The sequence below is a fragment of the Echeneis naucrates genome, chromosome 3 (assembly GCF_900963305.1).
Source record: "Echeneis naucrates chromosome 3, fEcheNa1.1, whole genome shotgun sequence".
NCBI classification, from domain to species: domain Eukaryota; kingdom Metazoa; phylum Chordata; class Actinopteri; order Carangiformes; family Echeneidae; genus Echeneis; species Echeneis naucrates.
The window spans coordinates 11698962-11843140 of NC_042513.1; the positions used below are offsets into that span (position 1 = coordinate 11698962).

General features: G+C 39.0%; 4 protein-coding genes across 4 annotated transcripts; 2 read left to right on the forward strand and 2 right to left on the reverse strand.

Moving 5' to 3' along the window:
* Positions 1-2046: 2046 nt before the first annotated feature.
* ddb1 (damage-specific DNA binding protein 1) lies at positions 2047-42851 on the reverse strand. The gene is made up of 27 exons (XM_029498194.1): positions 42696-42851; positions 41217-41365; positions 40021-40137; positions 39453-39674; positions 39250-39364; positions 38757-38854; positions 34917-35075; positions 32578-32661; positions 32089-32205; positions 29596-29698; positions 28856-28931; positions 28664-28772; positions 25844-26022; positions 24967-25130; positions 22789-22896; positions 21119-21326; positions 20842-20937; positions 19918-20029; positions 18865-18988; positions 16374-16538; positions 15755-15849; positions 11962-12132; positions 10671-10780; positions 9773-9942; positions 5390-5492; positions 4330-4453; positions 2047-2695 (listed from the first exon to the last, which is right to left on the reverse strand). Exons 1-27 carry the CDS (start codon positions 42754-42756, stop codon positions 2612-2614), a joined length of 3423 nt encoding a protein of 1140 aa, XP_029354054.1. The 5' UTR covers positions 42757-42851; the 3' UTR covers positions 2047-2611.
* Positions 42852-42876: 25 nt separating this feature from the next.
* cfap70 (cilia and flagella associated protein 70) lies at positions 42877-55746 on the forward strand. Its single transcript, XM_029498503.1, has 24 exons — positions 42877-42981; positions 44650-44836; positions 45523-45618; positions 45794-45855; positions 46392-46583; positions 46742-46924; positions 47152-47246; positions 47738-47828; positions 48036-48173; positions 48384-48545; positions 49054-49145; positions 49393-49453; positions 49575-49754; positions 49910-50041; positions 50122-50250; positions 50404-50537; positions 50931-51046; positions 51525-51607; positions 53046-53198; positions 53833-53994; positions 54388-54477; positions 54758-54859; positions 55153-55200; positions 55602-55746. The coding sequence occupies exons 1-24, from the start codon at positions 42877-42879 to the stop codon at positions 55710-55712; spliced, it is 2904 nt and encodes a 967-aa protein (XP_029354363.1). The 3' UTR covers positions 55713-55746.
* On the reverse strand, positions 55344-58849 carry LOC115041249 (transmembrane protein 138-like). Its single transcript, XM_029498587.1, has 4 exons — positions 58521-58849; positions 58153-58324; positions 57816-57891; positions 55344-56288 (listed from the first exon to the last, which is right to left on the reverse strand). Exons 2-4 carry the CDS (start codon positions 58276-58278, stop codon positions 56176-56178), a joined length of 315 nt encoding a protein of 104 aa, XP_029354447.1. The 5' UTR covers positions 58279-58324; positions 58521-58849; the 3' UTR covers positions 55344-56175.
* A 3575-nt stretch (positions 58850-62424) lies between these two features.
* LOC115041492 (CD151 antigen-like) lies at positions 62425-89043 on the forward strand. The gene is made up of 8 exons (XM_029498964.1): positions 62425-62602; positions 66561-66645; positions 69604-69795; positions 83294-83368; positions 85866-85970; positions 87223-87381; positions 87553-87639; positions 87763-89043. Exons 2-8 carry the CDS (start codon positions 66562-66564, stop codon positions 87820-87822), a joined length of 762 nt encoding a protein of 253 aa, XP_029354824.1. The 5' UTR covers positions 62425-62602; position 66561; the 3' UTR covers positions 87823-89043.
* Positions 89044-144179: the final 55136 nt, after the last annotated feature.

The following is a 144179-nucleotide window of genomic DNA, read 5'->3' on the forward strand; positions in this document are numbered from 1 at the left end:
CCATTCAAAGTGCAACAAAGAGCTCAGTTTTTTTTTTTTTTTTTTGGAGGAGCCAAGTGTGTCCAATGAAACACTCAAACATATCAAACATGGACTAGGTGCTGCCGCTCTGCAGTGGGAATCAGCAGCAGACGGTCAGTGGAAGCAATAAAATGAAAACTTAAAAGAAATGGTGGTTTTAGAGTCTTGACCTTGTTTTAGTTTAGTGCAGCGGTTCCCCCTCTGATGTTTGGGATCTCAGTGGGGGTCTCAAGATACAGGTGAAGGACTGTAAAATGATTAACAAGATCAGAAACACAGAAACTTTTGCCTTTAATCTTATGGTATTATGACGTTTGATCATTTCAGATCAAATGTCATAATATCATTTCTGTTCCAGACTACAAGACCAATTTACCCATCGTGCTTCTTCAGAAGGGATTTGGTTTAATGGTCCGGGGCAGCGATGTCAAAGACTCCGTCACTGTGTAGTGAGCATCCAGGAGGACCCCCTGGCTCCCACTCAGAGAGATGAAAAGATGTGAGATGTAGCCAAGAGACGGATCAGCCAAAGGTACAAAAGGCTTCTTCGTTTTTTTTTTTAAGTCAATCAGCCAAAACAGAGCTCCACCGACTCAGTAGATAACCAGACAGAAAACAAACTGATATCATGTTATTTGCGCCACAAGAATTAATTAACACAAGACTGAAGTATTTCCAGAGGTTGCTCAACGTGGTTGACTTTCCTTTCCACCTTCAAAGTGAAATCTGCACGGAGACGATTTCAGCCACTTTTCATGGTCAGTGAGTTGAAGGAACGTATTAGTTTATAGAATGGAGTGAGAGTCCAGAGAAAAAAACTGGTAATTTAACATTGAATTAAATGTTGTTTCTATGTTTTCTTGAAGCAGAGTTCTCTTTATGTCAACATAAATAAAACATGCTGTTGTGAATGTTTGTATACAGATCCGTCTTTGTGTCCTCGGTGGTACAACATTGCGGTCTGCAGCATAATTATATGTTTCCACATAAATCCTGAAAACCCAAGTAACATGAATTCCAAGTTCAGAATATCTTAAATTTAATGTTAGGTCAATATAAAAAGAAGAAGAAGGTTTTATTATATTTTATAATATTTGAGGAAAATCTGTTTCATATTAATTTATTGTCAGTAACATCACATTTGCTGTCGACATCATTTCCATGGAACTTCCTTTTGGTCTTTATTTGGGCATTGACTCACATACTACTGCTTCAGTGTACAAAGACCACTTTTTCAATCCATGAAAGGGATTTAAATATGAAGAGGGACAAGGATACAAACAATCTGCAGTGAATGGGAAATCGAGTGAAGACACCACCAGAGCAAAACAAAGGCCTGTTTGCCTGAGGATAGTGACAAGAGGATGAAAATAGCTCCGGAGAACTGGCAGACTTCTTCCGCCAGTCACTGACCAGTCTGCACCAAACTCCAGGAGCAGAGAATTATTACTGAAGCTAGTTTGCACTGTCACCCTGCCAGCACTTCAGCCTGTGAGACCTTTGATATCGCCTGCTGAAAAAGCTTGTGTGTTCCAATTTGTCACTGCCTACAGAAGAAGAAATGAGAAGAAAAGAAATATGCACACAACAGAAATTAATAAGGCTGTCCGAAAAACAATTCACAGCAATATTCAGCATTTTCAGCAGGTCTGACAAAGACAAAAGGAAGCCTCGCACATTTGCTATGCACAAAAACTGATTTACTGACACAGAGATTAAGATGTTTTTCTCCTCCCCATTTCTCGTCTTGATGACCAAGATTCATTATAGTGGGCCACAGATAGCAAGATATTTGGTTCGTCTAAGAAAGCCCATAAATAAAAGCATTAATGAACAGGTATTATGTTAACCACCTTGGTTTAACATGCTAATGTTTCTTAGTTAGCACTAAATACAGTCTTGATCAGCAGTAAAATTCTACCTGCTGGTGACACTACACGGAAAGTCAGATCCCTAAACTACAGAAACCTTCACTGGAGTTCAGAATGGTCAGAATAAAGACAAACTGAGACGATGGAGTTAACAGTACTAAAGCAAAGTTTATTAGAATAAACAAAGAAAACTTCACAAGACAAAATAGCTATAAATCTATCACTTTCCTCATTTTGTTTCTCATACAGCAGGTTCTTCAACAATAAAGTTGAAAAGTGTAAATTCATTAGATTCAATCTGTGGTGCATCAAGGATCTTGTTCTTCATCCTCTGCCATTAACTGTCGGATAGAAGGATATCTGGGTTTTTCCTATTTATAGTCACATTATTCCACAGAGACGCAATCACACGTGCGCACACAAGCTCAAACACACTCAGACCATCATCTTAACGTTGGTCTTTTGCTTTCCAAACAGGATGCTACGCACTTTGCCAAGAGACTCGTGTGTAAATGAGTGCTGCACTCATTGTCCAGCACCTTCAAGGTCTCCATAGTTGACAAATGATTGAAGTCTGAAGGATGAACATGCACAGACTGTTTATTTATAATTATTTACAAATCTGAAAAACCCAAACTGCTCCCTTCCTCGTCACTCTTGCCCATCCTTCCTGTTGGGGACACTGCTGTTACTCAGTAGGGGTCCAGCTGGCAGTTTGACTAGTGGATCCTCGTCAGCTCCTCCACAATCTTAATGACCTCGTCTACTGTGGCTTCACGCTTCATACCGCTGCCGTCATCGATCTGAAACACAGCAGATGACACGACTGACACAAACTCTGTACCACTTCAGCCCCATTAGATGAACAAATAATGTACGGAGGGAAAGCCACTCTGTTATTTTCACACTTCTTATGTTTTGGTTCAAGCTATCATAAATTCATAAGCTAATGGGAATACTTTATACTGAGGTACACACATTCCCCATGAACAGGTTGTTTATTAGTATGTATTATAACATTACATTAAATTCATTTCAGTCTTATTCTGCATGACCGTATTCTTCTACTAAAACAACAGCTTTCCCTTCATGATCTCTAGTCTGTTCTCTCTCTCATTTTCTACCACTTAACCGTCAGGTTCGTGGGGGGTGCTAAAGCCAATGAGTGGGGTCACCCTGGACAGGCCTATGGCAGGGCCGTCACACAGAGACCAACAACCACTCACACTCATGCCTACGGTTTATTTAGAGTCAGCAATCAACCTAGATGTGCATATCTTTGGACTGTGGGAGGAAACTGGGAATTGAACCCATAAACTGTTTGCTGCGAGGCAACAGCACTAATACAAACAATAATTGTATCCACCTCATTGTAAATTAGGTTTTTCTCCCAACTAATTCAACAGTAGTTTGACACTTAGTAACCCACACAGGTTCTTCATTAGGAAGCTGCCTCCTCTTCTTCACACTCAGTGAATCCATTACTGCACTCAACACCCTATTCTTTACTGTTGGGCTACAACTTGAAAAATATCTATCCATCTAAAAGTCTATTGAGATTCAAAGGTGCTTTTGCCCTTCAGTGGGAATAAGCAGAAATACCTCCTTTATTGATGCAGCACTTCAGAGAATATTTAACTCACCTATTTAGAGATTTTTTTCAAGTTTCTTCAAGGCTAGGAATGTCAGAGGAAGGTGTGGTTACTGGAGTAGTTGAGCGCTAATATGAATTTTATAAGTTTGAAGAACGAATGCAGACTTGAGCTGGCCTGCCTGTTTTAAATGGCAACATTTTTGTTTATCTTCTGTATCTTAATTTGATATTAATGAATGAAGCAATGGCCTCATTATTTACACCCCTGACATTTTCCAATAAGGTTTAAGTCGCTGCTTTTAAGTGACGCTGCAAAGATGCATTAATTAATCAAATAACTGATTATTTGACTGGTTTGATCAATCTAGAAGTTTATTGATAAATTATTAGGAACTCTTTAAGCCACTTACATGCAGGGATTTCAAACATTGGGTGGTTCAGTGATCTCAAATGTGAAATTTTAATGCTTCATTCCCATCACTTATGTAATTTTCAAATCACAACCTCACTACAGTCTTGGATGTTGTTTGCCATCAGTCTCTGAAAGCAAAAACTAGATGAACTCAAAGTGTTTATAGTGCTAAGAGAGACGCAAAGAAGAATGTCTATTTGTTTATCTTCCAAAAGTGGATTTGCCACCTGTTCTGCAGTGGAAGTTATCCCTGGTTCCCACTCAGAGCAGTCATGAAAAATTGTCTGAAGGGTCTTTGAAAGTTCAATGTTGTATGTAAACAGAAACAGAATGATAATGCAGTTGTTTCTTCACCAGATGTTTCCATTGGACTCCTACTCTAACAACAGGCTTGTGTGTCCCTGTTAATGTGGATGAACATAAGCTCCTACCTGTAAGGTGCTGACAACCTCCTGCATCTTGGCCCGGCCCAGATCCAGGAAGCTCTCGATCAGATCCCCGTCTATGAATCCTGTGGCCTGCTCTGTCTTGCGCTCAGTGTGGAAGGACCTCCAGGTGCAGTTGAGTCAAGGATAATTAATACAAGGCCCCTGCTGTACCCTGCAGTCACTTTTCCCGTACAATATCACATATATTTTTGCCTCAGGCACAGCTGAACAAATATTCAACGCATAAAGTCTGTAATGAAAACAGGAAGAGCCAAAGGAAAAGAATAGGTAAATTCTAAGACAGCATTGGTACTGCTAAGGCCATGGAGACCTACTGCTTCCCTACATACACAACTCAAATATTATACTTTCAATAGATCTTTCCACAGTGCATACAATCCATGACGCCAATCCGAGTTGCATGTAGGATCGCATCTTCTAAAAAATTCTCAAAATCCTTATCAAACTTCAATGCGTGCTCCTTCCATAACATTACAGTGGCACTGAACTGCTGCCATAAAAGCCTTAGAAATTCCTTCACAATGGTATCATCGTCTCTACATCATCTAAATTTCAGAGCTCATCAAAAAAATGTTTTTGTTTTTTTTTTACCGTTGGCCTGCGTTACACAATAGACTGACTGATTATTCTGATACATATTTTATAAAGTGATCAACATTTTCACCTCAAAAGTAGAGAAAATGTTGTAAATCCTCAGGCTATGTCTTCAAGGTTACAGTTTTCTCTGGTCAGGGGTCTGAAAAGAGAGAGAAGCTGGAATCATGAGTATTTCTTCTTTAAAATTCAATGGATGGATTGAATGGATTACTGAAATATCCACAAATTCTCAACAAACTACACAATCAATTTGCTAATATTTTCAGTTCCCTTTCTAAGTAGGCCATCTCATAAATAACCTCTAATGCCAATTATACTGACTATCAACTGCCCCTATCCTGCCTGGAGTAGCTGCTGACTCGAGAACACCACCGTTGTTGCTGTGAGGCATCTCTGTCACCAAGCCGAAAGACGGGAAGAGGAAGTGTGAATATGAGAAGGATATAAGCTGTGCTCGATCTTTCCCACGCTCTTGATGACCTTGTTGAGGCGGTTCTGCAGGTCCAGGAGGAGGCTGTACCAGCCCTCTGACAGGGAGGTCACCAGACCTAACACACGCACACGCACACACACACACACACACATTAATCAAACCCTTTTTGAAGGTGTAATATTCAAACAGATTGGCACCTCACTGCAGCAGATGGTAAACTCTTGTGGTTCCTCATTAGCAAGAATGAAAGGAAGACATCTCAGAACTGGATTGATAATAAAACTCAAAAGCTGAACAATAAATCAAAGCTCATTAGTGTTGTAGCATTGTCTCTCTTTTTCTATCCACTCCGGAGCCTCAGTCTGTTAGCTTTATCAATAAACCAATACCATTGTCAATAAACACAGATGGCGACAGGAGCAGTATGCCAGACTCCTTCTACGCAGAGTAAAACTGTTTCAGCACAAGACACCAGGAACATTCATACTACCTGCCCCAGCTGCTCAGGACAGGTTAAAAAAAAAAAATCTCATTAGCATGACTGTGATCCTCCCGATGCATCTTCTGTGCTTATGTTTGTAGCGTGGTGTAAGTGAAGGAGGGATTTCAGTACTTCCATAATCTGAAACAGTTTTATTTTATTGAGGGACTTCCTGGTGGACCTTGGCGTCACAGAGCTTTAAGGGAGCAGCATGCTTTCCTTACCACTAAAAATTCTAGTTATGCAGTGAGTGCATTATGTTGATGCTCTGGGGAAGTAATCTGCACTGGAGTTGACAGCACAAAGAGTTTGACTGATTTGTAATGCAGAGCTTGTTTTTTTTCTCCTCATGAAGCCAGTGAAGGATCAGGAGTTTGGGAACAAACTGGCACAAACAGTTCGGAGGACAGTAGGGCTACTGTCAGATTGTGAAACTGGCAATCGTCAAATAAAGAGCCACAAACTAGCTTCCAGGGAGGGCTGGTAACGTTCATTTACATTATTTAATTAGTTCATTATTTAGCTACAAGACTATCCACCCATCCATCCATGTGACTGTGCTGCGCTGCGGTGTTAAACTATGAGGACAAGTGTAGAGAAAAAACTCTCTCTCTTTTGCTACATGAGGGATTGTGGCAGGACAGATTAAATAATACAACTCAAGACACATATGAATTAGTGAGATCATCGTCCAATTTACACAAACCCACAAGTAATGATTACCATATTAAATACAAAAAAAAGTTAGAGATTTGACTGATCAGTCCTTTTGTTCATTCGTATGTGAAGTGACAACCCACTTTAAATTCTGATATTCTATTAAGGACTAAAATCGATATCAGTTTTTTGCTGATTTTTTTTTCTTTTGTATTTGTTATGCTCTTTTAGTAGTCAAGGCAATTGAGTCATTTTGCAACAAGTGTCTTTCCTTCAAGTTTTGCAGTGGAAACAATCAGTACAAAATACAGTATTTTCTGTATGTTTGTTGCTTTTTTGGTTTAATTTTGATTGAGTTTATGTAGGGAAGATTAAGTGAAGGTAACCGGGAATGTAGTTGGTCAACAGAGTAAATGTTCAGTGAAATAGTTGATGGGGTCTTAATGTTTTGGTTGATGTAGGTTCATTGAAAATAAAATGTATCAAGGCACACTTTGACATTTTGCAGTGGTCGTCATTTACCTCATACTCCCATCATTTATTATTTTTGTACATCTCAGTGTGTCTTTTTCGTCTACAATGTTTTAACAGCATCTGAATGGAGGCAGTGTTTACCTGGATGCACATACATCTAATGTTCACAGCCGTGGACAGAAACACATGAACCTGCGTTATCTTTGGCTGATTTTTGGAAAATTCTGTGTGTGGAAAAGTTTGACAAAGGACTCCATGATTTGCATAGCGGTATATTCTCCCTAGCTGGCCTGTCAAAACTCCAGAGATGATGAATTCAAATGTATTCACAAAGTGATGCATAACTGAGAAAAAATAAAAAAAAGCTGCAAAGCATCAGATTTCAGAAACTGGAATCATAATATGTTCATTGATTTTGCCTTAAAACTAATTTTACTACTCATGAAAATTGTAAATTTCAGATACATTAAAATTCTAACAAGAGTTTAGGTTTTCACACGCAAAAAAAAAAAAAACAAAAACAAAAAACCAAAAGCCATTTTTGTCTCATGTTCAACTCCATTCCTCTTTGTTTCGCTCTCCTGCGTCAGAAGTAGCTACTGTACTTTGGGGTTGACCTCTGATCAACTATCGTCAGATTGATCCATAGTTTCTGCCTTTGCCAATGACAAGACGATATTTGTCTTGCTAAATTTTTAATACAATAACTTTTTCTTATTTGTTTTAGGTTTGTATTAAGTTCAGTGTCAGTGTAGCACTGGCACTGAGCAGATGTCACTGAAGAGCCATTGATGGAGTGTAGGTGCCATGCTGAGTTTAAAGGCAGGCTAAGCTTAAATTCTTTGCTGCTGCTTTTCAAGGCAATAAATCCAACTTTTTGACACAATTTTAATGCCTTTAATTCATAGGGATAGAGGACAGAGACAAAAAAAATGGGGGACTGGCGCGCAAATGGTCCATCCAGTTGGGAATCAACCCGGTGACCTCCTGTTCAAGGCTCAGTTTACCCAAATGGTGTGTGCTCTGACCACTCATCACTACATAAATAAAACTTATCATCAGTGAGACGGAGAGAGGGTGGGATAGAAAGATCTGCTAACCACCAGAAGGCAATTACAGGGCAATCAGCCGATGAACCATGAACAACTCGACGGCACTGTACGTTGCAAAGAAACAGCTGAATCACTTGCCTGTATAAAGATGAATAAAATAGTTTGAATTTTCTCTCAAAATTTTTACCAGGACTGGCATGAGCAAGATCTACCACCATATGAGATATTTTAAAAGGCTTAGAGTTTGGACAGAATCATTTGACGGTAGACATTGTGTGCTCATCTACTTCACCTCCAGTATGGGTGTGATTTTCTTTTCATCACGCAATATCAAGGTGAAATTACTTCAATTACAATTACAAGTTCATTCAAGCTTTGTCCACTTCCTTTTGAGTAGAAAAACTGAACAGAAACATCTAATAGATCATAGCACACAAAGTGATGAGACTAACAGGGGTATTTTTTTTCATTACACTCTGCAGCCCATTTTGGTTTATGGGCGAAGTTTTTACTGGACTGTACAATAGTGATTCTCATTTTCTGTTAAACTTTCCTCAGAGACTTTTTAAAGAATCACAGTGGGCATTGTGGTGATGTAATGCACTGTGTGTTGGTGCTGAGGGAGCACATGTTGCAAATTACTCCTGTGTCCGAATGATGTGCACTTCCTGTTTTTCATCTCAGCCATCATTAAAGCCAGGCTGAAAGTTACTGGTTTAGATCTGAGTAATGAGGTGTAAAACTGATTTCTCGCCCTTTCTTTCCCCTTTCTGAAATGGAAAGAGTTTCAAATAAATGGTTTTGACAGGAGTTTGTGGGCCCATTACTGCAGTCTGATGATTATTGGAAATGCTTGAAATGAGAAGGGTGTGTAGTCTTAAGCTGACAGATGATACTGAAATTTCATTCATTCATCTTCAACCAATTATCCCTTTCCGAGTAGTGGGGGCTGCTGGAGCCGAGCCCAGCTCACACTGGGTGAGGGCGGGGTCACCCTGGACAGGTCACCCGCCCATCACTGGGCCAACACACAGAGACAGACAGAGACCAACAATTACTCACACTCAGACCTGCAGACAGTTTAGAGTCACCAATTAACCCAAATATGCAGGTCTGTGGACAATGGGAGGATGGTTGTGAACTATTAATTACAATTAGTTCATCTCCATGGTTTATGTTTATTTTCCTGCAATTACTTTATGAGATTAACTTTTCATGAGATCTGTCACAGAGTCTGCTATCAGATATAAAAAAGATACAATGTGCTCACTGTTTGTGGATTATCCTGACTAAGAGACAGTGCTGCAGTTGCGCACTAATTACATTTAAGTATCTCCAGTTTATCAAGTTGCAGCCACACTTGTACTGTAGACATTTCAAAAACTGTATGGCTAGACAGGAATAGGTTATTATTTGGGTGAACAAGGTTTAAAGAAAGATCATGCTGGGAATGCATGCTTGGTCACTTTTTTTTTTTTATGATTGGATGGGGGGAAGAAAAAATAAATAAATAAATAAATAAATAAATTCCAAAAGACTGAACAGTCCACTTACTGATGCTAACTTGGACAAGTGGCGTCAAATTAAACCCTTTAAAAATTAAATTGAACCTGATACAATACAATAAGAGTTTGTTACAGCAATAGTTTTGTGCTGGGTGTGTGTATGTGTGCCTGTGAAAGAAGCACATGTTATAAGCCTTTTAAAGTGGGAAATTATCCGTGCACCTACCAATCATGCCATTAACTGTCCCGAAGAGCACGGAGCCCTGGGTGGGCGTAGAGCTCTCACCCAGGTTTTGCAGCACCAGCGAGCCGTGGCAGAAGACATTGACAAACTCCCCGAGGTGGAAGACCCCCACCTCCTGCAGGTGCTGCCGCTCCTCATCTGTGGTGGCCGCACTGGCCGCAAGAAGGACAGCAGGAAAGAGACACAAAGGGAGGAATTACAGAGGGGCAGTTGGCAGAGGGGCAACAGAAGACAGGAGGGAGCAAATGAAAGAGTAAAAACAAAAAGAAACAAATGACCAAGGCAAAGTAAAAAAATGGTTGGGGGCAAGAGTGATCAGTTAAGGGAAAAAAGCAAGAGGGCCAGATATCAAAGAGGGTGGAAAAGGTCAGAGAATGATGGAAAGGTAATGGATGAAAGGTGAGGAACAGAAGAGAGCAACGGGAAAGAGATGTGATACAAAAATAAAGGTCAAAAGCATTGAGAGGTCCACACTGATGTATTAAGTGTAAAATAAATGGTGGCATAATTGAAACACACTCAATTTCAGACCACATCTTTCAGCCTTTTCCCTGATCTCAGCACCTGTCTAATAATAAAGTGAATAAAGTGAAAATGCAGCTGAGCAGCTGAAAGCTCAGTGGTGAAATGACTCATAATTCCCAAAACAAATTCAAGGACAATAGTGTGCACCACAATCATATAAATGATGCAGCTTTAAAAAGCATCATGGGACTCAGTTCAACCTCCTAATGGCATGTTGATTGTAGAGGATAAATACTGAAAACAATTTGGAAACTTGCTGGTTTCTCAGGACTACCACGATCAAAGAAAAGACAGAAATTCATGTGGGGAAAAAAACAAAACAAAAACAAAACTCACTGCACATTGCATTCCCTACCTGTCCTTCTGGCAGACAAACAAGTTGAAGGCATTCTCTGCCCCCAGGAAGTTGTCATCATCCAAGATTTCCACTGCGCTCATCCAGTTAGGATTGAAGTCACGAGCGATCTGACCAAAGGATCACAAGATGTGTCAGATAAAACAGTGAAACGGGGATAAAACGGGGTGTTGTGCCAAAACCAGGGTGGTTCTTGTATCCAACTAAACGCTGCATTATCTATGAGCAAACACACACTGAAATCTGAGCACAGTCGATATGCTCCTGTACAAGTACGAGGACGATGGACGATTAGAATGTCTTTGAAGACATGTTGTATGTCCATGCAGGTTAACTGCTGTGTGGGCACTAGAGCTTTTTATAACAACAAATTTTCTTGTTGATTAAATGGAAATTGGCTTGCCGAGTGTTCTTGCAGGTTAAAATCCACATGTGGTGCATGTGCTCCAGTCAAATGGTTACATTTGAGAGCCTGCACTCAACCTTATTTACATTTTCATCAAAATTATTGCCAAACCATGCTGGTTTTACAAGATACCATTTCTGCCACTTTCCAACTTGCATTCTTTCATCCATCCAAACAATTATTCACATCTCAGAAAAGCTTAAAGTGTAAGTTAGGGAACATCCATTACCTTCAAGCCAAACGAGTTTATCCAGGTAAATCTCTGAATTTCTCAGGGAGAATGTAAGTAAAATATTCACTCACCTTAAATGGTTTTTGTCTTTAACTGACTTCAGAGGGAGATATCTTTAGCTACTAAATGCTTCATTATATTCACCAGTCGGTCTCTTACTATGTTTCTGCCATTTGGTGCTGGTCAGTTAGCAAAACACTGAGTGTGAACCTGGAGGCTGTGAAACCAAAACACTGGGCCGAGAGACTCTCCAAACCTCCTCAGAGCAGACGAACATTGGACATTGTTAATATAAAAATATTGATTGGCCCTGCTTCAAGTAACAATGATGTGCAATCTATGACCTTGGGATTATGAGTGCTTAAAAATGTATTCTTTCAATCTAATATTTCAAGGCACTTGAATATGAAATGTTCTGACTATGAATAGTCTTCTCCCAGAAGGCATTATTACAGCATTCACCAGTGTGTGGTGCTGTATATGTCAGAAAGACAAAGAGAAACCAACCATGGAATATAGGAAATAAAAGCTTATCAAATACTAGTTTTGGCTGAAAGTGAAAAAAAACAAAAACAAAAACAAAAACTTTGTGCTCTGTTAAATCCTCCTTGCAACCACGTACAATCCTTGTTTTTTTTTTTTCCACATCCCACCTCTTCAAAGTTGCCCTCCATAGGTTTGTAGGCCAGCAGCAGAACGGACCTCATCAAGTCTCCAACCAGAATGAAATCTCCTTTGGTCTTCAGGTAAAGGGCCATGATATTGTTGTAGTGGTTACACTCTGTTCTCAGCTCCTTCTCTGCAGTCCACTCGTATAAACGGACCTGAAACATTCAGGGTGAGTAGGGATGCTTAATGTAATTGGTACGTTATCGGCCTAGATTTGCTTAAAAGTGAACTATTGGACACCGGCCATCTCTCCAAAATTCACAGATTTTAAAACTCTAAAAAATAAAAGAACACAGCTTCCACCCCATGTTGAAAATTGGAAATAGCCAATTTTTCCCTCTTTGGGGGTATTGCTAAGGTTAGGTTGTTAGGTTAAGAAGAACTCAATCCAAGTTTGCTTTAAGCAGGATAGGACATACATATCTTCTTTAATTTTGCATATATTAATGCTTATTATGTAATTTTAAGATTTGTGTTTTACGCCACTTGGCCAACACCAGGAAAAATATCAGTATCGCTATTGGCCAAATTGGCCAAACTACAAACATTTCACATTGCTATTGCTCAGGAAATGAAGTGTTAATAAGTGTGATACTCAATAATATGAGTTACACTGAATCAACAACTAGTGATAAAGTGATAAGGTTACAGTTGATAGTAAGTATAAGGAGAATTAAAACGTATCTATGAATGGAGAGTTTGGTATCTTATTTTGGAAGAAATCCAAAGTAAAAGCATCTTTATGTGAAAGTTGATTCAATGTCATGCAACTATATTTTGTTCAACTGTTTTACTGTTTTCTTGGATTAGCTTACCAAAATCATCACCCACTGTTTGACACTTGCTTTTTTCTTTGTTCTCATATTCTGTTTAACTTTGTTTCTTCGTTTAATCCTTTTATGTGAAGCACTTTAATGTGAATCTTTGCATGAAAACTGCAGCACAAAACATAAATTTGGAGTTTATTTAAATTTAAAAGGGAAAAAAAAAAAGCCATTATTCCTTATTAAGTCACTGACATCTTCACTTATTTCTTCTTATTATTTCACTCCATTGGTTGGTTAATGGCAAACTTATTCCTACTTGCAAAATGTAGTAAAGTCAAAGAAAGGCAGCACATTCTGATCATTTATCGTATAAATGCGTTTGGTCATGACAATTAAATAGGTGTATTCATTTTTTAGTTTATATAAGAGGAAGATAAAGAAGTAGCATGCATTTTCTTGGGAAGTGTGTGTGCATGTTTTGTAGTATGTAGTCTTTTGTCACTATACAGTCACATTGTAATTTTACCAAATAATAAATAATAATTGATATAAATTATGCTGTTTCCCAGTGTAACACAGTTTCTTTAGTACAGTAATGACTAAAGATATAGTTTTTTGGTAGTCAAAATTAGATTATCAATGAAATATTAAATTCCATTAGACTAAAATGAATACAGAACTCAAAACATTGGGAATCAGGTCAAGATAAATCCTGGTACGTTGTGCTCTGGTTGCTGCTGCAGCTTGAAAAAGTCAGAAAATTAACAGACTCGAAAAGGGGAAATGAATTCCTGCTGCACTACTGGAAATTAAATTTCTTTGTGGCTTTCTCAACATTTCCAAACAAAATCATTTCACTATCATCAGATTAATAGGTTCTGATATAAACAATGAATTTGAAGACGTGACAGTGATGAAGTTAACCATTTACAGCCCATGTAAAAAGAAAGAGAATACTGTATCCGTGTGCTGTGTTCAGTCTATGAAAAGAAGGCATTTCACGGGCAGCTAATGTCAGAGCTTGTCAGTATGTTATATTATGGTGTGCTGAGGCAGCTGTCAAAGGGGAAAAATGTTATCAAGCCCATGATGGATTAGTCCTTAATGACTGTTTTACTTTGCTGTGTAATTCTGACTTTAGGGGGAAATGTTGGCTTCTTGGTTCCAAAAAAACTACCTCAAAAGAAAAAGTTTGTGACTGATGTTTTGTCTGACATTGTGCGGCTATTTTAATACGTCTGAGTTAAATTATTTATACCAATTCAAGAAAATAAATGTTAGCAGAAGGAGGTGGTAGGAAGGAAATCACTGTTCTGTATGATGGGTTTCTGATATCAGCAATTCACGACTATTTAATTTTAAATATTTTAAGACAAAGCTGCCTTTTCAAACGTTTAATCCATTAAATCTATCTATAGCTCAGTGGGGATGAGCAGAGTATTACGGGACAGTAGGGGGGAGGCAATTTCTTTCAAACTGTATGTCAACTGATTTCACAGAGCAATCTGTACAGGATAAATCTCCTTAGATATTGGACTTCAAAATGACTGAGGGGGCAATTTTTTTCCTGAACAGATCACATGCCTCTTAAGCAATCAAAGAGAAGAAAATTAGAGCACCCAAGTCATTCAGAGGTTGAATTGCTGGTGAGAAAAAGATGTTTCACACTCACAAAAGCAAAGTCCTAAACTCAGTGAAGGTCGTCTGGACCAGACTATTTTCACATCTTAAAAAAAAAAAAAAACCAAAACACACAAAAAGAGAGCAAATTGTCTGGATTCTGGGGAAAATTGAAAATCTAATAAAAGCAGTTATTGTTGTTATTATGTTTTATTATTTTGCAGCTATTTTAACACCTCTGAGTTCATTTATTTATACCAATTATCACTGTTGGAGATCACTGTTCTGTGAGATGAGTTTCTGATATCAGCAACTCACAACTATTTCATTTTAAATATCTTTAAATATCTTAAAACAAACTTCAGGTTGATTATTATATTCTTGTGTAAACAAGATGTTTACAGCCCATGATGGATAAAAGCGCTTCAGCTATGATAAGAATATGAGAAGCACTCCAAGTTGTCACAGAAAACAGAAAAAAAAAAAGAGTGAAAAACAATAAAAACGTAGGGTGGTAATGTTTTAGGGACAGGCTGGCTTACACTACTGTGGTGCTTCATCTTCAGGCCATCAGATTATTTTGTGGAGGTGAACTACTTCATATGGTGGATAGATTTCATGTGTTCTCTCTGCTGGTCAGCACCACTCTGCCATATTCAGTGGTACACTGACACTTAAAAGTTTATCTGATCTCCGATAACTCAGTCATCCCTGCAACACTGGATTAGTCTCTAATCTCCTATAAACTATTTTGTCTGCTTTGTTATGATTTGTGGAAGCTAATACAGTCACACTTGTGTGGCTGTCAGAGGTGCACATTTAGCAGCAAAAACATTATGCTTTCCAAGCCTAACTTACTACAGCCTATGGTGTATGTCATGAAATGCCAACATAAAATGGTATGTCTAGACCCTATTCAACTGCACTAAGCAGAATTCAGAGGTTTTTATTTCAATAAATAGCAGCACTACTATATAGTTTTAGAAAGAAAGAAAAGTTTCAAGGTCTGGCAGTACCCATGGTGACATCTTCAAAGGGTTCAATACGAAAAATATCTAGTTTGCTATAAAACAAAATGAAAGACCTTTGAGGGCAGGGAACAAGCTATTCAGTTTAAACCTTTTTTTTTTTTTTTTTTAAATCAAATAATAACAAGGGGGTAAAGTAGAAGTTATACTAGCCAGTTCTAGGATGTTCTGACAGTGAGGACTTAGCTAAAACTATCATCTCAAACATGAACATCTTTGTAAAAGGACACTACCAGTCAAATGTTCAGACACACTTTGTCATTCAAATAAATAGGAAAGTGTGTCCAACTTGAAGCAAGTTTAAGTTAAAACTGAAGTGCTCTGTATGTGTTCCTCAAAACACCAACAATATCACCACTTACTGTGCTATTGATGCTTGCAAGCAGTTTTCCATTGAACTCCACCATAGAATAGACAGCTCCTTTTACCTCCTTCTCTGCCACAGTTTGCAGCTTACCTGCAGGAAAGAGCACAACCTTACTCAGCATATAGTTAACATTTGAGGCAACTCTGAATGCTAAACTAAACTAGCAGCCATGAGATCTGAATGGTATAGTGTGTCACTACACAAATATGAAAGAGCTGTGGAGAAATTTGAGGCATCCAAACAAAGGATGAGGGAAGAAATAAAATGTGCAGGCAGATAAATGAAAGGCAAAAAAATGCACCTTGACAGGGACAGTACATGAAAGAAAATGAGCAGACTTGGTAGGGGTGAGGAGAAAATCTGATACATTTTGATAAGAAAATGATTAAGTGAGGAGAGAAACAAGAGCACCATAGGACAGAGTGTCCGTGAATGAAGAAACAGGATGGAGGGTGGGGAGTAGAATGAAACAGGGTGAAGGATGAAAAATGCAAAGCAAAGTGAGCTGGATGAAAGAAGAAAAAACTGGATGAGGTGGAGAAACCAGTACATTGCAGTTTGCATTTGTGTTTGCCAAGAACCGAGCCGGCTAAAGAAAAAGCCAAGCGACTGACCATCGGTGTAGTGGAAGACAATGATGCGTCCCTGCTTGGGCTCAGCCTCCTCTGGGTACACCATGGCAGTGCCAACAATGAAATACACCGACGGGTCCTTTCCAAGACGACATGACACCATGCTGAGGGCATACTCACTGGGGAGGAACTGATGGGCATGAAGAACTGATAGAGATACAAAACACAAATTCCTTAGTAAATTGGATGTAAAAGCAGCAAAATGCACCATTGTGTTAGGAAGGTTTGTTTTTTGATATCTGCCATCAATTTTAAGAGCAGTTTATTACAACTGTAATTTGGGAACACTGCACCAAAACTGTACAGGGCAAACACAGCAGAAAACAAGGAACACAAGTGGCCAGGGTTCACAGAGGAAAATTTGTCTTACTGTCGAAACCACTTTATTTGGAGTTGAAACCACAGTCAGCATACCTGAAGATACCATAACAATTCGTCATTTCTCAAGAACACTGTGTGCGAAAACAGCTCTGGGGAGAACGGTATGACAACATGAATTTTTGTCTGTTTTATCTTACAGATATTATACGGTCATGAAGGTTTGTTTACAGTGTGTATGAGTGTTGGCCAAGTCTTTTGAGACTATGTAGCAACAAACTGGAGTTATCCATGTTCCACATCCTTTCTGTATAGACACAGGTGTTTCAGCGTATTCACTGTATCTGGCATAAATAGATTTGCAGTCATTATTTACTATCTTCTTCCCTCTCCTGTTAGTTTTACTGTACCTGTCCAGAAAGGATGCCTTCCATTTGAATCACTAGTTTGGCACTTTTTATCTTCATATATATATATATATATATATATATATATATATATATATATAAAGATTGATGAGATTTTTGAGATAAAAAGTGCCAAACTAGTGGCATATATATATATATATTATTGTACCTCTGACTGGGTGCCTTTGCAACTTAATTCAGTGTTAAATCAGTTGTGTTTTATGCCCTGGTTAAGCCCTAACTGCTTGGGATACATATACATATATATCTATCTATCTATCTATATATATATATATATATATATCCATCCCACAGCATTAACTGCTTTAATACTGAATTAAGTTGCAAAGGCACCCAGTCAGAGGTACAATAATAGATGACATGTTCCATAACATTTTTTTTGCATACATCAAAACATTTTTTGACACGGTTGATATTGATTATACAGCAGCTGAGGAGAGCAAAGCATTTAAATTGTGTGTGGCTTAACAACACATCATATTTTTGATAAACCCTCTCAGGGATAACTGCTGTCATGGAGCAATCACTGAATAATACACTATGAATAAGACTGGTTTCAAATGTTAAGATGTCAATAATGCACAAAATAAATAAATACAAGAAACAAGAAAAAACAACCACTGACTATGGACTAGGGGTGCGCCCCAAAAAAATAAATAAATAAATAAATAAATAAATAAAATCGAAAATTCATATAACAAGCGAAAATTACGATTCAGAATTAATTTTAAATGTCCTAAAATCAATTAAAAAAAAATAAAACTAATCTGCAGGCTGTCCACTTTTTGTGTGTGGGACATCTTGATGTCACCATGAAGCTGGTTCTGGAACATATGCATGCGCAGTAAAAACAAAAACAACAAAAAACCCTGAAGGGGGGGGGGTCCACTCTAGTCTCTACTCTCTGCAGGGATCTGGTGTCTCGTCTAGTCTGGTCCCCATTCCTTGCTGTAGCCCAGTCCATTGTGGGGCGACATTACTAACCGCTACTCCACCGTGCCACTCACTTTTTTTTTTTAATTTATTGAATCGTTGCCCCAAAAATCTGAATCGAATTGAATCGTGACATAGTAAAAGATTCCCACCCCTACTATGGACACAAATTAAGACTCTGACTGAACACATCAGAATATCTACACATCTGACAACAAATAAATAAAGAGTTATCTAATTGCACATTGATGAACTCAGCGCTGCACACGAAGTGCTGAACCAAGCCCTTACTTACATATTATCAACATATAATGGCATACTATAATTTACTTAGGTTTGGTAAGTCCAGTATTTTGTGAAGGAAGGCTTGGTGCAGCAAAATCTTCAGAAGGGGGCAAATGCCTGAACACTGAGTGGGGTTCACTTAGGAAATGGTCTTCACAATGCCTGAGGTATCAAATCATTCACTTATTTCAATGATAGGCCATGTACATTTTAGACACTATCTGAGGGTAACCAAAATATTTTAGGGAGCACCTCTGTAAACATCAAGGACTAAAAAATTAAAGACCCATATTCAAATGAGGTGTGAGATTAGACAGCAGATTTAAACAGATAATACAGGTAAAACAACTGTGCACCTTTTTTAAGATCAGATGAATGAGGATGAGGACCAGCCTGAGGAAACTGTTTTCAGCACTGACCTAGTTACACTCAAGGCTAAGCGCATTGTTTTACTATCATAAGCATTGTGTGTTTGAGATGAAATGGAAATGAACATGTGGCTCTCTTACCTTCGAATGTGTGCTGATCCACCACTAGCAGACTGTGAACCTCCACTTCTTCACCAAAGGAGGTCTCATGGGGAGAGGTGCTGCTGGGGAAGAGCTTGCTGGAGCTCACGCTGCTGGAAAGTGCCTGGAAAAATGTGGATTTATGAGAGGCGTCAGGAGGAGGAGGAGCACAGGCATAATTAATCCTAATAAAAAGGCATGCAGCTTAACTGAAATCTTTATTTTTATGTGAGCCTCATGGCACAGCTGAAACCTTCTGGAGCAGCAAATGCACAGCATTTAAAAATCAGGTAAACATTTTTCTGGTCATCACATGTAAGAGGCTTTCATCTTAACAAAGCAGAACCCTGAAGCAGCAGATACAAACAGAAATAGGGTGCATAGCTGTCCCACTGAGGGAAGCTATAGGGCCAAGTTGACAACACATGCTGTCAGTGTAAATCTGGCTGAAATTACTTTTTGATCAGCTCTTTAAGTGAGATTCCCTTTTAAACATTGGTCCTACTTTTCTTTCCTGTCAGAGGAATCCCTGCTGTCTCTATCCCTAGACAGCTAATCAAACAAAAAGTGAGTTTTTTTCTCATTTGAATTTGATTTAAACATGATAAACAACTGGATTTTGCCACAGTTGGTACAAAAATAAAAATGCCCTTTTGTCTTCATTTATTGTACTCTCTCACCATCTACCTGTGTCTGGAGACAATAAAAGAAAAAAATCAATTTAGTACTGTACTGAATTTTTCTAACAAAAGCACTTTGAGTAAAAAAATATCTTTAGGACAATTAATAAGCTGAAATTCAAAAACCTAATGGCAGCACATTCATGTATACTAACATTCAATTTCTCTAAAACAAGAGGACTAGCATGACCGTTAAAATCCGTGTCTAGAACTCTAGCTCCAGTGGACATCGTAGGTGTCTAACAGGACAAGACATTTGTATTCCTGACAAGCAGCCAGCCTCATGTTATAAGTAATGCTCTGAGCCAGCATGTCTGATTCGATAAGAGTGCAAAACAAATAAGCCCTTGAGTACAACATGGAGCTACAGTACCTGTGTGCTGGCACTGGGACGCACAGCAGATGTGGTGCCACTCACATCCTGAATCTCCACCCTGCTGGACAGAACCCCAAAACACTGGGAAACCTCCTGGTAACAGATCCGCCTGGTGGGGTGTCAAAGTGAGAACAAGTAAAGCAAAGATGCTGCAATATGTGAATAGAGCAAACAAGGCGAAGTTGAGAGCCTGGATGACATCATTCCCTATTCTTTTACATTAAATTTGAGGACTTCATTAAGGTTGTCTTGGGCTAAATTCCCTTACACATTATCCTGTGGGAGCCTCAAAGGGATGTGAATGTTGTTTCAATAAACTGCTCCTGAGACCTTTTCTGTAAACTGACTTACCCCTCCTTCCTGTATTTAATGATAGAAGATAATAATTGTGGTGGTAACATATGTTTTCTTGTCCACAGAGCCCATATATTTCAAGGATTAGTGGTGTGGTCAGTCTATATAAAGAATCAATGTACTTAACTCATATTACTTCCGTTTCAAAGCATGCTGGGAGTTTTTGTTTTAACATATTTTGAACTGAAATGAAATGCCCTGAGAAAACAGAGGCATTTTGATTAAGCCTTGGCTTTTGTGCAAGTATGCCTAAAGTAAGCCTGGTTGCATTTTTTCCACTCACCTTTTTAATATCAAGAACACCTTGCATTTGTCTGAAGATCGACAATGGCATAACTGCAAGCACTTGATATCTCTTTTTGTATTTTCTCAGAAACATATTCTCTTCAAAATCCAAGGACTCAATAGGATGAGACATGGATCAAGGTTAGTTACTGGTATAACACAGTTTTATAATGTGGATCAGCTGCCTGGTTTACAGAAGCTCACTGACAGTTACAACAGGAGACCTGAACATGTGAGCTACGGCTGTGACTCGGTAACTCACTGTTAGAGAAGGGGACTGACCTGGGAGACTCGTAGAGGGGAACGGTACGGATGTGGAGCTTCTGGATCTCGTCTATGGTACCAATAGTCAAAGTACTGTTGTTGGCGAGAGCCAGACTGTTCAACAAAAACAACAAAAAAAACAAACAAACAAAATTCATTACTGAGCGGGAAAAAAGAAAGAAAACATTGTCTGCCCCTTGTGATCAACAGTGTACACTTCTGAGCAACTGTGCTTGTGTGCTGTGGAGGTTGTAGACTGATTAAATGCACAAACAGGAAAAGGTTGGCTGCTGACCTGTCAGGGTAACCTTCAGAGTTCAGGGGACACATATAGTTGACCTCCTTGAGGTTGACATTGGAGAAGACCAGCTTGTGGTTGGATGAATAAATGACAGTGGGTCGGTCGGAGCAGGCAAAGACATTGGAAGTGGATAGAGATCTGAAGGTCCTCAGTACAGTGGGCTGGGTGCCAAGGGTGACCTTTTTGCGCTCGCTGAGGGCACCTGAGAAGAAAATGAGACAGCAGCAAAAGTTTAACCCCAATTTTAAAGGCCAGAGTACCAATCAGTGTTCAGAGCCTATGAACAACTTTCCAAGCGCTCTTAAAAAATATTAGTCATCGTGTGGAGGATATCCACTCCTTTTTAATGTTAATCAAACCATTCAGCGAGCCTTTGAACCCTGACTGGAAACATCTGCCTGTTTTCTTTTTTACTTGTGCTGAGGTTTCTTTAAACTACACATTAAAGGTGAGATGATTTGATGATTTACCACCATTGAGAGAAAATTCATCCACAACCATATGTATAGTCACGAAAGTATGTGGTCCAATAAGTTTGGCTAAACAAGAAGGTATATGTCCATTTAAAAAAAAAATAATTAAAAATACAGCTTTCGTTAGAGCAGGCAGCCATCTGGAGTTTTCTGGCAATTTTAAATTGAAGTAAATTTAAAATTGGTGAGTAAGATTAATCAAGGCAGCACTACACAGCTGGAGAAAACAGCTTTATGATGTTTTTGGTCTTCATTCACCATGAGTGTATGTTGATTGGATGATGAATGAGTCTACACATTTTATATAGAGAAGCTTTTATCAACAATTCGAAACACTCAAACATTCAGCAAATGCAAAGCAGAATGTTTCTCGAGGTTGATCTATACAATACTACCAAGGGCAAAAAATATTTTAAAAAATGAAAAAAATCTGGATTTATTCGCATCTATTGCTTCCATTTCTGCTTTGTATAATGGCCAAATGGATTTCTGGTGACAACGTGATGCAGCCTCTTCAAATAATGGGATATCAGCAGTTCCCTTATATACTTTTTGCATCAGCATGGCTTTTGATTTCAAACTGTAGGCATGTGGAGGCAGAGAAAGATGATAAAAAGTGATTAACAGTGATTCAGATACAGTTTCCTTGCAGATATTCTCTGTGAATGCTGGAGGACTACTCCCTACATAGACAGACTGGGCAATGAGAATACCTGGAACAATCCCAGTGGGACATTGTGGCCATTTGAAGAAAATCCATTAAGGTTTAATTGACCTAGACAGTGTCTTTACTGGCCTATGCGTCTTTCTTTAATAACAGTACTGCGGGCCTGTTGAAGCTTAACCCCACCCTTGTGGTGGCACACAGCGGGTTAAACACCACCAAAACCAAAATCCAGCAATAAGGCTGGTGTTTACCACTGCTTGCTTGCTTGAGGTAAATAGTATTCAATTCTGTAACATGATGATAAGATGAGGTGTTTGGAGCAACCTCTCTTCATGCTATAAAGTTTCTCCATCACTATATCCTGGTATAGTGCTCACAGGTAAGCAATTCTCTGTGAAATAATATTGTAAAAAGGAAATGTTTTCATACAGCTGTCCATCGCCCTGCCTGGGGCCCCTTATCTACTTATCCATCTGAGAAGCTTTGATCTAGTCAGCGTTGTGGTGAAGGTATTAAAGACGTACCAGTCTGTAGGTCCAAACCAAAGTAGAAGAGAGCTCCATCCCCCAGGGCACATAACAGGTAGTAGCTGCCTTCAAAGGTGGTCATTAGGATTGAGCGAGGGATGATCTCTGAGGACACAAACAATCAAGTGATTTATATATCAGTCACAGGTTCATGGATGAACACCAAAGTGATAAATGTCTGCAAAAATGTTTCTGTCAGATTAATCAATAAGGGCATTGGGACAAATTGGTGGGTAATAGTTTGAAGAAAAAAGGAAGAAAAAGAAAGAAAATGTACATGCTGCAGGGTAAAAATGAAGTATTCTGTCTTTCCCGTTTCCCAAACAGTTTCTCTGACTGCAGGCCACTTACATCAAAACACAGTCTGGCTTTGATTAAGTATTTGTTGGCTGACTGTTAATGTGAAAGTTGCACATTTCCACTCAAATGTAGATCAGTTATTTGAAGTAAGTGGGTCAAACTGTGGAAACACAAAAGGGCTGAGTTGTGTCCAAAATGTACATCAAGAATAAAAAATATCATGTTAACACAACAAACAAAACTTAACTGCAATGGTGCATTGTCAAAATTCTCTACTTCTACTGTGAGATAAAAATATCAACAGAGAAAAGCACACTGGCTTTTAATTTGAAGATTTTCTGATTATAACTTAGAAAAATTTAAGTTTGTAGTCAGACTTGTCTTGTTATGAAAGCTAGCAAAGGGGCACCGTTTGAAGAGTTTGAGCACTGAGCAGCTGTCAATCAAACACTTAAAGTAAAGTATGACACTGTGGAAAAAGGTGTGGAGATATTCTGAGTGGATCAACTCTGATTATTTTGAGAATAAGAGTTCCGTCTCTGCCACTTCACCATCTTATTAAACTTTGTCCCCAATGACAGCTGACCTTTTCATAAGTTGAACCAGAAAGGTGATCTCTTACATATTTAGCATAATTGATGCTCATGAAGTGCACAGTAAAAAAATGAAGAATTTCACAGGCAATGTAATTGACATTTATTAACTGAATTCTGTGAAACTGGCAACATAATCTATTTCAGTTACTACTACATAATCCCTGAACTAATTTATTGTATAATTTAAAGGAACTGCATTCAGTCCAAATGCCTTGTTCAGACCAGGTATGATTGTTGTGTCTCATTGGCTAAAAACAACAATGCATACCTATCTAATTACATATTAAGTGAAGAAGTGAGATCCAATCACAAGTGGTCACTGAGGCACATTCTAAAACAGGTGTGAATAGTTTTACTCAGGTTGATGCCTGCGATCCAATCGCTGAAGATGCAAGTTGTTGCCTGGCCTGAACAGGGACTTGAATTGGGGGGGAAAAAATTACCAAAACCCTGGAGCTCTCTAGACACACTGCATCTCATTCATTTGGACTATTATCTGGACTATTTCCCGACTTTGAGCAGTTGGAAATAAACAGCATTGAATCCAAGAACCTGCTATGCCCAAGAAGAAAACAAGACACAGGAGATTATAATTGAGATTAACACGTGCCAGTAGGTATTTTCTTTAACTTTTGAGAAGAAGCCAGGTGAGCTGTTCCCTCTGTGGTATAGTAAGCCGACTGCCTGCTTGCTCAAACCTCATGTTTTCTGAATGTGGTATCGATCTTCTCGTTTAACTTCCCACATCTGAGCGAAATGTTTAAAAATTCTAATAATACATTGACTACATTTGTAATAGACCAGTCCCACTGCTGTGTGGTCTTATTACGCCATTATTCTATTTGGTATATCTACTGTGACAGATCTATTTATTTTTAGTAATTACCTTACTGCCCAATTTAGCCCTGAGTGGAGAGAAGAAGGCATCTCCTCCTCCTGCTTCTTCTACCACTATTTAGTTCATTGGTTTCTTCATAGAAAGTTAAACTGAGCTTATCTTTTCAGCATATACAACACTGATTTTTACTTTTTACTTATTGCTTCACAAAAAAGGACTCATTGAGGTGCACTGAATGAGAATTTCTCTTGTCTTCTGATGGAGGTTGGGGGTCCTTTTTTCCATGGTTCTGCAAAGCCCATTGTGGTAAATTATGCGCGATTGGGCTATAGAAATAAAATACACAACATCTGAGTTGGCAGCATCTCCGCCCACCGATCTCTCTCCACAAGTCAGCTTTGCTTTCTCGTGTCAATGCCTTCCACCCTTCTTTCCTCTCACCTCCACCCAGCATTTCCTTGTGCAGGGCTGTGAAGCAGGGCAGTTTGAGCACACGGGCTGAGATGTCAGTCCAGAGTCCCACAGCACAGAGTGGTGACTCAGCACCAGCCTCCCCCAGAGGTGTGATGTCCAGACAAGCCACCTCGTGCTCCATCTCTGTGGTACTGAAAAGAGAGGAAGGTGTGAGAAAAACACACATGTTGTGTGAATGGGGAGTGTGTATGACAGCGTTCAACACACAGCGTGAGAAAATGTGTAGTGATTCAAATGCAAACACTCTTTCTGATTTTTTCCCCCTGATATTGAGATGTGAGTTCATACTGCTTGAAATTACCAGACAACACTTCCTATTAAACTGGAAAACTTGAAAATTTTCATCTTAAAGATAAATGACCATTGCTGGATTTTTGGGTGTTTACACATTTCCTCTCGCTTATTTAAGTTCTTTTAACTCAATTATTATCAACACCTCCACTTGATAAATTCTACAACAATAAGCAGCCTATTTGTTTTTTCTACACTGCATTAATATGTTTCTAGGTAAAACTTTGAGGATAAAAAGCTTAATCCATCAATTCTGTTTGGGTGTTCTGTGAAAATTTGATCAGAACATATTTTGAATATTCAGTCTAATAATAGTCTTAGCTCACAGTGACAAGAACAGGCAGTAGAGTTAAGTCCACTAGATGCCAAGTCAAATCCATCTCAGGGATGTTATTTCACTAATGTTAACTTTCAGCAGATGTACTGGTGAAAAAAAAAATGTTGTTTGAACAGTAACTCGTGATTATGTCCCTTGCTACAACAAACAAAGAGAATAAATGAAATATACAATGTAGGTGTGGCAAGACTGTGTGAATGTATGTGTGTGTCTAACCTTATCTGTTTGAGCTCTCCAGCCAATATCTGCAGGTAGTAGAGAGCCCGTCCCACAGCAAGGACCACTTGGGTGTGGTTACAAGCAGCTACGCTGATGTTCCTGCCCTGTGGCTCTTTCCATTCACTCACTAATACCTTGCTGTCCTGAAGCACCAGGCGCACAGAGCCTGATGTAATCTGGAGGGACACACAGTTTTTTCTTTAAAGACTATTTTTGTATTAAATGTTTGGGAAAAGCAAAAATATGAGGCAGTTTCAAGGCTAATCTGATGTATTTTTTTTTTTTTTTTTTTTTTTACCGGGGCTCTCTTCAGAATCATTCACTGATTTCAAAGCCAAAATATTTCTTTTTTTTAATTACACAAAATGTATATTCTGTTTCTAAGGTTGACAGAAGACACTGTAATTTACTTTCTATTCATCATCGAAGATCAGAAGACAAAGATCAACATTATAATAGCATTTTTCTGACTAGAAGTTATCAATAAATGTATTGATGACACAAATGTTTAACATTAACACAAATGTCAAGATGGCAAACAAATATAAACTGAATATTAGAAAATTAAATAATATGATGGGGAAAGCCACAGAGGACTGAAAGCGAAGGTCTCATTAACAGGTCTGGTTGGGATAGTTGAGATAATGTGTAAACCAAGGTTTCTATTATGGTGGAGTAATAAGACACTACAGAAAAAATTAAAGACAGGGTTGTTAGCATCCTTGAAAAAACAAAACAAAAACAAGAGTCCTTGAAAGTACAATCTGTATAATCTATTCTGCTGTAAGTTCCTGATATGGTTTCATTTGTTTGACTCTATGTAGTTGTGTAAGTTGTGCATGTGAGGTTGCTCCTCTTCACTGGAGCTTGTTGGGCTGCAGTTTTCCAGCACAAAACTGGTAGTTGAGTTTTAGATCCCACTGTATATGTAGGATTATGGTGTAACCCCTTCATGAGCTTTGAGTTTTGCATGGGAAACAATTTTTTTATGAAAGAATATATGGCAAAAAAACTGGGGGATATTATTTTGTCCAATCAGTCCCGTAAAGATGCCACAATTATCACAATGAATATGTTAAGGTATTGTTTAACATATATGATTACCACATGGTTTAGTAGCATTCATTGTTACTGCATAGCTAGGTAAATCCAACCTGCATACACACATTTGATAATAGCCACTAAATATAAAATGCTCTTACTCACAAAATTTGAGTTATTATTAACAAATGTATCGTTTGTCCAATAGTTGCCAAGACATTAAATTAAAAACCAAAACTTTTATAGTTGTGTTAAAGAGAAACTAAGAGGATTACCAAAGTAACTACGGTGAATCTCCCAAAGACCATAAATTGACCAACACACCCTTGTGTCCACTTGGTAGTGCAAATATAGCCATGAGTGTGGAGTTCAATATTTAGCACTTGTGTACACTCTCTTGGGAAGAATATCAGGCTCTTTGTGGACGCTCATCATCATTTACCACGTTTTTAACCAGCTGCTTCAGAAGATTTCTTCTGATACATAAAAGGGTCGGTGAGAACACAGAGCTTGCCTGCTGCTTTTATTTGCAGTTATTTATTGTGAGGTTCTCTGTGAAAGCTAAATCTAGGACAACTGGACTTTGTTTTAGATTTAGCCAGAACTTAAGAAGCCACCTGGATGAGAGGTGAAACGTCTACAAAATCTACTACCAGGTCTAGGTGTCCTAGATTCTACTTCTGCAGACAACTCAGACCTGGATCAGCACCACAACTGATGTGTGGGATGGCGAAATAAAAACAATTACTGAAATTAAATCTAGGTCCTTTAATTCTCATGTCTCTTACTCTGACTGCCACGATGTCTTTTGCAATGCGACCACTCAAAGCCAGTTTAAATACAACTATGACCTTGTATTAATTTACAGTGGCTTTACCTTGGGTCATTAAGAGGTGGGCTGTCATATCACATGAGCAACAATGTAGTCAGTGTACATATGCCAACTCTGACAGGAGTAATATTGTGTTTAAAGGCTGATTGCCATAATAAGTGAAGTTTTCAGGTTGAGTGTCTGATAGTTTGCACAATCCCAGCAGGTTTCATCCTTATGTTTAAAAAGGCAGGGTGAAACTTGAATTTAAAATTAAGTGCAATATTCATCTTAACCAAGTGTAAAATACAAGACGTCCCTTTTCAGGCTTGATAGTCTCAACTGCCCCTTTTAATAATGTATGATTCTGCTCTAGCAAAGTGCATCTTATTAAATAGAGAAAGGTCACAGTTGAATAATTAATTTTAAAATTGTTGAAATTCTGTTTTGAACTATTACATACAAATACTGCAAGTCAGCTAATTTTAAGAGAGAAGGTTCAGATTTCTAATAAGTGAATGTTAAAGTGCCCATCCAGATATATTTTAAAATATTTAAAAATACTCTGGCATGATTAAAACTTATTTTAAATGAAATGGTTTTCAGACCTAAAGAGAGCTGAGAGCACATCTTCGCTTCCTTCACTTCTTTATTGAAAAATTATGCACTTGTGGCCCTATACCCTTTTCATTACTACTGCCTTTGCACCATTGCCAAGTGAGAGAGCAATGCACATCAAAATGGTAAGCTGAGGAGAAATCAGACAGACTCATGACTCAGACTCAGGACTGAGGATTTGCTGCTTAGGTCTGATATGTACAAAACCCTGCTGCTCTTTATCCAGTTTTTTGAGACTGTCAATGGCGTAGTGCAGTGTTTCTGCTTGTTTCATATATTTTTCATTGCATAGTATACAAGTGTGTTGGACCACAACGCAGCTGAAGAGTGTGTGTATGTATACAAACTTGAACAAGTTGCTGGTGTGCGACGTTGCCACAGTAAAATGTCTGCTGGTTGTCCACAAAACCTGGAAGTTCAGTCTCTTCTACCTCCTCACCACTCAGCATCAACACTCTGGGGGAAAAAAATACTCCTAAGATAACACTCAGAATTGACTCCACGCTTATCTGCCATGCTGCATTGCAAACAACACCCACCGTGTCTGACCCACAAAGGACAGCACCAACATGTCATCAGTCTCCCTGCCTGCCTCCGAGCGAAGTGGCCACAGACCTTGAAGAGAAATCGGGGAGGGGTGGGGGTATTAGAAAGGCAACATTAAATAAATACAATTCTTTACCAGTGTTCAAGTTTTAACTATTCGATGTGTCAGATGTTACCATTGTTTGAAGATGTACAGGTTAATGATCTCTCCGAAAGAGCCATTGATTTTAGTTGACCAACTAAGTGAGTAATTGCTTTTCATCAAGAGACCAGGAGAGGGGGCAGCAGCTGAGACATTTAGAGCCAAGCCGGTCAATAAACAACTGAAGCCTTACAAGCACAAGACGAACTCAAATGGCTTGTGTTTGGCATTGTGTGGCAAAACGGTCCAGGGAGAGGAGACCAATATTATAGGATTAAGCGCTATCAGCCATTAAAAAATGATGGAATTTCCAATACTCTTTAGGTTTACTAAATGAAAACAAATCTTTCCAAACTTTACTTTGGCAATTGAACCTATTCCTCTAAAAGTCACAAGTTGAGACCTACAATACCTGGGCCATCTGCCTATGATCACATGCTCATGCTGGATTTGGACGAGCAACAGCTGGATTGTTGGCCAGGCAAACAAAATAGATATTCAGGCTGAAATAGTTCTGCTCTCAAGTCTCTCAAGATGTAGTCGAGACTTGAGAAAGAGGCGGCAGAAAAGGCGCACAGTGAATACACAAACCTTTGATTCCTGGTAGGTCAATGCTGGCATGTTCATGAATCCCAATGCCGTTGCGGATAATCCGAAGAGAGCCCTCCTTGAACGCACCTGAGCATGTCACCAGCTTGAAGTAAAAAAGACAAAGACAGATATGGAGGTGCATTTTTTTCCTTCTTTTTTTCAGGGTGTCATGGGCTGTATCCTTTTTCTCAAACATTTTATTCTTAGGGGTTACACCTTCTTAGCATTGCTTGTTGCTGCTGTTTTCAAAGGGTATCTCTAGGTTTATATAAATTTATTTTGTATTTTAACTAACCATTTAACACCATAATAACACATTGCACATTCTACACACACTATGGACTGTGATATGAACTCTGCAACACAGCTAAACAGTAAGGCATTAAAGGGACTATTTGTAAGTTGCCACTGTGTGTATTTTCTTCTCAGCAGATGGTGGTGGCAATAGTATGCAATCTGAGGAGCAGAAGTCTTCAGGGAAGACTTAAAATCCAACACCCTGAGGGTAAATTACTCTCTGTGTCTGTAGAGCCTGGTTGAAGAGCAGCAGAATGCGTTTCAGTCAACCAGTCATGGTACACTAACAGGATTTATACCAGAGCCCATAATAGTCTAAGCTCCTACAACCTGCCAACCAGCACCTTCACTCGCTCATCTTCTGCCGCATATATCCGTTTCCAGATTGTGGGTGTGCTGGAGCCAATACCAGCTCACATGGTATTGGCTCACATGGTATTGGCTCACATGGTGACGGTGGGGGACACCCGGGACAGGTCACCAGTCCATCACAAAGCATACAGAGACCAACAACCACACACACTCACACTTACCTACGGACAATTTAGAGTCACCAATTAACCTAAACATATGTGTCTTTGGACGGTGGAAGGAAATCGGAGTACCCAGAAAAAACCCACACATGCACAGGGAGAACATGTAAAAACACAGAAAGTTCCAGGCGCTGGAACTGAACCCATGACCTTCTTGCTTTGGGGCAATAGCGCTAACCACTATGCTGCCCACCAGCACCTTAACCCCAATGGAAATATCCACTGAATATCCACTGTACTCCACCTGGCAAACCACTTAATTTCCCCAATGTTCTCAAATGCCCTCACACTCTCTATGGTTAGGAGAGTTAGGACTGACTGAGTCCTGATAATCTGCACATATTATGTATTTGTTAATGATGGGAGTGATAACCTCCAGCATGACTGCAGTCTCGCAATTGTGAAGAGAATTATTTTCCCATCAATTTTGCTGCAAAGCATTTTCTGTGATTTATATTTTCTCCTGTAGCCTGTGCATCAGTCATTTACTGTATTAACTGTCTTGGAACTTATCTGCATCAGTTAACCAGGTCAAATGCTCATGTGAATTTCTCAGCAAATGGCAAATAAAAAAAAATTGTGACTGGATTTACAAAATATAGTCAGTGGGTGACTGTGATCTGGTCTTCACACAGTCTGGCTCAGTGCTCCAGCTGACTGCTGACTCTGGAACCAAATCAAGTACCCTGAGGCCTGGTCTCAAACCATTCCAACAAAACCTTCTGTACTGCATCCCTCCATACTTCACTGTTTCGTCTCCCCCTGCTTCAGTGATTCCTCACAAACGAGGACAAATATTTTCATCAAACAATTATTTCAGTCAAACTAAGCTGTTTCTGCAACATTGTGCACAAAAATTAGCTGGAAACAGCCTGACTTGGTGAGCAGTTGGTTGCGGGTTTTTTTTTTTTATACAATATTTTAATATTATAAGGAAAAGCTCCTGTGTACTGGATAACATGAAGTCATGTTCCCCTATTGCATTTTAATATTCAATAGGGGTTGGATAACATAATCATCAGAAGAAAAAAAAAATAGTATGATTAATTTAATACGATTATATATAATATAATATAAACAAGCTAATGATGGATTGGTAGGATACAACCAGACAACAATGAAGAGGAGGTCTTCACTGTCACTTTAAATGGGTGTAAATTTTATTAAAGGCAATGGCTGCCTCTTTGCAATGTAACACAAAAGACTGTGTTTGGGGGAAAAAAAAAAAAGGCACAGGATGCTGTGTAATTTATGTCAACAAGAATCTCCTGAAAATGTTGTCCCCAGCTATTGAAGCCAGCAGCAGGTTTGTGTCGAACCATGTTGTATGCTTAATTTTGCTGACAAAAACTGAGTTACCACGACTGAAGAATCTAGTTGCAATGCTGGTATAAGCCAGGGTACCCTGAAGGCCTTGAAAAAGAAAATAATAAAGAGGAAAACAGATGGAGACTCACCATCAGCTACTATGGGAATCCAGCAACTGTTAAGACCTTTTTCGGTAATCACTGTGCTATGTCTACATCTGCTTCTGAATGCCCCAAGAAAGCTTGAATCATATCTGAATGATTCAATGATTCACTCTGAGAATGCAACGATGATATTGAAGTGTAGTTTCACAGACAAAGGATTCTATAGCTTGTTTTTTTTTTTTTTTTTTTACCTGACCCTGGCCTTGTCTTTCCAGGTCTACTACACACATATCCACAATAGGCCCCAGATTAGTGAACGTCTCCATCACTGCCACATATGATCCTTGGTCGTTGCTGTCCACGTTGAGCTACCGAGGAAACAAGGAGACAGCACAATCACACACATCATATTTTTTTCGGAAGTTAAAGATTATAAAGCATAGGATGTCAAAAATCTAATGTTAGTGTTACCACCTATAAATGAAGGAATAATCTAGCCCAAAGCCCAAATGCTAATTTACTTCTTCACATTTAATTTCTGAACATGTTAAAGGGAAACAAAAAAGTTTCAAATAAATGTAAAAAAGAATATTAGATAAGCTGTGAAAGTCTTCATCAATCAACACCTCATTAGTTTTCTTTATCTGCCAAAGTCTGAGAAATTTTGCCGACATAAATTCAAAGCTGGCCCGACTTCTTGGACTTCAATAACTGTAAAAATATGTTCTCTTACTGCTTACCTTCACTAACTGAGAGTCACCCAGTCTGGAGCCAACAAAAACCACTCCATTGTCCAAGTATGTCAAACACTCAGCGATGGATGTCTGTCAGTGGAGACAGATAAAAGAAATTTAGTGTCACGCCATGTCCAACAGTACAGCTGCAACTGCAAATAAGGCATCAAAACTCACAGAGCCCAAGGAAACGCCTTCAAATAGCTATTTTTGTCCAATTGACAGTTGATATAAGCAGCAAATAACCACATTGAAGAAGCAGGACCAGCAAAAAAATATGAAATATAATGTTTGAATATTAATAATTTGCCCAAAAAAATATTAATGCAAAGATGCATCTTTTTGGTCCACTCTAACATCCCATTCCTATTAAATCAGAATTTACAACGCAAACTTTTGAATCCATCCAAACTCTCTGCAAATGCTAGCAGTTTTTAATATACATTTTACGTTTTTAATATACATTAAAAACCAGAATTTCATGTTAGTTTTGTTTTAAATTTTTTTACCTAACTAATTTAGCAATTATGTGCCATCACTTCTAGCTCTGGCCATTTCATAGGGGAACTGTTTTATTTTTTACCTTTAACACAAAAAATATTAACTAAAAAAAAAAAAAAAAGGTTAATTACTTGATAATATACATAATTTTTATTTGAAGCCCAACTTGGGCAAGTGACAGCAACAACAGAAAGGTCAATCAGAACAACTCTGTGCTGCTATGCTGAAGCATAAATGAAGTCATCATAATAATGATATTAATGTTGGGGACTAATATGGGAGCAGACTGACAAAAAAGCATTTACTTTGCTATAGATTAGGTGATGTGAAAACGGACATGACTCTATTTGACACAAAGGAATGCCCATCATCACTGTCTCAATATGATCTCAATCTAAAGTATAATTTACACAACATTTTGCTGTGAAACACTTTAATGTAGAGTTTTTGTTGACTGAGCACAGACATCCCAAATATAAAATCTGAAGTGACTTGAAAAGCAATCCGCCTCTGGGTTTACAGAGCGAGTCTACTTGATTGTCTCTTGCCTCAGCATCACTCTGCTAAGTAAGAAAGCATTTTACCTTTCTAAACTCAATGGCAAATCATTAGAGAAAAGTGCCACAAGCCCAAAGCTATCTGCCTTTAATGTGAGAATTTGCTTCAAGCACAGAATTGATGCACTGTCATTATCTAAATCAACTTGAAGGCGATAAGTGACGCCCTGGCAAGCACGCAACAGAAAGATTTTTCTTATTCTCTGCACAAGTACAAACTTATCAATTAGTTTCTGTCAGTTCTATGAACCATTAAAAAGTCAATGGGAACAAAATGGGTGTTCAGGGTAAAAGGCAACAGGAGGCAGGAGGAAAATCAACGTGCAACATAAAAGGTGGTTGAGCCTGGTAGAGAGTAACTGAAGAAATGGAGGAAGACAGGCGAGTGGATAAACAGAGTGAAGACAGACAGAGATAAAGTGAAGTAGGCTCTCCCCAAAGATATGAACCAGCTTTACAATATTGCAGGGACCACAGTCTAGACCCGTCTCTATTTAAAAGTCTGAGTCTGAGATAACTTCTACTGTGTGTGTGCTGCTATATGACATTTTATTGCCACTATTCCATCACATACACTGATCTTAACCATTCTATGTTTTTTGCCTAATTATTAAGATGGATGAAATTATTGCAATTAGAAGGATTAGTTCTTATTGGGCGCGGTATAACGAGACAGCCATCAAACCAGCAATCAAACTCAGCCCCTACGAGCAATTTTAGTCACCAATTAACACAGGCACAGGCAGAACACACAAACGCGACACAGGAAGGGAATTGAACCTTGTCACTTCTTGCTGTGAAATGATAACGCAAACTAATGCTTTAGGATGCCTCAAAAAGTAAAATTGCGCTATGAATTTGAGGAAAAGATACATCAATTTCCTCATTTCACATAGTCCTTATACTTGGACATCAATGCCTGATTTTAGTATGTGCTTGGAGATGGGTCTTTTGTAAAAAGTGCAAAGTAAATAAAGTGAATTCCTCCATTTGTTTCATTAAAACCATTAATGTTTTAGCACTCCTTAAAGTAGCCTACCTACCGAGGACAACCTGTCGACTGAATCAGTGCAGTGCTTTGTGTATTTACCTATCTAATCCGCTCTCATCATATTTGCATTGCAGCAGTAGTTGTAAAACATATATACCCAGTGAATTGCCATTTATAGTGAGAACTGTTCGAGTATATAGCTGAACTTCAGTGAGTAATGGGCTTTTTTTGGCCAGTAGCCAAAGTTTATAGAAAGCTCTGTGCAAAAAAAAATACAAATAGATAAATAAAAGGACCTCTCCAAGCAGCTCAACGTGTAGGTCTTTGAGTGCCACTGTGCCATCCATGAGCTCCTCCTTCTCCAAGAGCAGCATGAACAGGCGTCCCTCCATGTCCCCCAGCAGGTAGCGTGAGCCATTGGGGTCCACCCGGTTGTGACATACGATGGTACTTTGCTGCAATTGAGAGAGGAACATATACAAATAAATAAAAAGCTAGCGAATTATACTTGTACCAAGAAAGTCTAAGTACAGACTGAAAAAGAGCTGTCTCCAGTATGTCAGCTTTATTATCTTTCATTATGGAAATAAATCCTGAGAAGTTCTTCCCACGGCACAACTTCAAACTACACTCTTCAAATTTTGCCTGACAACAGACACTTGAATTAATGAAGTCAGTATGCCAACCTGTCAGAAAGAGATTTACTCTACAAAAAATGAATATGAAGCTGAACACACAAAGAGAAGGGTGCCATAAACATGTTGAATGTAATGGTTAAAGCCTGTAGATTTCGGAAGCTGATAATTATGTTTTCTATTTAAAAAAAAAAAGATACACTGGCAGACACTGCCTTTTTTTTTTTATAACTCCATAAAAAGGCATCCATTAAATCTGCTAATTAAATATTTTGGACCAATATATATGTAGAATTAAATACAATTAAATGCAACAGCAACATGGTTTTTAGATTACATACCTAACATATCTATTTTGTGAATTATTCAATTTTATAGCTGAGAAATGCAGTGATGCTGATATACCAACGCCAACACCAAATAACACTGACTTGGCCACTTTACATCAGCTGTACCTGCAAATTCTATGATGTCAGTCTGTTGTGGTGTTTTCATTCACCACTGCTGTAATTTCACAAAACTCAGACTGAAGCTAGGAAATGCCAGGAATTCAAACTACTGTATCTCATGGCAAGGTGCTTTAAAGCACACGTTTTTAATACTTTTCCCTTTACTAAAATTCCCATTGCATGTTGAGGCTCACTCAGCTGGTTGGCACTTGGGCTTTAGGCAATGAAGACTGCACCAAAACATGTGGGAAGCCAAAGTCTCCCCTCTTCTCTGTCAGCAAAAGATAACCCCCCCCCAACTTGTTAGAAAGGTAGTCATGATTGGAATTGGCATAAATAAATAAATAAATAAAATCACATAGTGTGACTGAGCCGGTTCTATTTTTCTTCAAAGTAAGACATTGTTATTGTCATTGTCTACTGTACAAGCTGAGTCAATTTCTCACTTGATTGAACCTATATAAAACTAATTTTCACAATCCTCCTGCCTGTCGTGTTGCTTACATTTTTTTGTTGAACTGTGGATCCGCTTTTTACTTTCACAGCGTCACAAAATTCTTGTAATCCTTTCAACTGGATGTTAAGTAATTAGCTTCCTCTCGTCTACAAGTGAAATCAGTCTGCTGGCCCGCCACAGACTGGTTTACAAAAATGTATTACCCGACCTCAGATACATTCCACACTGGCAGAACCTTTAGTATCTCATATGTCTGTTTCATTTCTGTGCTTGAGAGTGACAATTAATTAATTAGCTGACAAAAATGTTGTTATACATCAAAGCACATGCATCTGTGTTTTCTTGACATTGCTGAAAAGAGTGTGTGTTTCAGTTGAATACTAATGTAACATTTGGTGCGACAGAAAATCCAAAGTAAACTTTTCAGCTTCATTTATAGAGGATGGTTTCATTAGTCACGTAACAGAGGCCCCAACTACCTTTTCCTTCAGACATCTGTTGAGCAGTGTTGGCAAGCACTCTTATGGAAACGCAGTTGTAACAGAGACATAACAGCTTGGAAGACAATTGCGAGTTTTGCAAGCATGCAGACTGTTTGGAGTTTTTAAAGACAAAGGACATTGATATGAGCAGAAGCCCATGAGGAGATAACAGAAGGCTTAGCAGTATTTGAGGCTTCACATTTGTTACATTTATATTAATCAGAACCACAATATCAGGCAGCCGTCAGAGCGGGCCAAACCCCACAACTTCCATGACCTTGTTTTTCAAATGCTTTTCTGAGCTTGTCATTCAGGGTGCATAACTCTCCTATCTGCAGGTCCCAGAAATGGGCTCACTGACTAATATGGTTGGTAAGATTTGGTATCAATATTCATCAAGCATAATCAATATTTTAAACCAAAGCACATTTCCCCCATACACTGTTTGATTGGTGTTGGGCAGCTAATACATAAACATACCTTGATATATTTATCTTCTAATGCACCATTTATTGATGCGCTATGACTGTCCTGAAGGCAGCGTGGCATAGTGTACAAATACACACCGGGATAACTTAAGATAACTGGAATAAATAATAACTTTAGGCCAATAACCACTTCATTAAAATCACCCACTCAATACGCTCTTAGAGAAGACATTTTTTATATTTTGCCCACTGTCTACACAACAACCTTGTGCTGATTCTGCAGACATGGAATTGTTAGTAAAGGTTCAAATTTGAGCACAAAGTGATTTTGTGTTTGTTTGTTTGTTTAAGTGGAGGAAAAAAAAAATTTTGTAACGATAAAGAACATGCAAGTGTGAGCTGGATCCCTAAGGTACAAGGAGTCCTTGTGTTGGTCTTTTATAGTCTAAATGACAGCTCCAAGTGTCTTGAATGTCAGCTACATTCATACAACTGATGTTTACCATTCACAAGCACATATACACTGACTGAGAAGCAATCACAGGGCATTTTGAGTTCACTATCTTGCCCCAGGAGGCCCATGATCAAATTTACAGTTTGATCAGTCATAAGCATGTGAAAGTTTATTTCATTGAAAATGATAGCATTATTATTTGTCTGTAGCTGTTATATACTCTGTCTTAGAATTTACATTGAATTTACATTGAATGTGTTCGAGAAGAGGTTTCTAAATACATTGTTGCTGAGATTTATTAACTTTGCAATTAAATAATTGCAATTGTCTCTCATACTGACAATGTCTTTTTTTTTTGTTTGTTTATTGAGTACCTGTTTGTTTGGGTTTGTTTGTTTTTTTTTTTGTTTTTGTTCAGACAAAACGAAGCAGTGTAGATTTAAATAACATTTAAACAATTTGATTTGTTCCTTCCAAAGTGTATGAGGCCATGGTACAAAAGAGCAAAGAGACAATGAGAGAATATCTGCTAATTATAGCAGCAGAATGTAGTTGAAGAACTCCTTTGGGCCTTGAGCTTTGTTAAATCTGCACAGCAGTAAAGACTTCAACTTACTCTTGATAACACTAAAAGCAGAGGAGAGCGTGATTATCTTGGCAGTTATAAATGTGCCTTTAAAACCTATTCCAACATCAGCCAGATAATAAATGTAACAAAATATAAATATATAAATTAATTTATAATAAATTAAAAAATGAGTACATAAACAAACACCTACACCCCAGAGTCCCTTGAATCATTATCATGTTCACATAATACAGATTCTAATGTTAGCTTCACTGCCATCACTGTGATTTAGTTCATTATATATCAAAGACTTATCTGTAAAGCTCAGACTATTGTGATGAATCCCTGAAAACTGACATCATAGAAATAAATAGAATAAAACAATTTTGCTGGTGAATTTACATCATAACCTCACATTATTTTCAGTGGCCTGTGTACTGTAGTGTTCATATCTGCTAAGGTGCGATGGCACTAAGAACAAGCTTTCTGATACACACCCTTTGGAAAAGATCTGCTCTCATGTTAAACTCTATTATGTCTGTAAGGACACAGTTAAATAGCCTCCCTTCCAACTGCTGACTAACATTTAAAGGGATTTATAAAGAATATACTTTGTATTTAGACTCTAAGAGAGCACCAATGTCCATTATTTGATGTCTTTACCTTTATTGTGGGAGGAGCAATGGCCAAGTATTTGTCTCCGTTGTGATAGGTTATGGACTCTTGTCCTATGATTATAGCTCCACCAAATGGCTCTGGCACTAAAATACAAGCACATAAAGATGAGGGATCAACGTCACATCTACATAATTTCTGACCCAAACTATTTCTACATTCCAAACAGGTACACACCAGATTTAACTACAGCTATAACGATTAATATTTCATTATATTAGTCAGTTTAACAATCACTTCAATGCTTTCCATTTTATCATTAATTGTCTCCACTCAGGGACCCTTTTGTCTGTTAAATACTTCAATAATAGAGAGAATTCAGAGATGAAAATGACAATCTCAATTAAAAAAAATAATAATAATAATAACTTGCTACTAAAATCCAGGTAACACAAAAAAAAATAAAAACAACACCAACCAATCATTGTTTGTGTTTTATTCTCTCTATTGATTCTTTTTATTCGGTACAAACCCTTATTACCTGGGATAACCATTGAAGCCTCAGCCTCCACATTCTCCTGTTTCCAGGGGCCCTTGTTGAACTCCTTCTCCCTGAGAGAAACCTCATAGGTCTTCACATGACGTCCTTGGGGATCCTAGAATACAAAGAAATTGAATCACTCTCATCATCATTACACACCCTTAAACTGCTGTCAGGTAAAACTAATACTACTCCCAGAGTACCTGGTAGATGAAGCACACGGTTGGGGCCTGGCAGCCATAAAGGAAGTGAACGTCAATGACTTGCAGCTCCTCCAGTCTGATGTTGAAGGCCTTGAGCTCACGGTTATCCCGGTCCAATGGGATCACTTTGAACAACCCATCATACAGCCGCAGGCCAATCATGCGGCATTCTGGGTCTACTATTCCGATTATACCCGTCTCTGATGGACGTCCAATACGATCCTGGGAAGGAAAAAAAAAAAAAAAAAAAAAAACCCAACCATTTGGTAAGGAAATTTTAAAGGCCAACCTGTGGTAAACTCAACATCAGACAAAAATCATATTTGGTGGGTTCACAGACTACTGTTCATGCAGTACAGCTTATATACCTTTTTAGCTTTTACACTTTGAAAAGAGACCTAATAATTCCACTGATATAATCTATCTTAAAAGAGCATGCAAGTTATTTTCAATTAAAAGGACAGATGTATCGTAAGTTTATAATAGGAAGTCCAATAGTGAACTGTTAATTAAGGTTAATGAAAGACATTCCAGGAAATTACAATTTTCATTTTGTTGTGTCACCCACCTGGACATTGCCGTGAGCACGGGTGATGATATCAATGCTCTCCCCATTCTGTTTGTATTCTAAGATGCAGGCATTGTACTTAGACGTGAGAATGAACAGCAAGTCTTTGCTCTCACCCTGAGCAAATGAGAAGAGACCAAAGTCATCAAACGCAACGCATGTAGAGACCTAATTTTAATTTCATTAACATGGTTCAGTACAACAGGTTGTAGCAACAGGGCTGATTAGACACCTGATGAACTGCCAGCTTCCTAAGAAGTAGAGACAGGTTTTAACATTGTGTGAATCCACTAGGCAGCCTAAAGCCAACTACAATATAGGATTGCTATCACATAACACATAACATCTGGGATGTCATAATTTTTTTTTCTTTTATGTGCAAAATGAAGGTAACCACACACTATGTACCAAATGTACCTTTGAGGGTAAACAGAATTTGTGTGTCCTGGGATGCAGCTACCATTTCTATTATTGATTATTCATTTTAAATCAATGAATCATTCATTCATTCATCTTCTATCGCTAATCCGTTTCCAGGTTGCGGGGGCTGCTGGAGTAAATCCCAGCTCACATTGGGCAAGGGGGGCGTTGTACACCCTGGACAGGTCACCAGTCCATCACAGGGCCAACACACAGAGACAGACAGAGACAAACAACCACTCACACTCACACTCCTACCTACGGAAAAATTTTGAGTCATCAATCAACCCAAACATAATGTCTTTGGATGGTGGGAGGAAACTGGAGTACCCAGAGGAAACCCGGCCCCAGGCTGGGGAACCAAACCCTCTCAAAATATCACAGAGGTACTTTTGATTGGCCAACAGTCAGTATGACATAGAATAGATGCAATCAATTTCAAACATGGTACCAAATCATTTTCTGTCAAACAGTAAACAAATAGAATCAATTGTTTCAGCTCAATGCCACACCATCTTTGAAATAACCAACTTATTTTCAAATATATAAAATTTCCCTTATGTGAATGACACTTCAATATGACAAAGAAAAAAAACTGCTCAGCTGCTAGCTAAGATCATTGCCAAATACCCCTTCCTAAAATATATATTTGCAGATGAAAAGAACAAAATAAATAAAATAAAAACTACCTTCAGTCTGGTGTTCCAGCAGCTAACCGACTAGCCCGTTTTAAAAACATTAATTTGTTATCAGCTGTACTCTCAAACAGTGCCTACCTTGGGCCGAAAGAGTTCCATGACCGCTATCTTCCCATACATGCCAACTTCTTTAACGGGCCTCAGCCCCTCCGCTGTGACCACATAGATCTCCAAGCGTGTGTTTTTGGCTATAAGTAGATTGAGGTCTTCCGCGGAGGTGAAGTGACCTGTTCACACATGGATATTTCCATTATAATTTATGTTCAGCTGGGAGCAGGGTGAAAATATGACAGAAATATTCACAAATATTCACCCTCATTGGTACTATTAAACGATACTGTGATGATTGCAACAACATTTACCATTGTACAGGTTTTAACACCTCAATTTGCTACAGTCAAATACAAACCGAGTCCAAACAGTGACGTATGTTATATTCAATGTAATTATAAAAATATGAAACGAAAACATACACATATAATTTTGGGATAAATAAGTGAAATATTTCAACATATACAACATATACATAACATATACACATATTTCAACAAAACAGGTTCAATTCCAATACAACTAAATAAGTTCAGAAAAATCACACTAAAAACAGCAAGTAGATTAATCAAGACATCAATTTCAAGGCTTCCATCTACTTGAAACATTTAAATAAGAAAGCAAATAGTAGGTTAATAAACAGTGCGATTCAGCTCATATCTGAATGTGCATTTTCTCTGATTAAATTCTACATCTCCAAAGCTTTCCAATAAATTTCCTGTTAACGGATTAATCAATACACTAATAACTGCAGCATCTACTATAGCACTTAAAAATTAAGAATCCATTTTATAAGCCTTTCTTTCCTCTTCTTTTAAAGGCTTCCTTTTGTAAAAGGACTTATGATAGATCTTGATTTATAACGTAATAGTAACCTAAACTGTATGAAAACGTTGTCAAGTAAACGGTACACGCGTTATCCAGTAAGTATAAAGTGTCATAAAACTTCCTTAATGTTGTATATGACCACAGTAATAGGTTATAAATGTTTTGATTAATTTGACAAGCTGATTGGCCAAATTAAGTTAACTGTGCTGTGTTTAGCGGGGCATTGTACTATGGATAAAACGGCGACACGAATTTTCTCATCAATGCATTTTGTCAGAAAAGCAAAAACTGCCTGATCCGTCCTGTCTGGATGGATCACACAGTCTGGATTGAGTGAGTGACTGGTGTCCGATCATTGTGGTCAACAAGAAGAAATGCATTATTATGTGTAATGGCCAGATTAAAGACGACAACAGCCAACGTTATATCCAAGAGATGTGATAGCCAAAGGTCCAACACATAAACAGGCGGGATTCTTGTATGTGCGATCACTTAAGTGCAGAAAACACAGTAGCTAACGTAGCAAACAAACATTTGACTGGATAAAACAAAAGCTAGCATCAGCTACAGGCCCGTGTGGGGAACTTTGGCCGTAGCGCGGGAGCTCAGCTAGCACGCAGGTGTGCAAATGTTTCATACGTGCACAGCAGCAAAACAACAAAAAACAAACACATTTACCGGTGATACAGGCGTTCACTGCCGTCGGCTTCTGGGCTGTTACCACGTAGTTGTACGACATCTTCCACAACAACAAAAGACAAACACCAGAGCAGTGTTTTAATCGTACACAAGTCGCAAAATCATTGATAATATAAACTCCCGGAAGTGGTTAGCAGCGCCGTTTAGCTGGCTAACGTTAATGGAGGCGCCTGTGAACGGGAGCGGGCGCGCCCCCTGCGTCCGGGAGGACACATCACACCTCAGCGCTTTACTCAGCGGTCTGTGCTGTCGGAGTTACAGCACCGTAGGACCTGCAACTAATCTTTGCAACTTTGCAACTAATCTGATACGACTTCTATTTGAGAGGAAAACATGTGCTTTACTCTCCACTACATTCATCTGAAAACTTTTTTTGCATGAAAATATACTAAATATTCATAGTACGTGATATTTTGTAATGATTTAGAATATTCAGCGATTAAGTTTAACTCCAACTATTATTGATCAAAGATTTGCTTTTGTGTGATATTTCAGACAAAATTCAAAACAACTAAAATAAGGATTTGTTGAGTTGACGTCGCTGTTGTTTTATTACTTTATTTTGTATTTATTTACCAAACGTCTTACGTACGTTGTCTTGTCCAAAGTGCTGATATTTCAGATTGCACATGAACACGGCGCCGTGTTTGGCACCGTTGCTATGGTAATTTCAAATAGCTAACAGCTAACATTTCACCTTTATCGTTTGTCGGCACAATGGAGACGCCAGAAAAAACAACAAGCACGACAGAAAGAGACTTCAATGTTATAATTGCTGTAATCCGAGGAAATAAACTGGTAGGTCCGGTCAACGTCAGCTAACGTGATAAACTAAATGAAGTAAATTAACCCCCCCTGAAATAATCCAGTGGCTAAAGCAGCAAACGATGTAAGATATGTTGTCACTGAGAGTTTAGAAATGTGCGTTGAACCTGTTGTGCTGCGTACTCTCTACTTCCTAACCAAGCCATGGTTAGAAGTAATAAATGTATATAAAGACTTAGTTAGCAGTACCACTTGTTTGATGAATACTTTTAACCGGCAGTGTCATGGTGGTTCAGTTTTTAGCCGATAATTCAGAGACAAGACAGCGTGGCACCGTCTTAAACTGTTGTTATGTAGGAGCCAGGTTGGGTTTTTAAATGAATTCCCTCCTCATGGTGGACTGATGTGAATAATGTTACTCAGGCACTGCACTTCCACTGACTGCTCATTTAATTTATCACTGCTTCTTCAGGTCTGCGTCATTTTGTGGTTGTTGTGGTTGTATTTGGTTTGGTACTATTTGTTTTAAGCATTTTAACAGTTTGAATTTAGTTTTGATGAATTTGACTGGCTGTTGGCTGAACAAGACATCAACCAATTTAATTAGGAATCATTAATATGTACTGAATCCTGCTTTTACTTTAATGCATAAGTGATAATCTGATGCTATGATGTGAGGGTAAATTGTCATCTAATATTCTGGGCATATCATCTCTGATCTTTTATTTGCATCTCTGCCAAATGAGAAAACTCAAAAAGAGCTGATGTGTATTTGCCTGGTTCAGATTGCTTGATGCATTTTTTAAAAACCTATATTTTCTAAATGAGCCTTGAGGAGTATTTGCATAAATTTTTGCTTCTCATTGCCGTTTTGCTTTTCCGAGGCATCAAGCCTGATGAAAGATCAATCATCATAAGGGTTTGGCAGAACACCAATGGGCTGAGGCTGATGGGATATGGGTTTTGACACTCTGTCAAGTACATACTATTTGAACTGAATTAGTTTAGCAAAAATTTTATGCAATTAACGGCTTACGTATCACACTGGATAAGTACTGCTAATTAACTTTCTCGTTTCAGGCCCAGGGCCGAATCAACAACACTGAAGACAAGTTTGTGGATCACACTATCCACCTAATGTCTCATATTTTGCTTCTGCTCTTTTTAGCAAGGGAAAAAAGCAGACAACTTCTTGAGTTTTCTAAAGGTAGAAGTGGATGGAATGGTGCTGGGAGAGTCAGACAAGAAGCAGTTCAACCCCGTGGAGCAGTGTGTTGATTTCAACTTTACTTGCAGCTTCCGCTGCCGCAATGACATCCAGGCTCTCAGTGACATGGCCAATAAACCAGTAATATGTGCGTTAAGTCCAAAAATATTTCTCTCTTGATAGGTCACACAACTTACTATTGAACTAAGCAGTTTCTTGTACAGAGTTTTCCAAACATTTCATCTCACCTGTCTCTTCTCTAAATCTAGATCAACCAGCGTCTCCTTATTAGCTTAATTTTATAGATGAGATATTAACAGGAAATAGCACGGATCCTAATAGAGTGGGAAAATACTGTCCTCAAAGAGTTTTGTCGTAATTTCACACTAGTTTAACCACACATACTGGAATTTCCAGAGAGTTTAGTGTAGCATTAACATTCATACCAAGTACATGTAACACAGAGCTAACCAATTGGCCAAGCAAGTATCAAGAAAATCACAATAAGTTACCATAATTTCAGTTAATGTTACACTAGCTTATTACTTCTTCAACTGTTTCTGCTGCATCTCCAATTTTGAAAAACAAACTGTTGAAAAGTAGAAATGATTACAGCAATATTGATTTTAGCAAAGAACTGAGGAGCCTATCAGCCATCTGCAGATACCCTGAAAAATTTAGGATATTTGGAAGTCTACTGCAACTTTCACTAAAATAATTATCCTTATTCATTTTAATAACAATGTCTTTATTATTCTGTCTGCTGAACAAAAACAGAAGAAAGCCTTCTAAGCACTATTTGTTTTTTGGTTTGAATGGTTTGGTTTTTGTCAGTGACAATCACAGAGATTCTGCCCGAGGAGAAGAAAATTGAGGCTAGAACATCAATGCTGGGCCAAGCTGTGGTCGACCTGTTGCCACTGCTGCAAGGTACAACTTCATGTTACAAATCATATGATTTTATATTGTAATGTGACAAAGTGGTTTATGTCCCCAAATGTCAGCTTGTTCCTGTGGAGGTGAGAACAGCACAATTTTACTCTAAAGAGCTTTTCATACAGGACAGGGGTCACTATGTTGGAATGATTTTCTCATCTGTCTTCAGGTCAGTGCAGCTTCTCCTCCACTGTCCCTGTGGCCAGCCCCCCACCCAAACAATCCTCTCAGGTTGGTTTATACCGCTACATTGATCTCACATTGACCAGTTATTGTCAGGAGCAGGGGCATGGCTCCAATAAATAACAGTGAGACCACATCACACTATTACATTTTTATTGTTTCAACAAAGTGCAATCATACTTTGCAATTTATAGGAAAAAGTTCCTTGTAGTCTACCACTTGCCACTTTCATCTATGACAAGAGATCATTGATGTGTTTAAATTGCTCACTAATCAGGATTCAGGACTGGATAGTTGTTGAATGGTCTTTTTATATAACCATTTTATGAAAGGATATAATCACATTTTGAAACACATCAATCAAAGTTAAATCTCATCACATTTTTTTTTATGTTGTGCTGCTGTCATAAGTAAGGCAGCAGTAGATCAGTCATGCCAGACACTGGAATTTGTGAAATATGCCACGTTGAAAACAACGTGGGATTAGGGTTACATCTTTTACCTCATAATGGCATTTTTAGACAACATAATGAAATAGTTTATTAAAAAATGTGTACACGTTTCATCTTTTTTTTTTCCTTCAGCGGGCAACCCTGGATGTGAGTGTCAGTGTGTTGGCTCCAGTTCTATCTGAGGCTGAACTCTCAGCCTCCAACTTGCTTAAGGTAACCATAGAGGCAGCATACTCCATCCCTGAGACATGGATGCTGGTGTCTGGCCAAGCCCCCACTCCCTCCACATGCACTGCTGCCCTTGAAGTCCCACTTACTGCAGAGGTGAGTGTTACACTAATCATTTCACTTTTAAGCCATTATTCTGAACACAAAATGTGACAGAAAAACTACAATGTTCCCCTTAGACTGACTTGAATTACAAATCTTTTAAGGATGAAGGCTTGGAAGACGATTGCTGTATTAGTCCTTCTGTCTCTCAGAAAGATAAGGTGCTGGTGTTCTGTGACGGGCAGCTGAAGGCTGGAGGGGAGAGGGAGGCAAACAGCAGGCTGAGGAAGAGGCCTCATCAGGCGCTGCTACTACCAGGAAACCACTTCATCCCAGAAGCCATCATCCAGACTGAGTCCATTGAACAGGAGCATGGGGAGCTGACTGGCTTTGAGGTAACTGCATATGTTGTCTATAACTGTCACTGTGTGAAAGCACAGAGTATTGTTCAACTTCAGTTGACAGACATGACCAGGCAGAGGCTTAGTTAATGACTTGTGAAAGGTAGGTTGACCTTCAGTGGCATTTCACTTACTGTAGAAGATTAGAACATTGGCAGAGCATGAGGGCTGGCTCGGTTTCACAGTCTGTTACAGGACTGAAAGTCTTATTGTTCCCACAGGACCGGGAGTTTCGTAAAGAGGCAGAGACCAGTAAGAATAGGGTGTGCTGGGACACAGAGATGCGTTGCTTCCTGGATGGAGGAGGAACTGCCAGGTCAGTTCCACTGACAATTCACCATCTGTTCATCGTCCTACCTTTACCTGTCTAACTTTGTTCCCTTGTTTGATGTATTTCTGTCAAAATAGAAAGAAATTCAGCCTTTTTAATGATTTTAGTTAGAATAAGAGAAAACTGGGCAAATAATGGCCTAGTAAATATTCATCGGTTTCATCTGTCACCAGTCCATCACAGGGCCAACACGCAGAGACAGACAGAGACAAACAAACATTCACACTCAGACCTACAGACAATTTAGAGTCACCAGTTAACCCAAACATGTCATCTTTGGACGGTGGGAGGAAACCAGAGTACCCAGAGTAAACCCACACAGGCACAGGGAGAACATGCACACAGAAATGCCCCAGGCTGAGGAACCAAACCCTTAACCTTCTCGTTGTGGGGCAACAGCACTAGTGGTTAACAGAAAATAGAGACAGAGAAAAAGACCTGAATATATCATGTAACAGTGTTGACTGTACTTGCAGGCTACGGCGGAGGATCACTGAAAGCAGACTGTGGCCAGTGGAGATAACAAAGTTGTCAGCTCCATTTGGAAAGGAAATAGAATCTAAGCAGGTGAAAGTACTTTGTTGGAAAAGGAAAGGTTTGGAAATATTTGCAGGTGTCTTATACATAATGCAATGATTCTCCAGTATTAACTCTCTAGCCTGAAGCAAATTAGAGGAATGAGAGACTGCATTTCAGTTTCAGACTGTCAGTGGTAGAAAGTGCTGATGTACACTGAAAGACCGTGTGTGTGTTGTGTGGTGTGTGTGTGTGCAGCCAGGAGAGGAGAACCCAGAGATCCCTTTTCATGGTGTGGCATTTGTGGATATGGCACAATTGCTGTATCCCGGAATCAGCCGCATCCGAGGAGCATACAGAATCCATCCTTTCTCTGAGACCGAGCTTCTGAACAAGGTCACACGAATTCACAAATGGAAATATACTCTATAGTATATACTCTATACTATAGGGTATATACTATCCTATAGAGTCTAAACAGCCCTGCCATCTCATTTGCGTTACATTAAAAAATCTTGAACCAAAATAGCCTACTGAATAAATCCATAGTCTGTGTAGTGTCAAATCTCTTCTAAAATGCAGTTGTCATTTATCTTCTGCTTAAAGTCCAAGCGAAGTGTCAGTGTGTTAAAGGAGTATGCCAAGGCTGCAGCTAACCAGATCAAAGCTCGTGCCAGCTCGGCTGCAAGCTCTTACAAGGGCAAGGGTGGGAAGAATGTTGATGGAGGTAACAAAGGAGCCAAGGACTCAAAGGAGCCAGCCAAAAAGGTAAGGCAGGTCCTGATGTTTAACAATTATAATTTCAAGGTGCTTAGAACACATTAACTGTGCTAAAAATTGTGAAAGTTAGATTATGTTTTTCAGGGTCACCTACAGTAAGTTTTACATTTAGATTGTTAAGGTTTGGACCTTAACGTAATATGTTCACATCATGTCAGCAACCTGCCAATTATAGTATGACAGCGGCAGCCGAAAGCAGTCCTGACGGCCTGACTGAAAATGAGCCACACATCAATACAGAGGGAAATGTGAGTTTCCACTGAACACAATTGCAACTCTCTGCAGTATTAGAGCAGATATTATTGATTGGGAGATTTGGTTGTTGCTTAATATACGGGCAATAAAAACCAGGAGCAATACCAATATAAGCTTGAACTTCTGACTTACATCTTCAATGTTTTAAAGGTTTCATGATACAAACAAGTTATGTGCTTTCTATTGTGCAATATTTTTGAAAGCTTTTATAATATTAACATCTCATTCCTGCTCATGGCAGATGTATGTGGAAGCCAGAACTTACATTATCATTGAGATAGTGTTGGCAAAACCACTGGTACCCAAAACATCTTCAGAGGAACTGGCGAGAAGGTACGTCTGACATGGTTATATTGGTTTCACTGTTTCTCGATTTTTGCCCTGAGTTATCTATTGCTCTGAGCTTTCATACTCTGTGCACATCTGAAACTAATCAGTCATTTTTAAATCACTTTGAAAGTGATCTATTCCAATGGTGGAGTCACAACCAATTTCTCTCCGGTCTATTGTATGTGGTCATTGCCCTTCACATTTCTGACTGACCGTAGTGTAAGAGCATGCTGTCTCTCTTCTCCTGAAGGGTGAAAGCATTGATTCCTCCAAGACCCTCACCTCCAGCGGGTCCTAGCAGAGCAGAACGAGTAAAACACAGTCACATTCATATAATCATGCAGACACACGGACACACACCAACAGATAAACACACATCAGAGGAGAGTTGTTTATTTGCTGAATTCAGTTTACTGGTGTTTTCTCTTGCAGGCAGTGCTAGACTTCCATACGCAAGTAGGCAATGTGGTGTCCCAAGTGTCAAGCCAGTATATGGAATTATTTGGAGCAAGACACAAACCATTGGAAGACTGCCAGGAGCAAACGAAAGTTCAGCTGATGGGAGCACTAAATGTTTCCGGAAGATACTTTGCCTTCAAGGAACAGATGAAGGTCAGAACAATTGCACACATCTTAGGTGGAATGTAGGAACCTGAAGGAAATCAAACTAATCTTTTGGAATATACATGTTTCTCTGGCAGTACCTTTGACATTATTTAACTACATAAACGTGTATGTGCACGTCTGTGTGCATTTTGTGTGTGTAGCACGCAGTGGTGAGGCTTGTACGTGACAAGATGCAGAGGACAGAACCAATTACTGACCCTCAATTCCTAAAGGCTTTTGTCAGCAAGCTCTATGTCTACCTGGTGGATGAAATGCATATAGCTCTAAACAAGGTAATACAGAGGACCACACACCCACACACACACACAAACACATACGCACGGAGCAAATTTTGTATTCTCTTCCTTACCAGATTTGTTCAAATGGCGTAGATGATGACTCCTCAGATGTGATCCTTTTGAGTTCTTCTCAGCTCAGATATTTTGCCAGAGAGGCTAAGCTTACAGGGGATTACCAGCAGGCTGCTCAGTACTATCAAGAGGTGCGATAACATGATTCACCCTATCTAATACATGTGCCTTTCAGTCAAAATTAATTAGGAAAGGACTCGTTTATCATGTACAGTCATATATAGTTACAAACATAATAATATAACTGAGTGACTGCTTGGGATTTTGTATTACCTTTCCTGCAGCTGGTGGTGAGGCACCCCAGGGAGCCTTCCCATAAATTTGAGTGGGGGGGCCTATATATGCTGACTGGAGACTACATGAAAGCTAGAGAGTGTTTCCATGATGCCGTGTCTTTCCAGCAGGCACACCAACCCAGGTTTGACTTGCTCAAAAATATCTACAAGCTCAAAGCTGCAATCCAAAGCATCCTCTCTGCCTTCTGTAAGAGGACACATTAAACATACTTCCAGTTGCCTGATTTTTTGCACTTAATAGATATAGCTAAGTAACAGCATTAATGCTAAAATGCATATTAACTTCTTGTCATAATGGTCTTCACCCGCACCATCGTATATTATCTATGGTGTGGGTGTGGCATTTTGTGTATTTGAGACAATGTGACACTATCACTTGGTATTCAAACCATAATGAAAAGAAAAGATAGGAAAGCCACTTTTCACTTGCTTAATTATTACATTTATATTGGCAACCAAATAAAAATGGGAGTTTTAAATCAAGACTTTTTGGCTGTGTTCTGTAATTTCTCCAGTTTAATGATGTGTGGGGTCTTGGCAACAACTTTTGAGCGTTATGAGGAGGCCAAAACCTTCCTGGAACAGGCTACCAACATTGACCCACCCAGTGTGGTGGCCTGGACACTGCTAGGTGAGGTGGAAGTCTGCGCTCTGACTCTTTACCCTGTGAAGCTGCAGCTAACAGAGAAAAAATATAGATCAGTACTTTGTCATTACTGTTTATTCCAAAGTATGAGGGTAGCTATTGCGAAGGTAGTGAAACAGAAGACACTTAGTTGATATGGTCAATGGTCAATTTTCATTGAATTCGACTTCAGGAGGCATTCCTGAGTTTTATTGCCTGAGGTTGGTGGAAAAAAATCTGTCTTTATAAACTTTCATTATTCAGGTAGTAAAATACTGATTCTGAGTCATTTTTAATGTTCAAAATAACTTTAAAGGTTACAGGTAATAAATACATGCCTTCTTCTAGCAATTATGACAAAAGCAAAATATAACTCCGACAGACTCCCATCTAAGCCTTGATAAACCTGAGTATTAAAGCAGAAAAGATGAAAGCAGACAATTTCTTTTTTTTAATAATCTAATCTTATTTGTCTGTTGTTCAGGTTTACTCCATGAGAGCAGGAATGAATCCATCCTGGCTGAGAGGGCTTTTTTGGAGGCCAAAAGGCAGCTGAAAGCAGACAGAGCAAAGAAACAAATGCAGAGGGTGGAGGAGAGGGAAGACAGACACACAAAAAAAGACAAGAAAGCCAAACCACTGGAGGAAGTGCGGACAGCCAGTCCTGCATTTCAGTCTTCTACTATTTATCTAGGTGAGTTGCAGCAGGAGGGAGGGAGCCCAGAGAAGAAGAGTACATTGGCTCTTCTTCCAAATGTAATGGGTGACTACCTAAAGAATGGCTTTGTAAGTGTTTGGCTTTGTTGTAATGGCTCCATAATGCTTAAACATTTTTAGCACTACAAGTAAGCAATGACATACACTGACATCCATTTACATATATAGCATTCACATGGAAAAAACATTGTCTGCATTATTGAAATTTACTATAAATTCACAAATAATGGAAAATTATATATTTTCAGCATTTTGGTTTGAGATACACAGAGATATTTAATCTGAAAGGACGTAAAAACTAAAACATTGATGTATGATATATGTATTACATTCATTCTTAAAGTATATTCTGTTGCCAAGAACATAACAAAATAGGGCTTGTCTGGTATACACTTATTGAGAGTCTCTGCCCTTCATTCTGGATATATATATATATATATATATATATTTTTTTTTTTTTTTATCAGAACAAAAGTTTGTTGACAGAAAATCAGGGAAGCACAAAGAGTCTTCAGAACACAGTGTCAGCTCCGGATCTGCACCGAATTTTCCATCCACTATTTACACAGAAGCTATCCAGTTCCTGCTGGAGAACTGTGCCCTGCAGGTAACAACACACTTAGCAGCCAGATGGTTTGCCACACCAAGTGGACTCACACTGGTCAAATATGAATAAAAACATCCTACAATCTCCATTCATCCTGTAAGTGGCAAAAGTGACATACATTTTGTAAATCCATCCATTCATCTTCTACCACTTTTCCAATTTGCGGGGCTGCTGGAGCCAATCCAAACTCACATCAGGCAAGAGGCGGGGTACATCCTGCACAGGTCGCCAGTCCATCACAACCACAACCACTCACACCTACAGTCACCAGTTGACCTTTGGACAGTGGGAGGAAACCCACTCAGGCACAGGGAGAACATGCAAACTCCACACAGTAAGGCTCCAGGCCAGAGTCCAAACCCATGACCTTCTTATTGTGGGGCGACAGCACTAACCACTACGCCGCCATGCTGCCCTATTATGTAAATCAATTTTCAAAATTTCAAACACATTAAGTATGAACAAACATAAATGTAGCAAAGACACATAATGCAAATTGGATTTCCTGCTCTTCCTGTGGTCAAAGCTGACCCGATTGCAGTACATTTTCTCAAGACACTGGAGTGAAGTCACACCAGTGATTTGTGATGTGTGACTAGCCTTCTCAGCTCTGGTTGAAGTTCAAACAAAAGTAGCGTATGAAAATTTAGCTACCAGCTTACAGTGTTTTTTTGTTGTTAGATGGCAGAGCTCGCTCTCTCCCAGGAGCTTTTGTGTTCAGAGGGCGGTCGCAGCGTGGCCTACCTGCTTCATCTGGCCCAGGTGCAGCTGCTCAAAGCTGACTACTGCAGTGCAGCTACAAGCCTCAAGGAGGCACTGTCTCTGAGCGATCAGGTACTCAAAACATTGTCGCCAATTCATTGAGAAAAATACTTTTATTCATATTTGCTGTATTGCTCATCAAGTCTGATCTCTTAAAGTCCAGAAGCTCACAGATGCACACATAGGTTTTACAAACTTATTTAAACTCTTTATTATTGATCTGCATTATAGTTGACAGATTACTTGATTTTGAATATTTTACATATTTTCTTAAATATGATTTTAACCAGTATGGACACCATCAGAAGTTGGTGGAAACTGCCTGACTCCATATTACACAATCCATATGAATCCAATTTTGTGGTTATGCAAATGAGGGTCAGTTTGAAGCTGGTAAAAAATTAAAATCCAGGAGCAGGCACATGAAGTATAACAACAACAATTTGGTCAGGATAATAAAGAAAGGAAAGGAAATAAAATAAGACAGATATGAGGTTTGCTGACAAAGAACAGCGGGGCCAAGCTACATTGGAACAGGTGTCAGGGGACAGGAGACACATATGGACATGAAATGGCATAAGAGGTGGGTATTTTAAAGTAACACAGGAAAAAAGAAAATAATGGATTTGCTGGGATGTTATGCAGTGGAAAAGTAAGGCACAATAAATTTGACCAAACCCCTGGACACTGTCCACTCTATGAGCAGGATGCGGACGTGTGGGCTCTCAATGGTCACTGTCACTATCTGCAAGGGGAATTCAGTGAGGCCCAATGGAGCTATGAGCGAAGCCTGGACTTATCGCAACAGCCATCAGACTCTCACCTTGTCCTCCTCCGCCTGGGATCCATCTACCTCCAGCAAAGGAAGGTCAAACACTGAGAAACTTTTCTGATTAGTCATTTTATGCATGTGCATCTGCCGATCAGGGAAAACAATTAGTGTATTTCTTGAAAGGCGACAGATTTCATCTGTCATTCTTAGAATTTAGTAACCAAAGTAAGTTTATCTAAGACAGCAAAGTAGCCAGAAAGGTATGACAGTACAACAGGGTTGTCCTGGAGTGTTTTGTTTTTGTTTGTCTGTTGTTTTTATTAATTTAATAAAAAAAAGGTTTATTGTATTTTAACATAACTATATGAATAAGGTTTAGAAACACTGTAGAAACCAGGGGAAAAGTTCATTTCAATTCATTTATTATCCTTAAAAACCTAATTTATGCAGTGTCACCAAATCTGTTCTTTTTATGTTCCTAACTTTCAGTTTGAGCAAGCCAAAGAGACGTACCTGCAGGCTTGTGAACAGTCACCTTCCTGCCTGACCTGGCTGGGCCTGGGCTCTGCCTATTACCGGGTAACATTGCCCTTGCAGAACAATGACGAATTAAACCTTGATTAAGCTGCAAAGTCGTTTAGCAATAATTTCCAGCCACAGCGATGACAACATCAGAAAAGCCTAGTTCTTAGACAGGTGTTACAATTCTTAGGTGCAATCCTAATTCCACTGAGGACAAAGTCCTGTTCAGCAAAACAGACAGGTTTTGGTAGCAGCCATATTTTTTCCTTTACATTCAACCTCAGTTGCGCCTGTGTTTTTTTTTTTTTTTTTTCTGTGTGTGTGTCTGCCTGTGTAGCTGGAGGAGCTTAACATAGCCGAGGAAGCGTTGACTGAGGCAAATCATTTGAACAACCAGAATGCAGAGGTGTGGGCTTACCTGTCTCTAATTTGTCTGAGGGTGAGTGATGACAACCTTTTGAAGACACTAGTTGTGCCTCAGTTCAACAATTTTATATTTCATGACGTATGACACAACGCTTTCCCCGCATGAAGAAAAATGTAACCAAGAAATGTAGCGTTTCTTTAATCAAACAGAGTTTGTTTGGACCCTCAAGTCCAGTTTATCCTTGGTCTAACCTCTGATAACCTCTGACCACACTGAGACACACTTAAATGCTGATTCTTTTCCATTTTGTACATCTAGATGTTTCTAGTTTTATTCTAATCATGTGTTGAACCTTTTAATTACAGACTGGCAGACTGGAGGAGGCTGAGCAGTTTCATAAATATGCAATAAGGGTGAGCTAGTCTGGTGTCTGATGATTTTATTACTCAATGATGGTGATTTCAAAGTGCTTGACGGCTGATTTTATTGTCAATACTTGGTAATGATTTAAAATTCATATAAAAATTGTCTTCTAGTGAATAAATAAATATACAAGAGTTTCATTTATTTTTGTAATAAACATCATGTTTGCTATCATCTTGAGTAAGCGTAACAACAACCATAGCCACCATTTGATAACCCTTCATATGAATAGTAAATAGTTTTGTGGTGATTTTTTTGTTTGTTTTGTGCTCAAACAAAACATTTGGAGCTGTGTATTTATCGTAAATTAATATTTATTGAAAATGTATTCAGTTTGTCGCAGCTCTCTGCTTTGTGGGGATTACAGGAAACCTTTTTCCTTGCTTTTCAGTTCAACTTTCAGGAGAAGCTGCTCCTCAAAGAGTTCCACGAGCTGAAGAATCAGCTCCGCTTCACTCATTTGGTTTCATGCTTCGCAACCAGCACAGAAGCAGGTCTTTAAATCAGGTTACCAACATTAGCTGTTCAATATTAACTGAACAAACACACCCAAAGCAACGCAAATAGTCAGATGTATATAAAAAAAATCCATATTACATTTCAAAAAATGTACAGCATTACCAAAACAAAAGAAAAAGGGCATGTGGTGACTGATATTAACTAAATACTCAAATACTGATCTTCACTACCAAAACAACAAGTCTTGAGTCGCCTTGCTGTTTTAATAAATCTTACCAGATTTTGGCACAGTCCTCCCTGCATCAGAATGAAATGTTGTGTGAAATATATTGTTTGGCTTTATGAAAATACCATGAACATTAACAAACATGGCAAATTTTACCGCTGAACACATTTTATCATGCAGACTTTGTGTTACTTTAAACACTTGCTCTCCATATCACCATTTATTTTTATGTACACTGCTTTTTGGTCTCTTCAGCTTCATGTTCTCTGCTGCACCAAGATCACTGTCGGACTTGAGCAAAGACTTCTCGCAGCCATGGTGAATCCTCATAGAGACGAGGGTCACCCAGATACTCCGAGGTCCTCTTGTAGAAGTAGTAGTAAAACACAGAAGCTGTGAACAGGAAAATATGTGAGGCGGTTTTGCGTAAATAATAGATTTCAAATGGCTCTGGCTGTGATTGTCATTTTCCTTTAGTAAAAAAATGGGTGACAAAAAGTTCTAACACATAGAGATGTGTTGTGATAGGTTGCCTGCAAAACCCAGAGTGTGGGGGGTGCTGGAGCCAATCTCAGCTCACACTGGGTCACCAGTCCATCACACAGAGACCAACAACCACTCACAGACAAGTTAGAGTCAGCAGTTAACCCAAACATGATGTCTTTGGACGGTGGGAGGAAACCCACACAGGCACAAGGAGAACATGCAGACTCCACACAGAAAGGCCCCATGCCGGGAACCGAACCAGTGACCTTCTTACGGTGCAGCAACCGCGCTAACCACTATGCTGCCGTGCTGATCACATCCAAAGCAACAAATTAAAAAACAAACGATGTACATTCTTTCTGTTGACACTTAAATTTGATTGTTTAATTAATGTTTTGAGCCTCATTACTGCTGAAATAAAGGCAAAGTCTGGTGTGTTTTGTTTTTGTTTTTCTTTTCTTGTAATAATTTACTCTTTTGAGTGACACTAAGGCAAAGTCATACTTAATTTTTATAATTACTAACATTAAACTATCTTCATTTTGACCCCTTTCTCTTCCCTTGTCTCCTGTCCAAAGTGCCAAAAATGAATTACTGCAGCTAATAAAATCACTTTCAATTATGCCATGAATGTAAACTTCCAAGAACTAGAATTACTTGTTCGGCAATTTCTCACAATGAATCACACCAGTTATTATTGAGTGGTAATGTGCTGCACCCTTTTTTATCACCAATGTCCATTACCAGAGAAATTATCATTTAACATTTAAATGATAAATGCATAACGACATGATAAATCTTGCCAGTGTGATTAATTGTATTCTTGCTCCTTTTTCATTAGCTGTGCCAAATAGAGTGCACAACGGGCAGCATTACTTGAGGAATAGCAATACTGATGCTAACATTTCATCAACAGAAAAATCCCAACCAGCATTAATGACTATCTGCATGAAAGTACAGCCTAGGCCAGAGTTTAGTCGGTTCATAATCAAAGAGATTTTGTGAGCTGATGATGCAGCACTGAATCACACACTGAGTAAGCATCTAAGTGGGTCTTAAGATAAGTTGCACACAAAACAAAGAGAGAAATAAATTATGGCGACAGCAGAGAACAAGACAATAAATCCCTCTATCCAATTATCAGCTTACACACATATGAAAATCAGATCCACATGGCCATGTGACAGACCTGCCTGAATCCTCTTGGTAGAGACAGCAGGCAACACAGAAAAAAACAACTAGAGAAAAACTACAGCGGTCAGGCGTGTTAGTTTGCCTCATCATACCACTCTATTTCATTTTGTGTAAAGCAAGTGAATGTTTCCAATCCAAGATATAATGTACATAACCTGCATGGGCATCACTGCCAGTATCCGTATAAAATCTAAAGCAAAACATTCAAAATGAATCAATTTTTTCATCATTTCATCTTACCAGTTCTTTGGAAGACAAACAGCACCTGAAGGCCATCTGTCCAAATAAATCTATTGGTACTCAGCCAACGCAGATTCTGGGGAGATTACAGAGAAAACGGGAGGGGTCACTTTACTTCTAATTAAAGATAAAAAAAGGTGAAAACCCTATGCTTGACAAAGTACACAAATTAAAGTCAGGCTGACGAAAAGTTTGTCCAAGGTCTTAGACCCTTAAGATAGTAATTTGACATTTGGAAGCTTGTAAATTTTCCAGGTCTTGTATTGCTTTATTTGTCACATTCAATCCTAGTTTGATTCCACAACGATACTCGGTCAGCAACTGTGCTTCTACGTACCATGAGCCAGGAATGGAGAATGATACTGAAGATCAGGTAGAGAGCAGAGAGCATTAGCAGAGCTCTAAATCTCTCTAGCAATATGGCGACCAGGCCAACCTGGAACACGAATGTGTTAAACAGCATCAGCAGAATGATGATCAGGTTAAACAGGATGGCAATGTCCTGGATGCTGTCAAAAAAAGACGAGGAAAGAAAAAAAAAGTGAGATTAGCGTGAACAAAGACAATAAAGCTATTTCATGTCATTCCAGCATCCCTGTGGACTCAGTACAAACAACTAGACCTGGTTATTTTTAGCTGAGAATTCTTTTCCCCACAGTCACAGACAATGTTTGGCTGTTTCAACAGTGAGTAGCTCCTGCTTACATAAAAAGAACCAGCTGAACAGTCGGCTCAGCCCTCAGCAGCTCGCTGAAGGAGTTGACAAACAGGTCGAAGGAGAGCAGGCTGAGCTGAATCAGCAGCACCAGAGAGTAGTTGCTTGTTTGGAGCGTCTCCGGCCCGAGGGCTGGGCGCCCGGGCGGACTGTGGTTCCACGATGGATCCAAGGCTGCAACACACACTTGCACACACGCTACATAGAAACATCAATCCCCATGCAGCAGTCTTGAGGGTTTGGTTGTCTTTGTGAGGCGCTCAAATGGCTCCACTCCGATTTCCAAAATGCAGGTGAAGTGAATGAGAAAACATTAGGGCTCCATTTTCTCTTGTCAAAACCGGTCCTGTACACTTGGGAAGAAGAGGAATCCTTTCACGTTGTGAAATGTAACCTGACTTTGGAGTGACCTGCCCAGAAAACACAGATGTCAACATGTTCCAACTGTTGATTTTCGCAGGTATGGTAGCTCAGTACAGTCTACACTGCAGTGAAAACTGGTCAGACTTTGTTATCCATAATAAGTCCAGCAGAGAATCTGTGGAAGGAAGCAGGAGACATATCAGCATCCTGCTATAGAACAGTGTTTGCTGTGGTGTATTTCTCGAGTGTTACTGCTTCACATGCACTTATCAGTCTTGAGCGAAACTTGTTGACACATTAAACAAGTTGCCACATGGGCTGAATCTAATTAAATGCTGAATGTTGACACTACTTAAAGAGGCATTGGTCTTATTTCCTAAGAGTAAACATGCAATCTTTTTCACAGTTGGCATCAAACATGGGGTGACCTGACAAAAGACTGTGAGGTAGACTGCAAACTGAAACACCACCTCCTAACTTTTAAGCCCTGGAGGGAGGGACTTTTGGTTGGAACTCGTTCAGCGGTGACTAAGGTATGAGTAACCTGCAGCTACCCTAAACCAGTCACAGTTGTCTGGTGTTGGATGACGATTGGCAATGACCGCATGCATAAAGAGAAAGGGAGAGGCTGAAAGATCAAGAATGGCCGAGGATGAATTCATCCGAACAAAAAATAATACATACCCTCCCTTTTATAGTTTTATCTGTCCTTTTAGATATTTTATATTTTACATGTAGCTGCCTCTTTGTCTCTCAGTCATTAGTTTTCATGAGTCCTTTTCTGTGCCTGAACCTGATTCCATTTCATCCACATCCCTGATTTTACTAACGGGGATCTTAAGCCTCTCAAAACCTGGATAAACACAAGCAAAGCGATTTATGGCAAGTGAGGAAAAGTCAATAAACCAAATAAATAATAAATAAATAAACCAAACCTTCAATTATGCCAAAAACTATTAACTTTGATTTTAAAATGTTTCTAGGATAGTCCAAATATCACATTTAAAGCTAGCAAAACAAGTCCCAGGGGAGATAAAGTAATAACAGGATGCTAAAGCAGGAAAACACAAGTTACCATTGAAAAGAAAGCTTAAGCCTCTCACCCAAAAGAGCTTCCTTTTGCAACAATATTTCACAATATTCCTGAAATGCGGAAAAATACAAAGTCATCCACAGGTGTTCCTTCTCAGCCACACATCAACACAGACAATTTCTTCACTTGTTTGTTGTAGAGAAAAGAGGAGAAAACAGATTCCTTTCACTAACATTGCCCCTACTGAGAGTACTCGTTAAGTAGCTACTGCAAATCTTTGCCTTGGCTCCTCTGGCATCTTGTGAGCCAGGGTCACTGTCCAACTGGCTCCTTCACACTGACACCAGGTGGATCCTCTTATGACCCTGTATTTATAGCTTGGCACCGCTGTGGCAGGTGTGAGGAAGATTAGAGTAACTTCTAAACACTGGGGCATCGACCAGGAGAAAATCTGTCCCACTGAGATTCCGGGTTAGCAGTTCTGCTGGCTCCTTTGCAAAACTCAGGCAACCAGTGTGTCTAAGCAAGAAGAAAATCATACCAGACAACAGTGTTGAAGGTCAGACATCTTTTGGAAGGTTTTTTAGTGCTACAGATACACGTAATAGATAAAGAGTCATACATTTCCACTTTCAACCCTGTAACATTTTATCCTAAGTATATCACATATTTAGTTTTCCTATTCCTAAGCGTAGTGGTGTAATTAAAAGAAAGAAAAAAAACAAAAACCTTTGTTGTTGTTGATGTGGCCTCAGTTTGTAGTTCTCAGTACTGTTCCACTTAATCTTCTTAGGAAGCTCCCTGGCAGCTTGTTGCTTTACACAGAAATCATTTACAGTATCTCCCTCCGACTATTTCAGAATCTGAAGCCCCACCATCGGACTGTTGCCAAAACAAAATGTGTGTGTACCTGTAAGTGAATGTTGATTCCAGGTGACTGTATTGTGTGCATCCCTCCTAATGATGTATGTGGCCTCAGACAGTGCAGTGTGTCGCAGACTGACAGCTTGACAGCTTGTGTCTGTCCTAGTTACAAGTTTGAATGCCACGTCACGTCTCTAATAGACAGGCACAAGATATTTTGTGGTGGCATACTCTCAGTTTAGGTTGTGTGTTGGTTTCCGTTTAAAACTCAAAGCTGCGGCTATGACTGAATAAAGATTTCTTAAAAAATAACGTTGATAGCTTCAAACTAGAAAGAATGGTTGGATGATGAGGCTTTCTCCCAGGACAGTTGTTGGTCTATTTGGATTTTAAGTACTACCAACATTTCTGCACATGCTACTGCTCTTCCATATCCTCTGTTGTATATTGGTGTCTCCTCCCTGACATACATGTGCCATACGCTTCTGACAAACCAGTGAATAAAAAGATAGATAATAATGATGGAAAATCCTAAGTGCTCTGCCACTGAGGATTCATTACAAAGCACAACAGGTTGAGGTCGTACGAATAAATGATGGCTGGTTCTGAGTGAGTGCTGTCAGAGCTCTTGCAGTCTCATTTCCACTCATTACGGTAATACTCCTCAGTGGGATATCTGGAGTCATGCCAGATGAAACACACTGTCATCTAGTGATCATCGTGAATTACTACATGCACACACACAAACCATACTGCACTACAGGGACCAGCGGTGTCTCTTGGTCCTCTGGTGACCACATTATAACTAATTTTATTTAGGAACCCGTATTATATATGGCACTACCTGCTGAAATTGCAAGGATGATTCAACCATGCTTTAAATATCACTTATAAGCCATCAATGATTGTGGAAACTCATCTTCTAGTCTAATAGTACATTAAGCTGATGATCATCATCTTATTTAAAACCACAGATCAGAGGGAGATATTTCAAAGCCTGGCAGAGAAAAAGGAGTTCGTAACAACCGATCAATAAGGCATCAGTGAATGATTTGTCTAGAATATATTGATGGAGCCATTGACTAAAGCCTGTAAACCCACATGCATCATCATGACAAATTTAAAGTGTGATTGCAGTATGGAGTACCTCAGTGGCCCTTCATCTTACTACTTGACAGTCTGTCAAGGGTACCCACAATATGGATGAAGTGGTTAACCACAAATCTTTAATTATTAAACTTTACATACGTAATTATATCACACAGTATTTCCCACCTTATTCACTTAATTAGTCAAAGGAAATATTCTTTTTGGACAAATTGACTCAATATAAAGCACTTTTTTCCAGACTGTACTTACAACCATTGTTTCAACCTTTAGAGTTTAAGCACAAGTTCACCTGCCTTTAAATAATAATAATAATCATTATTATTTTTATTTTTTTTTTACCTTTAGTATTTTTCATAGCAGAGATGTCAGTGTTTTCACGTTGGTAATTTAGCTCGCCTCTTTTCTGAGCCAGGCCTGAATAAATGAAACACCTGAAGCATGTTAATGATCCGTACACAGACAGAAACCATCACCCCGGGACAGGCAGACGAACACGCCCAGGGAGGTTTAAGGTGGCCCGGGGAGGAGTCAGCAGCAGGCAGTCACCCCTGCGCTTTCATTCTCCTTCCCCCTCACTCCGCTCGGCTGTCCCACAGGCCTTTTTCCGAGGAAAGTGGAATGAAAAGAGGCCACATTTAGGATCTTTTCCGGCCACATTTCACCTCCCAGTGAGCAGCCACAGAGGAGCGGCCCGGGCGGCAGGTAAGAGCCGGAAGTGCTGGCTGTTAGCTCGGCTGGCGCTGCGCCGCCGCGTCGGCCCGGCCGGGGCAGCTCTATTGTATGTGACACACAGAGCAAACACTTTGCAGCTTTTTACGGGCACCTACTGAACGGAAAATGTTTTAAATCGGACTGCTGTGGTTTTAAAAAGTCGTTTATTTTATCTAAAAGTGTCCGTTTTCCGGACAGTTGAAGCGGCGGAGCGGCAACTTTAGCGTTAGCTTAACAGCCAAGATGCGCTGGACGTTAGTTAAAAAAAAAAAAAAAAAAAAATCACAGAGAAAACACACACAGTTTTTTTTTTTTTTTTTTAATGGGTAGATTAGCCCAGAAACCAAAACTTAAAGAAGCTTAAATACCTCAAAACACTTAAAAAGACAAGTCTAGTTGTGTTTTTCATGAGTCTAATTCCACTCAGGCGCTTCTGTCCAGCGGTTTGTTTCATCGAGGAGTCCGATTTAATCTGTAACGGTGAGCTAACTTTACCATGCAGCCAGTTAATATACTGATCGATAATCGGTCATCTTTTCACTATCTCCAACAACACAAGGCGGCTGATGGAGAGAATCCATTTAGAGTTCACTCCGTTTAAAGCAGTGCACTGGCTGTTTCTGATTGTTGCTCAGGCCAAGTGAGCACTGGGTGTCATGTTGGACACCTGCGGGATCATTTAAGTGTTCATTCATTCACCTTTTTTCATTTCCGGGTCATTAAAGTGTTATCAGGACTAACTATTGCCACAGGAAACAATGGAGAGATAGAAAACCTCCTTAAAACCACATCAGTCAGCCAGCTGTTTCCATGCCCTGGTTGCAGGTGTGTCAGGAATACTTTAAATTGTGACTTTACATGAATCAGACAGGATGTGTTCACACTAGCAGCACAAAGTTGCCACAACCACATCCAGTCCAGCTCAGTGTTGGTTCAGGGGCTGGCACACAACAGAAGTCAGGTCGTTTTCAGTTGAATCCACAGCAGATTAATGTGTAGTTTTTTTTTTTTTTTTTTTCAATGAGTCAGTGATGCACTTGAATGGCCAAGAAGAAATATAATTGCATTCTTACAGCTTTTAAAATGAGAATATTTGATAATAAATCACTGTAAACTGAAGGTAAATAAAATATATTAAGGATGTCAATCAAGGTGCTGTCATGACTTTTCTTTTTCTTAGTGTTATTCATTGGGAATGGACTAGACAATTTTAAAAAGCATCAAACTTGATGATCAAAAAAGATAAGTTGCAACCTATTTAATTTTAAATCAAACTTAATAAAGAAGTGAGTCTGATTTTGATCAAAAGACTATGTGAAATCTTTAAGTTACATTATGACCCAGTGCTGGAGCACACGTTTCTAATCTAACAGGTATGTTTTGAATTTAATTTCAGATCAGGAACATTAAGTGTAATCTCATTTATTCCATAGGAGGTGACATTGTGCTAATAATTGAAAGATGGGTTTTAGCCACCATGGATATTATTTTACATAATTCAGCTCCTCTTTTACTTAATGTTGGCATCCCATTTGTACAATCAGCTCAGCAAACTTTCCTTAAGCAGAAAATAAATTGTGTTGATAAACTATTCACTATCTGAGTTTATTCAGCATTGCAAACTGATGCAAAAGATTACCTTTGGATGGATGGATGGAAGCGATGTGGCTGGAAGGCAAGGTTAGCCCCACATATTAGTCAAAATCCCATTATTTTGACTAAAACACAACTTCTATCAGGAAAATACAAAATGTGAAAGTGCTATAGGAATTCATCATAGCTGGCTAATTTAAAAAAAAAAAAAAAAAAAAAGTTAGAAACATGTCATGGGGCTCCAATAAATGTGTGGATTGCAAATTCAGTTTAATATTAAAATCACTGTCTTTGCTTTTGTTGTAATTTTTAGTCAGTAGCCTGGCTGACAGCAAAAACCTAAATAATGATAAAGTTTTTTTTTGTCTCCACCAGGCCTGACATTATCTCATCGCTCTCCACTAACCAACAGCGTCTGTAATGCATAGAAATTTAACTGTGGTCCTATGCAGATGATAAAATCTCTTCTGAATCCGGTCCAAGTATTCCACCAATACTTTAATCCACTAAATGTGATTTATTCTGGGTGTGTCAGATGGGTGATATGAGCGTTATTTATCAGTCGGTAGCTTTATTTAATGTGCCCATGAGTAAAGAAATCACATCCTGAAATAAGCCAAAACTAATAAGATGTATAATTATGTAAATAAATTGTTAATCACAGAAGGGATTAGCTGTAAGATTTATTTATTTATTTTTTTCTTTCTTTCTTTCCTTTTTAACACTCAGAACAGGAAGCTTCCTTTCTTGGCTCAGCTGCCTCTGAAAAGTAAAAGAAAGTGTTGTCAATTAAATCAAGTCAGAATTGAATTAACAGGAGCATGTTAAGAGGAACCACCACAGCAGATGGTCAGCAGACAGAGCCCAGACATGCTCACTCACTCATGCAATGTATTCCTCTTCATTAACAGGAGTGCAAATTGGGGTGGGAGAGCTAGCGGGAGATTTGGGAGGGGAATATAAGAGGCAGTCATAGGAGGGCGAGTCTGGGCTTGATTGGGAAGTCAGCCAAGAAAACTGTGGGGTAAAAAGACAAGAAGGATGTGAGACTCAGGGAAGGAAGATTACATGAAGGAAGCCAGAAATGAGTTTTGTATAACTGGATCTATAAATCTTTAAGACGCAAGATTCATGTCTGACATTGTTGTGGTGTCAAACTTTATTACTGTGCCAAACACTGGTTTAAATACAGAGAATGTTAGGATATTTTGTAACCATTCAAGTGTCATTTGTTTGCTCTATGACACACACTGTTGAAAATATGATTTGCTCTGTTTCCTGAATTGTTGGAAGGACCAGTGTGTATGAACTGTTGGAAGTTGGTACCAGGCTGTAATTTCCAGCCCTTGGCCTACTCGGTGCTTAGTCTTGGATCTCTCTGCACACACATGGAATAGCTCAGCTCCCTGATTCCCCTGACACTGCTGATCTGATGCATACTCCCCCACAGGCTGCATTAGCCCAGGAACATCTCATTTGTTAAAAGCAGCAGGAAGGCTACAATTTTATTACGTAATTCTGCGTACACCAAGTAAACTACCAGCATTTACTGCACCTACACTTAGCTTATTTGTCTTACTGCTGTTTCTTATGACTAGGGACCCTACCCCTACAAGGGTATCATTCAGTCTGGAGCTACAACAAATAGCTGATGAACAGAAAATCGGCAGACATTTCTTTAGATTAATTGTTTCCATTATTTCTTTTAAATGACAAATCTTAAAATCTTGTTCCAGCTTCTAAAATATGACAATTTGCTGCTTTTCTTTGTCTTCTAGGACACTTAGTTAATAATTTGTGCAATTGTGGACCGAAATTGATGATAAAATGTTAAGCACATTACTTCTATTTGAGACAAAAGATTAGTGGATAAAATAATCTGCAGATTTGCTTATAAAAATGGCTTTTGCAGCTCCATTTAATTTCAGAATCTCTGATTTAATAATAATAAAAAAAAAAAAAATCAACAGACATGTAGCTTTTTTTTTTTTTTTTTTTTTTTTTTTAAATCATGTGTTATTTCTAAAATTTGACCTGTATTTGTAGTGGAACACTGATAGGAATTTTTATTTTTATTATTGGAATTTTGTTGAGGCTGATTTACCAAATTTTTGTATTCAGTTCAGTTTTGTACAAATACTTGTAGTAGTTAGATAGTTTCATATTTCTTCAGTTTCAGCTTCAGAAATCTTTTACAAATACATTGCAATATATATTCAATGCTGGCAGAAGGAGACCTTAATTTATACCACTCAGAGTCCATGTTCATCTTCCCCGTCAGACTTGATGACTCCTGCTGAATGATATAGCCACAACTGACCAAAAACTTGTTTTTTTTGTTGTTGTTGTTTTCCAGCATGGGGGTCTATGAAGAGAAAAAGGAAACATGTGGAACCATCTGCCTGAAATACCTCCTGTTTACCTTCAACTTTCTCTTCTGGGTAAGTTTCCTCTGAGAAAGAGTGGAGCCTTCACTTTGTTGCAAACGTTGATCCAAAGTGCCCCTTCAGCACCTGCATGAGTTAATCCAAAATGGGAACAATTGAACAAATGATCTGTCACTTTCTTTTTTTTTAACTCAACTGAATTGCTGAGAAACTAAAAGTATTTCAGAGAATACACCAAATCTTATTAAAATGGAAAGCTTGAAGATATCTCAAGTTTTGATAAACCAAAGCTATAAAAACTTTTTCTCTTTTCTTTTTCTTTCTCAACAAAGGAATAGTAATACACATGCACTGTGTTATAACAAAAGAAGGGGATTCAAAGCTTAGCTGCATTCTTGTACAGAGGATACAGAAGATGGATTCACAGATGAATTCCTCAAATTTTCCAGTGCGTAGGAGCAAAGTACCACAAATAACTGAGTCCATAATTTGGATGTTCCATGTAGAGTGAAGAGTCAGACATTAGTGTGGCAGTTTTACTGTCAGGAAAAGGATCGGTCTCTGTTTCTCACTCTCTGAGAGTGAAAGCGCACACACAGCTTTAACTGTATGTGGTAATCATTTGCCTGCCAAAGAATCAGTTCCTACTCAGATTGGTAGTCGTAAACATAACTGGGCCTTGTCAGTGCCAAATGCCAGAGTTACAGCCATATTTATTTTCAGGAACAAATGAAATATTTTGACCTTTGCCTTGCAGTTATGTTTATTGTCTCTTGTGATTATTAGATAATGATTTTTCTCAAGTTCCATCATCATGCATCAGAGCGACCCAAACAAAGTACAGTGTTTCTGCCTCTGAGATGAGGGTCAGCTAACAAAATGAATACACTGCAACAGTATAAACTAATTTGCTGAATGGCAGTTGTTTATTTGCCTCAATAGTAACGTATGATCACAAAATCCTGTTTACTTTTGATGTACTTTTCATTTTTAAGGAATGGGGACTTAAAACTCCGAATTGAATGAGAAAGTAATTTTTTTTCCTAAACTGTAGTGCCCCTGATAAGTAAGATTAATAGCTCTTGTGATGGATTTTAACAAATTTGTTTAATTTGTTAAATAATTAGTTTTATGCAGCTTCTCATCACGATCATGTTCCATCATTTCAGATTTTAGCTTGAACTTATTTACAGTTTTGACATGAATGACACATTTCTAGATAAGATTAGCTCATAGTGGAAATTACACTTAATTGACATCAGATGTCAACCACACAACCTGAACATAAACAAAACCATTTAATCCTCAAGGTCAAGGGCATTACTTTGAGTGATACAAAGCACTTATAATGTCAGTTGTCAGTTTTTTGCAGTGAAAATCATTGTGGCTCCAATAATAACCTCCATTTAAGATGAGAATTCAATTCAAAAACTGGAAATACTTGCGCATACATTTGTGGATAAAGATAGACACCAATTTTCATCCTGTGTTTATTTCACATTTATTTTTGTGATATTATTTTAAAATTACCCAGATCCACTGTCCTGCAGATTTCAGTACGAGTTGACTAGAAAGGAACATACCAGGTGCCAGTTCCTTTTGCTGCCACCAGGGGTCATTAAAGTTTGAATTTAGCCTTTGCAGCCTTTGATTACTTTTGGACAGGATTCACTGATTGCTCTGGCTCATTCCGTTTAAACTGCAGGTACAAATACAGTAGGCCTCAGTTCACCACATGGAAGAGCTATTACAAAGACGGAACCCTGATCTGCACCATAATCCTAATGCATGCTGCAGGAAAATTCATGAGAAGCCTCATGTATTTTAAAAATACATGAAAAATATATAACATGGGGGTCCCTGCTGGCTCACCAGACATCATACCATTAAGGTTGGTTCCAAACTGCAGCAGCCTGGCCTGTCATCCCTCCCTGTCTCCCTGACTTTACTATTTCTTCTTCACTGCATCTATCATCTATAAGACAAAAAATAGCATAAAAAATGTTTAACATGGAACTGAAAGTTTAACAAAGCATATCGGGTACTGGATTTGGAGGTGAGATGTCTGATTGGGGCTCCTGTTAAGTGACCAGTAAAACTCTGCGGTGGCTCATTTAAACATTAAAAGTTAATCAGGAGCTCAGTTTGAAATGTCTTTCTCAACACTGTTGTTTTCTGGGTGTGGTTCACTCTGAGCCTGTCCTCTGTCGCTGTCTCCATCTTCCCTTAATAAATTAAATCTAAATTAGACAGCTGGTCAAATTGATGACTTTGGCATGTTAACAAATTCCTGTTGCAGCTCTGCACCATCTGCTGACTCCACATGGTTAGATCATATTGATTTAATGTACCTTACATTCTCTTCAACTGCTGGCTTAGATAATGTTGAAGACTATAACAGCAGTTATATGATGCACTCTTTGATTTTCATCTTTGGGTTGTCCTGTGGACTTGGAATTCCTCTTTTTTTTTTTTTTTTTTTTTTAAAGGGGCAGCAACTAATTAATCTGCCATTTATTTTCCACATCAGTTGTTTAGTTAAAGAATAAATGCCATCTCTCACAGTCCATTCCATTTTTATGTCTGCAGTACACTTATTTTGTCCAAAACCAAATATTTTCAGTTTAATTATCATATCACTGAAAGACCAGATAAAATTGAAAAGATTACAAGTTAGTTTTATTTTCTGTTAACCAACTAATTTAATGACAGACATCTTAACTCCATGACATTAATCTTGCAACATAAACTCATTCAAGATTAGATTGTCTTAGGTGGCAGTGGTTGGTTTGGTTTTATCAGTTCACATCAAACCAGTTATTAATTTCAGGCCCCTATTCCATCACTTTGAAGCCCACTTTGATGCTAAATAATTTAAAGCCTTTTCAACATTCTCATTTTTGTCTGCTCCGTGTTATACGGCTGCTGACTGTGATGCACCATCCTTTTTTTTATGGATCAGTCGCAGTTTTCTGTTCCAAACCAGACTCTAATCACCTGCCTCTCTCCCAGTTGGCAGGAGGCGTGGTGATGGCAGTGGGCGTTTGGACATTGGTTGAGAAAAGCGACTACATTAGCCTTCTCTCCTCCAAGACCTACGCTGCCTCTGCCTACATACTGGTCCTGGCTGGAGCCATCGTCATGGTAACAGGCGTGCTGGGCTGCTGCGCCACCTTCAAGGAGCAGAGGAGGCTACTGCGAGTGGTAAGAGATCACGGGTGGATAGAGAGATAATAGAAGCTGCACATTTGTGTGTGGAACTGAAAACTACACACAGAGCCAAATGCAGTGGGATAGGAAAAACACTGCTATCGGGAAAATTAATGAGGAGCGAGGAAAAAGCTTTGGAAGATATTGGATCTTTATAAATCAGATTGTTTTGCTGACTGATGAGCAGATTAACCCCCTGTCATTAGAAAACAGCATTATTATATTATGTTAATTTTAGTTGCTCTGGTGATTGTAGATATGACCAAATGAAGCTGTGTTGCCCAGAAATGTATAACTCCAAAACAGTTGATAATTTGGAATTTAACAATACTTTGAGAAAAATTGTCATAAGATTGAAAGAAAAGTTTTTAGCCTTTAAATTTTACCATACTTAATTGAATAAATTAATGAACTGTTGTTAAAAGATAAACTGTTGGGAAAATGAGTGCAAAGTGCAGGACAGAATGTACAGTATTTAAGATGGCATACTAAATAAGCAGTATAACAATGCAGAGTAGCCTGCAGCAAACAAGGTTTATAATTTTGGACCAATGTGGACATTGACACAAATCTCAGAAATTGTGGTGGTGCTGAGAAACAATCAACTTTATTTTGCTCAGACCAAACAAAAACATCATATGAAAGAGTTTGTCCTTTAGTTTGTTATGGCACACAGACATAGCTCAGGGGTTTTCCACCAGAAGGCACCTTCAGAAACACTGCTGGGCACAATCACATACAAATACACACCACTCAGGCGTTGCCACATGTCTCAACATAGTAAATTTATACAGGCTAATCACTGTGGGCACAGCTCAAATGTCTGGGCCAAATAAACTTCATGTGTTGTCTTTGGAATTATTGAGTTTTAAACAGAGATAAAGTCCACAGAAATTGACCAAAGTCTGATACTCTCAGTTTGAGACACATCAAGGGCCAAAATCCAGCCAATCCCACAATTTCATTTCTATTTATTCTATGTAGCAGAAAGAGAAAAAAGGAACAGGAGGAGAGAAGATACCATGGAAAATACAAACAAAACATACAGAAAACATGGTGATTGCAACCTGGCAGTTCTAAATGTGCACTTGTAAATATTAGGGGAAGAAGTAGGGAGAGGAGGTTACAATAGGAAGTGAGTTGTAGTGTGTAATGATGACTAAAGGTGACTCAGCAGGTACTGAGCGGGAACATGGACCAGAGATGATTCAGCATCTGTAGGACGGTAGACATACATACTCCAGAAACAAAATTGGAGACATGAAATGTTGTAATGCACATGTATGGGGAGAGGGAGAGGGAGAGGGAGAGGGAGAGGGGGGGGAGAGGGAGAGGGGGGGAGAGGGAGAGGGAGAGGGGGGGAGAGGGAGAGGGGGGAGAGGGAGAGAGAGGGGAGAGGGAGAGGGGGGGGAGAGAGAGGGGAGAGGGAGAGGGGGGGAGAGGGAGGGGGGGGGGAGAGGGAGAGGGAAGAGGGGGGGAGAGGGGAGAGAGAGGGAGAGGGAGAGGGGGGGGAGGGAGAGGGAGGGGGGGGGGGGGAGGGAGAGGGAGAGGGGGGGGGAGAGGGAGAGGGAGAGAGAGGGAGAGGGGGAGGGGGGAGAGGGGGGGAGAGGGAGAGGGGGAGGGGGGGAGGGGGGAGAGGGGGGGAGAGGGAGAGGGAGGGGGGGGGAGAGGGGAGAGGAGAGGGAGAGGGAGAGGGAGGGGGGAGAGGGGGGGAGAGGGGGGGGAGAGGGAGAGAGAGAGAGAGACACTCAGTGCAACCCCCAGTAGTCAAGGCCTATAGCAGTGCAACTAAAAGATAAAGAGTAATCAACCTTACATTTTGATTAAAAAAAAAAAAAAACGAAAGAAAACTGTTGGCTTTGTCATTAAGGAAGGTTTTAAGCCTGATCTTGAAAGCTGTGACAGAGTCAGCCCATGGACCCATACTAGGAGTTGGTTCCATAGAAGAGGAGCCTGATTGCTCAATGATAGCTGAAAGAGCTGCCCTTTGATTTACTCTTTGAGACTTTATGGACCATGAGGAAACCTACATCTGGAGAGCAAAGTGACCTACGGGAACAATAAGGAACTATGAGCTTTTTGAGATATTATGCAGCTTGGTTATTAAGAGCTTTTTATGTTAGGAGAAGGATTTTTAATTCTATTCTGAATTTTACTGGGAGCCAATGAAGAGAAGCTAGCACATGAGAAATGTGATCTCTCTTTCTAGTTCCTGTTAATTTTCGTGCAGCAGCATTCTGAATCAGTTGATTTGTTGGGACGTTCTGATAGTAGTCTAATCGAAAGGTAACAAATGCATGAACTAGTTTTTCTTCATCCTCCTGAGACAAGATGTTTCTGATCTTTGCAATGTTGCCTAGGTGAAAGAAGACTGTCTTAGAGACTTGTTTTATATGAGGGACAAAGGACAAAAATGACTCCCAAGATTCCCAACAGTCGAAAATGCCAAAAAAAAAGCCAAACTGATGCCTTCCAAAGTGGTTTCATGATCAGATAATGCTTCTCTAAGGTGCTTAAGGCCAATTACAATGATTTCAGTTTTGTCTGGGTTCAGAAGTAAAAGTTGCAGGTCATCCAGGCCTTTATGTCTCTAAGACATGCCTGAAGTCTGATGAGCTGATTACTTTCATTCAGCTTCATTGAGTCGTATAACTGGGTATCATCTGTATAACAGTGAAAATTGATGCCATGCCTCCAGATAATATTGCCTCAGGGAAACATATATAGGGTGAAAAGGATTGGTCCAAGGAAAGAACCCTGTGGAACTCCATGATTAACTAAAGTGTGTGATGAAGACTCATTGTTAACATTAACAAATTAAAATCTGTATAAGTATGATTTGAACCAGCTTAGTGTCCCATTTGATCCTAATTTCAATCCTAATTTATAGCAGAATATTATGGCCAATAAGATCTAACAGAACAGGTGTGGAGGCCAGTCTGCTGTCTGAAACCATTAGGATGTCATTGGTAACCTTTACCAGTGTTGTTTCAGTGCTATGATTACTAACAGATCAAAAGAAGAGTTTGCAGTTATCTCTTTACTTCTAATGACTGGAATGTAAAAAAAAAAAAAAAAAAAAAAATCACAGTCACAAATATCTGCCACACCAGATGACAGAAATCACCCCCCCAACCCAAAACTCAACCATAAGCACAATCGGCTTCAGCTGCACTTCATGATTCACTCTATAGAATGTAGAAATCAAATTTTGGTTGTTGTATTTAAAGTTGGGTGGGGCTGTAAATGTGTGTGTTGGTCAAGTGATGATGAGGTGATGATGCAAGAGATAAAACTTAGGTATGTAACATTAGCTCAAGATGGATAATAGCCAATTATTTACATCAGTGTCAGAGGAGTTTTAGATTGTATGTTTAACTATGTAATAGTGCAATTTTTCTACACTGTCTAGTCTACACTGACTATTTAGGGAAAAACTTATGTAGGTGATTACTTCAGACTCTCAGGGCAGCCATTGTTGTTTTTTGCTGTGGGTTTTTGTTTTTTTTTTTTTTCAGTTGTAAAACATTATTGAAAAGTTCATAAATCTGTCCTCCATAAATGAAATATGTCTTACACAGACCTTGTGTGTAAGTCAAGATGTGTGCACTATCTCTTCTCCTGTGTGTTGTGTACTTTTGAAATGCTTGGTGCATCCTGAGGAGCTGAGATTAGGGCAATGAATCACAGTGAAGGAATGAATTTGTTGGCAAGGAGAGATGCCTGCCCAGGTTGTTAGAGAAGGCAAACATAAGGCCAGAAGTGTATTTACAATTGGAGAGTAAATTAATTGCTTTCTAGTATGTGGTGAGTGCCTGGTACCTGCTGAGAATACACAACAGTTGATTGGAGATACTGACCTGCAACCTAAAGGTCAACAAATTGTCATGAAACCGCTGATACAGCCACAGCACTTTATTAAAGGGAGGCCACCGACACAGACTTGGTGTCCATGCTGATCATACTGTACGGTATGAAAGAGGCCAATAAGGCACAGAGAGGAGGAGGCATAGTGTCCCAATGGAAAAGGGGTGTGCTGTGTCTGAAAACACACTGCTTCATTGTTTTGCAGGAGAATACAGACAGAACAGTGTAACAGCTCAAGGATAAGGGGGAGAGACTTTTTCCTTTCACAGGACCAAGCAGAAAATGGTCTCACTCTTTCAGACGAAACAGGGATCCTGTTGCTATGCCCAGCTATAAAAGGCAAGCATTTATTGAATTGGAGCCTATTCCTTTGCCTACTCTCAAAAAGATAGTCATTGCAGCACGAGGTAAATCCCTAACCCATCACTGATAGTAATAAAGCTCTGGCCTATACAAACACTGTATGTCTTATATATTCTGAACTCATCATTATCCACTGCAGCGCTCCAAGATTGTTTAACAACTGCCGTGGTTAAACCCCTGTTAAAGAAGCCTGGCTTGGACACCGATTCCCTATCCCCAACTTTTCTGTGAGAGGTTTGTGAGAAAGTGGTCTCAAATCAAATCCTGAAGTACCTGACATCAGATGAGCTGCTTCAATGATTTCAGTCTGCGTTTAGGGCAAGCCACTCCACAGAAACAGGTGGTGAATGTTGCTGGCTGTTGACTCAGGGTCAGCATCTCTCTGATTGTTTCTACTTTTGATATAGTCGATCACAGTATATTATAGGGCAGAACACAGTATTATTGTAACATGTCAGTTCAGGTGTTCCAGTGGCTGATATCTTAACTGACAGGAAGATGTCAATGTGTCTTATTTAATAATATGTTCTCTGAATCTCATGTTGAATGTCAATCAGTGTTGCAGTCATGGTCTTCCACAGGGGTCTGATCCGCGTCCACTACTGTTTGTGTTGTATATGGCACTTTTGGTTAAGATTTTGTGCTCATTTGGGATTCTTCCATTCTTACACAGATGATTTACAATTGTACAAGCCTGAAGTTTTTCATAGTAGCTCTGCTATAAAATAACTTTAGTGTATGACTACTGTGCAGAGTTGCCTATCGAAAGTCTTCCTGCTCCTGAACTCAGCTAAGACACAAATGATAGGAAATGATATTGGACCTGGAAAATTTAACCATCAGAACAACTGGTTTAATCTCTCTTTGGATGTCTGTGTAATTCACTGCCTAAATAGTTAAGAATCTTGGCTTGTTCTTTGATCAGATCCTTTTCTTTGAGTGTCACATTTAGGAAACGACTAGATTAGCCTTTTTCACATCAGAAATACCAGAAAGACAAGACCAATCCTGTCATTTAAGGATGCTAAGACTAGACGATATTATGTCTTAATAAGAAAAGCACATGAATAAGTCCCTTGTTTGAGGTTTTCAAATGTTACAAAATGCAGCAGTTCAAGTTCTGACTGGAACAAAGGTATACGAGCATGTTACTCCGATGCTGCTCTGTTCCTCATCGGCCAGTAACTGTATGCTACTGACATACAAAATAATAAATGGCATTGAACTGGAAGTCTTACACACCCGCACATGGTTTGCATTTCCAGGTCATTCTTCTGAGTGTCCCCAGGTTCTGCAAAAAGGTGTCTAGCTAGCTTTCTGTTTCTTTTGCCCACCCTAAAGAATAGTGTACCGGTGGACATTAGGCACACATTAAAATTGATGTACTGAAAGCAAAGCTAAAGACCCACCTGCTTTCTGTTGTATATAAGTGCTGAGATGTCTATATCTGTCAGTTTTAGAATTTTATTGTGTTTTAATTGTCACTATATTTTATCTCTGTTGTTGTGTTGTTCCCCCCCTCCCCCCCCCCCATCTATGTACAGCACTTTGAGAGTACCTTCAGTGACTTGTTGGGACATCCTGTTAGTAATATATTACAGTAGTTTAGTCTAGAGGTAACAAAAGCATGGAATTTTTTTCTGCATCATCTTGAGATGGGATTTAAAATGTTTTTGCAATATTGCACAGGTAAAGGAACTCTTCCCTCAAGTCTTGTTTTCTGTGAAGGACAAAGAACATGTCCCATGCAGGGGACATGCAGGGGTCAGCAACCTCAGGGCTCTTTCACCCCTCTGCAGTGGCTCCCTGTGGCTTTGAGAAAATAATGTGAATAAATAATGGCTATTTAATTTCAATAAATTTTATTCTATTCAGCCTTTTATCAGTGTAATAGTCATGGTTCTGGAGATTTAGGTCATCTTGTAGTATTGAAAAGGGTTGTTTTTTTGGTTTGTTTTTGTCCATCAGAATATGCATTACTTGACCTGAGTTCATTAATTTCATAAATGCAACAAACTAGAGTTCTTATATACATAACTATAATGCAGGGCAGCACAGCAGTGTAGTGGTTTGCACTGTTCCCCCCAGAACAAGAAGGTCCGGGTTTGGTTTGGCCTGGGGCCTTTTCTGTGTGGAATTTTCATGTTCTCTCTGTGCCTGTGTGGGTTTCCTCCCACCGTCCAAAGACATCATGTTTGGGTTAACTGCTGACTCTAAATTGTCCGTAGGTCTGAGTGTGAGTGGTTGTTGGCCCTGTGATGGACTGGTGACCTGTCCAGGGGATACCCCACCTTCTGCTTTAAAACATCCCAAAGTTGGAATCAAGTCACTTTATTCTTTGCAGTGTGTTTGGGAACAGTGATCAATTAATTGTTTTGAGTCTCTTTGTTCATGCCAATTGTTAAATGTTAATCAGATAAAACGGAAATTAATCACTCAGGCTTTGGGGCATTTGTGAATTTGGGACATTTTTCATAATATGAAAGTTATATTTAAAAGATGAATTAATAATAAAGATAATTGTTAGTTGAAACCTCCATAATAAGAAAACAACTAAAGATATTACTGTACTGGATAAAAATGTTCAAGTCATTATGAAGTTATTAATATGTTCAGTCAGGCACATACTGTATAAAGTTAAATGCTCTAGTGAAGCTCTCATTCCACATCGCAACATCTGTCTTATCTCTTCCTCATTTTGTATTAGTTGTTTTTTATTTTTTTATTTTTTTCTCTAACTCTCTACTGTTTCACTTTCCCTCCATTGCATTTTATTTATCTGAGGCAACAGGCTGGCAGAGCTACAAGCAGAAGCAAAGATTAAAGAGATCACTGCTTCATACTTCTTCTACTTCTGTGAGGCGGCTCAGCTCACAGTTAATCTCCCCTGCAACCTGAGGAGTCTTACATGACGTAGTCATGATCTTGGCTTATGAACATCAAGCATTTACCCATCTGTGCAGTGCATTTTTTTTTTTTTTTTTTTTTTTTTTTTAAACAGAATCATGTTTTAATCTTCAACAAGGGCAGGAGAGTGAAACAAAAGCTCTGGGTACAGTGTAGTTTAAAGAAGGACAGTCATGTCATACATCCTATTGTTCAATTACATCAGTGTGACCAGAGTGGGCATGTTTGTCTGTTTGGTTAACGTATGGTTAAGTGCAGAGCTGATTCTTCGTTGAAATGTTTGCACACTTTTTTTGTGTGCATGTGTTTGTGAATGCATGGTGCATCTTGATGATTTGAGATTAAAGCCATAAATAACAGAGAAGGAATGAATTTGTCATGAGGTAGGAGGGAGCACCGAAGAGATTGCCATGGATGGAGAAAATGATAGTTCGCGTTTTGTGTATGTGTGTTTTTGCTATGCTGACTTTGTCATGCATCAATAGCAAATTTGTGGAATGACGTCTTTTCGCTCCTTCATTAGCATTTTTCAATCATTAATGTCAAGACATTTTTATTTATGACTTTCAAATTGTCTATGAAACCACAGCTGGCATTTATCATTTTATTCTTTCAAAAAAACTAATCGTGCTTATCTCTTAGTTCTTTTTCAAATAAGTATCCATCACCCCATATTTGCTGTCTGATGAGGTTGGCACTGTTTTTCAGTTGTTTTTTTTTTTTTTTTTTTATCCTTAAATTTTTGAGGGTGGTCTCACTAAGTGGCAGCTCCCTTTTCCCAGCTGTATCTACTGACAGTTTGTTTTTAGTTTGATGTGGACATTGTTATTCAGTATACTTCAGGATCATTTATTCTGACAATGAAAGGTTGGTATATCAAAATAGCACCTTTTGATGTAGATGGGGAAAAATATTTTATTGGTTACAACTTCTTCAGTGTGATGATTTATCCATTTTCCCTGCTTCGAATGTTATTGGGTTTGGGGCTTTTTATTTGACAAAACAAGGAATGTAAAGGTGACACTTTTTGAGATGTATCTATTTGAAAAAACAATCATCAGAGTAATTATCAATAGGAATGAATATCTCTGCTATCTCTGAAACCATTGCCCTGTTATGAAACAGCAATAAGCATCTGTCACAAAGACAACATATTTTATGACAGAGAAAACTGTTTAAAAACTGTCATTGAGAAACCGCTTTGCCAAAACACAAGATATGTCTGATTCAGCTCAGCAGGGCATCAGTCATATCACACTCTTTACATGTAAGGAAGAGGAGAGACAGGCAGGTGGGGAAATGAGATTAAACACCCCAACTGGATTGTCAGCAGCTCCTCAACTTCCAATAGTTTTGTCTTCCTGTTCCCCAGCTGCAAGTGGCGAGTGAAGCCTCCATATAGCTCAAAGGTCACAGTTACAGCTTGATAGACCAAAATGTTTCCAATCACCAGGGTTGGACAGTGACTAAGTACATTTACTAGAGTACTGTACTTTACTTGAGTATTATTTTTGGGGGGTACTTTTACACACACTTCTGTGCGTGTTCCAGGTAAGAATGTGAGTAAAATCCTGGTCCTTATGTTTGTTTATTTATATTTATGTTATGTAGCCCAGACCATTACTCGTAACCAATTTTTTTAAGTTGTTATTATTATAAATATGATTTATATCTACCTTATTTATCCTGAGGGAAATTCACTTACATGCATCACTCACACAACAGGCAGACATGACAAACAGCTCATTTTTGTTTTAGATGATTAGATGATAAAAGGTTTACAAACTGAAAATAAGCTCAGAAATGGGGAACAATATAGTAATTAAAAAGTAATTTTTTAAGCAAATACTTTTGTACTTGTATATTTGACAAGTAGTATCTGTACTTTTACTCAAGTAGTAAAGTTGTGTAGTCGGTCCACCTCTGCCAATTACCTGCACAGCAGCTGTCGAGGCAAACACAGACTTGAATTGAAATCTAAAGTAGAGACACAATCAATCTAACATGTGCCTGCATACAAATGTGTGTATCCTCAGTGCAGTAACGTATAGTAGGGAAAAGCAACTGGGAGGGAGACAAAGGCCAAAGAAGCCCAAGATATTTTCTAGCAACCCAGGTCTGAATGCTGTCAAGCCAGGATGCCCAAATGAGGCCCACTGTGGCATGTAAAGCCAATACAGATTCCTTCAAAAGAAAGTTCCTCTCCAGGTTTATGTACGAAATGTGTATGTAGTAGGGGTGGGAATCTTTCACTATCTCACAATTCAAATTGATTCTGATTTTTGGGCCGACGATTCGATTCAAACCGATTTGGTTCATACTGATTTCTGCTTCAATCTATAGGCGTGCAAAGGATCCTCATGACTCTACTCCAGTCTGCTTTGCAAGACAGAATGACAAATTGAGACATTAAAGTGTCTTTTTCACATTTATTAAGTTTTAATCATTTATCCATGCTGAGATGGAATTATTGCAACTGTTGCATAAAAGCAATATCACATATTATTTAAGTAACAAAAATAAAAGATAGCGCAGTTAAACATGGGTTCCTCATTTTGCAAACCTGGCACACTGTGAAGCTCATGTCAAGCCAGATCTTCCTGGGCCTTCGGTAAATAGGGCCCTATAAAATCTGTGATCACAAAAAAACAGAATTCATTACAAACATGTAATAACACGGAACAGGCCAACATTTTACATACGTGTTTTTTGTTTTTGAGACTAAACCGGACCAGACTAGACCAGAGACAGATTTTATAGGACTCTAGGTAAAAACCAAAATGAGTCCAAATCCTTCTCATTTCTCGATTATTGTAGTTCCCTCCTTGTTTTGGTGCTTACCGCACATGTGTATGTTCCAGAACCGGCTCCGTGGTGACATCAGGATGTCCCACATACAAAATGGAGGCAGACAGCCTGTGGATTTGTTTTACTTATTTATATATTTTATCTTATATGAATAGATTTTTTTTTTTTGGCGCACTCCTAGTATGTATGTATGTATGTATGTATGTATATTTATATGCATTTGTCGCATTAATTACAGGTTGCCTTTAGGTCACTCAGGAGTAGAATGGCAAGTCAGATGTAAGATGAGTCTGTAAGTGAGATAAAAGATCATGAGGAATCCTGTGGAGTCACTGCAGTCAGTAATTCAGCCGCCTCAGTCCTTGTGGAAGAGAAAAGTCACAGAGCAGGTATTGTGGAGTCTGAGACAAGGTGCTCTTTCACTCACTCACTGGACCTTGTCAATGCTCTAAGCATCTTTGTTTTGGTGTTGTACTACATGTGGTTTGTTTTGCTAGTCAGCAACAAGGAGCTAACCATGATCCAAATTTAAAGATGTAGGCATGAGGCACACAATCCTGCAGTTTCTGAGGTTGGCAGGTGCCTGTGTGAATTTATAGGGACTGACGTGAAATTTGCCACAGGCTAAAAAGCTGGGCTAGACTGCCACAACAAGGTCAACAACTAGGTAGAGGGAAGGGGGCTGTTTTGTATCAGTCTTGGGTAGAAACTATTTGCGTATTTGGTGAACCTTTAACCACAGTGGGATATCCTCTGTAGGTGTGGTCTGTTGCATTTGTGACCCCACCCAGCTCTGACGTAGCCTACAGTACAGTGTTCAAATCTGGCGCAGTTAAACAACCATTTCACTGCATCCAGAATGAATAGTTTCAAACATTTCCCTGCGTGTCTCTATCTGCATTTGTTGCCATGCTTGTCTCCAAACCCTCAACGCACAATAATACTGGGAGTCTGCTCAGTATTCAGAGTTGGAGCCCCTCTTAGATCTAATCAGCCTAATCCATCAAATCAAAGACAAAGTCAACTTTACTGGGCAGATTTCCTCTTTTTGATAGTAACAGGGCAGAGGAATTTGGGTCAAGGTTTTGGTCAGATATTATCTCTTCTTGTCTTTAATTTGGAGAAAAAAATGACCTTCCCAAGGGCATGGCATGAAATCAGATATCAACAGTCTCTGTAGACCAAACATCACTTTAAGTGCGAGAAGAACCACAGTGCACTGATGCAGGTTTCAACAAGCCTACTTCGAGCAAAAGAATGACTATAAATTATTCAAAAAATAAATATGTATATTCATTCATCTTCAACTGCTTTATTCATTTCTCACTAACCACTATGCCTCTGTGCTGCCCATGTATATGTATGGATTAGGATTAGATTAATTTTAAACAATTTCAATACTCCCTATTGCCTTTTTTCCCCCTGATTTTAAAAATGTTACCAAATGCTGCCCTTTGATGGTTGCTGTTTACAATTACCATATTTCATGCTGATTGTATATATTTCATAAAGTGTTTGCTAATATAATATAGTGTTTGTCACCGTAACAAAGATAAAGAAAGTGAATTTTGTTTTCTTAGATTCAGCTCATATCAGAATGGTCTGATTGTGACATTACTGTTACTGTACAACTGGCAACCCACTGTGACATAACCAACAGTTTGGACAATTTAGTCCTTGAGTTTGTAATTTGGCAGCTTTGTGTGGATGTGACATGCTCTGTGCTCCATCCTGTCAGGCTGGGCATTTGTTATGTTTCGTACAGTCTGTCAATCATACAGTAGACATGTCCTCATGGATAGCCCATCTTATCTAATTTCCTCTAAATGTGACCATAATTTTAAAAATCTCATGTTGGTTTGAAGAAGTCTTGAAACCAGCAACTGCCCTCATACCTGCAAATAACTCTCAAAAGGAAAGTACAGGGTTTGCAATAAAGGTAAACTTGGCAACCATAACCTCATTAGTAAAATATTTACTGAGCTAGTAAGTCAAATGAAAAGTAGGAACATTTTCACACAGACTTCATTACAATTTGACTTCTCTTTACACTCAGTAAAAATGCCCCCCTGATGATCATTAGATTGCACGCAGGTTTAACCAATGGCCTCACTTTTCAGGAACATAATCTCCATCTATTTTCATATACAGTCTCTGGTCCAGCCTCTTGCTCTCACTGTGTTGTGTTCAGCACCAGCAGGCGGCTGTTCTTGATTAGTCTTTAACAAGTCTTTAAGTCCAACAGCAACAGCCAGCAGCACATACTGGGTGAAGCAGACAGACACAGATAAAGTCCAGGCAGTAAATGTGGTGGAGACTAACAGCAGACGACTAAGATCCAGGAGCTACGCTAATGGAGGGCACCAAATGAATAATAATCTTTCTTTATGAAAAATGGCTCTTCAGAAAATACTGTTTAATTTGCACATCTTATCAGTTTTTGTTGTTGTTTTTTTGCTGCCCCCAAGTAGCCAGAAAGTCATCCAGTTGAGGTTTAATTAATTCACATTAGCTAAGGGAGTGGGCGATCCATGCTTTTTATAACAGCTGGACTTGAATACTCCAACTCTTCTGTATGTGGGCTTAGACCAGCCACCAATCCAACACTTCCAGTCTACAATGCTGCTGATCACCTCTGGACGGAAAAAAAAAGATGATCACTTTACACCTCTGCTGCTCTACCTGTTAGGATGGTTTTTAAAAGTCTGTTGCTAACTTTGAAATCTTTTAATGGACTGGCTCTGCCCTTCCTTTCTGAGCTCCATCTCCACTCTCCATTTAAGAGCTCAGGTCGACCAATCAGCTTCCCCTGGACGTGCTAAAAGCGACTGGGCCTTCATATTGGCTGCTAAACTCTAAAACGGCTTGCCACTCCGTATTAAATCTAACCTGACACTCAAATGGTTTTAATTGTTATTGAAAACCTAAGTACCTAGCATCAGGTAGCTGCACCTCAGGACTCTAGTTCCAGTTATCGAGTTAGATTTGTGTTGGTGTCGGTTTTTGTTTTTTGCTTTTGTTTGTTTTAAAAAAACAAACAAAAGCCAAACCAAAGTTAAAACAGTGCTGCTGCTTTTTTTTCCCCAAGTACTGTATTCATCTTTAATTGCTTCTGTAATGGGCATTCTAAATTAGATTTGCAATAGTTTTTGGTATATTTTACAGAAGGTGTGGTATGACAACACTTTGTATTCATCAGAATGTATGGACCTGTCAAATTTCAGTAAAAAGAGAATTTCACAAAATGAAAGCCCACCTCTTCACTCTCGCCTTCCCTCTGAGTTAAGAATACCAGTACAACGACATTTTGTTATTCTATTAATTTATTTTGTTTTACTTATTTTTATCATTTTTACTTACTTTTTTTGTGCTTTACTCTAAGGGAAAGAGGTTAATAGTCTCAGACCAGACCTTAACCGCCTTATTTTGTTTAAACTACCTTCCTACCTGCACTGAAGGTGTGACTTGGTTGCCCTTAATATGTCACTTTATCACATGAGGTTTCACTAACTGTGCTTCCCTCCTCCCTGTTGCTCTGTGTCCGCAGTACTTTGTCCTGCTGTTGTGTATCTTCCTGCTGGAGATCCTGGCTGGTGTCCTGGCGTATATCTACTACCAGCAGGTAATCCCCTATTGGGCCAAATTTAAACATATTTATATATAATATTGGGCTGACCATAGTAGCTGGGGACATTTAGTTCAAATGGAATGGAAAAATCCCCAGTAGCACACACGATAAGGCCTAATTCCCAGTGCCGGAAGAATGTTAAAACCAAAGTACAATTGTAGAACTCTCTGAACACTGAACACTTAAGGGAGTTAAGTCATTGTTTAACACATTAAAATGTATATTAAATGCAGATGTGGTTATTTTCCTTGTAATGCAAAAGCTAAACTAAAACTGACCCTCAGCACATCTCTGCGCCAACAATGCAGAGTTATAATGACCGCACTGTGAGCAGATACAAGCCCTCTTTGCCTGGTGCAAAACTATCATGACACAGCTCTCCACCAGCACCAATCCTACACTGACTCGTCTTAAAGCCTGGTGGCTTTAAGCTCAGCGACGGGACTTTTGTCAGCCTGGAGGTGAACTGCTATCATTATAACTGCCTCGGTCATAATACACAACTCCTCTGAGCACTAACAGTCGCAGAGCTCCTGAGTTCTCTTGCCTCCTAAAGCTGTCTCTCCATTCACTTCAGAAGATTATTGCTTGAATCTCTAAGCCACTCGTCTTCTCTCTCCCCCTTTTCCAGTCTCATTATTAGTCTTTCTTTTCCCTCCTGTAATTGGTTATAAGAGCTGTTGATTTGTTTTTGATTTCAAACAACTCATGAAACTGCTTGTAACCAACTTACAAACACACTTATTCATGCTTGGTGAGTTGTAGATTCTGGAGCCTGGAGACTGGAACCGACCTCCTCCATCAACTATGAACAGAAATAACAGCAGTAAATGTTTGTGTAAACATATCAGGGTGCCTCCTTCAGGCAACAAAGCTCATAATTACAACATATTTCTTCCATCACTTGCACAGAATTAGTGCTACCACAGCATTTCTTTTCCTTTTTGCTAACCATCTAAGGTTTTGCATTTAATGCATGTCACAACATGCAGGTCCCATCCACCTCACGGCACACCAAGCGCACCAACGTGTTAAAATGTAACTGATCTGAAATCCGTTTCACCCTCTGCTCTCTTGGTGAAACCCGATTAATACTTGTCTAAAACCAAAAAAATCAACCAGGTTTACTGATTTTCCTGCTGCAATCAGGACTGGACCTCTTAATTTTCTGTCCTTGTGCATTTCATGGTATAAACCCAACACATTATATAGGATTACTGGGAGTTATGGGCTTGACTACTAATAACTTAAAACTTCATCTGCTTGCTGTTATTTTCTAATTTGGTTTTTGTTTCTTAGCTCTGTCAGTAATAAAGTCAAATGAGGAGAGTGTGCACTGTAATCTTAGCATTATTTCACAGAAAAGCTGCTCATGGCATCCAGCTGTGAGGTTGCGGACTGGAATAAATGCTTTGTCCCTTCTGGACTACTTTCCAAAGTAGTAGTACATGTCATCTAAATGAATCATTGTAAGCTTACAATAGTGGAAGGAGAATATAATTATGATATTATATTTCACTCCTACCAATAGACCCTCCCCCTCCCCCCATTGAATCTTAAACACTGGTGTGATCATAAAACTCAGCAGCTTTATAACGGAGAAACTTCAAACATCAGATCTGTAAGCACAACCCTGCAGCTGTCAGCTGTCCTTGTCTTCAGGTGACACCAGAGTCACAACAGCAGATGCTGTTACCTTGTTTGTCTCTAGATGGTGCACATGAACTTGCCATAATCACCTGCTGCAGCTCTTCATAACCAATAGTCCACGTTAGACTGGAACAGCAGGGCTCGTGTGGCCCTGCGGCTGACCCACAATGGTCCCTCCTGATTTCACAGCCATATGGAGCCGTCACCTGAACGATGCCTTAAAGCCAGATTTGTATTTATTATTTGAATATTGTTCATGCTCGCTTTAATGCAGCTCACCCCCCCACCTGCTGTCTCTTGTCACTGAATTGCTGTTTTCCCTTCAGTGCCGCAGTGTGCCTCAAACTGTCAACAGGTAAATGAAACGCTTAATTCCCCCATCCCTCCTGTCCCCTTCTGTTCTCTCTTTGTTCGACGTCACCTCGCCTTTCATCGCTCTTTCCCTCTTCCTCTCCTCTCTTCATCATTTATTCCCTTGATATCTCCTTCACGCTTTGATTTACAGTGGTTTCCCAGCTGGCTTGTTGCCATAGAAACTGAGCCCCCCAGACCTCCCGCTCTTACAGTGAGCGTTGTCTGCCTCTGGTCTAGAGAACAAAAAAAACCAAAACAGACTTCTTCTGTCTTGGCCCCGGCTGTATCCTGGTCTGATCCTCTGTTGTTACAGCTGTTGTCCATGACGTGTATCGTCAGGAGAGCAGTTAAATCATGTGCACTCCTAATATCATCAGTAACAAAATCAACAGTTGCAAATGTGTGACTAATGGTCATTCTCTGTGCCAGCCTTGATTTGCTGTGTAGTGGCTGTGAGGCATTTGTCTGTGTCTGTGTGTCTGGACAGTTGAATGAGGAGCTGAAGCAGAACCTGAGGGAGACCATGATCCAGAAGTATGAACAGAAGACCTATGAACACATCACTCGGGCTGTGGACAAGCTGCAGCAGGAGGTGAGGGACTCCATAACAGGATGGCTGGATTTGGGATATGACAGAGTAGAGGTTAATTTAGGCATATTTTTGGCACAAACTGTAACATTTCAACAAAGGTTTTTTTTTTTTTTTTTTGAAGGGTATTGTGGCCCTGATAGTTTTTCTTGATCCAAATTTGAAGAAAAAAAAAACCACTATATTAAGATAGTTGTTTGCATTCACACCTTGGTATTAGAAATGAACCTGGTTATCTAATCAAAAGTCACATGGATCGACATGTGGCTTGTTGACTGGACAGAGTTTTGGTAACTTATCATCCCATCAGATTAGAGATTTTAGTGATGGGGGTGGGTCAAAACAAATCTGATTCTAATCCCTCAAGTTGACTTAGTTGACTTCAACTAAGCATTAAGCGACTTCTCTGCACTCGCTGCTGTAATTTATCCTCTGTTTGCTTATAGCAGTTGACAGCACATAAAAGAATGGATACATCTGAGCTGCATTTCTGACTTCAGTTGGTTTATAGTTTTATGTTCCAATTTTCAAGTAGGAGAAGCCCTTGGCTCTTAGACATCAACATTTACGCTTTATTATTTCTTAAAAAACGTTATTTTCCACTTTTCTTTCAAGTAACCAATTTAAACTTGGCACACTTAAACTTTAGTATAAGTGTGCACTTAAATTTAAACACTTAAACTTAAGTGTGCCAAGTTTACCTTTTATTGCAAACCCTTTACTTTCCTTTTGAGAGTTAATGCAGGTATGAGGGCAGATATCATCCCCCAGGAGTTTCTGTTAAATATTAAGATACAGACATCATAAAGACTGAATCCAACCTATCTGGCTTTGACCAAAAGTGACAAATACCCCCCTCCAGCACATCCGACATGCACGAATTAATGGGCTCAGTCTCATAAAAACAAGTGTTAAGAAGTTTCAAAAGTATTGTTTGATAGGTGACTAAATGTTGCAGTATTCCTTCAATAAAATGACTTTATAGATGAGAGTCAGGACTCTTTACTGCTCCTGGCCAAGGGCCTCTCAGAGTTCTCACTAAGAAAGCAAATATGCCTAATTTCCCAAATGTCAAACCATTCCTTGTACGAATCACTCTGGGTTCTATTTCTTTGTCTTGGTGAAGTGTAATATTGATCTTGCTCCTTTGGTCTAACACAGTCCCTATTGTATGTGTTTGCTTTTTCTTTTTGCCACTATTGTGTGTGTGTGTGTGTGTGTATGTGTTAAAGATCAAGTTTTTCTCCAATCTCAGTTCAAGTGCTGTGGGAGCAACAATTCATCCGACTGGTCTGCGAGCATCTGGATTCGCTCCAGAGAATCAAATCGCAGGGAGGTGCCTGACAGCTGCTGCAAGAGTCCCACTGAGCTCTGCGGCCGCAGGGACCACCCGTCCAACATCTACAAGGTGGAGGTGAGAGGATGAAGGGTGCTGAGGGTATCAATGCGGCAGCTTGATCAGCAGTGTGCCAGTAAAGAGACTTTGAGTAGCAGAGAAAGACATATCCACTTGTTTGCACTGAGACTCCAGCAGTGTCCCACATCAGCTGATGCTACATGAAGACACACTTTGTTTTTCATTTAGGGTGGCTGCATCTCTAAACTGGAGAAATTCATCCTGGAACATCTGAAGATCATTGGAGCAGTTGGTGTGGGGATTGCCTGTGTTCAGGTGAGCAAAAAGAACTGCTTTTTTATTAACTTGCTCGCACAAAAACAGACATTAAATCAATATATATCCACGGAGATTGCAGTTTGGTTAAATTGTTTTCTTTCTCATCTATCCAACTCCCAGATCATAGGGATGGTGTTTACATGCTGCCTATATCGAAGTCTGAAGGCAGAGCCGTACTAAGAAGCAAAAGAAAAGTGATTGGCCGAAGGGGGTAATTTCATCACCACGTGCCAAACTTAAATAGCTCATAGGTTCTTTTCTCTGCCGTGCGAACAGGGGGAGTAAAATTCAGCAAGGGATCAGATTGCACATTAGACCCTTTAATTTAGGTAAACAAAGGGTGGAAGAACTCTACAAGTTTTCTTGGAAGTAATAAGGCACTTAAAATGCAGGTCTTGGCTACATCTTCAAGATCACAGCACTGAGAGAAAAGGCCTCAGAGAAATTGATGTGAATCTCAGCAAAGATTGTCCAAATTAGTGCAAGACGACCTCCGTGTGATGAGAACATTGTAGTTTTCTTCCACTCTGATTCCCTCAGTGCACATTACTACTTGTGGAGCAGGTGCTACACTGCAGAACGGTGTAAAGATCAGTGGAGTTAAACTGGCATTTTGCAGAAAGTGTTAATCCTTGTTGCAGCAGCGTGGCCTAACAAGCCCACATCTGGACCCTGCTCTACTGCTACTCCGTTCAGTTCGGGCATGTTCAATCTTTATTCAGTTGCAGCCTTTTAAACTTTTGACTTGTTAGTTTTTATCTTCTATAAATGATGATTTGACCTGAGGTGCTTCCTTATGAACTACTTTTTTTTGGCTCTTAATGCCTAATAAATAAAAAATGACATGTCAGCGGTGAATCGTGATTTTAATCAAACTCAAAAACACATTATGTGGCAGTAAAAAGTACACAGGTCAGCGCGTCACTCAGCATTCACACCCAATGTAACTGCTGTTAGTTGTAAAGGCTCATAATGAAGTGATTGTTGTGATTTGTTTGATTTTTGATGTTTGATGTTAAATTTAAGTAGAGCCACTAATATTGCTCATAAGACAGTGCCTCATTTTTTCTTCCTCCGTTTCTATACAATGGATTCACTGATGCCAAAGTTGCAGACTGTAACACTTTTAAGGACCTACTGTAGCTCCTCCAGCCTTATTCACGTCTTCTACTCTACTGATGTTTCTTTTTAGATTGTTTTCTTAAATGTTTACTTTTCAAGAGACCATAAATATATTATTCTTTTTAACAGATATGTATGTATGTATGTAGTCTTTTCACTGTTATTAATGATCTTTTCCCGTGTGCCTCGGAGACAACACTGAACTCATCTCCTGTACTTCTGTTTTTGTGATGATCCAGGAATTATATTTACCTTGAATAAACATCATTCTACACAGCCTCTCACTCGCTTTTTCTTTTTTCGCAGCAAACAGCAGCGCAAACGCTTTAACAAGGAGCGTCAAATTTTTAATTTCATGAATAAATTTTGCTGAGCAACAACGTCCTTCACCTCGCAGTTACTGGGTTGTGTCATCACAGAAACTGCCAACATAAACCATTATTGTGGAAAGACAAAACCATGTGCCTGTAACCAGTGGCCCTTAAATTATTGGCACCAGCTTACAGGTGCATTAGTTTATTAACACAAAGTCAATTCGCTAATGTTACTGAACTACATTGATGTCAATTTGGGACATGAGCCATACTGACAACAGCAGCTGCAGGACTACATCATCTATAGCTACAACTACAGGTCCTGTACGGGGCGTTACTCTGCTGTGGGGTGTACTGCCAACTGCTTTGACCCCTTCTGTTGTTGAGAGTGACTGTGCGTTAGCGTTAGCATTAATGCTTGTGGCAGCAGTTACTGTGTGCAAACACAGGGAGGCAGCACCTGCCAGTCTTTGACCAACAGACACCACACTGATGGAAACAGCTGGTGAGTGTGAGCAAAACACCCAGAGGCTGTTGAGGATTACCCTCCCCACTACACACACATGCTTTCCTAATTCACAATGGCAGCCAAGCTTTCATTTGGTTTCGTGTTGAGGGGGGAGGCGCAGCATATATGTGTGCAATGGTTGCTTGGTCATCGCACTTGAACTGCTTGTATTTTTGCGTAACATACTATTGATTTACCCTAGATTATGCTTCTCAGGGACATAACGAGCCAAAAGGAAATCAAATGGCAACCGGTCAGCCCGCAGCCACAGACTGCTAATGAGTTTTCACTGAGAATGCTAACAATGCATATGAAGCCATTTGTCAGTTAGTGAGTCTTTCAGTGTGGGAACGGTTCCCCGCCTCCATGCAGCAGGCGCACATGGTGAAATGAAACAAAAAGTCAGTGTATTGTCATTAAGCCTCTTGAATGTTCTCTCACCGAACACATCAAGAAAGCTGAGTCATCTCTGGCAAAATAAGCGGTGGACTTTTATTTATTTATTTATTTATATTTTATTTTCTCCCTCTTTCCTTGAGGTTTGGGGGGGGCGTTAGTATTTAATGTTTCCATTGGAGTGAAAGTATTTCCACACGTGGCAATTTTAACAGGGCACTTTTCCAAGGAGCAGACGTCTGTGGAATGCAAGTCGTCTGCCCTGCTCTTGACACAGCCGTCGCCTTTGCTTTGCTTTTGCTGGAATTGGACTTTAAATAGATGGCAGAAGATATGACGAGCCTCTGAACAACTAGTGCATCTGAAGCAAAAGAACCCTGCTGATGAAAACTCTAATAAATCTCCATCCTCTTTGCCACGCCTGCCTGCTCCACTCGCTGACTGTGACGGCCTACACACAGGCTAATACAGGCGCTATGGCGATCATGCCAGTGCATGACATTTCCAAAATATCTCCTTCAACGCTCTCTGAGCAGCTGTCCCTTCAACGCACACGTCACCTGCTGCATCTCAGCCGAGGTGTGCTATTTTCAGTCCAGGGGGGCCTTGTGCACCTTCTTTCCTGGGAGGTGATGTAATTTCTGTGCATGCAGGACAAACAGAAGCCAGGGAGCTGTGCTACAGCTTGATGACAAGGGGAGGAATATGCAGGTGTTCATTTCCAGGGTCACCCAAGGGCAATGGGAACCCACGGGTCCCAAGACAGGGATCTTGATTTCTGGTGTATTTTGCATCATGGTCAACTCTAACTTAAACTTTTGAGGCTCAGAATTTGTTGATCCGGATTTGGTTTCAAATAGCTAAAATGCTTCCTGTCTGCATCAGGATCTGGGGGTCAGGACGGCCCGAACGTTAATCCCCAGGTTCATGTTGATGTTTAAAGTCACAAGAAAGGATCGACATCTGCTATTCAGTTTCTTTTTTTTTTACCAAATTGCTCTAAAGTTTGAAGGGTCTTTTTTGTTTTGGTTTGTTTGGGTTGTTTTTTTTTTTTTTTTTACCTCCCCAGAGCCCTGAAATTTCAACCAATAGTCCACAAAGGTTAAAGATACACAACCTTTGACAAAACAGGACCAACAAATGTAATGTTGAGTCTGTAGATGGCAGTGACACTCTTGGCTAGTCTGTTTCAATAAATTTGAAAAAACAAAACAAACAAACAAAAAGTCTTTTTTGTCTTGGTTGCCAAGGGCTGCCACCTGAAAAGGAAATGAATTGGAAAATCTGGGGTAAGGAAAAAAAAAAAAAACAGTTTTAATCGTGAGATAAAATCTCATTCCCAAAAAGAGATGTTTCACTGGCTGTACTTATCACGTGTAGTCATGTTCTTAGTATATAAATAGAAAAAAAAAATGTTAATATACAGATAATTTTTTTTTATTCTCAACAGGAAGAAATAAATGAAAACAGTGTGACTCATGCGGAGTAACAGCTTGTACATGCGATGATTGTGACTCTGGATCAGGGATGAGCTTCATTATGCAGGAGAAGACGCTGCTTTAGATGTCAGTTCTGTTCGCTTACTTGTTCAAAGTGTAAATTGACTCTCTGCACATGTCTGATTTCTATTTCGCTATTTTTACTGTTATCAACAGTTTTCTGAAGTGCTGATGTCACATTTTTTAGAGGGGGATGGGTGTAAGGAGGGTGCTGATTAGGTAAGTAAATTACATTTCCTCCAATTTGAGAGTGATCTACTCAGCGAAGTGCGAGACTTGGCAGCTTTCAAGCTCCGCCTCAGAATAATACTGAAGAGCTGTGTGAAATGAAACCTCTCAGTGAGCTGCCTCTCAGCTCTGAGGAGATGTCACTTGTGCATCTGTTGAAGGAGCCACTAGAAGGATGCAGATCAGAGTAAAGCTCTGTTGTGTTGACAGGAGGCTCACATGTGGCTCATATCCTGCTGCATACAGATACTGTACCATACACCAAATACAGCACTCCCTCCGTCAGTCACTTGCTCACTCAGGCTCACTTAAGTCCTTGCTTGTTCCCTGAAGCGGAGCGCCTCAACATCTGGCTCTCCATCCTCTTCCCCTTCTGGGTCACAGCCCACTCAGGCACAGGAGCTTCTGTGTCCTAAGGTTTTTAGACCCTCTCCAAGGTGGTTTGACCAGCTGGCTCTTGATCTTCCTTTAGGGGCCTGGGAGGTATAAATGAAGGATGGGGGCTGACTTTGGGTGTGTCCCCGGGGATGACAGCAGGGTTGGCTAGAATCAGCCAGTGAGACCATGGCTGCTGTTATCCTGCTGTGTAAAGTTTGCAGTAAATTTCTCCTGTACCTCCTGTGTACCTCCTGTGTGTCTCCTGTGTGTCTCTTGTGTATCTCTTGTGTAACTCTTGTATATCTCTTGTGTATCTCCTGTGTGTCTCTTGTGTATCTCTTGTGTATCTCTTGTGTATCTCTTGTGTATCTCCTGTGTCTCTTGTGTGTCTCTTGTGTATCTCCTGTGTATCTCCTGTGTATCTCCTGTGTATCTCTTGTGTATCTCCTGTGTCTCTTGTGTGTCTCTTGTGTATCTCCTGTGTCTCTTGTGTATCTCCTGTGTGTCTCCTGTGTATCTCTTGTGTATCTCCTGTGTATCTCTTGTGTATCTCCTGTGTATCTCCTGTGTATCTCCTGTGTCTCTTGTGTATCTCCTGTGTCTCTTGTGTATCTCCTGTGTGTCTCCTGTGTATCTCCTGTGTCTCTTGTGTATCTCTGGGCACCTTGCTGTATATATTGTCTTGTTAACAAGGCAAGGTATCTCTTTTAAACACTTAATATTGTACTTTATATTTGTCTACATTTCTCTGACAGTTAAAGTTCAGATTTCAGAAATAAAACACAAGTTTCTGAAACAGAATAACTTTAAGCTTTAACCTCCAATAAAAACTGCCCAGTTTGAGCCTCTTGTCATTTTCAAGATGTATGTCATATTGATTCATGATTTCTGATCAGCAATAATGATTTAGTTGGAGTTGGAAGACACTTTATTATATTATAATTTTAATGCAGGACTTTTACTTGTAATGCTTGTTTGTTTTGGTTTATACTTATACTCATATAAAACAATGATGTGTTAGTGAAAGACAATCAGGTCATTTCTACAATCTGTGTCCATGAATGTGATGATGTGTGTTGAGGTTTAAAATGTTTTTACATGCTTTAGGTGCACTTTATTTATCAAATTGATAGCCCCCCTGTGGTGTTATGGGTCAGTGACTCTAAGCCACATCTACAGGACAGTAAATGTGATTTTCTAATGTGAATAATAAAATGCTTATCGACACGTCTGGGTTAGTCCACAGAGCTGAGATGAGGATGTAGATATACTTTTTAATATCTCCAATTTTCAATCAGAAAAGGTGAACCACAGGCCCAGAGAAATGCAGGGCCTGAAACACAGGCTATTGTAATATCAAAAGAGCTTTGAGAGCCCGGTGCACCTGCACTTGGTCGGTGCGCAAAGGAGCGGAAATGTGGCAAAGAGAAAGGGATCCATAGTGTATTTATAGATCTGCTGCTGCCATCAAAAGGATCATACATCACAACACAAAGCACTAACCACTAGATACTAACTAGGTGGGGTAAATGTGTGGAGATGTGCAAATAGGGCACATATGCATAGCAGTCTTGAATTGAGACATTTTCTGTCTAATTTGACTTTTCTGATTAAGCAGCAGTGATACAAAGATCCCTCAGGGTGCCTGGATATGCCTCAGTGTTGGCTCGACAATAAAGTCAGTGTTTTAGGACATTCTCCCAACTCAGAGTGGGTTTTTTTAAGAGCTAATTACATTGTGACTATGAAATATCCGTCTTTCTCTTACCAGCAGTGCCTCTGTGGTGTTAGCCTCTCTGCACACACATACACTGGGAATATTTCTCTAATCCCCATTCATTCATAGATTAAGACTTAATGAGCTCATACACTGCCTGTGATTATATGCTCAGTATATTGTGTGTCGGTGCTACTGGCTAAAGGAATGACCAGATTAAGGTAATCCAATGTGCTCTTCAGTTATTTTATAAATAATTGTATTCATCCATTCGTGTGAGCCTATAGATAGGATTTGTTTTTCAGGTATGGTTGATGATGTTTGGCGACGGGGCGATTTAAGGATTGGAGCTTCAGAGGTGCTGGGCATCCAATAAGCATGTTAGCATAAATTTGGACTGTTATTCCAATGTTTATTAAAGAAGAGCACCAGACTTTCGGGGAAAAGGAAACTCTGTGACTGAAACAATACCAACAAATCTGAGGTGCGTTCCTCAGCCATTTTACAGATAAGGTGGGTGTTATACTGTTAAACTAACAAACACATTTTTTAAATATCTTTTTACATTTTATCCAAACATTGTATTATTTATATATTTTATGTAATATTATTTTAAATATTATTATTAATATTTAAAAGTAAACTTAAGACCCACCTTTTTAGTCTGGCTTTTAACTAAATTTTTAATCTAATCAATTTTAGATATTTTATTCATTTTATAGATTTTTATTCAATTTTATATATATATACATTCATTTTGTTCAATTTTATTTGTCTTCTTACTGTTTTATTCAGAATTTATCTCCTGTGTTTCCTCATTTAATTTCTTTTATTTATTTTTAACTCAAGATGGCGTTTCCTCAGTACTTAGTTCATCCTGATGTAACATGAGTGTTGAGTTTGTGAGTTTGTGTGATCTCGTGTATGTGTGTGTGGATGGGGTAGAGGTGGGGGGAAGCGGGGTCTTTATTTTTTCTTTTCTTTTTTTTTTTTCTTTTTCTTTGTGCTAAATTTCCTTTTGTATGAAAAGTGCTATACAAATAAAGTTATTATTATTATTATTATTTCAACATTCAGTGAAAATGCATTGGAAAAAATCACTCAGGAACATTTTTAGAGCCTTATGAATAACATTTTTTACAGTCTCTGTTGTGACGGATGGGGTGAAATGGATTAAGTCAGTTATCGCTGCTTACCTCGGAGGTGTCCATCCGAGACTTAGCATCCACATTGACATTACTTACTCAGTCCGTGTTTCTAACTTCGCCCAACAACAAGCACACGGAGGAACTTCACATGCTGTATAGGTTATCTTCAAGGCTTCCATTTGTGATTTCGGACATTTATTTATTTATGATTCTGCTTCAATAGCATTAAAACTACAAAACACCAGTATTTTTAAAATACCTGAAAAGTATTTAAATATTATTCATTCCATGAAATTAGTTTCTCTGCACTACCATTGGCTTACCAGGTGAGCCGTCTCTTCATTGGCTGCTGCGCTGCTAGTTGCAGCAAAATGGCGCCCAATTAGCGCGATTGTTAAAATATTATAAACATTTACGCGCCTACATTTCTGTCGCTTGTCACACGGGAGTGACGTCACCGAAATGCGTCACAGTCTGCGTGAATCGGCCGTCGGGGGAAGACGTAGCCGGTCACATCCTGAGGACAGCGACTTTGTCAAACTCTGGGACACTTTGAAGCTTTTTACCTGTGCAGGTTGGCTGCCTCCGCTGCAACCCACCGACGCGAGCCTCAAACGGTTTCGCTCGCCAGTTGGATTTCCGGCAGGTGTGTGTATTTCATCTCTGCTGAGGTGAGTTCCTCACTCTGCTCCACCTGTCTTAGCCGACCTGTCCAGGTCAGCCATTTCTCTGTTGCCGGTGTTTACGTGGTGCAGCTGCAGTTCTTCAAGGCGCTGAAGAACAGCCATTTCAGTCCACTGTACAGAGGGAGGCCTCCAAAGAATGGAAAAGTCAGAAGTATTGTTCACAAAGGTCTTGCCGTCTTCCCTCTCGCCTGTCTCAGATAGTTTTATTTGTGTAAATAGTGGCGAGGAAGCTCACTGACTCGCCCTCTGTGAAGTCTTCCTCTGGTTTGGAAATGGCCCGTTGTCCTGCTCTGTACTTTGTCTGGCAGGTTGTGTGGTTCAGCCTGTCAGTCACACTGCAGGGTTACTAATTCAAGTTTGAACCATTCAAAACACACTTCCACTGTCAACCTCATGCTGCCCAAACAAATCTCACGCCAAAGCTCTTCAAACCCTTATATGTTGGGCCGCCATTAGTGCAACAAAAAGACATTCTTAAATCCTTGTATGTGTTAGCAGCTGCATTCTTTTTAAACCATGAAGGGCAATTTGTCCAAATAATACACTGTACATAGGCATCAGAATCTCCTGCCAGGTACCCGAAGTTAGCAGCCTTCATCGCTCCATCACCGTTCCGCAATGCATGCCCTGCTTTATGCTGGGTTTTCCTCTAAATTGAACCACAATGAAGGAAAATGCTGGAAACTAGCAATTAAGATGACAAATTCTTTAGGAATTTCATTTACTGAGCTAATAAATCAAATGTGAAGTAGGGCCATGTCTCCATAGACTCCTTTGCAAACTGAGTCCTTTGGCTAATGGTAGCCCTCTGATGGAAAGAATGGGTAGAATGGGTAGAATGCAGCTTTCAGTCTCTTCAGCATGGGTGCCCTCTCCTGGAACATTGGCTGGGATTGACTCCAGCACCCCTTGCAACCTGCAAACAGAAAAGCGATAGAAGATGGATGGATGTTTTGGGGTAATATTCATGGGTATAATTTTAGGCCTCCTTCTGGTCCTTTTGCATGTCCTTTTGGTTAGCTTGCGTCCTTTTGCTCATTTTGGAGAAGCTGACCGTTTGGGTTCCTAGATTTGTGTGCTTCTGATTGCCTGCTCAAATTCTATACATGGATTCAAGTCAACAAATAAATTAATATATCCCTAGGAGTAAGATGTTCTACATAAATATATAACTTAATGTACAAAAAAAAAAGTTACTAAATGAATAATTGCAGACTTCATTCCTTCCCATGACTTTACTGCTATGACTGAGAAAAACTTCAATTTGTATTTATTATGGTGGACACTACAGATAGCCTTCTGTTTTCTTTAGATTTAGATGGAATTTTTCATTGTAGCTGATTTTAAATTTCCCTTGATTGCTATTCGGGACAGTAACAATGCCCATATGCTTTTGTGATAAACGAACGGTAATAAATACCAAGACATTTCTGGTTGTTACTAGTTCTGCTACAGCTGTCTTATTCCCTGTTGGTAGTTACTGCCATTTGTGTTGTTTCTTATTGGAAAAATGTGTTTTCTAGCACTTGAGTTTTCTGCATATTGGCTTTAGGGATGTAAACATGAGTAGTGTTCTTCACACAACTCAACATAATTATAACAATAACATCTGCATTCAAAATTATTCATTTGGCAGATGTTTGGTCCAAAGTGACCCTAAAGCTTCATTTTTCACTAATTCAATTAAAAATTAAAATTTTTCATGTCCATCTCAATGATGGATTCCTACTCTGTCATTTAAATCACAGCCTTGCGCAGCACCTGAAGATTATGTCCATTTGTAGATAGTTGTCAGCTGGTTCATGCTATTTTGTGTAAGAAAAGCCTACCTATGTATATCAGGTGGTTTTTGGATTGGTACTGGCCTCATAGTTTGTGTTTTGATTGTAGCATGTTGTCCCCAGCAGCCTATTTAGAATTTACTGATGGTCACATCAAAGACCTGGTACTTGGCCCGCACAGAGTAGATTCCCCTTAGTGTATGGCATCTTGAGAGGAACTTAAGAGGTACCAATAACTGCATGTTTTTATACTGCATATAGACAAGGTTGCTTTTAAACACCAATTTGCTTCAGATGCAACAATAAAATCAAAAAATTTACACAAACCAGATTAAGTTTTATTCCAAGTCGTAGCTTGTAATGACTTGCACCAACATTATTGAAGATTACAGTTTTATTGATTTTAATGTAATTTGGTTAATGTGTTTACATGGGTATTTCATTAATTTGACATTTTCTGTAATTTGATGGAAGTGCAAAAATATAACTCTACAGCAAATTTCCTTGTTGGACCTTGTCATACCCTCTTGGGACATTCTACTTTCTGTGTAGTCACCTTATTATTTTAAAAAAGTAAATATTTTTTATTTGTTAGTCTTGTTTTGTATATTTCTTTCTATTTCTCCTTCTTGGCATGAAATGCTAGAAGCTATTGATGGAGTGTGCCTCCAATCCCAGTGTGTGTCATTGATGGGGAGTGTGTGTGTGTATTTTTTGAAGGTATTGCTGGGGGTTTTGAAAGTTGCTGGGGCGTTAAAAAGTCCACTACAATTTGTCACTGTTGACTGTGTGCCTGGCTGTCAGTGGTGCCTCTGGGAGCCCCGTGTCTCACAGCTTGCATCCTCCTGGCAAGAACCTGAGCTCCTGTTGCTCCCTCAGCACGAGAATGTGTTTGTGACACAAAGGGTACAAAAGAGGAAGCTTTGCTATTACGCTTTACCTTCGTGAACCTGGGAGGCTTTTGATAGACTGTTACAATCTGCAAGGCATAGCTCAGATGATCCACAGTAGCCAAGCGAATACTATTACCATGGACCTGATCTGTGATCCTGTTGGCTGAGCACCATGAGCACTACAAACTATCAGGGCTATGGTAATTTTTATTTATATCACAGTTACTTTACACATCCAGCAGGGACATTATTGTTCACGTGGGATTGTGTTTAGGCCCACCTTATGAATGTAAATCCAATGTTGATTGCTGTCCCTTTGGTGTCTAGCCACTCCTGAGGGATTTATCCAGAGCTCGTAATGCTCCATGATGTTAATCAGCCCGTCACTTAGTGTATCTGTCCACTGAGTGCTGTTGAGGAGGTAGTGTCCAGTGGGGTGTAGCAGTTGTCTCAGTGCTGCAACCAAAAGCAATGTTGAGAGCGTAAGGTAGACTGAGAAATTTTAAATTTGATAGGTGAAATTGTTAAATGATGAGCTGAAATGGACCTTAAAGCTCCCTCTGGCTGAGAGGAGCTGCAGGTTTGGGTGATAATTCTCTTTAGGATCATCATCATGAGCAATCCCCATCTTATTATTATTATTATTATTATTATTGATTCTACATGTTTTTAAAATTAAGTAGATGTCTTTATATTTATTATTGTTATTGTGTTTAATTTTGCCATTGGATTCACTGTATTCTGTAAGTCTGTAATGTGTTTCTCTTGTGATCACTGTTTTCACATTGAAATGTTTTTGGGTTATTTTGTGTTTTGAGTATTTACTTAATGTAAAGCAGCAGGGGGGAATGGAGATTGGCAGCAACATCTTCTGACCACAGATATACACGCATTACACACACACACACACACACACACACACACACACACAGGTTCTCCCCTATGTCAGTGCTTCCTTTCCACATGATTCATCTCTCTTGACACACAGGTCATCAGCTCAACATGGTAATAAATGAATGAATTCCCCAGCATGCTGAAGTAAACAGCCATCACAAGATGGGCCCAGGATGTCTTAGTCAAGCTGTCTTTTGCATTAAGGTTATATAACTGAGGGAGTGGAAAACGACATGTATGTGTGTGTATTTTCGCTGTGTGTGAGTGTGGGTGTGAGCTAAGTTCCTTTTATTCACAATTGCATTGTGACTTTGCTCTTTTGAAGATTATGGAGGGGGCAGATAGCTTCAAAGAGTATCGTTTCCAAAGGTCATTATGAGTTAGCCTCACTGTCAGTTTTTAGATCTTGCAGAAAGTATGACGTTATCAAATCTACAGATTTTAATCAGTGTTCTGTTATTACTTGTCAGACACCCAAACACGTACAAGGTGATAAATGCAAAGCAAAGCAAAGATGTATTAAACATGGTCGCTTGTAGGGGTCGGTTGATCCTTTACTAAATCTATTCTGCTGCAAATCTGCAGCACCTGATGCTATAGTTAATTTTAGTGCTGCAACAAATTATGATTTTGTTATCTGGAAATCTGCTGATTATTGTTTGATTAGTTATCTATATATTATATAAATAGAGAATTATATCCATTCCAGTTTCTGAGTCCAGGTTGACGGCTTTAAAAGTTGCATGGGCCACTTGCATGAACAAATGAACAAATATTCACCTGAATGCAAGGACAGCAGCGATCTTTGTGTATATACTCTTGCCTCTCATTACTGTCCATGATATGTCAAATTCAAACCCAGCCACAAAAAGAACTGGACAATCAGAATAAATAAAAATATAGCAGCAGTTTTTCCAAAAACCCAGCTGTGTTACACATATGGAAATGTCATAGAATCATTTTTGATTGACAAATGGTTGTGACAAATGACTTGAATGATGAACTTCTAACTGTTGTGGTTGTATATACATTTTTGTTTTATGTTTTTTGTTGCTGTTTGTGACTGGACCTACTTCTAAGTATAATTCAAACACTGGCTGTATTACAGCAATGTTAAATTTAAGAGAATTATGGGATCAGTCGGTTCAGTTTTCATCATGATCCAGCAAAATCTGCCATTTTAATAGTTTGATTTCAGGCTCTGTGGCATTCCTTTGTCCTTTACTAATGCGAACAACCAATAAATTTGACTTGAAATGTAATAGAAAGGGCTTCCATCTTTCTGTGTTACAGCAAACTGGAGACTTGTTCGGCGCTTGCTGCTTTGTGAGCTGGGGTTCCCCAGTGTGTTGGACAGTGTTTACATCCCAATAACTCTGTGTTTAATTGCCTCGAACTTGCAACAACAGTCACTGTATCATGTTTATCTTGACTGAAATGGAGTAATAGTCAATCTTAGTTGTTATCTGATAGGAAGTGCTTATGCCATGTGACTGTATGAAGCCAGTCAGCGTGTACAGGGAGGGAGGATCCTCACTTGCACTGCACATGTGTGGTTTGTTTGCTCCCTTTGTAGCTTAACTAGCTGAGGGAAAGAGACTGCCCGCTCTGACTACATGCAGCACATTGGAGAGTGAGTTGTGTGTGTGAAAGGGAATGAGCAAACGCTTATATTTGGATTTCGTTGTAGACATAGGGTTTGGAAGGTCTGTGGAAACATCATTGTTTCTTCACATTCAGTTCCATTTCATTACGGGACTAAGGCTTTCATCTCAACCCAACGGAGAGTTTGAATTGACCCTCAGACTTTTGTAATTATGTGGTACATCTTTAAATCCCTAGGGCACCTTGACATCCAGTGTAACAGCTCTCCAAAATGTTCTCCAACCCTGTTCCTAAATGGCATTTTCCACCTTCATGCTGTATATTTTTGGGCTTGGACTTTGAGTCCAGTTAATCTCCTCTCCCATGTTGAGCGCAAAAATTTACTTTCGAGGAGTACACGTTGCACTGAATCATTCGGTCATCAGTAAAGAGGACTCTCATGCAGACATGCAAAAATATGTGTGGTCACATCACCTCAGGGGGCTTTGCAGCAGCATATTTGTCATACATGGACATCGACATTATGGACAGCTCATTATGATAACTCATTGGTCCTGAAATGAGAATGTGCTTCTTAGATCTTGAGGCTAACACTTAGCGTGATGTTGTCAGACCTTTGGTGCAACCTTCCCTGATTACCCATAAATTCTTACCAAGTGAAGACCAGTGGGGGAAGTGCCAAGATATTTTTGTATCACGTTAATGCAATGGAAGTTGTTTGGCAATTTGCACTCTCACTGATCTGCTTGCGAATCTGTTTAAAATCAAATTTATAAATATTGTTCTTGCTTTCAACATGGAAAGAATACTTGATTTGATTATAAGATAAGGCCAACAACATATCAAACTAATGAAACAGTGCGTCACATTTGTTTATGTGATTTTGCACAGGAGGTGAGATAGGAAAAAAAAAAAAGAGTGGAACCTTTTTAAAAGCAAGCTGTCAAATGACTGCACTTTGACATTTAGGGGTGAATTAAACTTTTTCTTTAAACTTTTTACTTTTTCTACTGAAGCCTTAGAAGTCTTTGAGCAGATACATTTAAAAAACATATTTGCATGTACACATTAAGAAAGGACAAATCTAAGCCAGCAGCCAAAGCTCACAGACAATCAAGTGTCCTTAACTCAATGGTTAAGTAGGAGCCTCCCTAATAGAGCAGCTGGCCATTTAAGTGACTGTAATTTGGAACAAGTGGATGGGAGCAGACAACTAATGATGGGTGATAGCTATTTAATTTTTTCAAAGCCTGGGTGCTTGGATGTAGGTCATAGGGTGATTCATCTCAGAGGCATCCTTGCAAAAACAAAAACAAACAAACAAAAAAAAGCCAACGCAGAGATGTTAAGTGTGTGGGAGCTATATAAGCCAGCACGTTGCCTCCTTCCATCTCTGTCTTGTTCTCAGTATCTCCTACTGTCTCTCTTGGTCATTGTCATTCTGTTTGCAGCTCAACGCCCTCACCATTTGTCCACATGACTCTGCGCAGTCATCATAGCAGCTTTGAAAAGCAGGGTCTTGCCAGAAGCTCATTTAGAAATGAGTTAGGGCTGCATCAGTGACTCAATTGAGATGCATTTGAGGATGTTAGTCTTGCTCTGGGTTGTCAGTGATGTGGCCACAGCTTCGATCAGGATGAAGACTGTTTTCTATTCGTTCAGACATGCTCATTAATGTCAATTCAACGTGACAGCGAAGACAATTCGCAGTACTACTCTCTACACACTTTGTTCCCCATTGTGCTGCACTCTCAAAGTATTCAAATTCAGAGTAGTTGTGACAGTTAAAATTTTCCTTACAGTAACCTTTGTTGAGTGTTTTACACACATAAGTGACTTGGACAAATGTTGATGTCTGTAAAACTTCAGGTAAATGTTCCAAAATTAGGTAATGTGATATGTTTTTCAGCCCACTATGAACGGTAAAAACTCAAATCTTATATATAAGTATGTATGCAGCCGCAGTCCTAGGCAAATGGACCGATTTACTCGCAGGGCAATTTTATCAGGTTGATTGCCAAGCACTGATGTAACTAGGAGCTGACCTCACTAACTTTCAGTGGCAGGGAGGGAAGCCCACACATACAGCCATTGAGCTGGATGGGAGCTGACATAATTGTATGAACCTGTCAAAGCCCTACTCTGTCCAATTTCAAGATATAGTCAGTTCTCACCATAAAAGAAGTGATCTTGAGTTTTGACTTTTGAAACATCTGTTTGTGACTTTTAGGACCATATGAAGAACCTTCACCAAGCAAATTCTATAAGTTGATTAATCATATTAATGTTGATTTTAATCAATATACGCTCAATTGAATTAATTGACTATCTGTTTAACATATCTTCTCTCAAAAAGGAAGATTCCCACTGATGCTCTAACTTACTTTGCTCTTCTGTGATTGAATCGTCGATCAAGCTGGTTGGTAGAATAGAATTCCTCCCTGTTGATGATAATTCATTATTGATAAACAATTCCATTTCGCAGTGAAGCTCCATGAAGTACGTTTTCAGAGACATTGTCCATTGTTCATCGAAAGAAATTTGGTAACTTATAGTAATGCACAGTTTTTGTTTCAAATGTCCTTGTCATAAATTAAACGTTCTTCATGTTTCTGTTCTTTCATGAAAGCTTTTTTTTTTTTTGGGCCACATTGTAAAATGTCCTGCCTTCTTAAAATGAATCTACAATAAAATGAGTGGTGACAGGTGTTAAATGGGATGGAGCATGATGATATATGAATTAAATGCAGTGTGAAAGGGTTAGGGAACAAGTTTAAACAGAACAGAGATTACTGAAGTTATGTATGAGAATGGATTTGTAGAACCAAATGCTGTGGCTTTGCAAATTTTAATCAGGTTTCATTGTGATTGTAATCTAGTTTAATTTTATTTAAGGTACAATGCTGTTTGTCAGATGACTTATCCCACTCAGGTATTGCATTTCACCTACTTTACTTTTCAAAATAAAAAGATTCTGGGATTTCACTTTATGGATGAGAAGTGGATCAAGACGATAATTATAATGAAGAATTTCAAGATTCACTTTATTGATCTCTTGGCATCCATTGATATGTGGATTTTCGGACTAAGACCCTTTACTCCATTGTTAAGAAATATAGCCAATTGAGTTATATGCATTTTTTTTTTTTTCTGAAAAAATAGATTCTTTCCCTTGTATCGCATTTCAGCAGTGCCTATTTAAGTCAAATCTCCATTGTTGATAATATGCAAGTCAGTTGTAAACCTGTCAGGCTTTTGAGAAGCTGTCAAAGAACATTGCTTGCTGATTGATGAAACTTTTCATTGCTGGACATCTGCCTCCTGTCACTGCAGCTTCCCACCTCCCCGTCTCTTTTTTGCGGGGTTGGAACATCATGTCATGCACAGTTATATTACAGCTTGATTGACCAATTTTGATCCTGCTGTGATCAAATTACTGTTGATGGCTCAGTGAATGGTGATATTGCAATCTGGGTGCTGGCCACTTGTTGCTCCAAAAATCAATTGATGTTTGGCCAGTACAAATGCATGCACAGAGAAGCCAGCGCGGTCTGATGAGACACTTCTGAGTTAACAAGCTATGGAGGCAGGTCAGCAATGGAAATAATTTTAACAATTTTATTTTAATTATAGTTCAGCTCACAAGGTAGATTAAATGTGTTGTGATGGGAAATTTTGTTTAGTTCAAGGTAAGATTATATAATTTTGGTAGTTGGCATTTTTTATAATCAAACTTATAGTCTATCTGCACTGAAACTGTCTGTTCTCAGAATCCACTTTTAGCAAAATACTTTCCCTCTCTGACTTCTTTTTTCTTTATTACTACTGCTACTACTACTACTACTACTACTACAGCAACTTTTTCTTCCTGCTGTAAAGGCTGGACTATTAGGTGCATCTTAATTACATGGCACATTTTAGCCATTCCTAGCACAGACTTCAGTTGTGGCAGTTAATGGTGTGTTGTTCATGAATGATCCGGTTCTGAGAGTGACGATTTGAAGTGAACTAACGGAGTCGGCTCTGATTGGGAGCCGTTTTTTAAACCTTTTTTTTTTTTTCTGTTAAAGCCTTGCATGATTGTTCAAAATGCGTGGTGGCGTTTGTGTGTCCAGCTGAGCAGGATGGGGGGATGGGAGGGGTTACAGACATACACACAGCACAGTGTGTGCGTAACACATACTGTAATTGACAGTTTATATTCTGTTGTATGATTCAACAACCCAGACAAGTATAAAATACTTAGCGTTATGCTTCAAGTTCAGTTTGTTGAATATATAAATAAAGCCATAAATAAAGCCATATATATATATATATATATATATATATATATATATATATATATATATATATATATATATATATATATAATAAACATTAAATGTAATGTATGTTATTTACATTAGTAATTCATTTTACAAATAAATCTACTTTTTTTTTTTTTCCCTTCAATTTAAGCAACAAAAAAAAAATCTAAGGAGCCAATTGGGAGCCGGCTCTTTTTAAAGAGCCGAGCTGGTAAGAGCTGGAATTCCCATCAGCAATGGTAGTGAGCTTGTACTGTATCTAGTACACTGGCTGACTGGAGAGAGATTATTTTATGGAGGGGTTGAACAATTTGTGCAGCACTTTACTAAAGCATTTTGGGCATTCAGATTATCCTGACTGTTCAAATTTATTTACAGGTCACAGACAATAAAACGTACGAATGAATATGTTATTTAAGCATGAGCACAGTTTTTATGGTTGCTTTTCACAGGGCGCATTAATTAAAGTGATCGCTATTTCAGCTCTCTCTCTTTTTTTTTTTTTTTTTTTTTTTACTTTCTTATGCATTGCTGTTTTGTTCTTGGTCTAAGATAGAAGTAAGGTTATTGTTGGGTACAGACAATTAAGATCTTAATTATCATCAGACATACATAAGTGTGTGTGTGTGCATGATTTTTAAAATACAGGTACAATTATTAAGCCTTGCGTTTGTATCAGTGTTAAGTTTAGTTTAGATTAGATTAGTTTTAAGTTAATATTAGAGAAGACCTTCACAGATTCTATACATCAAAGTCTGCTTACATCTGTTGGGGATTAGTGGGAGGGTGTGTACAATAATCCCAAAGGTTACTGATTTAGTGGCAGTGGTGAGTCAGTTCAGTTCACTGAAATGAAGACTTTTTGGTATGTGCACTGAACACCTTTTAACCTTACTCAGATACTTTTAAATAGTAAGTATAGTAAGTATGTGGACTTTGAAACCCTGTCTGATGTGCTGTGCCCGTGTGGTGTAGGAGTACACAATATCCAAAACATAAGGCAAAAGCTGAGAAAGGCAAAATGTGGAAGCTGCCAAAAAATCTTGATATGTTAAAGAAGTTTTACTCAGTGTCAGTCAGTGGGTTTACATCATCCTGTGCTGAAGTGCATGAGTCAGAAGCCCCAAACAGTGAATGCTGAATTTGTGCCACCAAGACCAACTCAGCAAGACAGCTGGAGGTGGCTTTATGACCATGCTGTGTGGAATTGTCCATCCTTGCTGCATGACACTTGGGCGGACTCTGACAGATAAATGAGCAGACGTGATTAACAGCTTGTCATGTTGATTCTGGGGCACGCGGAGCACTCACAGGATGACTCGAGTAGCTGTAGATCTCTGGGACATGTATACTACTCGGATATGACAGTTTGGCTCAAAAGTGTAATTTGACATGATCAGTTTAAATATGCCTACCATACAGAAAGAAATTGTTGTCCTATTGAGCCAACGATCAAATGCAATCATCTATGCAACTTTTGTCCCATTTGGCAACTGCAAATCCAGATCCAAACTCATCTGTATTTCCCTGTAATATCAATACCTGTTCTTGAGGATTTAATTAATTCAGATTTCAGTAACCAATTACTTATACTTGAGGGTTTAACCTCGACATCATGTGTCAAAAACTATTGACTGTTTTTAAGAGTAGAACAGGATTAAATTCAACCCCCATGTAGATGGTTAGGGTGAGCATTGTCATGTTTGCAGAAGCTATTTAGAGGCATTTGGAGTTGTTTCTGTGCATCTGGGGAAAAATGCATTCAGAGATAAATCCAAGTTGTAAATGGTGAATCATCATAGTAGATTTTTAAATCCCCCACTGAGTTGGTGAAGGCTGACTTGCTTGAAGAACATTGTCAGCTGTTTGATCATATGTTACGTGTGTTGTTTGAACCTAGACAGAGTTTTGATCAGTGTTCTTGGTTGGCTGCATGAAGTATATGAGCAAAGCCATACTGCATCATACAATAATGGAGTTTTTCCCCAGTCATCTTTGGTGCTTTCCTCCAGCGGGGTCTGTAGTTGTTATTTTAAAAGCTCTGGTTTTCTACGTGGGTGGGTGCTACACATGGAGGCAACTACCCGCAGGTGATCCACAGATCATCCCACTGTCACTACTCTACTTTTGCCCTCTCTGGTTTTTCTCTTTGTTCAAAAAAGCAAACGAATGCTTTTATTGTTGTAGTTGGGGGAAGAAATAACAGGGACTTAGTCACGCTGCAGAAAAAGTACCTAAGGGGAATCCACTTCAATCCAAAAGGCTGCTGCGGTTCAGCGTATTAAAAGATGAGGAGGATGAGCAGGTTTGATGGGCTTTCACAGTAGATTCCCTTATTTCCCTTCCTTCAAAAATATCCTCTAACCTGTTTTGGTGAAAACATTCTTACATTTTGACATGAAAATTTAAGATCTAACAGTTCGGTAAAGCCTGTCAACTTTATGGTGGAAATCTGGCACTTCATGTTTTATAGGATCTACATGTACAGCTCAAGCCTTTAGCATCCTCAAGACATTTCTAACCTTATGCCGAAATATGTAAATGTGCATTTCTTACAATTTGATGGGATTGCTGCTACTCTCTTTTACTGGGCTTCAGAAGTCTTTTAGAAAATATTAGTCAGTTTGTAACTGGAACAAACGGCAGTCAGAAATTTGACAAATACAAATACAAGAGATCACATCTCCCTACTTCTTACATCACCTCTGATGTCTGCCTTTTTTCAATTGATTTTAAAGTACTTATACTTGTCTATTTAGCCTATGTATCCTAGCACCTTTTTACATCTGCCTTTTATTTTTTTCAGTGGTACAAAAATTGTAGCCATACTCACAACAGAGACTCAGTAACAGTTCCATTAAAGTCTTTATTTTTACAAACAGAGGCAAAGATGAGGAGCAGGCAGTTCATAAGGTCAAATGTTCAAAACCAGGCAATCCAAAAAACCAGGACGAAGGCACAGTCGGGGGAAAGGCTATCTCAAGGTAAAGACACAGTCCAAATTCTCTATTGGATTCCTCAAACTCCCAGGCAGACAGAGAATAGGCAACTCTTAAGGGCTCCAATAAAAAAAGTAGGGTCAAACATGTATAACACTTGGAAAACACAAATTGGAAATGCTGTTAAGTCACACAGCAAACTGGCAGCAAACAACTGAACACTCAGGACTTACATACACATGGGCAGGAGGATCCGAGACACACAGGTGTAACACATTAGGGGTGGGGACAGGTGACCAAATGAGTGGGGAAACAATAAACTGACCAGACATGAATCAAGAGACCTACCAAAATGAAGCAGTAAATGACAGAACAAACATAAACATAAACCAAACCAGACTAGAGACAGGCGTGTAAACTTCCTGATGAGAGTTCTGAGATCTGAATCAGTTAATTAATTCAAAATTTTTTACTTTTGGGCTTTGCATTAAAATCGCAATACAAATATAGTTGTTGTTATAATTGCTTGTTTTCATACAGTCCACCTGAACATGAATTTTCCTGAAAAAGTCAATTCAGGTTCCACCCATTAGGTCTTGTTCAGACCTTTTGACTGCAAATGAAAATAATTCAGATGAGGAAGTCTCATTTAAAAGGACATATCCAAGTAAAGGACAGGTACCTGTAATGTGCATTTGATTAGATATACTTGCCCATACTGAATAACTTAAATTTAATTTTCATTGTTTCATCCTTTCTACTCCAAACATGCCTATCAATTTATTTTTCCATGTTGAAATTTGCATAGAACATTACCAAATGGTGGGCACGTGCAGAGTGGTTTTCTTGTGATTCATGTCAGGTTCCCCAGTGGTGGACAACAAGCCAGCTGGCATCGTACTGAACAGATGAGGCAGGTCCATTCATCACTGGCTGGTGCAAGTCACTAAGCAAATGGTATATTGGCAGCTGACAGATGTGGGTCACATTTATGGGTCAGAATGCTAATAGTTGTTTGTGAGTGTGATGTGAGCCCCCGAGTTTAAGTCACCAATTTATGAACAGTATAAAAATAGGAGGCATTTCTTAGCTCATGCATGTCTGTTGGACATAAAGGAAATCACAGGTATAAAAAAAAATAAAAAAATAAACCTGCCAAGATTCAAGTTTAGCAAAGTTTCTTACATTTAAAATATTGTTGACTGCCTACAAAAGACAAATAATTAATAAAAGAAAACCAAGAGAAATTAAAAATGGTATCCCCTGACCTCCAAGTCAGTGGACGTCTACTCACATGCCTTATATTACATGTTAAATTATAGCACGACAAGTTTAAATTGCTTCATAATTATATTATGCATTTATAACGTTGCTAGCTCACTAAATATTGTTCAATATGTTAAATTATATTCTTTTGTCTCCAAAGTGTTTCTTGATCATAGGTTAGTGTTATTTACTGTTTTATTTTATAGATTAAATAACAGACGTTATCATACATTGTTTGCCCTTTTTCCATGTTTGTTTTTGCTTTTGAGTAATCTGACATTAATCTGGATTTCTAGCTGGGGATGTGAATAATTTTTCATACTTTTCTTTTCCTTTAAATTATCTTTTGTTTTTGTGCCCTCTGGATCCACTGCACCTGAGATTCACTGTTGAGACTGAGTAGCAGACTCTAGCTGTGGAGGCACAAGGCAACATTTCTTGTTGCTTTTGCAGCCTTTTGGGTGCTACATGTATGATTGTGTCACAAAGAATATTGACATTTATTGCTCACATCAGTGTACCTATACCAAGGTAAAGCATACCTAATGTTACATTTAGATGCATACATAAAGTTGTATTTGTTGATGTTCTGCTGGATGAAATGACATCCCTTTTGTGGGGGAAAGTCAAACAGCAGTGAAGCAATGCACAGACAACACAACTCGAGGCCTATCAGTGATCAGTGTGTTGTGATGTTGCCCTTGGCAAGTTTTGGCCTTTTGTTAAATGCAACTCATTAATATTTTGTTTGCTGGCTAAAGACACATAAAATGTACATGCAAGGCGACAGATTCTCCATCATTTCAACAGGACGACAGATAGATAGATAGATAGATATAACTTCATTGATCCCCAAGGGGAAATTCACCAAGTCAGAGCTCATCAAAATAAAAACAAAAAACAAAACATTATCCAGTCAGCAGGGGTTGAAATCTCCAGATATTAATACAAGTACCTCAGGATGTTTAGTCTGTATCCTGACAACAGTTTCACAGAGAACCTCACATGGAACTTCAGCAGTTGTCTTGGGTGGAATGTACCCAAGTATTGTTATAATGTGACTGAATTCTCTTGGTACATAGTACGGTCTCATACCAACTGCCAATAATTCAGCATCTGGACAGCACATCTTCTCCTTGACAGTAATAAAGTCAGTCGTCCTCCTTTCTCTTTTCCACCAGCTTTAATGTCTCTGTCCATCCGTATGAGAGTGAAGCCAGGTAGTTCCACACAGGAATCAGCGATGTTTTGATTCAACCAGATTTCAGTGAAACACAAGAGGCTGCACTCACTGTATACTTTTAGTCTTCACCAATATCTCAATCTCATCACATTTGTTGGGCAGAGAGTTGACATTTCCCATGACAATCGATGGCAGAAAGGGCTTGTCTCTATTTCCTGGCCTTCACCTTTGCACCAGCACGGCAACCACGAAAACACCTCTTTGTCTCAGCTAGAATCGGGTGGTATCCTCCAGATTTGCCCAGTTTCAATGAAAGAAGCTCTTCTCTTGAGAAAACTCTTCTCCCCACAGAAATATCCATCAGCAATTGACCAAAAATATTAAAAATACAGCAAAAATAAAGTAAAATTTACTAAAAATTGGGAGTTACCAGACTTTGCTGTTTTGTTGTTGAAGTGCATGTTCTAGAAAGATAACTCTCATCACAAAAAAACAAAAACAGGGTAGCTGGTACCCCTAACCTTGGTACTATAAGACATAAAAATATATTCAGCTCTAAATAAAGTAGCTGAATGCTAAAATAAATACCATACTAACATGTTAGCCACAAATGTAAACTCATTTCTGTGGACAAATGATTTCCCGCACTCTTTATCACCTCAGATGCACTTAGTGCTTGGTGATGCTGAGCAACAGTGGGCGCTCATCTCACTTATGTTAAATACATGAGTGGAGTCACTCACTGTATTTCAGCCTGCCTGCTGGTGTGATGATTTACTTTACAGCTGCTGTTTTTTCTCTTTGCAGATGACCATTTTAAGCTGAGTGACGCATGTTCACTTAAGGATGTCCAACCTGACTCTGGGCATCTGTTCCCCTTTCCCTGAAACTTGTGTATTTTGCGATAGCACCATTTAGAGACAGTTATAAAGATTTTATTTCAGCCATCTGTGCCACAACAGTTAGGTATGGTGTTTCGCAATAGTAATACCGCCCCTCTGAATTACATCATGGCAGCCATTCACTTTGCCTTTCTGATGGTGGAGCTTCCCAATATGAAATTGTCCAATTTCTGATATTTTTGTAATAGCTAATGTCACAGAAGTTAACGGAAATCAGTTCTTCTTCAGTACCAAAATACAGAGGGTGCTGGTAGTTGGAGAGTGCAGCTTCCTGTAGGCTGATGTTTTAGATCCACATTGAAGAATTGCTTTTGGGGAAAACTGATTTAAGAATGTTTTATTCGGGTTTGAAACATTATATGGTACTGCTAAATTACACAGAATCAGATACCACATGCAATGTGTTTTCAAAGACCCAGTGTCATATGTTATGCAGTACCTGAGATGTTTGTGGGAGTAGATTCAGTACTGTAAAAACTCTGAAATGCACCAGATGTAAGTGAAATACCAACATCAAATTTGGTTGATCTGTTTAGCTCCCTGCAATTCCAATACTCCTCTTTTTTTAAAATGAATGAATGCCAAGGGAGTGCAGATGTGAATTAGCTTGAAGTTATAATCTGGTACAGTGCATCAAATGGCAACATTTAGGGTTGAGCTGTACACAGTCCCTTTTTAAATAAAGTAAAGTGATGATGATGAATGAATTTATTTTTACCAATGTAATACCTTTTGCAGTATCTTTATCCTCCAGGGGCTAGTTCCACAACAACATTTTAGACTGGTGTACACTTTAATCCTGCTGAGGTCATTTTTGCAAAAGTAAATGGCAGAATCTAGATCTGAACTGGGACTGCCGCCCACCCATTGGTGACCTCTGGTGTACATGAACAAACACTAATGCATGAACAATTTTGCAACATTGAAAAAGAATTACAGAACATATGTGTTTAAGCACGTTTCATTCATTGCGTACTAACACTAATTGCTTTGCAGTGAGAACCTAAATATTTCAAATTATTATGCTTAAATGAATTCCACCACTCTGTTCTATTGAAATTTACCATAGACACTAAATTAGAATAATTCCCAGAAACACTGGAAGTTTATTTTTGAGAAGTCACACTCCAGGTTAGAAGACAATAAAGGGAAAGGCTGAAGCTTCAAAGACACTCAGTACCTTCAGTCTGCATCAGTGTAGAACTCATTAGATTGTCCTTGCATAGCAAAGTAGAGACATGAATTCTTCTGCAGAACCAATCTGAGGATCTGGACCAGCACATCATCACTACACCCTGCCAGTCTGTACCCATCAATGATCAATAGCAGCTAACAGCAGGAGGCTGAATGCTTGCTTCTTAAACCTTTTGTAGCGTGCCAACTCTTTTTGGTTGGCACTCCTCCATAAGTCTTTAATCATACTGGCCTTTGCTAAATCCTATTCATCACTGATAAAATAAACCACCAGCTGAAAAATCATAAGCCTACCCAATAAAAAAATCAGGACATTTTGGATACCTCTGCAGATTATTTATGGTTAATGTAAAAATAACCCACTGAGTTTAAACCAATTATGATGCTATTTGGCCACATTTAAAGCATTAAGTATTTGATGGATGGTAAAATTATACTGTAAAGAGCTCATTGTTTTTGTTATGTATGAATTTATTGCTGTTTATTTTTTTAGAACTGGGTTAAAAAGGAATGTAATGTAAACATTTGGGTAGTTTTGCAACTGAACCATTTATTTTTCTGCATATACTTTGAGGGGACATAACTACTATCTTAATGCTATTCCCCATTTTCTCCAGTTACAAGCCATTAAATCTCTTTATTTAATTACAGCAGAGTTTGTATTGTAAACTACAGTTATCAGTCAGTATGCTTCCATTGTTTTATAGTTTCAAGACCAAACCACGGTGAACATTAAGAAAGGCTTTGATAATGAAATATGGTGTTTGGTTTCAATAATTAGTAGATTGAAAATTTTGGCAAATGAAAGTGTCTTTTGTCGACCTATCGATATCTTAAGTGCATAAGTGAACTAATAGAACTGTTGACTACAAATCTTGTCACAGGTGACAGCTTGCGTTGCTGCTATCCTGGATTCTTCAGCGATGCACCTACAGTCTTGATAATAAAACTGAAATGTATGTCTGGTTGTAAAAGCCAGATAACAAAACAACTTTTAATTAGAGCTTGTTTTGTCCACTTGGGAGCAGCAGAAACGAGTTGTGAACAAAACATTGACTTTCTAAGTTAACTGCAAGCAGTTGTGTATTTACAGATCCAGACCTTTTTGACTAGTTACAGTAAGTCTTTTAACTCTGTTTTGGGCTCAACCAACTCTCTGCCAACAAAATATGTCTCTGCTGCAAAATCCAGTTTCCAGTATGCTCCACAGATTTAGTTTCTAATTCTATTTGTTGTTGAACAGCAAGATCACAGTGAATTTAAAAATTTCTCACAAAAAAATGTAAATTTAAGGCGTTGTAAGAGGAAAACACTTAAAGAATAACCTGAAACTGAATACAAATCTCCTTAATGACAAGTGGAACTGGTTCATCGCTACGGGTAACTCCTTTGAAATTTTCACATTGTTTTTACATTCAGTTGTCACTTTAAAAATAATTTTTATAACTAAATGAAAGTGTGTAATGTTTCTATGTTTTATCATCCTATATTTGAGATAGTATTAACATTTAAATAACACTGGAGAAATTATAGCATGTAACCTTTTCAGATACTTCCGTTGTGACTGCTCTGTCCAGTACATGAGGGGAAAAAAATGTATTCTCTGCTGCATTGCAGTTTCCTTCAAAAACCTTTGGTGATGCAAATTATTTGCCCACACACATAAATCAGAGGACATGAAATACCAGCGCCTCTCCTGGTCACTTCCCTGTTCCCATCCTCACAACCACTTTGGCTTTTATGCTACTGAAGGTTGAGCTCAGATTCCTAAAAGATGAAATGAGATGAAACTTTATTAATCCCTGTGGGGAAACTGCTGCAGTAAAGAAATGGATTTCAAAGGGAAAAAGGGAAACAGTTCATACATATAAAAAAGAGCAAATAAAATGATAGAAAATCATTTGTAAAAATACAGTGGTTTATAGGGAGTATAAACGATTATGGAGTAATTTAAACATAGTCAGAATTTTAATGGTAAAAGTGGAAAGCATTGTCATTACAGAGGTGTTATGTGCTCAGATGAATATTGATTTCACATATATGCATATATGCATATATTGCATATAAATGCAATATATTTTCAAATGTTTGTTAAAATTCCTGTACACTATACAGCAGTGGTCCCCAGCCTCCGGGCTGTGGACTAATACTGGTCCGTGGGTCTTTTGAAGGCCACACAGAAAGAAAAAATGTTTTCATTATTTATGTTTTATTTATTATCTGAATCTGAACTATGCTTTATTTTGAAAAATGGCCAGATTCTCTCTGGTACATCCATCTATGACTCACTCTTGACGCCTGTCAAGACGCTTGTCTCGGTCACATGATATGTTACCGCTAAAATTAAACCCACAAGCTAGCGAAATGATAAAAAAGGAAAGTTTCTTTGTGAAGGGGAAAAGGCCCAGTGAGGAGACAGAAGAAGACCCTGCGACTTCAATGAAAAAGAAAACTGCATTTAGGTTCGGGGTCAGGGGGCAGAGGATGTTACTCATGTTATGTTGTTGGCGCGATGTTGTGAGGATGCTGCTAATAAAGTTGCATACAAGTGCACAGTGGATTCACGTTTATTATATTTAGAAAATAGCACAGTTTTAATGCTGATCGTATCATTTTATTTTGTTGCATTTATCCGCCACACCTTAAAGGCCGGTCCGTGGAAGTATTGTCTGACATTAAAACGGTCCGTGGCTCAAAAAAGGTTGGGGACCGCTGCTATACAGCGCGTATTGGACTTGATTTAACAATGTGAACAGTTTGTGAGAAAAGGCCCAGGTGGGAAGGAAAAAAAACGGCACAGATGCCAATAGAAATGATAAAAGAATGAAAAGTGAGTGTGGTCATTATTGTAAGCTTGTAAGCTTGTAGTAAGCTTGCAGTAAATGCCTCCGTTTATGATTTAAAGCTTTCGGTCATCAGGATCTCAATGTGTATCAGAGTTTTTTGTCAGCTCCAGCTTGGGAGGGTCATGTTTGCTGGAGGCTCACCTCACCCTGCAACTCCCCCTCCCCACCCCAGTTCTTTCTGTCTCCCTCTTCCTTTGTCTACTATCTCATTCTCTCTCTCACACTGATGACCATACCATTCTCTGTCTGTTTTTTCCCTGCTGTCTGTAATGAGGGGTGTCAGTATGAGTATGATGTGGAGGCTCCTGAGCTGCTGGAGTTTGACACCACTAAGGAGAAAGCTCTGTTTTATTTTTGTACTGAAGTGTAGGGTTAGGGTTAGGGTTAGGGTATTGTCATGGAGGCTGCTGATGAGGTGAGAGGTGACACGTTGTTGGGAAGTATGTATGGGGCCTTAGCTGTAAACAATTACATTTTCTGGATTTTTATGTTGTAGAAAAGTTAACATGAACTTGTCTGGTGGACTAACCATTTGATTACACATTTTTTATTTTGCGTTAAACCTAGTTTGACATTCCTGTAGTGTAGCTTTTTGTCACTTGTCTGAATCTCTTCAAATGATTGATGTATCAACATAAGTAGAAACAGTTTGAAAAGAAATTGTTTCAGTCAAGCTGTGCCAGTCATGCTTTTATCATATATCATTAAAAGCAAAATATTTAATCAATATTAAAACTATTTTACTGTACAAAACAAGACACTGTTGACACTTTCAGCTCTGTGATGTTGTGATGGGAATCCCACGATCTTGGAATGTTTCATAAACTAGATGATTAATTGTATGGATAATTCAGCCCCAGGAACACTTCAGCTGAAAAAGGCTGCTGTTGCTGAAGAAGAAACATGAATGTACCATATCATGGATCAGAGGTTTGTGTATGGTTTCAGATGTCATCAAGCTAAACGGACCAGTATTTAGATGATTTGAAGTAAATTGAATATATTCTGTGCTCTCATTAAGGTAATACATTCTGTATGATTTCTCTCCACCTGTTTTGTAGCAAAAAGGACGTGGTTGATTTTAGAGTCCATAAATTCTCCTTTTTCCTCTCTGTCTTACTGTCCCCAGAAACCTCTGAGTGTTCAGACATTCCAACGTGAGCCTTTCTTCTGCTCTCTGCAGCACCTTCTACATTAGCTATTCAGTACACAGCAGATAATTTATAAACATTACATTTTCAGTACCTCTTACTTTTTTTGCCAAGATGTTTCTGGCAAATATTTGCATGCATGTCCAGAGGAAACAAACATCTAGGATAAGAAATCCACTGGATTGTTTCAGTGTTGGAACAGGACACAAAGTAGGGTAGTAGTAGGTTTCAATCAGATTTCAAGACCATTGATCCACTTTTTGTGCGACAAAAGTCGAAGTGTTAATGGTTTGGTGGTTTTATATTGATCCATATGTGATGCCTGAAACACCTGATATAACCTCAATCACTCCTTTAGGGATTTTTATTAGTCAAGGAACCAAGTGGTGGGTTAAACCACAGTTTGTGTAAATAAGTAAAACATGTAAAATGTAATTTGACAGCTTCTCTTTTTTTCTCAAGCCTGAGCCTCTGAAATGAGCGCAATAGTACAGTCTGCATATGTAAATGTAAATATGTTGTTAGTCAAAATCTATCATGGCTCTGCCAATTATATGCTCAGCCATGGAATAGGGCCTTTCTCAACAGAACGTTGTGTCCTCATAAGGTTTCTCTGAGGTTATGTTTGAATTATTTCAGTTTGAACTGTTGTATCAGATTTCTATCAATGATTATGTCAGCTTTCATCGGCTGTGCATTCAACAGTAAAAGGTGAAGTGATTGGGTGTTCCGAACTGAATCGCTCTTTAGAATGTGTACTTCACTTGTCTCATGTTTTTATGTGCATAGCATTGCACCTTTGGCTTCTTATCAAACATCAAGACATGCTCCAATGTGAATGATTTAGCTCTTTTCTGCCTTTTCAGTCCTTGAAGTTGCTACAACTCTTCTGTTATCTGAACAAGTTTGGGAGTAATTCTTCGTTTCACTCCTCTACAGTCTTTTTTAGATCAAGCTGTTTTGTTTTTTTGTTTGTTTGTTTTTGTTGTTCTTTTTAACCTCAGGCACCTTGTCATGTGTTATCACTTGGCTTAACACATTCAATCTATTATGTATGAGGATGTGTTTTAGTTTTAAATTGGCTAAATGTATGTTGTAAGTACGTCAAGCGTTACATTTAAAGCAGCTTCTTCTTTAGACAAGTGTCAACTTTTGAACTCAAAAATCCATGTGGTAATGCAAAGTTCTTAATTAGTATGGAGGCAAATAATGCTCTTTAAAATACTATTTAAGACTAAGTGAAAAATGTAAAAAAGACAGATTGGGGCTGCATAATGATAAAACAAATATATTAAAAGAAAGGCACTAGCTAAAATAATAATAATGAAAATAATAAATAAAATTAATTGTAGCAAAACTCTCCTAAGCAGCATGTTGGCGTAGTGGTTAGTGCTATTGACCCATAGCAAGAAGGTTGCGGGTTTGGTTCCCAGCCTGGGGCCTTTCTGTGTGGAGTTTACATGTTCTCCCTGTGTGGGTTTCCTCCCATCCTCCAAAGACATCATGTTTGCGTTAACTGGTGACCCTAAATTGTCCGTAGGTCTGAGTGGGAGTGGTTGTTGGTCTCTGTCTGTCTTTGTGTGTTGGCCCTGTGATGGACTGGCGAACTGTACACCGCCCTCGCCCAGTGTGAGCTGGGATTGGCTGCAACACCCGCTGTGACCCGCATAAGCAGTAGAAGATGAATGAATGCATGAAACTCTCCTAGTTTGTGATTAAAAACAAACAAAATGGCACCCCTGTTCTTACTGAATCTAATATCAGAGTGTGATCTTTTCAAAACCTGACCCATATCATACATTGTCTTACATGTACCTCACAACTGTTAAAGAATTCAATGACCATGTGAGATAAATTGCTGAACTGAGTTAACACCTGATCCAAATGGCTTCAGCTTGATCGGTGGCCTGAACAGGCAGTTAAACACATCGGGAGACGCTGGCTGTGGCTCTGAGAAAGTAATTGGTCTGGTGATATATGTGTAAATGCTCCGTGCTTAAAGGAAGCCTCCACTAAAAGTCAAACCACCTGAGGTGTTTAAGAGACAGACCTGTTAACATTTTGTATCCACAGCATAAAGTTAATGGGAAGTATTTGTTTGAATTCACTCCATTGTCTAGATGCCGGGAGTGAGAGGTGCTCCGTCTTATGCACACAGACATGTGGTGGAAAATATCTTGGAGGAGGTTTTAACATTGCGTATCATTAGGCCTTAGTTAGTAAAGTGGTCTTCAGGGACTGTACTTTCCATCTGTTTTAGTTTGATATACCTCGTCCCTCACATTTCATTGAGAAAAGGAGAAGAGATGGAGTTGCTGCCTCTTAATGTATTACTGATAATATCAAATATATCTGGCACTTAATGGCCTGCAAGTGTACTAATAATACAATTCATGTTAATGACAGAGCATCTTTCCCAGTTTGCTGTGTGATTACAGAAGCATCAAATGCATCTGTTGTCTTTTATCAATGGGTGCATTTACATGGAGCCTGGTATCCTGATTTAAAAGCTTCAAGAATAGACATCCACCTTGAGTAAACAAATGTATGGCATTACTTTGATGCATTTCATCCCATGTAAAAAAACAAACAAACAAAAAAAAAACCGAGACAAATAATTGGAAATTTAGGGTAGGGAAAAAGAGCCATCTCCATCTGAAATGTTGCTTGTCCATCTTTTTAGAAAAAAAAAAAAGAAAAAAGAAACAGAAACAAAGCTAGCTGTTTTTAGGGAGAAGAGGTGAACTGATATTTTTAATTCAGAATTGTTTTTCTTGTGCTTCAATGGGGCAGTCAGCTGGTCAACTTTGTTGAAACAACTAATATTTTCACCACAATTCTTATTCAACAAATGATATGTCGTATATTATATTCAAGAGGCCCTTCCACATATGAGTAAGATAAAATAAATATTGGCTCTCATTAGTTGTTCAATTTGATGAGTACAGAACATCCAGCACGACTATTTACATTGACCTCGATGTGTGGCTATATTGTTGTGTTATTCATGCTGTACAAATGCAAAATATTTGTATCTTTATTTGTATCTATATTTGTATTTTCCTTGCAGCATAGGCTCTGCCACTCTCTTTATATTGCATCATCACAAGTAGCGGTGAAGAAACTGCTATCCACCTAGTGTTCAGTGGGGCTACAACCATCACAGTGTCTGCTCATGTTGAGCAAAATGGACAGAGGAGTATCTAAAGGCTTATCACTGGCATTGTATTACCCACAATTCCTTTTGCCTTAGCTATGCTCATCTCTCTCACTCCTGATCCACATTTGGCATGGCTGGATGGTCATTTTGCCAGAGGAGAATTGTTAGAGATTGTGTGCAGCCCTTCAGTATGTTCTCCCATCAAGTCCTTGGATGTTTCTGTGGGCAGATAAACAGCTAAGCAACAGTCTAGAGAGAAGTAATTTCTTCCTGGTGATGAGATGGATTGACAATCACTTGGCTGCGGCGTTGTTTATTTCCTTGTCTACCTTCTCCACCGATGTGTGTGTGTTGCTGAAATGTATCTCCTCTATTTTTGAATTAATAAGATAAATGGGTCATATGAGTGTCTACTATGCTATTCAAATTTATACAGGATTGTCAAACCAAAGTGAAGGAGAGTGTATTCTCCTCAGCTAACACACTCTTTGATGGGTATCTCTTACCATCATGCGTCAGTGCATCTGAGCGGTTCTTGCCTCCAGATGCAGTCAAGAGAAAAGAACACATCCTGCAGAACTGACAGGCTTTATTTTTATTTTTTATTTTTTTGATCAGAGGTATTTAAAACAACTAGTCTTTGGTGATAGTTCGTAGAATATTTAACATATTCAAGATGCTTACCTTTCTTTTTCTGTTTTGGTTTTTTAAAATCTCAGCCAGATGTTTTTATTTTGCACAATAAAAGTTTAACACAGGTAATGCCAACATAGGCTGACAGCTTCTAGGGCAGGGTAAGAGGTAAGGTTAGCTTCTTTTAAAAATTTCTATAATATTACCTACACAGTATGGCATTCATCTGCCAAGTGCTGCTGTCACCAGTGCTGCATGTTTGTGGCTTTACTGCTAAAATTTTTTAGCAGGCAGAAACTGAAATGAAATAATCGTCCTCTTCTGCCTAATCAGTAAGATTCAAACTAAGCGTGAGTTACGTAACCACTGCTAAATTTATCAGTGCTTATTTTATGCAAAGCTTGAGCTCCCAGGCCAGATTTTTAAAAAAGTTGTTAATTTTAGCCATGTTCTTTTGACAGAAAGGGAGATGTGTGACTTTTCTCACAAATCCACTCAGAGAATCAAAGCAGACTTCAGCCAGTTTACAGCTGTGGTGGCATGAATGATTACAGTCATGAGTGAATGGCAGCCACATGTTACTTCAACATATAGTCCTTTCTTCAATCAGTCACTGTCATGTGTGCTTGTGTGTGTGTGTGTGTGTGTGTATGTCAGGTAGAAAGGGGAGTTGAGTGTTTTTCTGCTGTGTAGCTTGAAGGAGAACGTGTTGTAAAGAGTCTGAGTTTCTCTGTTCATTCACAGTGAAGTATGAAAATTGTCAGATTAAAAAAAAAAAAGAAAAAGCAACTAGTGAGTCCCAAATCTCATACGTGATTTTTGTAGACAAACAGGGTGATTTCCCTGCTTTCTGATTTGCTGTGTCTTCCTTCTTTTGTGAAACACACACATACACAAAAGCAGACAGTTGTGTTACTGAACATCTGACAACCTCAGCTGACAACATTAACTCCTTTAAGAGTAACCTAAACCCCCGTTTATTACTTATTCTTTGCTTTAATCCCTGTCCAAACCTAAACTTAATCCAAATTCTGACAGTTGGCATGTTATTTTCCTTTTCCAGCATTAGACTTTGCAGCTTTTGTCATTTGTGTGGTGTTTTTTCCCCTCTATTTATATCACAGTGGGCAAGAGGTGAGGTAAACAGTCACATGTTGACAGTCCTCCATCCATTCTCACATTCACACCACTGAACCATTTCGACTTTCTATTTTACTTGGGCTAATGTTTTTCTCAGTGTTATTGGAAACAACATGTAAATTCTCACAAACTTGTGACTTTTTTTCTGGGGTGTAATGCAAACGTCATCATTTTTGTGCTTATGCAAATACACCATTTTTCTTTAACAGAGAAGTCATTTGGACTGCTTTCAAAATTTGCAACGTCATAACTTTGTTTAAATAAAACCTATGTGAGTGTCACTACATTGAATGGCCATAGCAGTCAAATTGACTGCATCCTTTTTAAAATGGGTGTCATATTTCACTATTTGCTACATTTTCCCACTCTTTCTCCTGCTCTGTTGTTTGTTTTGTTTGTCATAGCCTGTGAAGCTAAAATCTAACTATAGCTTCACTGAAAACCCAAGAGAGGAAAAAATTACAGCTAGGAGGATGAACGATATGGAGACTGTAGCCTTGCTTCAGATAACTTTTGATGAGCAATTCTTCCCAACAAAAGCAAGGTGCAGCTTCACCTAGTATATAGCTAGCAAACCCGATAAACCCTGGCTTGCTACTGACGTTGATACCAAATCCATGCTGAATGCTGCACCATATCTGGGCATCGATGAGACACGGAGGCCAGCACAGTGACTGGGAGACAATGTGGTGTTGAAATTGGCTGAGTCTTTCCTGGAGAAGGGGGAAAACATCCCCACTGATAACTTCTTCCCTTCCCTTGAACTTGCCAAGGCACTAAATGCCAAGAAAACCAAAGCGCTGTCCACACAGCTGTTGCCATTACAAGTGGCTGCAAGGCTAAACCGGAGGCTGTTACATACTACAACAGAACAAATGTTGGAGCAGATGTGCTTGTTCAAATGGCAAGGAAATACTCAGTTAAAGCACCTAAACAAAGATGGCCACTGGCGGTATTTTATAACATTCTTGACCTTGTTGCCATAAATGCTTTCATCCTGTTCAAGAAATGCACCGATGACATGATGTCATGGAGGAACTTCATAATCCTACTTGCAAATGAAAATGACAGCAAAAGCCAGAGAAATTATAGTTCGAGAACCCCGGTTGAAGCAGCAGAAGATGGCGAGGGGAAAGCAGTGTCAAATGTGAAGAAAGTGTATGAAAAACAAAGCAAAGGATACTTGTGCCAAATGTCACAAGGTAGTGTGTGAAAGTTGCAAATGGAAGGTGCAGGTTATCTGTGTTGCTGTGAGTGATTTTGAGCCATAAGCAAAACAACTTGGCACAGCATTTGAGAATCTTAATCATTTCTACAGTGGCCTCTGACTATGTACATGTCTGACGATAGGACACTCATCATACAAATTCACTGAAGCTCTGCTGATAGGTAATCAAGTTTTATGGTGAAACATTACAATTTGTTGCATTGTAAAAGCAACACTGTTCCAAAAACAGATGACTTTTCATTAAGGTTTTATGATGACACCTATTTTGAAGGCAGTATAAAATTTTTATTTCACAAAGAAAACAAATTCAAGTTTGCATGTCAAGTTGGTCTTTTATGTACTACATTTCTTCACACAGGATGCTGGTCTGGATAGACAGTGTTACACCTGACATATTCAGTAAAGAGCAACTCCACATAGGACTTAACATGACGAGAGTGTTAAATTACATGCATTTACAGAACATATGTCTGCAACTTTAAGACAGTTTCTGGACTACATCAGCTACACACGAGAGCTGCTTGCATTAATACCCTTAAATTGATCAGTTAATGCTGCAGATCTGTTCAAGTCCCACAGGAAATCTAAATCCTCACATTACTGCCAATATTTAAATGACCTGAGGGAAGTGTTTATGTTGCCACCCAACACTGATGGTGCTCAAACTCTGCCTCATGTATCCTTCATTGAAACAGTAAATATTACTGTTGTTGAAATTCATCTCACCTTCATGCATGGTCTCATAGAAATCCCACACATCGTGAAAATAATTGTTTCCCTCACTCTCACTTCAGTCTCTCGGCTTTTATTTATGAAGCCCACATCCATCCTGATAGTACTCAACCTGACCCCCTCATATGCAACTCTCCCTGTTTCTCTTCAGCTCAACTGATCTGTACGTTTCATGTGATTCGGAGCTTCACGGCTCATTAAACGTTTGCAACACTATCAGCTTTCCCACGTTCAAAATGGAGGAGGAGAGCTTTGCAGTGAGGAGCTGCTGGATCCTGATCAATCCTCTATGGTAGGGATATGTTTTTGCTACGGACCACACTGCCTGTTACCATGACAACAAACAGAAATTTCCCTTCATACGCTTCACCGAAGTGCCTCTCAACACTAAAACCATCCTCCTTTCCCCACTCATCTCCACAGTCCCACCAAAGTTACTACCCACTTCTCTGCTCCCAGCATCCTCGGGAGTTGGGGAATACAGTTCAATTGATCTCCTGCAGATGAGCGGCGCGAGACTGATCACATGACTAATTCAGATGTCAGCAAGATCACTCCCTCGGTTTTTCCCTGTATTCAAGGGGTTTCAATTTGAGAGTGAGCTATACTCTGCCACAGTGTGGAACAGAATGAACTGAGCTGTTATCCATAGTTATGCTGGAGTGGAGAGGTGCCCGGCGGCGATCCAACTGTGTCGACCACTGCAGGTTATCATGCATCATGGGCCGAAGGAGCTGTGTAGGAAACATTCCATCTGGCCTGTGGTGGAGGGTGGAGCGAGGTGGAGAAGGACACACTTTTTTACTCTCTAAATAGAAATAGACTCTGCTCCACCTTACCATGGAGACAGTGGTGAGGATGCACTCACATGCTGTGGGAGGCCCTGACACAGAGATATCAGACCCACTGAGTACAAATGCCAGACCAGACGTGGGCCTGTTTTGGACACTTTGCCCCTTGACCTTCGTCCATCGCACCTCTAAGTGTCAGAGATGGATGAATATCTGTCAGAGGCTCTATTCTGGGAGAAGCATGGCTCTGTAATTTGACATTTTGACAGTGGCAGGCACTTTCTGTCTATATGAATGCAGAAAAACCCTCCCAAACATTCAAACATCTTTAATATGTAAACGGTTCTGACTAAAGCAAAAACTGTCTGACATTAGCATCCTCACTGTCTGGAAAAAACCTGCAAGAACTGAAACACGTTTGGATTGAATTTTCACTTAGGACGGTTTTATCAGATTAATAACACTGTTCCTGACAACCTTAACTGTGATTTCTTCTGACTTTGTGTGCAGAAAGATTTGAAACCTAACAAGCTGCTTGAGCCTCCCAACTTCAAAGCAGCTGTTGGGCTGTGAGATAAATCCAATCGAAGTTACTGATGGTTTGATGTGAGTTTGTTGATTTGGGATTCCACTGCTGTTTCTTGTTGCCTTCTCCAGCTCGCTTTCCTTCCCACTATTCCTGAAAATCTGTCTTATATTGATACTCATGATTTTTGCACTTGGTGGACTTTGTGGATTTATTTTTCTACTGTCCATACATCTGCATGTCCCTTTATCAATTTTATTTCTCAGTTTCTCATTGGCATGGCTAAATGATACAAGTTTAAATTGGTGTATGTGACATTGGTGTATATTGACATCACACCCATCCAATGTCATTGACTGTCAAATTTAATAAATTGAGAGTGAAAGGAGTATGCAAGGGGAGTAAGTCCAAAGTCAATGCCACTGGATCCAAGTGCAGAAACTGGTAAATGTTCCCTTGGGGAGGTCGCTGGCCTGAGTCACGCTGAATTTGTCTGGCAGATGGCCTTCTGACATTTTGTAGATGTAAAAGAACGGATTGTCTATGGTGGAAAACACAATTGTTGCTGACAACCTTGCATCTGCACCTCTGCAACAGGAGTGCCATTTGTAAAGGAGAGGGGCAGGTACCTTTTGGGGTGGATCAGGTTTCAGAGGACAGTAGTGTCGGTGTTGGGTTTCCGTGCAGAGGGGAAATGGTGAATGCCAAATTCACTGGCATAAATGTATGGCAAGATATTTTTCCCTGTCAGGTGTCCTTTTACACCTCTGAGTGATGGCTTCCTTTCCTGGAGGACAGTTGCAAACACTGAGAGAATCACCAGAATCTGTGACGAATGTGAAATTGCTGAGGCACATGTCTACCTCTCTTATTCAAAAGACAACATTAAGATCCACTGACCTTTGGACTCGTTACTTTGATGTGCATCTACGTTGTGGAGCACACCGTGGTCTATCTGCATTTGTTCAGACAGAGTAATGCAAGAATGAGGATTATGCCTGTGATTCAGTCGCCTCCAACCAAACTGAATACAACTGACGAAAAAAAAAAAAAAAAGACAATTATTTTAAACTGTTGGAATCGGACAGCTTTGAGCCAAAAGACAAGCTGCTCTTAAAGCTACCTCAGACACACTCATCTGTTCAGATCATAGTTTATGAAGGTTCAATGACAGGAGCAAAACAGCAAATAACATGTTCTACATCACTGCCTCTTCACGTTCGCTCAGAGTTATGAAGCAGTCATCCAGACGAGTTGGTCTGGATGTTTACTGCTTGTTAGTGTTTGCCATTGCTTTGCGCGTGTGTGTACACATATTACATATACATATACACACGTATTACTGATTGTGTAGGATAGACCTTGTGTACCTTGTCTTGTTTTGTTGAGACAGCTCTAAAGGGTCAGCTACTATATTTATCTTCAACACTGTTCTAATTTTCTTCACCATGACCTGATGTCAGAGTCATTTATTGAACTCAGGGTCACTGTCATGCACAGCAAACTTTGCTTTTGTTTTTCAGAGGTTTCAATAATAAATAATGTTGAATATTTGCTGTCTCTCCCCAGTCTGTGGAGATTTTGTTGAAGGTGAACATGTTGCGTACTCACAGGACAATGTGTATTTTGCAGTGAGGAGGCAAAGCACAAACTGGCTGCGGTGTGTGCCCATCAGCGGCTTGATGGATGAACTGGTGCTTGTCCAAGAGTCAAGTAATTGCACACTACGGACCCATTTAAAATATTTAAACAGTGTCGGACATGAATGGCTCAGGCATCGAGTTTCAAAAGCAACCACCGTAAAAGGCCACTGTGGATGAAAATGCTCTGTCACTGGGATACTCAGCCTCTGCTGATAGAGCTGATTCTGACCGAGGGACACAAACGATGTACATGAACGTCTCCCAACAGTGAAGTCAATAGCAAACTAAACCATTACAGTCAGGTCTGTGGATATGCTTAGCTTTAGCAAATGAACTTGCACTGCGTACAGGCTCCAGGGACTGTACTGTATGGTATTATGTTTATTTATTAGTATATGTTTATACTTGAATGGAAAAAATAATATGCTGCATGTTTTTTTTAAATGATCATGTAATCTTTCTAGATTAGATCATAGTCAGACTGATCCCAGCTGTGTAAAGTTAAGCTTTAAAGAAGAAGAAAAAAATAAATAAATAAGTTCATTCTTTCATGAGGAGTCAATTTGGCTACTAATAAGGCTGCTGACAGCATCTTCGCCTGAAGGTTAAACAATTACTGTGTTTACATGGTCTTTAGTATCCCGGTTTTGAGGCTTATCCCGGCTTTGAGCACAACCAGGATATGATGTTGACATGGAACACAGAGAAACCCGGTTATTCATATCCCTGTATACATAATGAATACCAGAGACCCGTTTTCTGATCACTGCATCCTATCTGCGCAGTCAGCGCTGTTTACAGTTGCTGCGCAATAGATTGAGCAGGAACTGTAAAGTAAAATAAAAATTAGACCCCTGTGGCTTCTAGTGGGCTTAGCCTTCTTAAATACTCATGCAACATTACAGCAAGTCTCTGATTCAACTCCCATTTTATCTGTCAAAGAGTAACAAAACAACACATGATCTTAAAAGTGTAAACTGTGATGGTCAGTAACAGAGCAGGAAATCTGGATTTTTCACATCCCATATTGTACACTCTGTACACATTGGCCAACCCCAACACACTCCGGGGGCAGCATTCCTCCCCTACAACTGTGCCATGGTCAGGTTGTCCTTGGGGCATTTGAGGAAAAGTCCCTATGGGCATTCACATTTGTGGAACAGTAGACAGCTGAAAAAAATTTTTCCCCCTTCCCTTCCTTAGTACCTTTAGAGCACAAGCAGCTGCATCAGTGGCTGAGCCTGAAGAAAGATTGAGTGGGTCATAGCTTCCTCACAGTTACTACTTCTTCATGCTTCATGGTGGACTGAGGGCAGACTGGGTGCTTCACTATCTCACTATCACCTCTTGAGGTACAAAATAGTGTTGAATGGCTAGCTACGGTATACATTTGCAACATAAAACAAACATATCTTTGATATATCAAGATTGTTCTTCACATTTTGTTCATGTCTGTGTAAATGTTTGACAGAGTCCCACTGTCATGGTGGGTAACATTCATAGATAAGAATCATGAATATTCAGCACTAAGAAATCCTGACAAAAAGCACACCTTAAAACATTTTAGTTTTCTGAATTTTTATTGAATATATTATATTTTTCTTTAATCAACATTGCACATATTCCATTTTCAATCACATCTCATATTGCTGTCTACAAAATGTTATGAATGTAGAAAATCCAGAAGTTTGGAGGTTTACCAAAAAATAAAACAGAAAAAACAAACAAAGAAAAATTAAGGTTAGAAGTGACAAGCTCCAAAGATACAGAGCGAGAGGGAGAGAGAGAGAGTGAAAGAGGAGCTGTGCACCCTCAGGGGCGGGGGACTAATACAAACATACCTTGGGTTAGGATGCATTTTTATTTTTTTTTTTATTTTTTTTTTCTTCAAAACAAAGCTTCATGCAGAATAAAAGCAAGGCTGGCCAAAACCTCACATGGATAATTAACACCTGAACTGTAGAAATATTATACATGTTCATTAATAGTCACTGTCAGTTTGCTTCCTTGCCTGATAAAGATATGCTTCCTTTTATAATGAGTCAAGACAAGGAAGTTGCAAAGGAACAGTTGGAATATTAAGCGTACACATACGTGAAGCAGTAACATTAAAGCAACCACCATTGTCCCAAGATCAAACAGTTTGAGCTAACTGATGACTTTCCACGCTGCTTCTGTACTGGGCAGTAGTGCAGGAACATCTGTGGCTGCATGGAGATACTTTACCTTTCTGTAAGTGAGATGATGGCGAGAATCATGACTAATGTAGATATACTTGCACCATAACATCTGTATAAATATGACCGTGGCTTTGGCTGACCAAACTGCACCTGCTTGCATAGACGCCTGATAATCAGGGCTTCCAATTGCGTCCCATTAAATTCACTTCTAAGTATATTCTTCATCAGTGTGCTTTTTGCGGCCACGCCCAGCAGCCGTCCTTCATCAGGCTCTGGTGGTTAATACTGAACTGTCCGCGACCAATTCATGCTAAGATTTCCCGAGCTAACAGCAGATTGTACTTGATTGCTAGATGGATGAATAGGAGATATCTTGTGAAAAATAAAAAGGCAATTTACATGTTGTATAATAGTCTGAATTATACACGCTCTGTAACTCTTAGCTTGGGAGACCTACTGAGGGGAAATAAGCCACGCTGACAAAAGATTTGCTACAACTACCAACTGTCACTAAGGTAATTGGTCTATATCAGGCTAAAGTACACAGTATCTAGTCATTTATTTATGCTCTGTGCTTCAAATAAGGGCTTTTCCTTCATGACCAGCAGGCTGTTAAATCAAGAATTTTAGTGGCCCTGAGCGCTCAGTGCACTGCAGTTAAGGAAACAGCTGAATAAAACTCGTATATTAAAGATAACAGAACCCAACCAACAATCTTCTTTGTCAAAATAGTTCCTTCATTTGCCAGGTTATTGTCTGATTACAGATGGATGTATTGTTTCTAGTCATTGCATTGAGCTCTCAGAGCACTAAGCGTTGAACTTTTTTATGACTAAAACATTACACTCTCATAACATCACAGTGTTTTTATCTACCACAGAGCGGACATGACAAACATTTTAAATCTCCCTGTTATCTGCCTTTGGGGCTGCAACTCATCTGATCTAATCTGCCTGTTACTCTGTCCATTAATACATTTTGAAATAGCTTTTTTTTTCTTTTAATTTGACACATCATAATTAATTTATTCACTTTTCTGGCATATGTGGCAAACTGAAAATGTCAAACCTTCACATGTTTTGAAGATGGAATCAGAGTTTTGTTTGGGGGAAAAAGGGATTAAAACTACAATGAAAAGAGTTTCCAATTAAATTTTTGCCAACATCTCAGCTCTATCTACAAGCAAAGCCGTATCACTTTTATGTCACTGGCTCTAATGCTCATAGTTAAATTTCCAGTAACTTTATAAATAAGAGCCTGTGTGATATAGAGTTGATTGACAATCCCTCTGAAACATGCAGTCCTCAGACAGGCAGAGGCTGCTTTGCTCAAAGAAACTCTGGCAGCATTAAACTTAGCAGCTGTTGTAAATCTCCAGCAACACAGACTTGTGCTCTGAGCTGGAGATGTGCCTGCCTGTGGCTGTTTTTGTATCTGAACCACACCCTGTGCTACACTTTATCAGATCTCCCTTCATCATTAAATAGGAGGAAATCCTAATTCCCTTCTAAGGATTAGCTCCGCAGCATATAATTCCCCTTCTTGATTTAGCATAATAAACTGTAGTATGTCGCTTCACTGCTCTGGTGTAATGTGAGCCAGAAAATGAACCATATAACCAAAATACATTAGAGTGATATTTACGCTAATGAGAGCTATTATCATTTGATCATTATCATAATCTCTGAAAGAACATGTGATTTCATGGCTCAAACCAAAATGACAACTTCATGTAGTAAATATTGAATATTTCTCTGATCAAGTAACGTGGTAAACGTGTTATTTTAGCCACATGCTGAAATTAGCTGTTTATAAAAAGGCCTCTCAACAAATGTATAAATTCTGTAAAGGCTTCCATTTCCTAAATACAGATGTGGCTGAGCAAACACTGTAATCATTGTATTTGCAGCAGAGAGCACTAATACTGTTCTGTTGGAGACAGATGGTGCAAAACAACCTGAAATCCAGTCAGCCGCATAATATTCAGCATGACTACTGAACAAATACAAACTGCATCATTGTTTAACAGTTTTTGCGGTGCTCATCGTGAGCCACCTTGTTTATGAAGAGATTAAAACATAAAATGCGTTCCTGCTCTTATCTAATGCTGAGGATAAAACCTAGAGGGTTAGCTGTAACATCCACACACTTTCATGTGCAGCTAATACCAAACTAAGCCAGTCCCGGGTGCAGCGTGAAGATACTGGGCTTATTTTCATTTTAGAAATCACATGCATGGACACTAAATTCAGATATGGAAAAGGTACATCCATTCTGATCACTGTGCTCGGAAACAGGAAGAGGTGCTGGATTAGGCTGTCTGATTTGTTTGGATGGTAAAGTCTCAGGGTTTGGGATTCTTCCTATAGTGTTTGGGTGAATCAGCTCCTGCTTGCCTCTGAGCAGGATGACAGAGATGGGTTTTAGGTTTGATTAGCTTGACTCAACAGCCGAAAACATAATCAATGGAGCCAAAAAGATGTTTCAGTTTACTGAGCTAGTTTGAAACAATTTCACCACACGGCTGAGGTTATTTACCAGCCGAATTCTAAATTAAGGATTGATGAATAATAAAAATGTTGGTAGAGAGAGTGCAGCACAATGGCATAGTGGTTAGCACTTTCACCTCACAACAAGAAGGTTGCATGTTCTCCCCGTGCCTGTGTGGGTTTCCTCCCACTGTCCAAAGACATCATGTTTGGGTTAACTGCTGACTCTAAACTGTCTGTAGCTCTGAGTGTGAGTGGTTGTTGGTCTCTGTCTGTCTCTGTGTGTTGGCCCTTGATGGACTGGTGACCTGTCCAAGGTGTACCACACCCTCACCCAGTGCGAGCACCCCCCGAGACCCGGAAACTGATAAGCGGTAGAAGATGAATGAATGAATGGCTGAGATAGTTTTTCATTGTTATTAAGTTGATTTGGCTGATTTTTTTTTTTGTTGGTCTTGTTCTACAAAGTTACAGTCCAGATGAACGCTGTGCCCAGCACCTATATTTTGCTCTTAGATCTGCGCCCTGCTTTTTTTTTTTTTTTCTCAGAATAAATCCTTTTAGTATTGATTGGAGGAGGCTTTCATTTTAAAGTTAATCTTGTCAAGTTGGTTTGTAAAAAGCACAGAGGACTGGAGGAGTTTCCGTCATTCAGGCCTGCGAAATGTGTGATCCTCAACATGAAAGCACTTTCTGACATTGTGGATGCAGAGATAGTCCTTTTTTAATATCAAGTCATTTCCCAGCCGGCATTTTCTTTTGAATGAGTTGAATTCTTATTTTTTTTTTTTTTTAACAACCCAAGTGTAAATGATTAAACTGTTGTGAGGCTCATCCTCATCCTCTCTAGGCCAGTAGCTATGATAAGGAGAAACATTACAAATGTAGCCCAGATGACTCTTCCAGCTCAGAGGTGATCGTAATGATAAATTTCTCATCTAGCATTGTTCTGTCTGGTGTCTAATATTCCCACATGGACTAAATGTTAACCACCCTAACAGCTTTTTAAATTTACTCTGAATCGCAACAGTTATCACAAAAGATATTACAGCAGGTGATTTTAACATCCACGGGAATATCCAGCATGAATTAGTTAAGGGAAATTGGATATTTTTCCACTCAACCTGTTTCCCTCATGATATGACTCATGACAGGAAATATTGATAAACATCCATGTGGATATCTGAGCTGTTTTGGTGCACGGGTGTCATTCAGCTCACATGAGGGCAAATTACTTTCCTTTCTGCAGTATTCAATTTCTTAAAGAAATCTGCCTTGGAAGCTTTATTATCTTCTTGCCGCATATGTCATTGTGCACTACTGATCTCCTGTTGAAAGCATATTTTAGGACACCGTGTCTGCACAACTAGACATAATTGCAGCCTCCAACCAAATAAATTATATTAATTGATAGATTGACTGGAAGGGTTACACTGCCCAGCTTAACGGATTCCTTTCAGTCTCCTTTTGTTCGAGTTTGTTCTGCTTGATTGGATACAATGGCCTCAAGGATCAATTCTCTGGCTCATACATTCCCTGTTCTCTGCTCTAACCTGCGGGCATATTTCTCTTTGGCTTAGTGTCTTCACTGCTGCTTTGTGATAATCCGGAAGCATAAAGGAATATATCACTTGATATATTAATTTGTCTCTTACAACTCTGTCAGTGTTGTTGCAGTGCAGCTTCTGGCCACTACTGCCTGTTGGTATGATAGCTCTGTGTCTGAGCAACTTGCAGCCCAGATCTGCCCTCCTGACTGCTACCACGTTCAAACTGCAGGCCAGAAATGAGCCTCCGGGAACTCAAAATATATGCCTGCACATGGATTTTTATTGAATTTATAACTTAGAGCAGTAGTTTGACATGTTCAAGATACACATATTAATTTCCTTACTAAGTGATGATTCCACCCTCATGTCCATGCAGAAAATATATTGTCACACTTTAGCTGGCTTAGCCTAAAATGGCATAGAGATGGGAAACAGGGATATGGCTACTCTTCATCCAAAATTTCAAGAAAAGGTGTAGTTGTGTGAATATTTTTTTAACAGCATTTTTAAGTTGATGAACTTAAAATGTTATAAGCATGAAATTGCCTTTATGCTAAGATAAGCTAACCAGTGGGCAGAAGCTTCATAGGCATCACATACATAAAGAGATGTGAATGATGATGTTATCAGTCATGGCTTCAATCAAATTATTTATCTTTTCCTTGAATGTTAAAATTTAAATTCATGTCTACTAATTTTGTCATTCTTACTCTTTTACTTAAATCCTCACCATCAAATTCTTATTACTGTTCACTCATTCATTGACAAATTTGTTTTTTGTTTGTTTTTGTTCTTTTTTCAGGTGGATCATTATTTCTTCTTAATATCTTGTACAATAATCGTTTTTTTTATATATTTGCTCTTTATGACAGTGGCTTCTAATATTAGGCAGCAGCTGCCTTGTCAATGAAGCTTCAATGAGCTAAAATATTTCTTAGTTGTTTCCTACCTCTGTTTTTATGACTTTTTAAAGAACCAAGAACTTAAGGTTAAGTAAAGAACCTAAACTTTTCAAGTGTATATTGGCGCGTCCGCTAAAGCTGCTAAATGTAGTTTGTATCTGCTCTTTCCAAATAAACACCTTCCCCGTATTGACATCTACTGTGGCTTTTTTGTGAGCACAGGTTTAAGTTAAAGGCTTTTCTGAGGAATACTCTTAATGAGGTAATTACAGATACAAATTGTTGGAAAAGACCAAGAAATGTGAACTTTGGATCTTCTTGAGGCGTAGAGGGAACAGACAATAAGATAAAAACTTCTCAATTTAAGCTTTTAAGTGCCATTACAGTTAACACAATATATAAAGCATTTCTTTAAAAGGAAAGGAGGTAATTAAAACATTGTCTTAATTGAAAGAATATGTCTCTAAAACATCTCCTAAAATAAACATTAAACTGGCATGTCATCATTTCATTCATAGGCAACATCACAGAGGAAACAAAACCTGATCACCACAGACATCATCAAGGACCTTATGTTACAGGTAGCCAAATAAAAAGAATGGGTGGGTTTTCAATGTGAAGTATGTAAAAAAAGAAAAGTGTAAGAGAAAGGCAAAAAAAAAAAAAAAAACGACAAACGCCCTAACAACCCCAAATTAACTGGGAAAAAAAAAAAAAAAAAAAAAAAAAAAAAAAACATGATAATGAAAAATGTTGGAGCAGCATTCGCAACTATATCTGTGGTTGGTTATGGTTGATGGTCATAACGATAAAAAAAAAGTAAGGTCTCAAATTACTCTATCTGCAACACATTGTAGGACACACAAGTGTAAATGTCTGTTATTTACATTTTTTTCCCTATTCAGTGTGCATCTATATCACAACATTTTCCGGAAGTCCACAACATACAGTAAATTCAGGGTTTCACCTTTGGTTATGTAATTATCAAGGCTAGGTTTAAAAAAATATAGAACACACGTCCATGTTACTCTTGCATACAGTTAAAAGAGGAAACATATCAACCAAGCAGCTGGTCAGCTCTAAATTTGCATCTGAGAAAAAAAGTTATTTCATTTTTATGTTGAAGACTCTCAGGTGGCGAAATCCCCAGAGTTTCAGCCGCTGTTTTTCTGTGATAATAGAAAGTGAGTGTGGCAGATATTTTATGATGGTGTTTATGTGCCTGACATCTTTGCTTTAGTGTAAGTGTGTCTTAATGTAAGAGGATATTCTTCTGATGTATTTTGATGTGTTGCATTGAGCCAGTCAATATTAGTCTTGTGTTTCTCTCCCAACCCTCTATACACTTTCTGAATGAGGATTTTCATGTGTTTATGACATGATGTGAAGTCTTTTAGTTGCCAGCATTTTAGTGAGCAACTCAGGCCAGCCTTGTTTGGTTGACAGTATGAAACAAGATAAAAAATAAGTTGGACTGCTGACTGCGCACAAGCAGAGAGCAAACTCACCATTTAGTAACCAATGACACCTACGAAGCCGACCCAACTAAAACATTATGTCGACATCACAACCAAACATTAACTCTATCATATTAAAATATTCACATCTGTTCCCTACAAGACACTTTTTTCACATATAAAGAAAACATCTTTGAACTTGAATAAGTCTCTCAGTTTCATCACTTCATACATCTGTATATGTGTTGTAATTAAGGCAATAATTTTGGGCCACGACTTACTCATCTGCTAACTTCAGTCTCAACCCTCCAGGGTTAATTTACTGACGTCACACAGTACCTCTCATCTCCGTTCATCCAAAGGCCGAGTCCCATCCAGTTGTTCTTGTTGCTGTTGCTGCTTTTCAGTGTCCACTTGTTCTCAAGACGACTGGTCACAATGTTTTGCTTGTTCTCTGCAATTTCCAGAGATGTGGGGGATACTCCCTCTCCCTGTAACTGGCAGCGCTGCAACAGAGAGAAACAGGAAACGGATATTATTCTATCATCATTCTTTAGAAAATGGCACCCTGAAGATGGAGCAATTTGCCCCAATGCCAAACTGATACTGCGCATATTTTCCTTTCCCACCCTAGAGGTTGGGCAAACAGCGTCCCACTGGAGATAATCATCAGGGTCATTAAGCAGCAGCTCCTCCTGAAGCACTTGGGGAGTGGATAGGTTGGAGACTTGTTAAACACATGCACTGTGGAGCACTGCTAACATAATGATTTGGTTACATCATAAATAACTTGTCAGTTTTACACCTCATCATACAGTTTGCACATTTCTTTCCCCTTAAGTAGTCAAAAGGCTGTTAAAATTCTCCTATATCACTCTGACATCCCGATATACATTCATTATAATTTTTTCAAGATCATTATTGAAGATGTATGATTACACTGAGTGAAATATTCGAAGATGTAATGTGTTTTTACGGCTGCACCATTCCGTCACATGCAAATGGGCTAGACGTGGAAGTGCTCGTATTGTAGCACTGAATACACACAATTAATGACATCTACCATTATTCCCTTCAGCTCCAGGGAGACAATGAAGAAATCCTGAGATTACTTAATTGGAGAATTATTCAATAGCTGTAGACTTGAATACAGTTGTTGCGGGGGAAAAATATCTTGTGCACCATTTCTTATGCATGTAGTTTGTAATGAGAACCTGCCTCAATGGTAATATTTAAATATACAATTAAAATTTTAAAACAATTAAATGTATCTAATATAGGGTAAAAAAAAAACAACTACATTGTAATCAAGCTAAAAACATTAAAATGAAGTGGGAAATAATACTGATAATATTAATAGCAGCAAGACAGTTTATTGTTAATAATCAATAACTAATAATTATTATTATTGTGTTAACAAGATTCCATAGATAAATACATCTTTAAATTGAGATTCCTTCTTCATGAAGTCTGTATATTTTATTTTGGCTACTGTCTCCAGGACAGAAGATTAGCAGAATAACTTCTCTGTGTCATAGCTATTTGTGCTTATTAAGATGCAGACTATTAGAGACAAGTGTCCCCTTTAAAGGAAGCAGCTGTTGTACAATTCTCCACATCAATAATCTTAGGATTTCCACAGTCTCCCAGGAGCTGAAGAAATTGTGTGTGCAATCATAACAGTAGCAGGCACAAGGCAATTACAAACATACTGTGTTTTTTGTTGTTGTTGTTGTTTTTATTTTTTAACTCCCTTATGAAGTAAATCTCTGCTTTATCTATTTGCTTTTATTTGTTTGGGGAGTTGCTTTGGTGAGAACACATAGGTACTATCTCCTATATTTACCCCTAAATACCCCACGCTTTTAATTGTAAGAGGGCAAATACGGGATTCAACGTCAAGCTGCCATAAACATTAAATAGACAACATTTTGGAGACATTAAAACCGAGGCAGTGAGTTCAGAGAAGACCAGAATGCATGATTAGGATTCACTTCTTCTAAGGCTAAAATACCATTGTGTCCCTTTAAGAAAAGAAAAGGAAGAAAGTTGCTTACAGTAGAGCAGACTGATGTAAGGCATCAAAGCCCTTTTTTCTCAGATATGTGCATGTTGAAATAAAAGGAGCTCCTCTGTGTGTACAGTCGAAAGTAGGCAACCCAAAGCTGGAGGCAATCAGGGCAACACTGGGACTACAGACTATGATCCTGAAAAACACACACTTGAGTAAAATGTTGGTTGATACATCTGTATTGATTCCCACATGAAGCAAATGTGGCCCATCTCTGTTGAGGTTTGCTCCCATTACTACAGTAAATGGCATGAAGACATTAAAAAAAAAAAAACAAAAAAAAAAAAAAACACCTGTCTGTGATTTTATGAGTGTTTAATAATGCAAAAGATGATAAATGATGAATGCACTGGCGTATCAAGGAGTTTTAGTACAGGAGCCTGCCTGATACATTTCGGTATGGTTTGATAATACTGAAGTGACAGAATTGTCCTTGAAGGAGTTGAGATTAAAATTATAATATATATATACATAATTTTGACACACGCTCATACACTTCTATACATAGAAGCAAATAGAAGTAAATGTTACTTCCATTATTGATTAATGTGTTGAGTTTTATTGTAGATTAGGCCAGTCACTTAATTGTAATGTCTCTGAATCATCAGTGAACAAATCTTAATGACATACCAATGGCAGGCCACTGTTTCTCATTAGAGCCTCAGCAATTAACAGCCAGTGAGATAAGAAATATGTCCTCAAAGATCTCCTGACAGTTGGAGCCAGATACGCTTCAGCTGAATAATTCTCTGCTTAAGAGCACCAGTGGGGCTCAATGTTGAGACAAAATATTGCGTCTTGTCCGACAGTCTGTGTTTAGTACACCTGCCCTCCACTTCTACCACTTCCTTGGGTTTCTGATGTAGTCCATAAATATCATGTTCATTTCATTAGAAAAGAATTGTTGTCTGTTAACACGTAATCTTTTACCACAACTTAATCTGGAAAACAATTTATAATATGAACTTACAGTACAGGCCAAAACTTTGGACACACCTTTTCATTCAAATGAATAGGAAAGTGTGTCCAAACTTTTGGCCTGTACTGTATAAACTGGCTGTCTAAAGTATTTATGGTTTAGTGTGAATATAAATCAGACTCAGTGAGATGTGATCACTAGATGTGCATCAATAGACCCCTTTGTGACTCGGATCTGTGTTTCTATACGTTTACTATCCTTGCACAAACTCAGTTTTCTGCTTCTTGCCCTTGCAGGGGTGTGCAACGGAGAAGGTTTTCCGCGTGGACAGAGCAGTAATGCCTGTGACCCCGACTGGAACAGACCTTCTAAAAAGGGCAAATAGGTGCAGACATTGGCAAGAAGTGCTATTACTACTGAATCAAATGGGGAAATGAGACGTAACAGCTTCTCCTTTTTAATTATCTTACCTCCACATCAACCATGCAGCCTTCGCTTTTGTGTATATTTATTTTCTCTTTTTCTTTTACAGGGCAGTTAAAGGATAAATCAGGTTGCATGCACCATAGGTCACTATCACTGACATATAGAAAGTCACATTCATGCCTATGGGCAATTTTAGAGTTACAAAAATGTGCATGTGTTTGGACAGTCGGAGCAAGCCTGAGTACCCAGAGAGAACCCAGAACCTTCTTGCTGTGAGCCTACAGCACTAACCACCATTCCACTGTGTCGCCCTTATTGATAATGCATCGTTTTAATTAGGAGTTTCCTTGCTGGGAAATGAACGTGCACATACCAACATCATAGAGAATGATGGCTTAACAAATGAAAACAATACCAAGGTTTTTAATAAAAAGGGGAAAAGTAGATTTCCCTTCAAGTTCTGCTGGGTATATATACAAGGTCTTTGTCACTGGCTGCTGGATGGAAGCTCATGAATATGTTCAGTAAATTGTGGTCTTCTGTCAGTCTGAGCCTCCATTAGTTATTGAGCTGGCATCAGTACTACTACAAATAAATTCACACACACTGCTGTCTCTATATATTTGACCCCAGCCCCTTGTCCACACCTCAACTATCACAACTAAATCCCTAACCTTAAACCTAACCACCTAATTACAACCCTGACCATGAACAAACAGCCATTTAAAGCATTTTGGTCCCAGGCAGTAGGCTTAGAACCAGCTCAAGGACATGTCCACAAAAACTCAGGCTCTGCTGCAGGTAGAGAAGTGTCAGCTGAGCTTTCAGCCTTTAATTTCTTTTGAACTAGATCTGTATTATTATCTTAGACTGCACTTTAGATGTTCCTGCCTTGAAAGTGCCCTCTCTAACACTGAAGTGTTTTTCTTAATAATCATCTAAATCTTCTCATCTCTGTGCCGAGCGCTGTACATTGTCATCAAAGCAGACTTTCACAGGAAAGTCACGAGTTTCACTTTTAAAGGCACCTCCGTGCTGCCCAAGAAACCTGCGTTTCTCAGATGATATAACAGACATGACTTTGACTGAGTTTTTTGTTATCGAGGCTGTGCTTGTGTGGCTTTGTTGACAAGAGGTCAGATGATGAACGTACATGACCCAGAAAGGCTGTATAAACTGCTCTCTGGGGTTTGAGGTGGCAACAGTGAGACAGACTTGCAAGGAAGTCGTAAAAGCAGGGGATTAACAAGCGAGACAGAATTTGAACTTTGATAAATTAATGTTATAAGTCTGCCACATAAAGCAAAGATTGCACTGCAGTTTCCACACATCACTGTGATTTGAAAGCTTATGAACCAGTCTGATGAAATGGCTCATATCAGCAAAGTGCAGTACATGTAAATTTCCTTCCATCACCTTCATCACAGAACAAACAGAATATAGGCAATTGGGGAGCTTAACAATTAATTGGCTGTTGATATATTTTTGATAAGAATTTAATTGATTAAATTAAATAAATTGTCAATTAATTGACCAAGCTGCACACCAAACCAACGCATACGCAAGAACCCACAAGACCCTATTGTTACCAAGGAAAATTCAGGTCAACGATCGATCGATAAGGCGAATCAACTAACAAGTGATGAGTTAATCGTAAAAAGCTGCCACAAAATTAGAAGGGGTGACAAAACAAACAAACAAAACAATAACAGACTTTAAGAGCGTGCACATGCACATGTGGCACGGTGCTTGGCTTCCTGCTTGCTGACAGTAATCCAAAGGCAGCAGGGATTTTCTGCCTCTTGCTGCTTCTTGCCTCACACCCCTGCAGGGCTCTCAGATCTACACTAGCTTTCCCAGTCACACGCATGTACACAAACATACATCAATGAACGCATGATAGACTATCAACATTCAGGCCAGGATCAGCGGTATGTGCAGCACAGTGTACACTGGGGACACAACGCACACTGTGCTCTCATCAAGCGTGCCAACAAGCTCTCTGTCAGTGCTTTTCTACGAGGGGTGGAAAAAACCTCACACATACTGTATGCCCATCTCATGCACTTCGTTAAAGCCGGCTTGTCCGTGAATGCCCTGTGCAGCACCATCACAGTTCTCTCATTGATTTGCAAAGTTTTTCATTAGATTTGTTACCTGCTGCATGACAAGCAAAGCTTCAGGTGCTGCGTGTTTGTTTTGTGTTGGCGTCTGAGGGTGAGAAGTGCAGCACCGCCAGTCACATTAGACCTTGACAGATTGTCACGGCGGATTAAAGGCCGGACACAAATGGACGCAGTGGTCAGAAAATACTTTTAATGCCAGGAGACTCTCCAGCAAAATCTCAACATGCCCTGTAGGCAACTGGACTGTCTGAATGAGACATGCAGAGTTAATACAGAACAGCATTTTATCTTCCAAGTTGTTTTCACCCATTCCCTGAAAGAAGCATTATCCATTGTCCACCTGTAATGCTTTGCTTTAGACCTACATAAACAGTGTAGAGTACATGTAGCATGATATGGGAAAGCAGAAGCAGTTAAAAACTGGGTCAGGGCCAATTACTTCTATGCCAGCAGCCAAATAATCTATAAGTTTAGATGCTTTTTCTTTTCTGATGCTGATGAAAACAGACAGCAGCTCTTATCTAATCTTTTAGTCCCTTATTGGACAGGCAGAACAAATAGTTTATAGTCCAAAATGTGAAATGCATCTTGACTCCCTAGTTATTTTATTTATTTATTAATTTTGTAAGATATTTATGTTGATATATTTGTTTTTGAATTTCTAAATGAAAATATCTTTAACAGCATTACCAGAGCTTGAATTATTTTCTTTTGCTTATATTTAGGTCCATCACTGTGATAAACTAAAGATGAGAATGGGTATGTTGTTGCCAGCCAAACATCAATATAATCCAATACAGACCTACTCATGTTGCAGGGTTTGATGGGGCCCCTCAAAATTTCTGATGTTTTCAAATAGGGCCACAAGTTGTAAATATCTGACCATCATTCTGGTCTTGACTCAAATATCTGAATAAGACATGAATAAGGATGAAAATATTTTATTATGGGAGTGGTACTTTAGATCTCTCTGTAAGATTCACCCTACAACTGTCAGACAAAATCCAGGAATTTGAAGTGATTGTGTGAGTGAAGTCTTTTTTTTTTTTTTTTTTTTTCCCTTACTATACTTGAGTTTCAAAATATTTATCTGTTGCCTGACTAGCTAACTAAGCTAAATCATAAAGTGAGGATGCTTTAAAAAATAATGCCAGTTTTTAATCATCAATTTCCATCATATCACATGCAGTGAAGAGAAGGACATTTTGCTGTGAATGTCTTTTGCATTCAAACAGCACTAGTTCTTCTAGTTTCCAGACTCTCTATAGTAGTTTTTGAGATCAGAGCTCTGTAGGGGTTGCAGCCATCTGCTGTTAAAGCTGAAGATAGCTCTTTATGATTCCAGTGCTACGTTTAGGATCATTATTGTGCTACAGAATGAATTTTGTGCTGCTACTGCTGCTGATGGAGGAGAATCTGAGCATCTAACGTTTGCTTAGTGCTGTGTATTGATGCCAAAATCAGTCAACGTAACAGTCCACCCAGCTGGGAATCACGTTTTTGCTGCTTTCTTAAAGTTTGAAACTTCCACGCATCCATGATACAGATTCATAATTTCAATTTATCATACATGGCCTGCTAATTATTTTATGTATAGATTGTAACTGTGGTTGGGGTACATCAAGCACAATTTCATAATTTGCATGAACAAAAGTATGCAGCCATTTAGTCAAAAAGAACACTGTCATTATGTGCTCGTCCCTGTCAGTCTTGTCGTACCACCCCCAAACCAGCCTCCCCTATCTCTTGCTCCCGCAGGCATTTCTCACGTGTACTTCAACAGTGACTTAATTAAATGCCGACAATCACTCCCCAAAAGCAGAAGTAGATGCTTGCCAGTTGTGCTGCCAAGCGTAATAAAAATTACCATGTTGTTTCCCTTGATAATGGTAGCTGTCGGCAATATATCACCCAATTTACGAACTAAATTACAAACTAGGACTTATTTTGCACAAGTGACCCATTGTAATTGCTTTGAATATTTGATTATAAGACTCAAAAAATTGTCAGGAACTAATCTTTCTATGCAGCAACTTTCAAGCCACTCTGGGATATGAATTCAAATCTCCTTGAAGTGAGGAAAAACAATGAAGAGGTTGCCGAATGGTTTTGGGGGGGTTAGGGTTAGGGAAATCTTTTTGTCGTGTGTCTGGTGACAAGTGAAAACTGGCAACTGTACAACTGAAAAGTTAGTTCAAAACTATACTTGATACTTGCCAAGCATGCAACTTGGCAATCTAGTTAATATCACAGATAACCTGCTACAATATTTGTATTTTATCACATAATATGAATTTTAAATGTGGCATTTCATGTGTTACTTTCTGATATTCATTGTGAAAAAATGTGTAAATGGGCCTGTATGTTTTCATCCAGTGCTGTATATTATGGTTATTCACCACAGGCGTGAAATCACCATGGGGACCATCGTGTTATTAATGAAACGCAGGTACCTGCTGTCAATGGAAAAAGCTCTAAAAATCCACTGTTACGACCGGATGGTGAATACAGTGAATATCGGACATAAACTTACCTGGTGTGGAGAAACACAACTGCAAATTAATCTTAGTGATGCTCCATAACTGCTCGGTGTGTGAACAAGCAACAGGTTTATGACTTGCTGCAGGTTTAAGGATTTCAAACCCCCCCTCTGTTGATTTCTGTGATTCGTCAGAGACTTGGCTTCTTTACATGGTTCAGTAGTCGTTTCATAATTTCTAATCCTAGATCAGACAGAGCACTGCCGTTTCTGCCTGCTAAATGAAACTGTGTTGATTGAAAATTGTTAGGAAATGTTAAAGCAAGACTTAATTGTATTTTGTCACAGTTATGGTCGATACACTACTAACAAGCAAGTTAGTTAGAAAACTGCTGAGCTGCAAACTGAGAGAGACTGAAACAGTGTGATGAGGACCTAAAGCTTGGCCAACAGCAGAAAAGTGTTTCAAAAAAAGAGAAATGTTTTTGAATAGTTATTTTCATATTACCACAGTTTACAGTATACTTAAAAAAACACAAGATAAATAATTGTGTACCACTGTTTGTGGGTGCCTTGTCGCTGGGTTTTGAAATCTGGGGCCTCTGCATGCAAAACATGCAGCTCTACAACTGAGCTACATCCCTGGGTTTCATTTTGATGTAGTGTTACGACAAAACAAGGAAAAAAGACCCCTGCCATCAGTATCACACTCAGAGTTCACCTTCTTTCCAATGCACCATGATTCGTCACCACAGTTTGCACCTTCCAGAAAGTAAACTTCCTACTCGGATGTTAGGGTTTATCCCAAGCATATGAAATGTCAAACACTAGTTCAAAGAAATGTCTCCAACAACTTCCCAGATACTGACACGATGTCCAGAGTTATTCAGTTCACAATGATGTGTGTTTTCCCCCACATTCGCAACACAATACAATCAATAGAGCAATAATTTGGGTCATAAAATATGAGCTGTAAAAACTGAATTGTATAAAATGTCAAGCAGTCCAAAACGTCATGATTTTCTGTTAATTGCCGTCTGAGATTAAGGAAAACAGAAAATCAGTACAAGGTGATATATCCATTGATTCTGAAACCACTTACTCAAAATGACGAGACCAGTAGCTGCA

What these genes read in the sequence shown, in the direction of transcription:
- ddb1 (XM_029498194.1), bottom strand. Translation starts at nt 42,756, where the DNA reads ATGTCGTACAACTACGTGGTAACAGCCCAGAAGCCGACGGCAGTGAAC. An exon ending in CCGTGTGCTTCATCTACCAG is followed by an intron (nt 39,365 to 39,452) that starts GTACTCTGGGAG and finishes TTTGTATTCTAG; the next exon opens with GATCCCCAAGGACGTCATGT. An exon ending in ACGTTGAGCTGCTTGGAGAG is followed by an intron (nt 32,662 to 34,916) that starts GTCCTTTTATTT and finishes CTCCACTGACAG; the next exon opens with ACATCCATCGCTGAGTGTTT.
- cfap70 (XM_029498503.1), top strand. Translation starts at nt 42,877, where the DNA reads ATGGAGGCGCCTGTGAACGGGAGCGGGCGCGCCCCCTGCGTCCGGGAG. An exon ending in GCTGTCGGAGTTACAGCACC is followed by an intron (nt 42,982 to 44,649) that starts GTAGGACCTGCA and finishes TGCTCTTTTTAG; the next exon opens with CAAGGGAAAAAAGCAGACAA. An exon ending in CCTTCAAGGAACAGATGAAG is followed by an intron (nt 49,755 to 49,909) that starts GTCAGAACAATT and finishes TTGTGTGTGTAG; the next exon opens with CACGCAGTGGTGAGGCTTGT.
- LOC115041249 (XM_029498587.1), bottom strand. Translation starts at nt 58,278, where the DNA reads ATGCTGTTTAACACATTCGTGTTCCAGGTTGGCCTGGTCGCCATATTG. An exon ending in TTCTCCATTCCTGGCTCATG is followed by an intron (nt 57,892 to 58,152) that starts GTACGTAGAAGC and finishes TAATCTCCCCAG; the next exon opens with AATCTGCGTTGGCTGAGTAC. An exon ending in GTTTGTCTTCCAAAGAACTG is followed by an intron (nt 56,289 to 57,815) that starts GTAAGATGAAAT and finishes TCCTGTTCACAG; the next exon opens with CTTCTGTGTTTTACTACTAC.
- LOC115041492 (XM_029498964.1), top strand. Translation starts at nt 66,562, where the DNA reads ATGGGGGTCTATGAAGAGAAAAAGGAAACATGTGGAACCATCTGCCTG. An exon ending in CGTATATCTACTACCAGCAG is followed by an intron (nt 83,369 to 85,865) that starts GTAATCCCCTAT and finishes GTGTCTGGACAG; the next exon opens with TTGAATGAGGAGCTGAAGCA. An exon ending in TGGGGATTGCCTGTGTTCAG is followed by an intron (nt 87,640 to 87,762) that starts GTGAGCAAAAAG and finishes TCCAACTCCCAG; the next exon opens with ATCATAGGGATGGTGTTTAC.